At 51.5% G+C, this 140,818-nt stretch overlaps 2 protein-coding genes across 10 annotated transcripts in view; both read left to right on the forward strand.

Moving 5' to 3' along the window:
* The first annotated feature begins 21,348 nt into the window (after positions 1–21,348).
* Positions 21,349–81,443, forward strand: C2CD2 (C2 calcium dependent domain containing 2). 7 transcript variants are annotated; one of them, XM_060098459.1, is made up of 14 exons: positions 21,349–22,022; positions 37,673–37,771; positions 48,389–48,508; positions 51,559–51,663; positions 56,277–56,402; positions 59,738–59,858; positions 61,626–61,734; positions 64,031–64,095; positions 65,803–65,927; positions 66,416–66,590; positions 67,409–67,522; positions 69,933–70,060; positions 71,673–72,000; positions 80,965–81,443. In XM_060098459.1, the coding sequence occupies exons 1-14, from the start codon at positions 21,750–21,752 to the stop codon at positions 81,183–81,185; spliced, it is 2,109 nt and encodes a 702-aa protein (XP_059954442.1). In that variant the 5' UTR covers positions 21,349–21,749; the 3' UTR covers positions 81,186–81,443. The 7 variants fall into 7 exon arrangements, with proteins under 7 accessions (XP_059954442.1, XP_059954443.1, XP_059954440.1 ...); XM_060098460.1 differs by having other exon boundaries at positions 56,280–56,402; XM_060098457.1 differs by lacking the exon at positions 80,965–81,443 and adding an exon at positions 76,216–76,678 and having other exon boundaries at positions 56,280–56,402.
* A 7,471-nt stretch (positions 81,444–88,914) lies between these two features.
* PRDM15 (PR/SET domain 15) overlaps positions 88,915–140,818 on the forward strand; it is a 59,659-nt gene continuing 7,755 nt past the window's right edge. The window contains exons 1-21 of one of the 3 annotated variants that reach the window (XM_060098467.1): positions 88,915–88,973; positions 104,232–104,277; positions 105,026–105,119; positions 106,583–106,736; positions 109,037–109,289; positions 115,506–115,607; positions 116,888–117,112; positions 118,939–119,059; positions 120,460–120,641; positions 120,775–120,869; positions 121,204–121,291; positions 126,399–126,566; positions 128,705–128,802; positions 130,993–131,124; positions 131,724–131,858; positions 132,597–132,760; positions 133,660–133,739; positions 134,017–134,136; positions 137,059–137,190; positions 138,527–138,610; positions 139,005–139,180. In XM_060098467.1, the coding sequence (XP_059954450.1) occupies positions 104,241–104,277; positions 105,026–105,119; positions 106,583–106,736; positions 109,037–109,289; positions 115,506–115,607; positions 116,888–117,112; positions 118,939–119,059; positions 120,460–120,641; positions 120,775–120,869; positions 121,204–121,291; positions 126,399–126,566; positions 128,705–128,802; positions 130,993–131,124; positions 131,724–131,858; positions 132,597–132,760; positions 133,660–133,739; positions 134,017–134,136; positions 137,059–137,190; positions 138,527–138,610; positions 139,005–139,180 (2,640 nt within the window). In that variant the 5' untranslated portion in view covers positions 88,915–88,973; positions 104,232–104,240. The remainder of the gene's footprint in view (positions 88,974–104,231; positions 104,278–105,025; positions 105,120–106,582; positions 106,737–109,036; positions 109,290–115,505; positions 115,608–116,887; positions 117,113–118,938; positions 119,060–120,459; positions 120,642–120,774; positions 120,870–121,203; positions 121,292–126,398; positions 126,567–128,704; positions 128,803–130,992; positions 131,125–131,723; positions 131,859–132,596; positions 132,761–133,659; positions 133,740–134,016; positions 134,137–137,058; positions 137,191–138,526; positions 138,611–139,004; positions 139,181–140,818) is intronic. The other 2 variants (XM_060098465.1, XM_060098466.1) reach the window with 2 other exon arrangements.

Raw genomic sequence — 140,818 nt, forward strand, 5'->3', positions numbered from 1 at the left:
TGCACTGCGGTGTGGAAGGGGCAGCTCAGCCCCACTGTGTGGAAGGGGAAGCACAGCAGCTTCTAGAAGAACCAAAGCCGCCGACCCTGGACTGTCTGCCGTCATCACCTGGTTACCTCTGGAGGAGGCGACGGGGCGTGACCGAGAGGGAGTCCGTCGCGGGGCCCCAGGTGCTGTTCCTGTTTAGGTTCCTGATCTGGGTTACGTGGGGGCCGCCCACTGGTGACAGCTCACGGAGCTGAACACAAGATGCGTACACCTTTTCGGGTACATTATACTGCAGCAAACGTTCACAACATAACTATAAAGTACACAAGGCTGGGCCCACCTCGGGCCGATCAGAGTTTTGGGGGCGAGCCCCACGTCTGAGGCAGCTGGCCAGCTCTCCGGGCGCCCCGATAGGTTCTGACGTGGGAACCGAGCGCAGTGCCTCTCAGACGTCAGTGTGGATCAACTCGCCTGGCATCTCGTTAACTGCAGCCCCTGTCTCCCAGGCCCAGGCGGGCCCAGGACTCTGCATTCCTGACTGCGTTAGAACAAGCCCAGTGGCACCGATGCTGCTAACACAGCACCACCTGGGGGCAACCAGGCAGTGACCGTTCACTCTCCATGCCCGGGGCGCCCGGGGACCTGCATTTTAAACAAGCACGTGGTTCTTAGGCAGGTTTGAAAGACACCGATCAAGTTCCCAACTGCTTCATCAGGTGGTGAGAATTTCCTTAGAATTCACTTTTTCTTCAGATGAGAAAGTTGGCTAAAGGGATTTTAGAAACTACCTTTAAATTTTTATTTATTTATTATTTTTGGCTGTGTTGGGTCTTCGTTTCTGTGTGAAGGCTTTCTCTAGTTGCGGCGAGCGGGGGCCTCTCACTATCGCAGCCTCTCTTGTTGCGGAGCACAGGCTCCAGACGCACAGGCTCAGTAGTTGTGGCTCACGGGCCCAGTTGCTCCGCAGCATGTGGGATCTTCCCAGACCAGGGCTCGAACCCGTGTCCCCTGCATTGGCAGGCGGATTCTCAACCACTGCGCCACCAGGGAAGCCCAGAAGCTACTTTTAAAAGTGATTTTTAAAAGGAGGAGAAACCAGCCAAGGGCAGGAGGCACGTTCCAAGCGGGCAGGCAGCTTGGGGTGGGCTGTCGGCAGTGCGCAGGTGGGGAAGGAAAACAGGGACCCCAGGGACACCCCTTCATCTCAAGGGAGGTTCCACGGGGCTCCCACGATGATGGCACCCTGGCCGGCCAGCTAGAAGCAGAGCTGGGCCCTCCTGGGCGTCCCTGAGCGAGGCTGGCAGCCTGGGAGAGCGCCCGCCCCTCCACTCTAGGGGCCCCGCTCTGTTCTGATTGGCTTCTCCTCCCTCACCATCGACAGCGGTCCCCAGACTAAACACATTCAGCCAGACTGGGTTGCAGCCGGAGAAGGAGACTATTCGGGTCAGGTCCTCGGGCCCAGGTGGGTCAACACAAAGATGCCGCCAAGCTGGCAGATGTGACAACAGGATCCCTGTCCTTGGAGCTGGGCGAGCAGAGACAGGTGTGTAAGGGGAGATCTCCCAACCCCGGGCCTCCTTCCTGTGAGCCCCGGCCTCCTGTGGCCCTTGGGCCGCTGCCCCGGCAAGAAGAGGGCCGGCTGCCTGCAGGAAGCAGGTGTGTCCCAGCCCTGCCTGTGCTCGGGCGCCTGGACCTACCTGATCTGGGGGCTCGGCTAAGAGACCCGGGCCAAGGGGTCCACTTGGCTCACCAGCACTAACGCTGCCAGTCTGCCCCCTTGTTTACTGGTTACTTCACTCCCAGCTTATTCAGAACCGCAGTGAGGAAGAGGGGTGCTAATGGAGGGAGGGGGCCCCGCTCAGAGATTCTAATATAAGGTGCAATGAAAGGGGAAATGGAAACGTCCCGATTGTCCACAAGGTGGCTCCCAGAAAGTTCGATCTGCCACTGACTCCTGACAGCACGTCAGACGGATCGTTACGCAGCAGGTGGTTTGCAAGGATTTAGAAAACAGCAGAGACTCAAAGCCTCCCGGGTCACCACCATCCACTCCCACTGCACATCTCTGGCTTCCAAGTTCTAGAGCCATCACTACAGACACCTAAGATGTAGTGTCTCCCACATGGAGCCCACCATCCTCCAACTTGCTCTCAGCCCTGCGGCTTGATGAAGGATTTCACTCCCAGCCGCAGAGGAGGCCCGGCGGTCGCCTTGTCCCTGCCTCCGCCTCCCCCTCCCCAGATTCCTCCCCAAGTGCCTCTGACCCCTCGCCCACCTCCTCATCCCTGCCCGCAGAGCTCCACGGGCCGCAGTGCCCACCCGGCCAGGAGCATCCGCTTCCAAGTGTCCTGGGACGGGACTTCTCAAATTTTAATGTGCATTGAAATTCTCCAGGCTCTTCTTAAAGTGCAGCCTTGGCTTCCACAGGGCCTGAGAGTCTGCATTTCCTACAGGCTCCGAGGTGATGCTGCAGCAGCTGGTCCCAGGCTGCACTCTGCCTAGCGAGGCTCTGGGTGACGTACCGTACAAACTTCCTTGCTCAGCCCTCAGCTAGGGGTTAATTCAGGGTGGGGGCTGGCATGAAGTTGGGGCATTTTAGCAAGTGCATAGCTGGGTATAGCAAAGAGCATATGGGGTGTCACAGACAAGAAAGCAGTATTCACTCGAAAGGGCGACGTTTTACAGCTGCTGAACCAGCTTGGGGAACTGCGTTGCCTCCTAACTTCCCCTGCAGCTTTGCTGCTGTTTACCGCCCAGTCTGAAAGCATCAGAGCTGGTCTCCCTGCTCTTTCTTTTTCTGTCAAATTACTTTTCTTTCTTTCAATTTTGAACAGGTCTTCAATCATGAAACATTTTCACTATAGATTCACAAGAATTTCACCGCAGGGCAGTAGGGTACCCCATCCCTTTAGGGCTAAGAGCCGACTCTCAGCAGCGCCCCTGCCGGCCAGGCCCTGCCTGCATCTCCAGACTCCTCTCCATCGGGTCCACCAGACATGTCAAACGTCGGCTGCAGGAGCCAGAAGCCCAGCGCCTGCCCTCACTTCCTGGCCTCTGAACTCCCTGCTGGGCCCGCCCCTCTCTGTGCCTGGCCTTCCCGCCCCACTTCCTCTTCAGGCTTGTTGACTTCTGCTGCCACTCAAGACCCTGCTCAGACTTTCCCGGACGCACAGCCACCCCTAACAGTCGGGCTGTCCTTCCTCTGTGGCCCCCATGCACACTGTTCGGTAACTAATGGTTCAGGGGTAACTTTGTCCATCCCTCTGCACCGGGAGCCCTCGTGCAGCTTCGTCAGGTCTCCCCAAGGGACAAGAGCCTGCCCCCTGGTGTTTCACTTTTGGAAGCTATTCTGGGGAACAGGTGGAGGCTGGGAAGAAGGCACCCCCTCCCCCCGCCCAGAAGGTACGGTATCAAGCTAGTTACGCGGTAGGCCCAGGGGCCCCTCCTGCTGGGACGCCTCTGAGGACAGGCAGACGGGGCCTCTGAGAAGGAAGACGCGAAGAGGGGAGTGTTTGTCCTGCATCTCCTGTCACCACCGGTCAGGGCTGGCCCGGAGCATATCGATGTTCTGTCATCTCAAGATTTATGTGTGTTCAGAACGGTTGTGCCATCCATAGGAGGTAACAGAGGGTGACTGTGCCCACCGAGAACAGTGGGCACCGGGCAAGGCTGAGGCGAGAGGGAGGAGGGTGGGAGGGTGAGGCCCAAAGCACCTGACACTGGGAGGATTGCAGCTCCCCTCGGGCGTAGCTCAGAGCGGGGACCGCTGCACCAGGCTCGGGGCCAGCTGCTGGCTGTGAGCGCGAGGATGCTGGACGGATTGGACGGATGATGGATGGACAGATGGATGAGAACAAACGGCTTCGTTTTCTTTGTGGATCCAGTTGTCAGGTTGACAACCAGGAACTGATCAAGGCCTCTCCTGAAGGGCTCGCAGGGAGGATGGAGAAGTGGATCCGAGTGTGCAGCCCACACCCACCGCCATCCGGAGAACCAGCCTCAAGACAGAGGCTGAGGACCAGGCCATTCTTGGCGGAGTCTCCATCTTTCTCAGGCCTCAGCCCGTGCTGGCCCCCATTTCTCTGCCCAAAGACGTTGAAGTCAGACTGACGTCGATCAAATTTGCAGATAAAATAAAAGCTGGAAGAATATCAAGTAGATCACGGGCAAGGCCAAAATGAAAAAGAAAAAACAAAAAAAACAACTTCGTGGGAGCAGGAAAAAACAAGGACTCTGCAGAACCACTTCATGCACTGGAAGAAAGAGTTGGTTCACCGAGATCCTAGCATCCATTTGACCCCAATAGGTGTCAGGGCATCAGAAACACCTTCAAAAGTGTGTGAGAAACAACGTTTTGGCAGTGCGGGGTTTGGAGCGGGCAGGTCTGGGGGACAGTTTGAACACAACAGGAAGATAATAACGCGGAGGGTCTGCTGGTGCTCAGATGCTGATGTAAACATAGGAGAGAAAACACTGGCTTTTTAAACTGGAAATATGAATATGTGAAATGAAAAACAAATTATAACTAATAGTTGCTTCCACGCATGTTTATTTTGGAGCTCATCATCACAGCTTCCTCCTCTAACCCCCACCGGCATCCACGTTCCTCCTTCCTCTCCTGGGACAAGAGAACACCGAGCCCCCATGTGACCCCCGGAAAAGCTGGAAGGGTCCCCAGCACTGCCTGTGTCAGCAAGCACCCGCTCCTACCAGAATTTTGTCTTCCATAATGATCCAAATGCGTTGGTTTAGAGGTTGGCTTCTCTTTCCACACCTTGTAGTGTAGTTCCCTGCTTCTAAGGGACTTTAACAAAGTAAACTGAATGTAAACCAGAACAACGAAAAACCCGAGACCTGATGCAGAACGCATGGGGATCAAGTCCGTGAAAAGGGGCCGTTGTTGAATTTCCCTCTGAGCCAGGAGGCAGGTGGGGAGCCGCGAGCGGCTGCCTCTACAGTCATGTCTCGTGTTCAACTGGGGGACGACCCCGGGCTGGCGGTAAAAGAGGAATTTATTACTTAACTGAAGGGTCCTTGGTGAAACAACCGAGTCTTCTGTGTTTTAAAAAGACCAGAAATGTTCTTCAAACAAATCGTCTTTAGATCAGACCCTAGTAAAAGCTGAAGGTCCATCATTAATGTTAACTCAGGGAGATTCTTCTCATGGGGGGCTGAAGCGAGGCACTTTTTTTCTCACAATTTAACTTAAAACAAGACGGAGCTTCAGAATCCCAGAGGAAAGGCTGCTCAAGGTATAGGTAAGCGCCTGATTCTCTGTGAGTCGTCTTTCCGATCCTGGATGTCCAGGTGGCCCCAGCACCCGCGGGTCTCCCTGCATCCCTGGTGACTTTCATGGACCAGGGCCTGATGGACCAAGTTCTGTGTGACATTTGCTACCAATATTTTGCTGTGACAGTTCAAGACCCTGACTTGTGTTCTCACACAGACAAAAGCCCGTCTGTCCTCAAAGAAGGGGCCCGCAGGGGCGTTCTCAAGTGCATCTCTAATCTGGTCCACAATTATTTACAGCAAGTCCCCTACATACAAACCTTCAAGTTGCGAACTTTCAAAGATGTGAACGTGCGTTCGCGTGTTCAATCACCTACGTTTGTTCACATGTCAGGCGTACATCGTCACATGCATGCATCCTCCAGTGGCTGTGCTTTTGTGCACTTTACTGTACGGTACTGTTGCTGTGCCACACGAGGAGCTTACTAATGAAGACCTGATGGAATTGGAGGCCCAGAGAAAGGACGAAGAGAGACGAGCAAGAAGAAGTAACTGAAGAACCGAAGAGATTCACAACGCAGGAAATTGCAAGGGGTTTTTCTTTATTTGAGGAGGCGGTGTTAGTTTTTGAGGCACAGGACCTGAACGTAGAAGAGTACATGAAGGTTGCAGCAGCCGTTCAGCCTGCAACCCAGTGCCACCGTGTCATCTATGATGAGAAAAAAAGAGCTACTACCCAGACATCGCTGGATCGCTTTTTCAAGAAGGTAGATAGAATTGAATCCAGCAAGGAACCAGAACCTGTGCCGTCAGCGTCAGGCGTGAATGACATTGCAGTTGCCCTCCATCTCCTGTTGCTGACGACCCTTCAGCTCTACCGTCTCCCACCTCCCCTCCCTCCTCCAGCCAGTAACTCTTCTTGCCTGTTCACGTGATGCAGCCCCTGTATGCCAGCTGTTGTACTGGACTACTGTACTTTTCAAGGTACTGTACTGTAAGACTGAAAATGTTTTCTTTATTTTTTGTGTTTGTTTTTACATGTTATTTGTGTGCAAAGTATCATAAACCTATTACAGTGCAGTACTATATAGCTGATTGTGTTAGTTGAGTACCTAGGCTAACTTTGTTGGACTTAACGAACAAATTGGACTTACGAACGCACTCTTGGAACTGAACTCGTTCGTATGTAGGGGACGGACTGTATAGGTCTGTAATGGGGGCCCAGGCTCCTGTGATGGGTGATTGACAGCTCAGACACAGACGCTGCCTGGTGTGGCTCTCCCACCACAGGAAAGACACCCGCACAAATTACAAGTGCGGAAAGGATTTCAAAGGGGACGGGCAGGTGACCGAGGAGTGAGCCCGACCAAAGGGCCAAAGGATCTCCCCAGGGGACCCAGCGAGGCCGGCGTGCCAGAAGGAGGCCTCTTGAGGGACCGACTTAGAAACCATAATGTTGCCGGGAGAAGAGGGTGGGAAAGAGCACCTCAGGCCTGAGGATACCGACCCTGCGCGCACAGCAGGAAGAGAAAGCGGGAGAGGGGCGCAGAGAGCGTGGCGGGCTGCTGGCAGCACCACCCCGAGGAAACGGCCTGCTTTTCCAAAACAAATACACGAACTCTCACCTGCAAGGAGGAGCCGTGTTCCCAGGGGTCGTGGGTGAGCCGTGGGCCATGAGGGGGAGGCCGTGTGAGACGTGGGACCAGGTCTCCGGGCCTCCACAAAGGCACCTGTTGACGCCCAGTGCACCTGACGTCCATGAGTGCCTAGAAGCTGAGGCGCCCAGCAGTGCCCCCGGGGAGAAAGCCAGCAAGCCGCCCAACCCCACGCTGCCTGTCTCACAGCTTCACCTGTGGAACACACCCAGCTTTCTCCCCTCGTGCCCAGCACGAAATAGAGCATAGCTTTTCTCTCCTTAAAATAAGAACACTCTCCCTGCCCCGAGGCTGCTAACAGAATGTGCAGCTTTAGTTTCTGAGGGTCTCTACCACCCGGGCCAGCGTGGCTGCCTTTGTGAGGCCCTGAGCCCTGTGCAGCCCAGAGAGAGAGCAGGGGCTGCTGCCGGCCCACATGGACATTCTGTGTGTGTTAGAAAAAGATGCCCCTTCCTCCAGGCAGGATGCACGGCAGCCCCAGGCGCCTCTCCACCCGATGTCCTTGTGCAGTGAGCAGCCTGAGCAACTGAACAGGAAGTCAGGGGTAGTCATAGGAATCCACTAAGGGGTCTCAGCCTCCAAGGCTGCTGCCAGGGCCTCCTCTGTGCAATGCAAAAAGGCACAAAGGGGGTGTCCAGTGGAGAGGACCTTGTGGCCCCTGGGGTACTCAGAACCCCCGGAAGTGAGAAAGAGGGCAGCTCCTACTGAGTGTGTGTGCGTCTGCGGCAAACAAACATCCAGACACAGCAGAGAAGCCACAGGCTGGCTCCTTCACTTAAAGTTCCCAGGCTTTATGGATGTAAAATAAATGTAGCATGGAGATCTTGGATTTTTAAATCTGTTTATTGTCCATCCTACATCAAGATGAATAACCTCAAACTTCCCCTGATGAGCTAGGATAATGGCACGACCCTCGATTTTGAGGCCAAAATCACATTTATTTTAAGCAGAAGCTTTCGAATCAGGGAAAGCATTCAAACATCCCAACTCAGGACTTGGGGCTGTAAACAGCTCACTAAGGCTGCCTTGCATTTGAGTCCCTGTTCAGGAAGCCCCAAGAACGCTCGTAAGGAGAGGACATGGACACGGAGTCACCTGTAGTGACCGGAAATAACAAGTGACAACACTCGGCCTGTCATTCACCATCCACCTGTGGGGAGCAAATCCTGGGTGCCTGTGGGCACTGGTGTGTATTCAGACTCTGGGATCTTGGCTTTGGTTCTGTTTGAACGTTCCGGCACCTGCTCTTCACCTGAGGCCCTGCAGGAGACAGAGGACTCTCCTCCACCCACCCCTGCAGTGCCCTGCGCCCAGCGCGCCCTCCCCGAAGGAGACACGGGCGACGTCCCTGTCCTGCACCAACAGGGTAACTTTATATTCTGGGCCAACGACCCAAATTTCCCTTTGAAAGCTTGCTTGTTGATTTTTATTGCTTGCATTCATGCATTCATTCATTCATTCATTTGTGAATGAAAACTCTTGCCTGCCATATCGGTAAATAAAGATGTTGCAGCCATCAAGCCATCACATTACAGCCGCCCAGATGGGGAGCCCTGAGGGAACTCCGAATGGAAACAGGATACCCGTCATCAAATTATCAGACACTGCAGCCGCCACCACCCCCAGTCCCCAGATGGTGCACCCTGAGGAAACTCAGGATGAGAAAGCACAGGATGCTGGCCCCAGGTAGCTGAGGTGCACATCAAAGAAATGATTTCAGTGAGCCCAGACTCTTGCATCTCCCCATACATAGAAAAGCACTAAATTCCTTAACTTGAGATGTCTGGTTTTCTTTAATTAACAGTAAACTTTTGATGGTCCAACTGCCTGGTCTTTGCTGCAAAAACTCCTCTATATCCTGGCTCCACCCTGACCTCTTCAGAGCGGTCCCTCAGAGCCATTTGAGATGTTGTGTCCCGGGCTTAAGTCCTCAGTTTTCCCCACAGAATAAAACATAACTCTCAACTTGTAGGTCATGCATTTTTTTCAGTCGACACATTCAATCATACAGCAAACATCCATTGAGCCTGCGCCCTCTGACCTGTGTCTTATTCCGTGCTGGGGTACGACACTGCAGAGGACAGGAATTCTGTGTCCTTCCTGAGGAAAGGAGACACAGAAAATGAGAGGCCCACTTTTTTTTTTTTTTTTTTTTTGCAGTACGCGGGCCTCTCACTGTTGTGGCCTCTCCCATTGCGGAGCACAGGCTCCGGACGCGCAGGCTCAGCGGCCATGGTCCACGGGCCCAGCCGCTCCGCGGCATGTGGGATCTTCCCGGACCGGGGCAGGGACCCGTGTCCCCTGCATCGGCAGGCGGACTCCCAACCACTGCGCCACGAGGGAAGCCCGAGATGCCCACTTTTGCACATCACAAGAGAGGTGCTGAGAGGGCTGGACGGAGCCAACAGTGAGGCTCTGGGAGCTGGGCTGCCACCAGCCCTGTGCTTTTACATGCGTGTGTTAGCTTGTCCAGTCCTCTTGGAGATAAGAATAATAACCCCTTTGTACAGATGAGGAAACTGAGGCACGGAGAGATGAAATTACTTGCCTAAAATCACAGGGGCCCAAATTTGAACCCAGTTGGTCTGACCTGGAGCTTGAGGTCTTAACCCCCATGTGACAGTTCCTGTCACGGGGCGACTTTGACCTGATCCTGCAAGAAGGAGAGATGGTTGCGGGCGGAGAGGGGACGGGGGGAGCTGCAGGCAGAGAACAGCCTGGGTTATGCAGACCATCGGACGGGTCTAGGGTCTGTGGAGGCCTCGCAGGAGGCTGGACATGGCTGGGGAGGGCCCAGAGTGATCATGAGAAAGGGACAGTTTGGCATTGTTTCCAGGCTGAGGGGAAGCAACTCTACCTGCCTGTCGGCATCACAGAAAGACAACCCTGGCCGCAGTGGGGAGGACCAAGCCCAAGAACGGGGGCAGAGCCTCTGGTCTCCGAAAGCAGACCCAGCCCAGCCCTGGAGAACTCGGCTGGAGCAGGACCTGTGCACACCTGGGTTCAGGTGCAGACGGCAGCCCTAAATCCAACTTAACTCCGGGGCTCGAGCTACAAACCTCTAATCCAAATCAAGAGATGTTTCCAGAATACCTGCAGATTCTTGCAAAGAGAATTCAGAGGACTCTGGTCTCAATCCTAAAAGAACTTGAAGTCTAGCAGGGCCACATGTGCACACACACACACAGATACATCTGTGAAGATCCCCATGACAGTCCAGCATGGTAGAGGAGGTGTGACAGTGGAGGGCATGCAGGCTCGGGTCCCAGGCAGGACACAGCACGTGGGAGAGACGCCGTGCGGGGAGCACAGGCCGAGGGCTATAACCTGGAGGAGGACCGGTCGGGGGAATGGGCAGTGGAGGTGGACTGAGCATGTGCCTGGAGGGAACAGGGTGCCCTCAGTGCCAGGAAGTAATCCTGGGGGCACTGGGCAGCCATGGACAACACCTGACTCTCTCACCTGCGCCCAGCACTGTACAGGAGCTCTACCCCTGCTGGGGTCTCCAGGCCCCCCAGCGGCCTGGTGAGCTAGACATCCACGTGTCTGCTTTGCGAAGGGAGGTGAGCTCAAGGAAGGTCAGGAAAAGTGTCAAGGTCACCCAGCCTGGAAAGTGCATGAGGTGGGGAGCAGGTCGCCACAGCAGGTGGTCAGAAAGTAGGAGCAGGGTGGCCTGGAGAAGAACGCGACACAGCTGTGGGAGGACCAGCTAGAGAGCCCTGTAGACAGGTTCCAGGAGGAGGGAAGCAAGAAGCTGCATTTAGACTGAAAAGGATGGGATTCTGGTTCTGACCCATCGGATGGGATGGGATCAGGGTTGGAGAAACGAGGCTGGTAAAGATGCTTCTGGTGTGTTTGTGGGAGAAAATGATGCCACTGGGGCACAAATCGAGAAGTCGGAGGGTGGGAATATTTCTGTTGTTGCATAAACGTTTTAAATTGTGTTTGTATGTTACCTCTCCAACCAAGTAAGTGCTCAGTAAGCATGAGTTGCCTGAATGAATGAGCGACTTTGCCCTTTGCGCTTTCTTCGATCGTGTTTAACAAAGAGAACCATCACTGACCATGGGTAGGTTACTGTGTTCTCCTTTTAATTCACTATAAGTCACCATTTTACAGTGGACAATTTGGTGGCATTTAGCACCTTCACAATGTTATGCAACCATCACCCTAATTTCAGGACGTCTTGATCATTCCAAAACCCTAACCCTAACCCTAACCATTAGAAGTCAGCCTGCATTCCTCCCCACTCCCAGCCCCTGGCATCCACTGAGATCTGTTTTCTGTCTCTATGCATTTGCCCGTTCTGGACATTTCATATAAAGGGAGTCACGCTCTATGTGGCCTTTCGTGTCTGGCTTCCTTCACTTAGCATCACGAGTTAAGGTTCATCCATGTGGTAGCATGTGTCACTACTTCATTCCTTTTCGTGGCTGAATGCTATTCCATGGTATGGGTAGACCCCTTTGTTGATCCATTCATCTATCAATGGACATTTGAATCTCCCCTGTCATTTCAGCTGATTGGAGTCCTTGCCTTCTTGTGGCTGGTCCCAGAGCTACAGGATGAAGGACAGGTTCCCTCCAGGCTCACCTGGCATCATCTCTCCCACCTGCTCCCTCTTTCCTTGGTCTTCTCGGGACAGAGCTCATTCAATACAATGGATGGACCAGCCCTGTCTCTTGGCCTCGTGCATGAGGACAATTCCTCTAATGGCCTCCTTGGTTGTCCCCCTGGTCCAGGACTCTCACTTACCACATTCAGTGATGGCCAGTCTAGCTCTCCCCAGCAAAAAAGAATGTTCTTTTTGTCACCACCTCTAACCAGAATCTTTCAATCTCATAAACCCAGCGTCAGGAAGCATCTCCCATGGTGTACTCGCTACCTCGTCCTGGGAGGGAGGGGAAACTTTGGTGAGGAGACAGCGTCTGTGTCACTCTCATCCGTCATTTCTGGACCTCAGAGCAGGACACAGAGCAGGATAGCTCCCCATCAGACCGCCCCTCAGAGGGGCACATTTCCACAATAAACATGCCCCTAGCAGCGACAGAACTTCACATAGACCACACCTCTTTCCCGTTCTTTCAATTTTGCATAACTTCTTAGATCAACTTTAAAAATAAAAAGGCAAAATAATCCCCGGTCGAGGTGGATACTGCATTTGAACAGTGATGCATAAACAACTCCGTCATCTGGAATGCGCCCGACGATGCCTGTGCACTTTTTCACTTGAGAGCACCTTTGATGATATTTTTTGAATGAATATGCGGGGGTTTATCATTGGAGCAAATAACGTCAACCAGCCCATTACGACAGCTCGGGCTAAAGACCGAGGCATCCCAAGGGTGCATCCGGGGGAGGCTGGTGTGTAGGGGTCCCAAGGGGGCATCCAGGGGAGCCGATGTGTGAGGTTCTCTGCTCCTGGTCACGTGTCTTCCCCAAGGCTGTTCTCAGTGAGCAGGGGGGAGTATGGGAGCAGCAGGGCCCTGGACACACCCATGACTGCTCAGCTGTGTCCGTAGTAAACGCAGGGCCCTCTGGACTGGAGGCCCCTACCCCAAAATGCGGGTAATCGTGCACCTCATAGCATTGTGAGGGCTAAAATCAAAACGCGTCTTCTTCCTTCTTCATGGTCTCAATTCTCTTTAAACAGTCTCCAGTCATTTTTACCCTGGATTAGTCTATGCTCAATCGTATTGGCTAAGGTTCTGGGTGGTTTCAGCTGACAACTTTCTCAAAGATTCTGTTCACTTGGAATCTATGTTCCATGAAGAAGTCCAGCCTAGGGTCTTTGGCGTAATCATGGATGACACCACCGTGTGACTGCCCTGGGCGTCACAGGTGACAACCTTTTATAGAAATGTTTGCGTGGATTTGTGAGATCACGCACTTAACATAAATGTAGACTAGCTTCCTTGTCATCATCCTTTACCCCCAGAACATTCTTTTTCTGGTTCTCCTTCACAGCGGGGAGGGGCCTCATTTCCACCTGCTCCCCTGTGGCCTTAAACCCCCAGCTCCTTGGTGACAAAGACCTCAGAGCCTGCCCTGCCCTGTCCTGGTGCCTGCACGGGAAATCACCCTGGGCTTCTTCCTATTCCTCTGGGGAAGCCTTGGACTCTGGCTGTTTTCCAGTCAAGCTGAGCCGTGCATTTGAAAGGCAGCAGGTGTCACTCCCCGCAGCATTCTTCCATGTGTGGAGGCAGGATGGTTCTCGGTGTATTTTTCCCCCCATCTTACTGGACACAGAAGCATGGAGTTAAAACAATATATGTATGAAGATGGCCAACAGGCACATGAAAAGATGCTCAACATTGCTAATTATTAGAGAAATGCAAATCAAAACTACAATGAGGTATCACCTCACACCAGTCAGAATGGCCATCATCAAAAAATCTACAAACAATAAATGCTGGAGAGGGTGTGGAGAAAAGGGAACCCTCTTGCACTGTTGGTGGGAATGTAAATTGATACAGCCACTATGGAGAACAGTATGGCGGTTCCTTAAAAAACTAAAATTAGAGTCACCCTATGATCCAACAATCCCACTCCTGGCCGTATATCTGGAAATGATGACAACTCTAATTTGAAAAGATATGGGCACCACAATGTTCATAGCAACACTACTTACAATAGCCAAGACATGGAAGCAACCTATATGCCCATCGACAGATGAATGGGTAAAGAAGATGTGAGATATATACATATATATATAGGTAAAATGGAATATTAGCCATAAAAAGGAATGAAATAATGCCATTTGCAGCAACATGGATGGACCTAGAGATTATCATACTAAGTGAAATAAGTCAGAGAAAGACAAATATCATATATCACTTATATGTGGAATCTAAAAAAAGGATACAAATGAACTCATTTGCAAAACAGATATAGACTCAGAGACATAGAAAACAAACTTATGGTTACCAAAGGGGAAAGCGGGGAGGGATACAGTAAGAGTTTGGGATTAACAGATACACACTACACTACTATATATAAAATAGATAAACAACAAGGACCTACTGTATAGCACAGGGAACTATAGTCAATATCTTGTAATAATCTGTAATGAAAAAGAACATGAAAAAGAATATATATATACATATATATAACTGAATCACTTGCTGTACACCTGAAACACTGTAAATCAACAATACTTCAATAAAGAAGAAATAATAAAAAAACAGTATATGTATGAATAATCAGGAATTGCAGTGCCGCAAACACCCTCGAGGCGGGATTATTGTGTGTTTGCACAAACAGAAAGGGTGGGGCTGAGGCGGGACTGTTTCTCCTGCTGGGACCCATCAGCTGCCTTCTTCCTGTCACCTGGGGAAGAGCCTGAAGGGTAAGGGCTCAGTTGCTTCCCTCCGTAGAGTTCTTGCTTCATCCTTGTGACCCGCCCCCGCCTTAACTCAAGGAGAGTCTAGCCGATTGGAGTGGACGTGGAGGGAAGCTGGAATCGCAGGGTTGTCTCCCTCCCCACCCCAGCTCTGCTGGCTCCCCGGTCCCTGGGCTCAGCCGGGCCCCCGGAGAGGTAGCTGGCAGAGCTTCTGGAAGGTGACTCTGCAGGAAATGATGCAACAAGAGATGCGTGTGATGATCGCAGGTGTTCACAGGTACAGTTACACCTCCCACCCCGAGTGGCAAGGGAAGATGACGACTCCATCAGAATCGGTGAAAAATGAGACATTGCAATAAATCTGTGTGAAGAATCGCTGTTTAATTGCACAGGGACGGCCCACAGGTTTAGCAGCAAGGACCACACAGAGAACACCTGGATTCCAGGTCTAGCTTTGTTCAAGCCAAGCGGTCCTTCCTGAGTTACTTGTTAGAGGAATCATCGCAGAGAGCTATGCAAACAGAAGGCATTTGTGTTTTCCTCTTTTAATCCCTAGATCAATTGTTTCCAGACTCCAGTATTTTCCAGACCAGCAAAATTGTTCACTTTATCTTATTGGACTGCTCGGTGAGCCGCTGGAATAGATAATAATCATCTGTAATTAGAACATCAATTCTTTGTAGGTAAGTAGGTGTCTTTGGGTTGTTTTAAAAGCCCTTTAGTAGCAGTTTCCTTTAACTCCCAAAGAGACTAAATATTCCTCCTGTTATTTTCTTGCCTCTGTCCTTGTGCCAGTAAGGCTTTTTCAAAAAAATACATAGCACAAAGGAAAACTTGGGGCCAGAATGAAGGCAAAATATTAATTCTATGGCACGTGCCTTGATGGGGGCCGGGAGAAGCTTTCCCAGGTCTCACATGGGCTGGCTGAGCCATGGCCCTCCCTCCAGCTTGCTGGGCTTGGGAGCAGCCATGAGAGCGCCCGTGCGTGGCTGCACCATCCCGTACATCAAGTCTGCGTTTTTCTGAAGTCAGCGCCAGGAATGCCAGGTCAGGGGGACCCAGAGGCAGATCCCAAGGGTTCTGAGAAGGACGGAGCAGTGCCCCTTGGTGCCCAGGAGCCTGTACCCAGCAAGAAGACCGCACGGCGCCCACAGCCACGTAGAGTCTCAGATGCAGCCCCAGCAAAGTCCCAACGAGGTTGGGGGGGGGGCGATGTCTGTCTTCAGTGACTTCATCCCTCTCTTCCTTGGTGCGCCCTCCCGCCAGGCCGCCCCCCCAACCCCCCATGAACTTGACCTCTATACTGTGGACACATCTGACTCTCCGACAGCGTGACTTCAGACTTCAGTGGACGGGTGCAGGGCAGCCTTCTTTCGAGTCACGGAAAACATACCCTGTAGGTGACTGCCTCCTCAGAAGGACTTTTTCAGTGTATAGGAAAACACAAGGTCAAATATTTTCATTCATAATGTAGGTCCTCGCCTTGGGTGCAAGCACACTTGCCAAATCCCCTTGCTGTTGGGCAGAGTCACACTGAGCCACCTGGCTGCGATGGAGCTGCCATCTGGATCACATCCCTCCATCCACCCCGTGTGGACAGAGAGTCACAGGGGCTGCGTCATCAGGGTGGCCCAGGGCAGGCTCTAGGCTGCCAGGCCATGCCTCTGCCCCAACCACGCCGCCCCCCCCCGAACCACCAGTGACTCAGGCTCCTCGGTGGCCATCATCACCAGGGGGCATGAGGGCACATCCTGTTGACTGCTCACTCTCCGGGTGAGAGGTGGACGGCCTGGAAGGCCCTGCGGGGCTGGGGGCCGGGGGGTCGGGCCCTCCTCGGTGGGCACCGCGGGATGGCTGGCTGACTTCCCTGCCATCTTCCCCAGAAAGGGCTTGGGACACAGCAGAAGCGCCATACAACTCCCTCTTGTATGCATGACCCCTGAATGAACTTCCTTCCCCTCTGAGTTTGAAAGAATCCGTGTCTCCTGGACTTCAGAACACAAAAGGCAATTCATCTTCTTTAGACAGATCTTTGCCGGAGCACATGAGAAATGGGACGCCTTCATTTCCAGCTTTTAACATGTTTCTGTTTTTAGCAGAATTTGCTTTATAATAGTTGATGGAAGGAACATGGGCTTTGGGGTCGACACCACCTGGGGGCCGTCTCTGGTGCTGCCATGTTCTTGCTGTGTGGCCTTGAGCAAGTGACTCAGCCTCTCTGAACTCAGCTTCCTCACCTTTAACACGGGATGATGCCGTCCTTCACGTTGCCATGAAAATTAAGTGAGCCCCTCGAGTGGACGGCTCCCCAGTGTGAGTGCCTGCAGCCACCCAGCCACACCAGGTGCGTGTATGGGGACCCACCCCCGGGTGCAGTTATGACCTCGCGGACGGGGCACGCAGGACAGACCACATCTCCATCTCACGCAGCTGGGGCGACTTGCATGTGGTCTGATCTTCAGACTCAGAAACTTTCTCACAGCCCTCCTGATGCTGTGCTTTGAGGTTAAGACAGTTATGCAGAGGTGCTGCCTTTCTCCCAGGGAAGGCATCACAAAACCTTGAAAATTACCAGCAGGAGGATCCAAGGCCTCTAATGCCTGGAGCAGGCTCCCTGCATTCCCCCCACCCCTGCCCCGTCCACCCACCCACCCCCCCCCCCTCGACCCCCAGGCACAACAGGAAATGGCTCCCAGCCCCCGAGCCTCGGACTGTGGAAATGACTAAGTCCTGCCAATGCAGCCTAGGAGATTGGGTCAAATGTCCCCACGGACCCCACTGCTGAGGGCGTGGGAGCACAGCCAAATCCTAAAAGCGTTTTGCTAAGAAGGAATTCGCGGAATGTCTTCCATCAACCGCTGCCAGGGGAAGCTGCACGTTTGTCTTCCCAGGTCGCCCATCACAGCCCCGCTGGGGCCCAGGCTCCGATCCATCGGTCCCTCGCGGCAGTGCGGGCACAAGTTGATAGTTCAAGCAATCATCTTCCTCACCATCATGCAAATGGGTGCAGCGTGAGGGAGAAGCATCCCCACCAAGTCAGAGACAAACTAGATCCGCCCTTTTCCTCTTCTAGAAATGTAAGATTGGAACTGGAAACTCAATGACACTTTTGGTAAGTATTTAAGTATCTATCCCAATTTTTTGTTAAGTATTTTTAAAAGCCCCTAAGAATATCTCGTTCCATGATAATGGATATTTTCTAGTATTGACAAGTATAACTTTGTTTGTAGTTATGAAACATATATGACACTAGACATATTTATTAATTTTTTTTTTTTTTTTTTTTTTTTTTTGCTGTACGCAGGCCTCTCACTGCTGTGGCCTCTCCCGTTGCGGAGCACAGGCTCCGGACACACAGGCCCCGCGGCCATGGCTCGCGGGCCCAGCCGCTCCGCGGCATGTGGGATCCTCCGGGATCGGGGCACGAACCCGTGTCCCCTGCATCGGCAGGCGGACTCCCAACCACTGTGCCACCAGGGAGGCCCTAGACATATTTATTAATTTAAAAAAATGTAACATCATCATAGAGCCTCCTGGGCTTGGTAGAGGGAAACATGAAAATACTTCCACAGAATATTACTCAGCCATAAAAAGGAAAGAAATTGTGCCATTGGCAGAGACGTAGATAGACCTAGAGCCTGTCATACAGAGTGAAGTGAGTCAGAAAGAGAAAAACAAATAACGTATATTAAATGCCTATATGTGGAATCTAGAAAAACGGTACAGATGAGCCTGTTTGCAAAGCAGAAATAGAGTCACAGATGTAGAGAACAAACGAATGGATACCAAGGGGGAAGGGGGTGGGTGGGAGGAACTGGAAGATGGGGATTGATACTATGTATAAAATAGATAACTAATGAGAACCTACTGTAGAGCACAGGGAACTCTACTCAGTGCTCTGTGGTGACCTAAATGGGAAGGAAATCCAAAAAAGAGGGGATATATGTGTATGTATAGATGATTCACTTTGCTGTACAGCAGAAATTAACACAACATTGTAAAGCAACTGTACTCCAATAAAAAATAATAATAATAATAAAAAAGAAGAAGGTTAAAAAAAAAAAACTTCCACAGAAGACGCAGAGATGAGCCACCAAGGGAACAAGGAGCCTTTGCTCCTGTTTCCTGTGTGCCAGGCTCACAACCAGTTGCTGTGGAACATTCCAAAGAGGAATTTGGAAACGTAGTTTCCGCTGTCTCCTCATGCAGTAATGGGACCCACCTGGTCCCAGGTTCAGAGTCACGCCTTCCAGAGAATTCCAGGCAGGTGGCTGCCTCTGGGGGATCCAGTAGGTTGATGTGAAGACGGTTTCCCTTGGGCCACAGTATGAGTGACTGGCTTGGGAACAATGGCCAGCACCCATGGGCCCCTCCCCTGCATGCAGACCCCTAGACCCCAGCCCCACCTGCTCACAGAAGCTCAGTGCGAGTGCTTGGAGGATTCAAAGCATGGTAGTCTCCTTTGAGGAGTGGTTAAAAGCAGCAAACCGCTGGTGTAGAGTGTGATGGACCCCGATCCATTGGAAGGTCTGGTGGGTGACAACGAGTGTCCTTCCTGGGCAGAGCTGCAGTCTGGCTCCTTGGGTTGAAGGGACACGGGGTGGAGGAGAGGGCAACATAGTAGGAGCAGAGACTGTCACCATGTGTGACAGTGGTGAAATGCTACTCTTTCTGGAGACTGAGCTGTCCAGTATCCACTCCAGGCAGTGGATGAATGGGATCGGGCACCGGAGCAGAAGTAAAGGGAATCTGTTCTTTTCTGTAGGTTTACAAGGTGTTTTAGCTCCTTCCTATTGCACATTTTGGCCAACTGCATTTTCCTGTAAGCACATGATGTTCCTCATTTCCCCTCACTTTGTTTCTACACAGAAGTAGTTCAATATTTATATGTTTACCTTCCCTTTGGAAAAACTTACAGCAGTGTGACAAATTCTAAACCCGGGGTGGTTGTTAGTTTACAGTGTGTGACAAAGCCCCTAAATGTGCCAGTGGGGTGAGACACAGCCGCAGAGGAATGAGACTGGTTCCACCAGTCACACGGGATGGGGAAGACTGTCTCCTACCTGCCACACAGCCGGGGCACATGCGCACACCTGTACTCACCATCGAACAGGGAGACACGGAGCCCTGGGTATCCGGTTATCCAGGTTATTCTGGCAACGGGGCCAGCATGACTTGGATCATTCAACTGCATAGATCTGGCTACAGGTCAGAAAATAATAAGATGTTTCTTCCAAATAAGAAGAGATTTCTGAGAAAAGCAGAGCAACTCCTCCCAAATCCTTTACAGCCTGGGGGCTGAAGGGCGACTTACAGTTTAAAGGATAGATAACTCGCAGGAAGTTGATAGGATCATTCTATTTCCACTTTCTAATATCAGACCTGCCTAGTGAGGGCCGGTTCTCCCCTGGGCAACCTGGGCAACCTGATGAATTCCCCTCCCTGCCAGCTTCTGGTCCTGCTCCCCACTAGGGCTCTCAGCCCACCTACCTCCCAATTCCTGCCTCCTTCTCAAAGAAAATCGGGCCCTCGGGTGTAAACTCCTTCACCCTCCCACTGCTGTAGACTCACCCACCCTATAAACAACAAGGTCCTGCTGTAGAGCACAGGGAACTATATTCAGTCTCCTGGGATAAACCGTAATGGGAAAGAATGTAAAAAAGAATGTATATATGTATAACAGAATCACCCTGTTGTACAGCAGAAATTAACACAACATTGTAAATCAACTATGCTTCAATAAAATAAATTTAAAAAAACAAACAAACCCTCACCCACCTTCATCTCCTGGCCTCCAGTCTCTAAGCCAGAAATACCCTCTCCTGTGAGGGCCCACACTCTAGGGCTTAGGGTACTGAGCTACCTGCAGGCCTCAGGGCCTTTGCACACACACACTTCTTCAAATGCCATTACATCCAACCTCCCCCTTTCCAGCCTGGCACCTCACCCTCCTCTTTAATACTTGGCATCCAGGGCAGATTTGTCACAGCATCTGTGGTTTTCTTTGTTCTACTGCTCCCAGGGTTTTCGCAAAATAGGTGTCAATAAACGCCATTAGTCTCTGAACCAGATCCAGATCCTAACCTCCGTCGGTTAAACTGGTCTGTCTTCTTAGCAATCTCCCCTCTGAGCCAGGTTGGAAGGCTTCTCTTTACCCAGTGCCGTGGCAGGGAGGGGCTGGGGAGGAGCCAGTGAGGACCCTCTGCTGCAGTGTCGGGGCTACAAGTGTCATGGGCACAAATGTCGGGGCCAGAATCCTCACTGATGTTACCAACCAGACAGGCAGACCCTGGCTAGGTAAGAGAAGGCTAAGTGCTCAGGTCTAACCAACTCAATTCAAGGTCAAATTCCCTTCATACAGCCGCAGAACTACAAGCAAATCACTATTTTATGATTCAGGCTTTGCATTAGGCCTTGGAGAATCTCAGGCTAGTATCTGAGGCATTGCCTAATGATGGGGGCTGACTGCAAGGTGAGGGGCACAGGGAGCGCGCCACACACATGCGCACACACAAACTTCTTAATCGGCATTTTCCTGAGACCCTCCCGGGAGTCATCATGGCAGCTCTTTAAGCGAGGTTCCAGACATTAGGGTGCGAGTGGTGGATTTCTAGGGGCTTTCCAAGTATGTTAAAACCAGACAACTGTCTTTTGCTGGTGGGCATTTGGCGATCCTAGAAATCACCCTTTCACACGCACAGGCGCGCGCACACACATGCACACACGCGTGCACACACGCGCACACAGGCTCACGGAAGCCCCGCCAGCCCGCCCCACTGTAGCCCCGGGGTTGGGCTGACTAATTGGAAAGTCCCGCGCTTTCGCGTCTCCACGCCGGAGACAGGTCGGCGCAGGAGGATGCAGCTCCGGGCGCACACGCGGCCACCGCGCAGCCATGGCCCGGGCGAAGGCGCCGGAGGGGGCTGGCGGCGCGCGCACACGGCCGGCGGGGGCCGAGGCCGCAGCGGGGGCGGGGTCGGCAGGCGAGCTGGGCGCCGGGCCTTTCAAGGGGCGGGCGGGGCGGGCCGCGGGGAGCGGGGAGCGGCGGGGACGACCCTGGCGCAGGGAAGGCCCCGGCCCCGCCCCGGCCCCGCCCCTCAGGCCGCGCCCCTTCCCCCGCCCCGCGGCCCAGCCCCTTCTCCGGCCGCCGCTGGGCCGCGGGCGGGACGCCTGGGGCGGCGCGCTGGAGGAAAGGCTCCCGGCCACAGCCCCGGGAACTACCAGACGCCCGAGTCGGGAACGCGGGACACCGCGTCCGCATTTGCCAGGGGTGCGGGGTGAGAGGCGCAGTCCCGGGCCGTGGCCGTCGTGAGCCGGCCGGGCTTTTCCTCCCGCTCACCCCGGCCGCCGGCCTCTCGGCGCCCGGGGCCCGCGCCGCCAGCCGCCCGGATCCGCCCGCCGCGCCCCCTCCCCGCCCCTCGCGAGCCCCGGCTGTCCGCGAGCCGATGTCCTGAGCTCGCCGCCCGCGGGCTGTGCGCCCGGCCAGGGGCTGCCTGGGCAGTTGGGGCGAGGCGCGCCGGGTATGCGCCATCACCATGTCCCGCCTGGACTCGTGGCTCGGTGAGGTCCAGTGGCTGGGCTTGGTGGCGCTCTTCGTCGTGGCCTTGGGCACTGTGGGCCTGTACCTGGCGCAGTGGGCGCTGGCCAGGGCGCGACCCCGCTCCCCGAGGCGGGCGGCGGAGCCCGGCGAGGGCCAGCGCCCCGAGCCGGATGCACTGCTCGCCTGGACCCTGACGCTGAGCATCTGGAGGAAGCAGTGGCAGGCCGCCTGGGTGGCCGCCCTGAACGATGAGGCCAAACGGAGAGCGGTGAGTTTCCGCGAGGGCCGGTCGTGCTGCGGGGTCGGGCGCGGCGATCTCGGGGCGCGGGTTCAGAGCAGAGCTCTTCTTCCCCGGAGCCTCGCCACAGCCCTTGACTGATTCAGGGGCAGAGCATCCTTGAAAGTTCGGAGAAAGACCCTGAAGACTGGAGGACCCTTGATGGGGAATCAAGACAAAACGATTCGATTTTATTAACCAGACATGAGGTGTGCCAGGCCCTAGGCTCCACTGGAGGGACAGACTGGCTGTTGGAGAGACTTTTCGGGGTTCCCCTTCCCCTTCAGGCTCATACGTGCCCTTCCTGGCGTCCCAGGTGGATTCCCGTATTCAGGTGGACACAACTGCTTTTGCACCTGAATAACTGTGAACTAAATATGCTTCCACATACAGAGCTGAATTTCGCCCAGCGTGTTATTTCCAAAAGGTTTGCATTCCTTGGCATTTAAAATTAGTGTCCGTTGAGGGCTAGCCACTCGCCAGACGTGTACTGGGGGCTTCAGGTACGTCTGTCATCTCTGAATCCTCACAACTCCTGCGACAAAGGCGTTGTCAACATTTTACAGGTGGGGAAACTGAGGCCTGGAAAGGTTAAGTAATCCGCCCAGGGTCACACAGCCTGTGGGTGGCAGAACTGGGATTTGAACCCACGTATCTCCTACCTCACAGCTCAGGGGCTGATGACTGAGCTCGGCTGCCCCATGCTCCTGTGGTTATGTTCCTTGTCTGGTTAATGACTGGGTGACTTATTTTTGCTGCTAAGACATCTTGGCTTAATGACAAGCTCCTGGCGCCTGCTATTTTCTAGGTGTTCCATAGGAGGAACGGGGGCCTGGGGGGGTTGGGGTACCTCCCAGTCTTCGCCTGTCCTGATGGCTCCCAGGTGTACCCCATTCCGCCACCTGCTTGGGAACTCAGTGGAGAAGCCTGTGGCGCTGTGCTTTGGAAATAGTGAATGCTGTGTGTCTGGACCATCAACCTGCAAAATATTCCACGGTGGGCCTCTGTCTGGTCTTTGCTCATGGCCTTGACTGCCTCACATAGCCACGGATTTAAAAAACAAAATAGCTTTGAGTGTGAATGAGCATAAATCCAACAAAAGGCCGTGTTCTGAACTCTGGGGGAAAAAAAAAATAAATAACCGTAACCTTTGGATGAAAAAAGCCTTCAAGGTCATTTGACTGCGATCTGCCTCGGTGCCTGGAGTCCGTGTCGCGGCCGCCAGAACCGGACAGCTCTTCAGGGGGGGCCACCCCACCTCTTGTGGGAGCCCCTAAAGCCATGTGACCTCACCTATGTGAGCAAACACAAATTTGTTTCCCCACGCAGCTGCTGTCATCGACCCCTGGTTGACCTGGTGTCCAGGGCCTGGGTTCTGGGGCTGAGTACGCTGCAGGCTGGAGTTGTGAGCGGGTGAAAGTCTTGTCCCAGCTGGATGAGACGGGGCGTGACGTGGGCCACTGATTCTGCTTCTCAGCCTTTCGTGAGCTGTAACATGCGTGTGGGTGTTGGGTGAATGATCTGTAGGGTCCTGGTCATCCCCCTGGGACTCCTGAGAGGGTCAGGCAGAGGCACGAGTCTCCCTCCTGTAAGTCTGGGACAGTCCTGCTTAAAGCATTCTGCCGTGTTCCCTGACATTTCCTGATTGGCTTAGAAACTATGATTCCCTTCGATATAATGCTTCCAGATTACCCTCGTGCCTGGAGCACTCAGAGAGAAAGGAGGATATCCCTGCTCTGGAATTTGTCTGCAGCCGGGTCGGGTAAGGCTGAGAACTGAAGCAAATACCTGAAGGTTTCGGAAGCAAACCTTTCTCCCTACTCACTTGAATCTCTGTGTGGGAGGAGAGAGGGCCCTTGGCGCAGGGGGCGGGGAGGGATCTGGCTCCTTTGCACCTTCTCCGTTCTCTGCTATTCGCCGTGCACTGCAGAGTCTTAGACACCAGTTTTTCCAGAACTCCTGCCTGGAAGGGGCAATAATGTACTGGGTTTAAGCTCAAGGCAGCCCTGAGTCTTCTCTGACTGTAGATTGGGTCTGACCGTGGTGTCAGGTGTGTGTGTGTGTGTGTGTGTGTGTGTGTGTGTGTGTGTGTGTGTGTGTGTGATGGGGGGAGGGAATTGGTGGCGTCACTTTGCTCTCCCTGGTGCCTGGAAATGTTGCTTGATTTGAATTCAGATGGAACGTTCTGCAGGCTGATAGGATCTGGGTAACTCCTGCCCTGGCCTTGGCATACCTCTCCCCTGTCCTGGGCCATCCCGACTGCAACACTCATGACAGCGTGGGTGAGCAGGCCCTGGTGTTCCGTTAGCGGCTGTCCTGACCTGGCAGCCAGCCCTGCGGAGTCTCCCTCTGCCCTACCTCCAACACGATTTCCACTAATCCCCGATTAGGGTTGACACTCCAAGCCCGCACTCAGCCCAGCGAGCCTCAGCTTAGCGTCCCCCATCTGGCCCCACCCTGTCCTGTTATCTGTCTGCCCTGGCCGGGGAGGAGACCACGTCTCTGCCTGTCGCTGGGGGGTTGGCAGGAACTCAGGCATCCCAGCGTCTTCCGTGCGAGGTGGGATTCTCTCCTGGATGGAGCGACTCCTCCCACTCTGTTTTACCCCAGCTTGTGTTTTAGGGCTGCAAGGAACCCTGAACCCTTCTCGCAGCACTTCTTGCTTCTCCAAAAGGCGAGACTGAGGCCCATGGGCTAGAGAGACTTGCCAGGGTTGACCTAGACCCTGGGCTGGGGGGTCTTCATGGTCCCTCCACATCTGCAGTCACGGTCCCCTGTGGGCAGCAAACTTGACTTTGAGACCCAAATGTTTCCTTTAGTTGAGGTCCAGCAAGAAAGGATAAAAGGGTGCGATTGTTTAATGCATCATCCCTAACAAAGGGGCTCCTGTCTCGTAGGAGCTGAGGGTGGGTCAGTAGCTTGTGGAGTCTCCTTTGGCCCCGGATGACCAGTGACCGTGGCACCGCAGGTTCCCTGTGTCAGAGGGCCCCTGGGATTGCAACCCTCGCTCTGAATAATTAGGATGGTGAATTGGAGAGACGGGTGAGGAAACCGTGGCTGCTCTGCCAGCTGGTCGGGCTGATGCCAGGTGTTTGGGGAACGCTGGCGAATTGCCTAGAGAGCTTTGAAAAAATGCACGTGCCTGCTCCCTCCCCCACTTCAGATTTAGGAAGTTGTCGGGGGCGCAGGGACCTGACTATATTTTTCACAAGTTCCCCTCGCTAGCCCCTCGCTAGTGAGATGCTGCTGGATACACACAGTGTCCGTAAGCCAGCCACCAGTCAGTCACTCAGGTCCCCCTCACCCCACAACGTCTCTCCACTCTGGCATTGCAAACACCTAATTCCAGCTGATCTGATGGCAGTTCGGTCCCAGAGAACAGAAAGATCCCAGAACTGGCTCAGTCACCAGACTGGGAGCAAATGCTGTATGATTTAAAGGCAACAGCTGAGGTTTTCCCTTTGGTTCCCCTGCATTTACATGAACATTTACAAAGTGGTTTGGGGTGACAGTCACCCCAGCAATGGTCCACACCTTCGACACCCACCTGGTGGCTCCAGGGTTGCCGTTTCCACAGCAGGTCACCAGCTATGGAAGCCAGTGTCTCCGTGGTCCCGTGCCCCCTACCGGTGGGCTGGACAGCACCTTGCTCCCAAGGCTGATGCTGTTGGGACCACGTGCGGGAAACAGCGGTCTGAGAGTGAGGGCCACGTTCTGGACTTGTCCAGAAATGGGCCAGGCCACTCCAGCAGGCCCAGGCCCCGGCTGCGGAGGGTTAACAGAGCTGTTTGTCTCTTTAGTCTTTTGCCCCAGGATTTTTTTCAGAGGAATGTTCTAAATGCAAATGACCGAGACTGTAGGACAATTTGTGGTCTTTGTGGAAAAAAAAAAAAAAGATGTCCTGTGAACTTAGAACATGTTATTAATAGCTCTGACTTGTACAGGAGGTGTGGCAATTTGAAAAGTAAACAAAGTGACAAGACTTGGGAGTTTCCTTATTCTATAATGAGCTTCTTCTGAGTGCTGCTCACAAAAATTCAAGCTCCTTGACCACCCATGGTGGCCACAGTAGAAGTCAGCTGGTAAGAACCGGAAGGCCCTCTCTACCTGACCCCCAAACCGGTCTCCCTTCCATTGCTCCAACATTCAGTGCTCTTTCCGGTCTGGGATCTTCCCGCAAGGCATTGCTTGCATCTCCAACATTATTTAACCTTTCTCCTTATTTAAGTCCTGTCAGTATTTCAGGTCTCAGCACAGGGGTCCCTGACCTTCTCATTTTTTGGAGGATGCTGCCCCACCCTCTCCCCAGCAGGACCCTGTGGTCACTGGTGCCCTCATCAGCTCCCGGGACTTGTGAGGAAGGCAGAGCCCTGTCCGTGCAGGCACAGCGCGCCCGGTGCCCAGCGCACGGCTGGCTTGGGCCAGGTGGCGATTGGAGCCTGAATACCAGGCCCTGTTAGAAACTTGTCCCTGGAGGGGGACAAACGGTGGAGATGCGCATCACCCCGTCTGGACACAGGCCTCCCCTGCTTGGGAGCTGGCCAAGGCTGGGCCCAACAAGCTGTTTAATGTGCTTTGTTTTTCACTTCTAAAGAATCAACGTTAAAGGAGGCTGACGGATGACTTTGCAAACTGTCAATAGAAACGAGGAGTAGATGCCAGTTCAGGCTGTTCTCTGCACTCACCCATGCTCTCAGCAAGACGGGAATCCAGGCGAAGGAAGAGTGGGTGTAGTGTTAGTGTCAACTAAAACGCAGCCAAAGCTAACATCCACTCCTGTCAGCCCCTCGTGGGTGGCTGAGGAGGGAAGGGACCCCTTGAGCCACTCGGAAGAGCTGTGTGGCCACTGCTTAGGCTGGAAAGCAGCTCTGTGGCTGTGTGACCTTGGGCAAAGCCCTGACCTCTCTGTGCTTCATCTGGGGAAGAGGATAAGTTTGGGTTCAGTCTGGAAAACAGCCTCCACTCCGGATGCGATGAGATCTGTGCGAGGCCTTTAGTCAACAGAGTCAATAAAGACGGGCTGCTTTCTTGTAACATCTTCCTTAAAAAAAAAAAAGCTTTAAATTTTTTACTGCTTTTAGATTTAGAATGAAGTTTCAAAAATAATTCAGTTTCCACACTTTCCTCAGCCAGCCTTACATAACCAGAGCACAAGAGCAGAACCGAGAAATTAACATTGGTACAATGTCACTACAATATAGTATAACGATACTAGCATTGTAAAAGTATGAGAAATTAACATTGGTATAATGTTACTATATTTCATAATACAATCATATTATTGTAACTTATAAGAAATTAATATTGGCACAATGTTACTATATTTTATAATAAAATGATATTAACATTGTAACAGTATGAGAAATTAACAAAAGTTTTTAACTAAACTGAAGACCCTACTTTTTTTTCTTTTTTAACATCTTTGTTGGAATATAATTGCTTTACAATGTTGTGTTAGTTTCTGCTGTATAACAGAGTGAATCAGCTATATGTACACATATATCCCCATATCCCCTCCCTCTTGCGTCTCTCTCCCACCCTCTCTATTCCACCCCTCTAAGTGGTCACAAAGCACCGAGCTGATCTCCCTGTGCCACGCAGCTGCTTCCCAATAGCTATGTATTTTACATTTAGGAGTGTATATATGTCAGTTCTACTCTCTCATTCGTCCCAGCTTACCCTTCCCCCTCCCTGTGTCCTCAAGTCCATTCTCTATGTCTGTGTCTTTATTCCTGTCCTGCCCCTAGGTTCATCAGAACCATTTTTTCTTTTTTTTTTTTTTTTTTTTAGACTCCATATATATGTGTTAGCATATGGTATTTGTTTTTCTCTTTCTGACTTACTTCACTCTGTTTGACACACTCTAGGTCCATCCGCCTCACTACAAATAACTCAATTTCCTTTCTTTTTATGGCTGAGTAATATTCCATTGTATATATGTGCCACATCTTCTTTCTCCATTCATCTGTCGATGGATACTTAGGTTGCTTCCATGTCCTGGCCATTGTAAATAGAGCTGCAATGAACATTGTGGTACATGACTCATTTTGAATTATGGTTTTCTCAGGGTGTAGGCCCAGTAGTGGGATTGCTGGGTCATATGGTAGTTCTATTTTCAGGTTTTTAAGGACCTTCATACTGTTCTCCATAGTGGCTGTATCAACTTACATTCCTACCAACAGTGCAAGAGGGTTCCCTTTTCTCCACACCCTCTCCAGCATTTAATGTTTGTAGATTTTTTGATGATGGCCATTCTGAATGGTGTGAGGTGATACCTTATTGTAGTTTTGATTTGCATTTCTCTAATGATTAATGATGTTGAGCATTCTTTCATGTGTTTGTTGGCAATCTGTATATCTTCTTTGGAGAAATGTCTGTTCAGGTCTTCTGCCCATTTTTTGATTGGGTTGTTTGTTTTCTTGATATTGAGTTGCATGAGCTGCTTGTATATTTTGGAGATTAATCCTTTGTCAGTTGTTTGGTTGCAAATATTTTCTCCCATTCTGAGGGTTGTCTTTTCATCTTGTTTATGGTTTCCTTTGCTGTGCAAAAGCTTTTAAGTTTCATTAGGTCCCATTTGTTTATTTTTGTTTTTATTTCCATTTCTCTAGGTGCTGGGTCAAAGAGGATCTTGCTATGATTTATGTCAAAGAGTGTTCTTCCTATGTTTTCCTCTAAGAGTTGTATAGTGTCTGGCCTTACATTTAGGTCTTTAGTCCATTTTGAGTTTATTTTTGTGTATGGTGTTAGGGAGTGTTCTAATTTCATTCCTTTACATGTAGCTGTCCAGTTTTCCCAGCACCACTTATTGATGAGGCTGTCTTTTCTCCATTGTATATTCTTGCCTCCTTTATCAAAAATAAGGTGACCATATGTGTGTGGGTTTATCTCTGGGCTTTCTATCCTGTTCCATTGATCTGTATTTCTGTTTTTGTGCTAGTACCATACTGTCTTGATTACTGTAGCTTTGTAGTATAGTCTGAAGTCAGGGAGCCTGATTCCTCCAGCTCCGTTTTTCTTTCTCAAGATTGCTTTGGCTATTCGGGGTCTTTTGTGTTTCCATACAAATTGTGAAATTTTTTGCTCTAGTTCTGTGAAAAATGCCATTGGTAGTTTGATAGGGATTGCATTGATACTACCCAAAGATTGCTTTGGGTAGTATAGTCATTTTCAAAATGTTGATTCTTCTAATCCAAGGACATGATATATCTCTCCGTCTGTTTGTATCATTTTTAATTTCTTTCATCAGTGTCTTATAGTTTTCTGCATACAGGTCTTTTGTCTCTTTAGGTAGGTTTATTCCTAGGTATTTTATTCTTTTTGTTGCAGTGGTAAATGGGAGTGTTTCCTTAATTTCTCTTTCAGATTTTTCATCATTAGTGTATAGGAATGCAAGAGATTTCTGTGCATTAATGTTGTATCCTGCTACTTTACCAAATTCATTGATTAGCTCCAGTAGTTTTCTGGTAGCATCTTTAGGACTCTCTATGTATAGTATCATGTCATCTGCAAGCAGTGACAGTTTTACTTCTTCTTTTCCGATTTGGATTCCTTTTATTTCTCTTTCTTCTCTGATTGCTGTGGCTAAAACTTCCAAAACAAGGTTGAATAATAGTGGTGAGAGTGGGCATCCTTGTCTTGTTCCTGATTTTAGAGGAAATGGTTTCTGTTTTTTACCATTGAGAATGATGTTGGCTGTGGGTTTGTCATATATGGCCTATATTATGTTGAGGTAAGTTCCCTCTATGCCTACTTTCTGGAGAGTTTTTATCATAAATGGGTGTTGAATTTTGTTGAAAGCTTTCTCTGCATCTATTGAGATGATCATATGGTTTTTCTCCTTCAACTTGTTAATATGGTGTATCACATTGATTGATTTGCGTATATTGAAGAATCCTTGCATTCCTGGAATAAACCCCACTTGATCATGGTGTATGATCCTTCCAATGTGCTGTTGGATTCTGTTTGCTAGTATTTTGTTGAGGATTTTTGCATCTATGTTCATCAGTGCTATTGGCCTGTAGTTTTCTTTCTTTGTGACATCCTTGTCTGGTTTTGGTATCAGGGTGATGGTGGCCTCGTAGAATGAGTTTGGGAGTGTTCCTCCCTCTGCTATATTTTGGAAGAGTTTGAGAAGGATAGGTGTTAGCTCTTCTCTAAAGGTTTGATAGAATTCACCTGTGAAGCCATCTGGTCCTGGGCTTTTGTTTGCTGGAAGATTTTTTTGTGTGTGTGTGTGGTACGTGGGCCTCTCACTGTTGTGGCCTCTCCTGTTGTGGGGCCCAGGCTCTGGACGCACAGGCTCAGTGGCCATGGCTCATGGGCCCAACCGCTCCACGGCATGTGGGATCTTTCCAGACCGGGGCACGAACCTGTGTCCCCTGCATCGGCAGGCAGACTCTCAACCACTGCACCACCAGGGAAGCCCTGTTGGAAGATTTTTAATCACAGTTTCAGTTTCAGTGCTTGTGATTGCTCTGTTCATATTTTCTATTTCTTCCTGGTTCATCTTGGAAGACTGTGCTTTTCTAAGAATTTATCCATTTCTTCCAGACTGTCCATTTTATTGGCGTATAGTTGCTTGTAGTAATCCCTCATGATCCTTTGTATTTCTGCAGTGTCAGTTGTTACTTCTCCTTTTTCATTTCTAATTCTGTTGATTGAGTCTTCTCCCTTTTTTTCTTGATGAGGCTTGCTACTGGTTTATCAATTTTGTTTACCTTCTCAAAGAACCAGCTTTCAGCTTTATTGATCTTTGCTATTGTTTCCTTCATTTCTTTTTCATTTATTTCTGATCTGATCTTTGTGATTTCTTTCCTTCTGCTAACTTTGGGTTTTTTTTTTTCTTCTTTCTCTAATTGCTTTAGGTGTAAGGTTAGGTTGCTTATTTGAGATGTTTCTTGCTTCCTGAGGTAGGATTTTATTGCTATAAACTTCCCTCTTAGAACTGCTTTTGCTGCATCCCATAGGTTTTGGGTCATTGTGTTTTCCTTGTCATTTGTTTCTAGGTATTCTTTGATTTCCTCTTTGGTTTCTCCAGCGACCTCTTGGTTATTTAGTAACATATTATTTATCCTCCATGTGTTTGTATTTTTTACACTTTTTTTCCTGTAATTGATATCTAGTCTCATAGCATTGTTGTCAGAAAAGATACTTGATAGAATTTCAATTTTCTTAAATTTACCAAGGCTTGATTTGTGACCCAAGATATGATTTATCCTGGAGAATGTTCCATGGGCACTTGAGAAGAAAATGTATTCTGTTGTTTTTTGGATGTAATGTCCTATAAATATCAATTAAGTCCATCTTGTCTAATGGGTCATTTAAAGCTTGAATTTCCTTATTTATTTTCTGTCTGGATGATCTGTCCGTTGGTGAAAGTGAGGTGTTAAAGTCCCCTACTATTATTGTGTTACTGTGGATTTCCACTTTTATGGCTGTTAGCATTTGCCTTATGTATTGAGGTGCTCCTATGTTGGGTGCATAAGTATTTACAATTGTTGTATCTTCTTCTTGGATTGATCCTTTGATCATTATGTAGTGTCCTTCTTTGTCTCTTGTAATAGTCTTTATTTTAAAGTCTATTTTGTCTGATATGAGAATTGCTACTCCAGCTTTCTTTTGATTTCCATTTACATTGAATATCTTTTTTCCATCCCCTCACTTTCATTCTGTATGTGTCCCTAGGTCTGAAGAGGGTCTCTTGTAGACAGCATATATATAGGTCTTGTTTTTGTATCCATTCAGCCAGTCTGTGTCTTTTGGTTGGAGCATTTAATCCATTTACATTTAAGGTAGTTATCAATATATATGTTCCTATTACCATTTTCTCAATTGTTTTGGGTTTGTTATTGTAGATCTTTTCCTTCTCCTGTGTTTCCTGCCTAGAGAAGTTACTTTAGCATTTGTTGTAAAGCTGGTTTGGTGGTGCTGAATTCTCTTAACTTTTGCTTGTCTGTAAAGATTTTAATTTCTCTGTTGAATATGAAAGAGATTCTTGCTGGGTAGAGAAATCTTGGTTGTAGGTTTTTCCCTTTCATCACTTTAAATATGTCCTGCCACTCCCTTCTGGCTTTCAGAGTTTCTGCTGAAAAATCAGCTGTTAACCTTATGGGGATTCCCTTGTAGGTTATTTGTTGCTTTTCCCCTGCTGCTTTTAATGTTTTTTCTTTGTATTTAATTTTTGAGAGTTTCATTAGCATGTGTCTTGGTGTGTTTCTCATTGGATTTATCCTGTATGGGACTCCCTGCGCTTCCTGGACTGGATTGACTATTTCCTTTCCCATGTTAAGGAAGTTTTCAACTATAATCTCTTCAAATATTTTCTCAGACACTTTCTTTTGGTCTTCTCCTTCTGGGACACCTGTAATTCAAATGTTGCTGTGATTAATATTGTCCCAGAGGTCTCTGAGACTGTCCTCAATTCTTTTTTTTTTTTTTTTTTTTTGCAGTATGTGGGCCTCTCACTGTCGTGGCCTCTCCCATTGCGGAACACAGGCTCAAGACGCGCAGGCTCAACGGCCATGGCTCACGGGCCCAGCCGCTCCGCGGCATGTGGGATATTCCTGGAGCGGGGCACGAACCTGTGTCCCCTGCATTGGCAGGCAGACTCCCAACCACTGCACCACCAGGGAAGCCCTGTCCTCAATTCTTTTCATTCTTTTTTCTTTATTCTGCTCTGGGTTAGTTATTTCCACTATTTTATCTTCCAGGTCACTTATCCATTCTTCTGCATCAGTTGTTCTGCTATTGATTCATCTTGCAGAGAATTTTTAATTTCATTTATTGTGCTGTTCATTATTATTTGTTTGCTCTTTAGTTCTTCGAGGTCCTCGTTAAACGTTTCTTGTAATTTCTCCAATCTGTTTCCAAGATTTTAGATTATCTTTACTGTCATTATGCTGAATTGTTTTTCAGGTAGACTGCCTATTTCCTCTTCATTTGTTTGGTCTTGTGGAGTTTTACCTTGCTACTTCATCTGCTGTGTATTTCTCTGTCTTCTTATTTTGCTTAATTTATTGTGTTTGGGGTCTCCTTTTCGCAGGCTGCATGTTCATAGTTCCCGTTGTTTATTGGTGGGTAAGGTTGGTTCAGTGGCTTGTGTAGACTTCCTGGTGGAGGGGACTGGTGCCTGTGTCCTGCTGGATGAAGCTGGATCTTGTCTTTCTGGTGGGCTGTGGCCGGTGGTGTGTTTTGGGGTGTCTGTGAGCTTAGTATGATATTAGGCAGCCTCTCTGCTATTGGGTGGTGTTGTATTCCTGTCTTGCTAGTTGTTTGGCATGGGGCATCCAGCACTGGGGCTTGCTGATCATTGGGCGGAGCTGTGTCTTAGTGTTGAGATAGGGATCTCTGGGAGATCTCTCGCCGATTGATATTACATGGGGCCGGGAGGTCTCTAGTGGTCCAATGTCGTGAACCCGGCTCTCCCACCTCAGAGGCTCAGGCCTGACACCAGACCGGAGCACCAGACCCTGTCAGCCACACGGCTCAGAAGAAAAGGGAGAAGAAAAGAAAGAAAAATAATAATAAAATAAAATAAAATAATTAAAATAAAAAAATTATTAAAATAAAAAAATTAAAAAGTAATTAAAAAAAAAGAAGACAGCAACGAAACCAATAAACAAATCTGCCAATGATAACAAGAGCTAAAAACTATACTAAGATAAACATAAAAATCAGAAACAAGTCAGTCGCAGACAGCAAACCCCAGGTCTACAGTTGCTCTCAAAGTCCACTGCCTCAGTTTTGGGTTGATTCGTTGTCTATTCAGGTATTCCACAGGTGCAGGTACCTCAAATCGCTTGTGGGGATTTAATCCGCTGCTCCTGAGGCTGCTGGGAGAGATTCCCCTTTCTCTTCTTTGTTCGCACAGCTCCCGGGGTTCAGCTTTGTATTCGGCCCCGCCTCTGCGTGTAGGTTGCCCTCAGGCATCTGTTCCCGCCCAGACAGGACAGGGTTAAAGCAGTGGCTGATTAGGGGACTCTGGCTCACTCAGGCCGGGGGGTGGGGGGGGGTGGGGGGTGGGGGGGTGGGGGGGAGGGAGTGGTATGGTAGTTACAATTGGAATGCGGGGCAAGCCTGCAACAGCAGAGGCCGTGGTGACTTTGCAACAGCCTGAATTTCACCGGCTTTCCGCCAGTATTCTTTTATTGTTCCAGGGTCCCGTTCAGGTCCTACATGGATTGAGTTGTTGCTTTGCGTTTGTCTCCTGCAGGCTGTAACAGTTTACCAGTCTTCCCTTGTTTCTTTGTGACCTTGACAACTCTGAGGACTGTTGCTTGTTATTTGGCCAAATACCCCTCAGTTTGGTGTTTTCACACAATTGGACTGCAGTTATACAAACCACGGAAGTGCTGCGCCCCTTTCAGCGTGCTGCGTCACGGGGTGCGTGATGTCAGTGTGGCGTACTGCTGGGGAGAAGCAGTGGCCTTCATTCCTTGGTTAAGGTGATTTCCGCCTGTTTCTCTTCTTACATCTTAGGTCTCCTCTTATCCTTTCCTGCTCTAGTTACCACATAACTTGGGGAGATACTTTGAGGTTGTACAAATCGTGTCACCCCTCATACTTTCACTCACTGATTTTGGCATCCATCTGTGTATCTAGTCTGCAGCCATTGACTTCTGTGGAGTTTGCCTAATGATGATTTTCTGTTTCCCTCTCTCCTTCTACATTTATTCATTGGAGTTCTACTGCAAGAAAGAGCTGCCACTTCTCCTCCATCTGTATATGTAATTGATTATTTACATCAGTGTGGACTCATGGGTATTTATTTTATTCCATAGGTTATAATTCAGTACCATCACTATTTATTTTGTTACTTAAACTGTTCTTGTTTTGGCCATTAGAAGCTCTGTCGTGTTCTTCCATCGAGATATATATATATACACACACACACACACACACACACATAGTTTTTTTTCTTTTCTTAGCATTTCCTTGCTTGATGGTTCCACAAGATGTTTGCTCTGAGCTCGTCTTGTATTTTCCTCTTCTCTGGCCCTGGATTCAGCCAGTTTTCTAAGCAGCTCTGATTCCTTTTCCTGGAGAAATGTTTAGAAAACAAGATCTGGGCATCAGGTGTGCTCATTACTGCTGGGGTCTCATTGCTTCTAGACCCTCTTAGTGGACAGACCTAGGCAGTGTATATATGGATGTGAACACATTCATGTGCACACATCCCTCTGTCTGCATCTTCTAAACCATGACTATACCTATATCCTGGATTCCAGGTCAACGGCACAGAGTTCATTCTCATCTTCCCGTTTCCTTATCTCTAACTTCTTCCTCCAAAAGTGAGGTATCTGGGACGTACTCTCTGTAACATATTTATTTGGTCAGTTCTAGTTTACACATAACTTACTTTCTGAATTGCTGACCTGTACCCCCATGAGAAACACATTTACTGACTAGATTCTAGCATTTATGTGCAGCCAGGACACTGTTTTCTTCAGTTTCTCAGGCTAGATCTGTTTCCCTCCCCTTTGCATGGTTGTGTTCTTTACTTGTAGTGCAGTGAGGTTTACATTCTATCTGCGTTTCCTCCCATATCCAGATTTTTCAAAGATCCATCTTTCGCCAGTGACTTGGGACGCCACCTTTGTCACGTACTGTTTCCACATGTGTTGGGGTCTATCCTGGACATCCTGTTCCGGCCCTACTAGTCGTCTGTGTGTTCACACTTTGAATTGCAGAGGTTCTAGAGTGCGTCTTAACGTCAAGGAGAGCTAGTCTCTTGTTTTTCTTTCTCAGTGTTTTCCTGGCACTTCCTGCCTGCTGCTTTTCCTGTGGACATAAAATCTTGCTCTAGTCTGAGTGGGGTTGAGTCCGGAACGGGGCTGCGTTCCCAAGGACGGGGTGCAGAGATGTGGGAGTTTGTGGTTATGCTGCACGCACGCCGGGCTTCCTGAAACTCAAGGATCAAGCAGAAAGGGAAGGGGAACCTCTGGGTCCTTACTTTAACTTCCTAATGTATTTCCTTTGTGAGACTGCCCCTTGACATGAACTTCCCTAGCAAAATATTTCCAGGGTTTTCATTCAGAAGCTGTCATACATAAGAGGGCATAGATGGCACCTCCTGACGGGCAGGGGCAGGAGGTGGCATCGGGGCTGCTTAAGGCAACGTGGTGTCTTCAGGCTGGTGCAGAAGGTGCGTTGTTTCACACGCAGCCCCGGCGGCTGTAACGACTCCCGCAAGGGGTCAGCTCCCTGCCTGGTGCTGGGCTCTGTGCTGGGTGCTACTGTTTCAGCCATGCAGCTTGGCACACAGGGCGATGTCATCCCCAAGCCCCTGGTCAGCAGGTCACCCCCAAACAAGCTCTAGCTGTGGAGAATGTCAGCAGAGCAGCCCCCAAAGCATGACTTCATCACGCTTGAGAAGTAGATTTAATTCTTCCCTGATGATTTTTAGGGGGTGAGATCAATGTTGCTAAGACAGGGTGAGGTTAGAAGCATGTCAGTGACAATGTCCTGTGCCTTGTAGGTTTACTCTGGATCACTGGGAATTCTTAAGAAACAGCCCTGTGATGACTTCATTCTTGTTCCTCTGCACTGCACTTGCCAGGAGAGCTTTGGTGCCTCTTTGTACCATTTTAATTCCCTACCCTTGATCTGGCCTTGTAGTTGGAACCAGCACATCACAGCTGAGAGTCTCAGAATAGGTGAGATACGGAGGGAAGTTGTGGGTCTGAATCTCTTTTTTGACCAGTCAATCGGATCTCACTTGATGCTGATGCACTTTCTGGAGCATGTCAGGAAAAGAGAGTTTCGTTCCGGGGTCGTATTGTAGGCATAAGTGTTCAGCTTCTCAAGAGAACTTATTTTTATAAGGCCAAGACTTGGTTGGCAATCCAAGCCTGATGTGTTCTTTTATAAAACATCAATCTTGTTGCCTTGCGTTCATATTCATTACTTGCACGTCTTGCACTTGGAGATTTTAATTGCAAGAACCAAAATGGACATAGGGTGACAAGCCACAGAAGACTTTTCTGGAAGCTTATGGGGATGCACAGAGCTGAGGGCGGGGTTGAACCAGGAGACCCTGGAGGGCAGGAGCCTGGCAGCTCTGGAGGAACCCGATCCTTGGGCATGGCCACCGGCCCAGGTTCATTTCCAGCCAAGAATCCCAAATTCCAGGGAGAAGCAGCCACAGCCTCCCACTGCCCCCCCAACCCCGGGTTCCCCCTCCCACGCCATCTGGGCAGTGGGAGAGGAGAAGGGGGCCACCCTAAGTAGAGTGCCAGCGTCCACGTGGAGCAGGGAGAGGTGATTTATGAAACCGGAGAGAGTGCTTTCCCAGAAGAAGAGCAGCACAGCCCTTGAACCTGCTGTGCTTGGCCAGGTGCTGTGCTTGATCTCCAGACCCACAGTCCACCCCAGGAGCCTGGGCTTCTCCCCTTACACCGTAAACACGAACTCTCAAAATATCCTTTGCCGACTTTATTGCAACATCTTTGGTTTTGTCCCTGCGTTCCTTACTGATATTTGCCCGTTGCTGCTATTTAGAGGCATGGATTGAACCAAAAGAAGTCAGACCACATTTTCTGAGGTCTGCCGAGCTTTGCGGCAATTACATCATTGCCTTGAGAAAGTAGCCACCCTGCCTGGCACTGCACCCATCTCCTCACTGTGCTTTTCCGTTCCAGGGCCCGCCACGCTTCTGCTTCCAGGAGGACCCGCTGCAGCAGCCCCTGGAGCTGGCCATGGGACAAGTGTCCAGCGTGGCCCAGTCAGCCCAGGAGAAGGTGAGCCGGGCACCGTCACCTGCCTTGGGCCTTTCTTCACCGAGGAAGCGAATTTAAAGCGGGGTTGGATAACTGAGTCACGTTGCTGTGCAGCAGAGATTGACACAGCCTTGTAAATCAGCTAGACTTCAACTTAAAAAAGAGAAAAAGCTGGGGTGGGGGAATTTATTCTGTCTTAGAATTATTGAAAATGCCAGACACCTTACATCAAAAAAAAAATAAAATCTGATCCATCAACTTGATGACTAGATAAATAAAATATGGCATGTCCCCACGATGGAGTATTATTTGGCCTCCTAAAGAAATGCAGTTCTGACACGTGTTCCCACGTGGATGAGCCTCGAAGACACTCCACTAAGTGAGAGAAGCCACACATGAAAGGACACATAAGATTCCATTTATATGAACTATTCAGAATAGATAAATCAGTAGAGACAGAAAGTAGATTACTGGTGTCCAGGGGCAAGGGCCGGGTAATGCTTGAGGGGACGTGACCAGTGACTGCTCAGGTGAACAGGGACAGGGTTTTGGGGGGGGACAATAATGTTCTAAACTGGTGATACTTGTACAATGCTGTGAAATATATTTAAAAACCATTTAATTGTATAGTTTAAATGGGTGAATTATATCTGTATATATAGTTATATAAATAATATGTGAATAATTTCTGTAACACGATATATAGATTTGAGTCATTTAGATATTACGTAGAGTTTATTTTATAGTTGCTAACAGCTCACATGCTGAAGTTACTTATTAGACTGGTCAAATACCATAAATAATTGTAAGTTCTTTTTTTTTTTTTTTAACAAAAAGTATCTGTAGAAGTGCTGAGAAACTCTTAGGTACAAGGCTTACCCTTGTATCTCTGTATATTTTATTATCAAATTAAATGCCTATCATTTAGCAGACAGCAAGGAGGGGACACCTGGGTGGCCCCCGGGCCCAGAAGGAGCTCACATCCAGCCCCCTGGAACCCCACCTCTTGTGTATCTCCTTCCTGGCTCAGCTAGAGCATAGTTTGTGCATTTCAAACGTTTCTTGTTCTGTGTGCACAATTTCACAAGAAGCTTTCTCCTTATAGAACATGCCAGTTTGGAGGTTCAGCCAGGTTGATTTGTGTCGCTCTAGTTCATTAGCTGGAGCTACAGTTCAGGATTCTGGGTGGACCAGGGCTGCTTTTTCCACCTTCCACTGATGGATAATTAGGTAGTTTTTCTTGTGCCTCAGGCACAAGAGCGGGAGTGTCTCCAGGGCACGAGTGACATTCCTAGGTTGTAGGTACACGCGCTTCAGCTCCACCACGGATTCCAGAATTGGTCGCCCAGAGGCTGGCCCAGCTTCCTCTGCCTGGGCAGCTCAGGGAAGCTCTCTTTCCCCACCCTTGGCGGATACGGGAGTCACAGAGCTCCATAACCCCTGCAACAAGCGTGGAGAAGTCTCTGGAAGATATTGGGAGGAAACTGGTGGCCGCAAGGCAGGATACTGACACCAACACAGCCCATTAGAACTGGAAGGGGCCTTGCGAGCAGATGCTCCAGTGCCTAAGTTTCAAAGGCTGGGGGACTGAGGGACAGATTGCTGCTGGCCTCACCTACCCAAGGCCCCTGCTTGGGAAGTGCCCCTGTGCAGTGAGTGCCCTATCATTACAAATAGACCCCAAGTCCCTTTGTGGTGGACAGTTTGTGTTTGCTGATTTCTGACACTGTCAGCGTTAAAAGAGGGACACCTCTCAGGGGCTGGCCTGGAGGTGCCGGGAGGCAGCAGAGATTGGAAATGGCGATAGACTATTTTTAAAGGTCTGGATATGTAGTGTCAGAAAAGCATCCTTTGGAAAGTGGACAGTTAAACTGTGTTTGTTTTAATACCATTACAGAAATTGTGCATACCCGTCAAAAAGTTAGAAACAATATATAGACGTGCATAAGCTTTTTTTTTAAGTCTGCCCTCTTCCTCTCTGCTCTCAGCCTTCCTTCCTCTGCTGCCCCCGGATAGGACCATGGACGGCTGTCCACGTGATCTTCTAGGAAGCTTCTTACCTAGTAAACTACTGGTTAAGTGCACACGATCTTGTTTTCTTTCACAAGTTTCTTCGTAGTTCCTGACTCCTGTGTTTTCCTGACCAGGGACCGATTTTGTGGAAGACACCTTTTCCACGGATGGGGGGTGGGAAGCAGTGGAGGGGAGATGGTTCAGGCAGTAATGTGGGCGATGGGGAGGGGCAGGTGAAGCTTCGCTTACACGCCCACCCCTCATCTCCTGCTGTGGGTTCCTGTTAGGCCACAGACCGGCCCCGGGGTTGGGGACCCCTGCGTCAAGCGGAGGACAGGCGGCGTCCCAGGAGCTCGTGCTCTAGGACTGCCTGTCGGGCAGGACACTGATGACGGTGTCTTCCTGCTTTTAGGATCTAAACACCCGCCATGGGTTCCAAACTTAGGTTGAATCCCGTGCAGCAACGTCATGTGTTCTCTCTGCTCTGTGTAACTCTTGAGAAGGGAAGAACCGTAGCAGAGTCTGAGGACTCAGAAGGTGTCCAAGGAATGCAGGCAGGAGATTCAGTGACATCCCCCTCCCCTTCCCACGCTCCCTCCAAAGCATCAGGGTCTGTGTTTCTCATCCCTCGAACTCAGTCCTGACAAGGGACATGTGGATGACATTTGAGGTAACGAAAGGGATGACTCTGGGGTCTGGTGTCTCGTCACGTCTTCGATTGAGTAGATGAGAATGGGGCCCTGGTCTCCCTTTGTGAGCATCTTCCCAGCTGGGGTTTGGTCTTGAGCCTCCCGGCACAAGCCTCGCAGAACACAATCGGGTCTCCCCTGCCTTCCAGTTGCCATGTGCTTGGACTTTTTCCTGCAGCCCCCGAAGACCCCCATGTGCCAGAGCAACTACCTTTGCAAGTACCTGGCTCATCAGCAAGCCCCCCACCCCCGGTCCTGCACAGAGAGCGGGGTCTTGCATAGCTTAGAGCATCTGAGTCACCTTGCAGGACCCGTGGTAGATGCACAGTCCACACCCTGCAGCCGTGGCTGAATTGGGGGCTTCTGAGCCGTTGACTCATGATTCTTCTGGCACCAAACGTGTGCGACTTCTCTTGCACCCAGCAAGCAGTCCTCCAGTTCTCTGGACACCAACAGGGTGTCCTACAATTCAACTCGATTCTGGCACTAACTCCCCACACAGCACAGACCCTACAGGTTAAGGGCTCAGCCCAAGACTTCCCCTCACTTTAGATGCCAACCCCAAGTCTGGGCCACCTGGACCCACCGACTGGCTGTAAAGCGGCTTGATGGTTTGCTAGAACAGCTCACAGAACTCGGGAAAGCACTTTACTTACTATTATCAGTGTCTAATAAAGGACACAGCTCAGGAACGGCCAAATGGCAGATGCCTGGGACAGGGAAGGGAGAAGGGGTGGGGACCTTCCACACTTTCCACGTGCACCGCCCTCCCAGGACCAGAAGCTCTCCGAACCCCATTGTTCAGGGGTTTTCTGGAGGTTCCATTACAGAGGCACGGCTGATTAAATCACAGGCATGGGTGAGTGTTCCCTCTCTAGTTCCTCTCCCCTCCCCTGAAGTCCAGGTGGCAAAGCTGCTACCCTCTAACCACGCCTTGGTCTTCTTTCTGGCCCCCAGTCCCCATCCTGATGTTATCTAGTGCCCCACCCCCAACCACCAGTCATCTCCTTAGCATACAAAAGACATTCTTATCACTTGGGAGATTCCTAGGGCTTTAGGAGCCATGTGCCAGGGACTGAGGACAAAGACCAGATATTTATCCCAAGAGGCAAAGCTGTGCTGGGCCGGGGGCAGTTTTCTAAAGGAGTTCTCCCCGGGCAGCGCAGGACGCCTGTGCTCCTGTGGACGAGCAGCTGTTCAGGGGGCGACTGGAAGCACCCCTGGGTCTCCAGGGCTCGTGGTCTGCAGACACACGCTCAGCGTAGCCGGATGGCAGCCCCAGTGAGGGCTCGTACCGAGAGGCATTCTCGGTGGGGCACTTCTTGTGGAGGAGAGCATTGCCCTTCAGCTTCCCTCCAGGGCTCTCTGTGTTCTCCCTTCCGGTCTCAACACACCCCCAGTACACTTCTCTCTCCCAGACTGTAATTGCCCTCTTACACAAGAGCAGCAAGTTTCAGCTAGGTTCTCTTTCCTCATGTCCTAGGAGAGGTTTGCTCCAGAATGTTTGACCCAGAAGGAGCAAACTTAACTTTTCAAGTGGCCTGAGAGCAGCTCTTCCTTCTTGGGGTGCAGCCGTAACCCCTCCAGGGCAGGTTTGGAAGCTTTGTGAAGGCGTGAGGTCTACAAGGGCAGCGTGGGAGCTCTCCAAACGTGAATCAGGGTTAGGAGGGCTGTGCTGGGACAGGCACGCGCTGCAAAGGCCACACATTTACTTAGCAAGCGTGGCGAGTGTCCCTGTGAACAGGATGTATAGGTGGAAGGCTTGCCAGGCAAAGCAAGGGTCACTTGCTGCTGGGGGAGTGCAGTGACGCTGGCCTTCTTGGTGTGAGGCCCTCACTGAGCCACGGGCTTTGTGTCTGTAAAGGATGAATCCCTCCCTGGCCCTGGCCTGTGCAACACCTACAGGGCCCCTGCCACGTGGTAGCTCTGATGCCGCCGGGCAATAAGGGCCGTGTCTGTCCTCATGAGTGCCCACAGCCCTTCTCTGCCCAAGGAAGCATTGTGCCCATTGTACGGAGGAGGAAACTGAGGCCAAGAGAGGCTGGGGCACACGGGCAAGGGAACTAAGAGCTGCTGAATAACAGAGGCTGGAACTGAACCCGAGTCGGCCTCCAGAAACGAGCTCCAACCGCAATACACCATCAACAGCACTGTTACTATTATTCTTTACCTTTTTATTATTATCATTTCACTTAAGCTCCCACCCACCCCCACCAGGAAAGAGATGGTGAAAATGGGAAAAAAGGAACTGAAAGGCACTCACCAACCCTTGCTTCTGTAAAACCATAGCAACAAACAGACTTCGGGCAATTGCATGGAATTTCCCCCGGAATCTTATTCCACAGTGTATGTCGGGGAACCCCACAGCCGTCACTGGGATGAATTGTATATTGTGAGCACATGGGTTTTTTCTACCTAAGGCTGTTACACATTCATATACTAAAATATACCCTGGGAGCTTCTGGGCACTGCTGGGCTCTTTCCAGACCTTGGTGGACCCCTTACTTCACAAGGGTAGAGCACGCAAAGTTGTAGTTGCAAATAGGAAATTTGGTTGACTCTTTTTTGACTTTGCATGACTTGAAATTCTAGGTACCCCATTAGCCTGGTATTTATGCTAAAATACCAACAGGTTGTGAAATTGTTTTGAAGCCAGGTCTTTCCAAGGGCAGGTGCAAAATTCCTCATTGGAGGCCTCGCCCTTTGAGATGTGAATGGGAGCAGTGTCTCTGGGAGGGCCACCTGTTTGTTTGGATAAAGGCATGTGGAATTCTGGGCTGAGTCAGCCCTCAGGTACTTCGCCTGGTGAAGACCAGGTAAAAGGACCCTCGGGTAAGCTGGGGTTTTGTTTGTGAGTTGGAACACACCAGCATTAGGTGGAAGTGTGACCAAGTGCTTTCATTTTAAACGAAGTGTCCTGTATGTGTCTTTTAATGCATAGAGTCCATGGAGGAGACCAGCACATTCTTGGATTTTTAAGCCAAGGAATGCTCACATTAAACCACATGATGTAGTAACAATACCTTCTGGTCGTGTACTCTTACTGAAAAGCCTCGTTGTTCTTTTTAAAGTATCCCACAAGAGAAGGGATGGAGAGTGTAGTTGGGGGTGGGGTATCGGAGCCCGTGTGGTCCAAGGCACACCCCTCGAGGGGATGAAATAGAGCATCTACCCAGCATTCCTTGGGGTTGGCTGCCATCTTGTTTCCAGCATTTTTCACCTCGGTCCACTGGGAGAGTCCTTATAGAAATACACCTTCAGCCAGGTATTGTGAACAAGCGGGCAAGTAGGGTTAACTTTATAGATGTTCTGAGACTAGTCAGCTCTGACGCAGTTTACTTTTTTATTATTATTAATTAATTTATTTATTTATTTTTGGCTGTGTTGGGTCTTCCTTTCTGTGCGAGGGCTTTCTCCAGTTGTGGCGAGCGGGGGCCGCTCTTCATCGCGGTGCGCGGGCTTCTCACTGTCGTGGCCTCTCCTGTTGCGGAGCACAGGCTCTAGACGCGCAGGCTCAGTAGTTGTGACACACAGGCCTAGTTGCTCCGCGGCATATGGGATCTTCCCGGACCGGGGCTCGAACCCGCGTCCCCTGCATCGGCAGGTGGACTCTCAACCACTGTGCCACCAGGGAAGCCCCGCAGTTGACTTTTTAAATTGAGTCTGTTTCAGAGTAGAAGTAATATTTTCTATCAGGCTCGTGCCATCTTAAAGAATACTTACAGGGCCAAGACTGGGTTGCAGAGTTGGGGAAGAAATCTGGCTGGGAACTCTGAAGGGTTAGCGAAGGGTCTTGACTTCCGTTTTTATTTTGGAGTTCTTTCCCGCACGATGTCGTATAGCGTGATTGAAGTGAAATGTATTGGGTGGCATAAACCTTTTAGATCCTTCTTCTCAGCTGTATTCCTAATTCTTTTGGAGACAAAAGTAATTAAATTATTTCCGGTTCTCTAGAGAGTTCTCAGAGAAGGAGGAGCTGAGGCCATCATACAAGAGGCTTAATTGAAAAGGAAAGTGGAAAAGTGTGGTGAGATTGACAGGTATCTGAGGACTTGCTTGTTGGCAAAGCAATAGCAAAACCTGGGACTACCTAGGCCTGGAATTCTTTGGGCCCCTGTCTAAACAAAGGAATATAGTTTGAAGATAAGACCTATTTGCATAGGTATGTGACTGAGTTTAAGATCTGGAGGCTAGAGAGAAAAAAAAAACCTTGACTGATGGCCTCCCTGCTGTTATAACGAAAATGTGCCCACTTTCACGTCCTAAAGATGCTTCCCTCAGCTGCCTCCCCTCTTGACCCTTGGGGGTGGACCAGGGACCCTGACCCTTCACCTGTCAGCGCAGCTGCTCCTTGGGCTAAAGACTTGCACCTTTGAAACCCTCCCCATGTGGAGCCCACACCCCATGAAAGGCTCTCGTATGTAGAGATGAGGGAGGAAGGGGATTTATCTGAATACACGGTTCAGCCTTCTGTTGTGTGATTTTTTTTTGTTTTGTTTTTTGCGGTACGCGGGCCTCTCACTGCCGTGGCCTCTCCCGTTGCGGAGCACAGGCTCCGGACGCGCAGGCTCAGCGGCCATGGCTCACGGGCCCAGCCGCTCCGCGGCATGTGGGATCTTCCCGGACCGGGGCACAAACCCGTGTCCCCCGCATCGGCAGGCGGACTCTCAACCACTGCGCCACCAGGGAAGCCCCTGTTGTGCGATTTTTGAAATGGTTTGTGTAATCGAGGATTTCTTTGCTTGCTTTGGGAAAAAGAAAATCTCAAGAATGAAGCAGGTGGATTTGCGGCTGGCTGCTTTCCAGGGAGCTCGCTTCTGTGCATCCAGATCTTGGCTTTGTGGAGTCCTGCTCCAGGGCTTCCACCACAGAAGCTAGATATTGCTTCAGTTTAACTTTAAAAATCCAGTACCGATATCAGACTGCTTCGGGGGGAGTACCACACATGAAAGGTTTGACAGCCATATTTAAACAGCCCTGTATAATTGGGATGCTCCAAAGAGCTGACTTGTATTTTTTTTTTTTTTTTTTTGGTGGTACGTGGGCCTCTCACTGTTGCGGCCTCTCCCATTGCGGAGCACAGGCTCCGGACGCGCAGGCTCAGCGGCCATGGCTCACGAGCCCAGCCACTCCGTGGCATGTGGGATCTTCCTGGACCGGGGCACGAACCCGTGTCCCCTGCATTGGCAGGCGGACTCTCAACCACTGTGCCACCAGGGAAGCCCCAAGGAGCTGACTTGTAAACTTCAGAAGGGAGCCTCATGAACACGACTGTGTTTGGGGCGGGGAGACTCTAGGGTCAAGATCAGGGTCTCTACCCACTTGTCCATATGTGGGTAGAAGCCAACCCTGGACGCTCTGGCGCTAGCTGGAAGGGTCTGCTTGACCTTGCATCAGGTGATGCTGGCTTCTGCTGTTCCAAGAGGGGACCCCTTGGGGGTGCGGACGGCCCTGCCGCTGTTTGCCTGGGTGAGAGAACTTAATCCCCGTTGTGGATGACACCTTAATGCACTAAGAGAAGATTACTTCTTTTTAAAGCCTCCTTTCCGTTTTGTTCTCATCCATTTGGCAAATGGGACATGATTGCTCTTAGAGAGGCGGGGCAGAGCCTGGCCCTGGACACGGATTTGGCCTAATGGTCATCCCTCCAGCTGGACCCGTAGGAACAGTGGTGGCATTTTGTTTGGCCATATCAAAACTGATCAGATTGTTGATTTAATTAGTTTTTCCAGCTGAATACACTAAAGAGAGGCCAAGAAATGGTTGGTCTATATGACAGGTGTTATTTAGAGGGTCAGAAAGCCATAGGGCCAGGGAAGACCCTCCAGGGGGGTCTCTGTGAAAGGGCATTCAGACCTTTAGATGTCCCATTTTTAGTGATTGCACTTACTTTCCTGATGTGACTTGAATGGTAATTGTGACCTCTGGAGGCTTGCATTCTAGAAGTTTTAAAGTCTTTTAAAATCTTTGTTGGATTATTTGTTTATTTGCTTTTAACCGGTGCTTGGGCTATATCTGTGTATCAGGAATGGAGCAGTGGGGTAGCTTTTTGTAGAACTGCGTACAAACGGAAACCAAACTCTTTCTTGAGTCAGGGCGCTAATGAAGCTGTCAGTGTTCTCGGTAACATTCTAATTAGCTTAGTATAGATGTTTCCAAAGAAGAAGTCAACCAGTCACTGTCTGGTTTTTAATTTTAAGCAGTAAAACAGCCTCGGCTATTGACTCAAAGAACAGAGAATTTTCTCCGTGTCACGTCACTTGTGTGTATAACTCATCTGGCATCAAAATACATTCCTTCTGGGACTTCCCTGGTGGTCCAGTGGTTAAGACTCCACGCTCCCAATGCAGGGGGCCCAGGTTCTATCTCTGGTCAGGGAACTAAGATCCCGCATGCCACGTGGCTTGGCCAAAAACAAAAACAAATTCCTTCTAAAAGGATTGTTTATAGAGCATTTATTTTTAAAATGAATAGATGACATTTCTTATACAAACATTTTTTGGGGCCACCCTTTGATGAGCTCTGGAGATGCAATAACATGATGAAGATATAGAACTAATCCACATAAATCAGTCCTCTGAGAGGGACTTTACAAGAACGGATGAAAATAAGGGTTGTGCAATTTTCCGCCAGTATTTGGAAAAGGCAAGCTTTTCTTTTTCTAACCCCGCACTGTCAAGAGCATTTATAGTGGACACTGGAAATGGGCCCCTTGCTGGGGGGGCTGGTATAGTACAGGTCAGGTTCTTGTTGGAGGGGCAGGTGGGCCCCAAGTGGAGAGGGTTAGCCAGGGATCAGCAGGGGGACATGTTTTTAGTCTGAACTTTGTGAAATAGCAGTTACCCTGACAAAGTAACTGTTTTGACAGTCTTTCTACTTGGTATTTTAGGTTCTAAATCCACCAGAGAATTGAAAGAATTTTTCCTTCCTTCCCAAGTGACACCGTCCAATATGGAGTCAGCAGTTCCCCCGGGAATGTGGGATCCATCCCGCCGTACCCTCAGCCTCTGCCGAGCCGGCTTTGGCCAGACGCACTGGCCGCCTGCTGGCCCCCTCCATCCTCTCCCACTGCCCTTCCTCCCTGCCTTTGCACACCTGGCACCTGGCCTTGTGGTCATGCCACACTGGGCTTGCTTGGCATCTTGCCAGGAGGGTGGCCGACCCCTCATTCTGGAAGGTCTGCTCCAGTAGGGGGATTCGGTGACAGAAACGCGATACTTCTCTGTGACGTAACAGCGTTCACGCTCATCCCTCTAAAATGCTTCGCAATTTATGTCAGGAATATGGTCAGGTTTATTCCCGACATAATTACTTTGTCTCATAGGTCTTTAAATGAGCTCATTTTATAATTCTGTGTTTGTTAAGGCTGTATCATTTTGTAACTGTTTAATATTTCATTTGTTCTTTGAATTATCCCTACATCTTTGAAAACCACGATAGGTTAAAATTTATTTAAATAGAAACAATTTCTTGTGTTCTGGGTACGTTTTTTATTTTTTCCCTGTAACATCCATAAGAAGTTTTCTTTTTAAGGCCCATTTTTAGTGAGAGACGGTGGCTAATGGCGTTCACTCCATGTGAATGTGGAACTGTCTGGGCAATTTAAAATCAGCTGCATGGAGAAATAGAACAAAACCATGTTTAAAGAAAAAGATCTTTATGAGTGGAAAGATCCTCACTAGATTTGGGCAAGCCAGCGTTAGCTCCCAGGAATCCATCAGGAAGAAAAGATGTGAAATATTGTTTCTAGTTTTCAAATTACTACATAGTAGAAAAGGTGTGAATCTGGATATTCATCCATATTTGAAACTCTGAATTCTTGTCCTTGCTGATTTATAGAGTCCAGATGATTTTGTTCAGTGAAATGAAGATGGGTAAGGTGCAAGCTCTCCTCTCTCTTGTGTAAAGTTCCGTTGTTTTACGGCCCCTTCTCTAGGTGGTGTTTTGTCATGTGGTGGGTGAGACCATCCAGTTCCTGGTCAGCGTGGGGCTCCCCTCGTCCGAGGACACAGGGCGCCCGCTCTACAGTGTGCGGCTCTCCCCGCTTCATCTACAGGTAAAATTGGGGAGACTGAGCGAGTCCTAGGAGAACAGTTCTCATAAACCTGCAGGGTGAGAGGGGCACAATCACAGACATGGATGCTCCTGTTTTCATTAATTACTGTTCATTTCATAAGTTTCGAACTGTCACCTTCCATATTATATTGTCTCTGTAGGAAATAAAGTGTGTGTGAAATAGGTGTATGTATATACACACACACATATATACACACATAGGTATATACACAGACACATATATATACACACACACATATGTACACGTATATATAATGAATTCAGAGTTTCCCATCCATCAAATACAGGAGATAAGGTATTTTTCAAGGCACTGGAGCATATCAAGGGTGTTGTCGACTGTTAGATTAAGGAAAATGGCATGTGAGAGGAGGCGAGTGGTTCTATTTCAGGATCAAGTACTAGACCTCAGAAGACTGCTGCAGCTTGGAAAACAGCTTAGGGGCTGGACTTGGCACTCCTCCTTTTAGTGTTTGAAAAAGTCAGCTTTAAAAGACCCCTTATTATTTTTATATGTTAAAGGATGAGTACTACCATTATTTTTAGGATAATAGACATTATTATAATAATTATCTTAGACTTACATAATTATAACTTTTATGATTGATATATTTATATATTGTATATATAACATTAATAATTACACATAAAGCAATTATAAATAGAGACATATGTAATAATTATAATAGACTTATTAGTGAAACTTCTGGATGCCTAAACCATCAGATAGCTGTGCATGTCACACACACAGAAGCAGAAGTTCACTGCAGCTCTTGTTTAGCCAGTGTGTAAAAATTGTGAATTTCTGGGTCTGTTTCAGGGGTCACTGCTGATTCAAGCCGTTCCCTCTCCTCTGTCCTTGTACTTGACTGCTAATTTGGGGGACGAGTGCAAATCATTCAGGGTTCTCAACCACAAGGGAAGATTATATTCCATTTGCTTTGCTTAAAAGACATGGTTTTAAACAACCAGAGCAAACAGAAATTTCTGGCTCCCTAAATGGCTTTTCTCTGAAACCCAGCCTCCCCACCCCTACCCTGGTAACATTCCGTTTCCGAGAGTCGAAGAGGTTAAGTTGGCCTCGTGGACTTGTCAGATGTTAAAGCCCTGCTGTGCCCCCCTTAGTTTTTTAGACAATGTGATTAGATTATTTTAAAGTCTGGGACACACGTACCCAACATGACACACGTTTCAGGATGGGGTGAGTCCAGCAAGGACCACAAACATTCACCGAGGAAACAGTTTCTGAGATGCTGTTTATGTGCCATTTTCGGCAGCTCAGATACAGGTAACACAATTGTATCTTTGATCTCTTACCATAGTTTAAAAGCAGCCCGTGGATCACCTCTCAAAGCAGAGGCAGCTGCTAGAGGTTGGTGAATTATTAATGCTCATGGCAGGAGGCATCCCCTCCTCGGCTGTTCTTCAGATAAAAGATGCATAGAGGCGAGCGGCTAACCCCTCTCCCTGACCTGGTGGGAGCGACGCGGGGACTGGGGCAATGAAATTAAAGTGCACTTTTGCGAGAGTCAGCCAGAATGATAGGGCAAGGGAAGCATGATTTCTCTTACCTCATGCTAGTTGCTAGCGTGAGGGAGAGTACTGAGAACTGAGAAAACAAGTCCAAAGCCATTCTCTCCTTCCCTTTCCCTGGGTGGTGGGGCGGAGGCGTGGAGGTGGGAAGGGTCAAGATTTTGGCTTTAGAATGCGTCTCCAGCTGAAGAAGGAAGGATGACGTATTAGTTTGCTATAGCTGCTGAAACAAATCACCATAATCTTAGCTGAAAACAGCACACATTTATCATGTCACCATTCTGGAGGTCTGATGTCCAACACAGGCTAAAATCCTGGGGTCGTGGGCTGCCTTCCTTTCTGGAAGCTCTGGGGGGAGAATCTGTTTCCTTGCTCGCCTGTCATCAGCAGGATTCAGCTGCTTATTATGGTTGCAGGACTGAGGGTCGAATTCCTTGCTGGCTGTCAGCTAAGGGCAAGGTCCCAGGTTCGAGAGGCAACCTCATTCCTGGGTGCCTGGCATCCTTTTCTGTCTTCCAGTCACATCTCCCTGGCACGCTCGTCTGTCTTCCTCTTCCATTTTTAAGGGCTCCTATGCTTCCCCAGGGATCACTGGGTTAATGCAGAGTTGTCACCACACCCCAAGGTCCTTTACCCTAATCACACCTGTAGAGTCCCTTTTGCCACGTGAAGTAATATATCCAGAGGTTCCAAGGATTGGGGTGTGGACATCTTTGGGGGGGCAGGTGTTATTCTGCCACAACAGATGGGTAGGGCCGGAAGGGGCATCGGGAGAGATCAGAGAATCCAAGTGGAGGTTGTGAAGTGGCCCCGGCAAGAGAGGATAAGAATGCTGACAGCTCTGTACTCAACCCTCGGGGGCTGTGTCAGCATGTGGCGCTGGACAAGGCGTCCGGCTCCCTTCTCTTTGTCCCTCCGGCTCCATTATGCCTTGGTGATGCTCTCAGAAGAGAGCTGCAAGGCAGAGGGTTGGTCCTCAAGAGGCTGCAGGTTTTCATGGCACCTGGCCTTTAGCCCCGACCCTGACGTTCCTCTCCAAGTGACAGGCTGAGGCAGAGGAAGGCGCCCGGGAAGGCGGGGTGGGCTACACAACTGGGGAAGGGAGGTCAGGGGATTTGGGACCCTCTTTTCCATTTTGAAAGCACACAGTATGCCAAGGAGGCGATAAATAACGGTCTAAGAAAACAAATGAACACACAGACATATTTTTGTTTGTGTGTTTTTGTTTTTTTTTTGCGGTCCACGGGCCTCTCACTGCTGTGGCCTCTCCCGTTGAGGAGCACAGGCTCCGGACGCGCAGGCTCAGCGGCCATGGCTCACGGACCCAGCCGCTCCGCGGCATGTGGGATCTTCCCGGACCGGGGCACGAACCTGTGTCCCCTGCATCGGCAGGCGGACTCTCAACCACTGCGCCACCAGGGAAGCCCCACAGACACATTTTGAGGCTCCAGGGAAGAGAGCAGTCCTCCAATGATCTTTTTTTTTTTTTTTCTTTAATAGCTGGAGCTGCACATGAAGGAGAAGAGAGAAGACATTCAGATCAAGTGGTCCTTCATCAGCACGCCAGAGATGGCCATTACGATCCAGCCCAAAGCACTGGGGGAGGTCAGTCCATGAGTTTTTGTGATTCCTCCCTCGTGTATGTGCAAACATGGCACATTATGACCACCTGCTCTGGGAGACGGGGCCTCTGATTAATGCGTGTCTGATGTGTGATCCCGGGGAATGCACAGGGCAATGATGGGGAAGGGTTGGTGGGCGGGGTGGGGGGTAGGGGAGGTGGGGAGGGCCTTCCGTGGATTTAATGCCAGCTTTCACCTGGGCTACACCTGCAATCACCTGGCAGCTTTTAAAAATCCTGAAGCCTGCCCTGTCCCCCAGGCAGGTTTAATTGGACCAGGGATTTTTTAAAGCACTTGTGTGCAATGGTTGAAAACCATGGCAGTGATGGAACCTAGGTTCTCCTCACTGTTCTATCACACCTGACCTCAGATGCTTTCCTTCACTGTGAGGGCGCTCGACTCACCTACAGCTCAGCCTGAGTCCAAAGCCTGGCTTCCAAGGCCACCACCTCCTTTCTCCCCACAGCTTTTGCAAAGCTGCGTCTCAAGTCTGAAGGTGATCTCCCCGCTTCCTGTGGTCCTGGGGGTGTGAGGAAGTGAATTTGGGAGAAGGAGGGGCCCGCCGAGTCACACGGGTGCTGTCACTGTCAGTTGCTGGAAAGATCGTGCAAAATTTAATGATTTGTCCATAAATAGTATAAATGTTTGTGCCTTGATATAGGTGTAGGCAGTTTGTTTTTCAGACTAAGAAGTTTGAATTGTAATTCTTTTCCCTTGCATACGTCAGAAGTGGAATTGTTGCCTGACCGTTTAGTTGTACAAAGTACGCGTGTTAAGTGTTTCCCTAGTCACTGCTTTGTTTTCTTTTTCTCCTTCCCGCCCACGTTTGCATCTGCTTTCCCCCACATGGCACTGCTTTTTCAGGCCTACAGTACACACAGAACGGTTCTGTAAACGGCTCCCCTGCCTCCTCTGACATCAAACCTTCCGAAGTTCAAGATTGCTCTGCTGGTCTTCATAGCAGAGTGTATCCCGCCGAGGGGGTACTGAGTTCTGTGTTCAAAAACTACTCAAATTAAGTGTTTTCCTCTGTGTGGTTATGTTACCAACTTGCTGTGAGTTAATGTAAGCGGATATCAGCATTCGCTTCTGTTAGTACAGTTTCAGGTTTTGTCCCCCATCTTTGTTGATTTACATATTTTTTGGACGTGCAGAATATTGACATAGTTCAAAAGTCAAAATTACATGAACTATCGTGTGCAGAAGTCCCGTCTCCATTCCTCTCCCCTCCACCCCATCCATCCCCTGCTCTCTGCTCGCTTGTGTCTTTCGTTTTCGTTTACCCATCCTAGGTTTCTTTTTGCAAAATGGACCTTATTCCCCCATTCTTACCCACTCAGTGGCATGCTGTATGCACTCTTCACACCTTGCTCCCCGCAAGGCCCTGTACATTTCTCTGCCAACCATGGGCTCCCCATATTAATGAGAAGCATGACTTTCCCAATGAAGTAATCCTGTGGGATTAAACCAGCCCCTTGGAGCTGGGTCCTGTGGGCTTAGTAACCCCTTGGGCCCCTGGCGGTTGAGATGGCATGGGGGCAGGGGGACAGCTATAAAGGAAGGTCCCCAAGTCAGCTGCTCTGTGGATCTAAAATGTGATGGACTCTGAGCACCCCAGAACCCACCTTTCCCCCTTGGTTTCCTCCTCTGTAAAGTGAGGAGAAATGTGCGGGTTAAAAAAAGATAGAAATAGATAAACCAAGTGCAGTACATCCATACAATGGACTATTATTCAGTCATAAAAAGATTGAAGTACTAATATGTGCTAGATTATGAATGAACCTTGAAAACATTGTGCTCAGTAAAAGAAGCCAGACATAAATGACCGTGTCATATGATCCCATTTCTATGAAATACCCAGAATACACAAATGCATGAAGATGCAAAGCAGATTAGTGGCTGTCAGGGGCTGTTGGGGGGAGGGTTGGGGAATGAGTGCTAATGAGTAAAGGCTTTACTTTGGAGGTGATGGAAATCTTTTGGAACAAATAGAGGTGATAGTTTTACAGCACCGTGTATGTATGTACTAAACACCACTGAAATGCATACCTTAAAATGGTTACATTTATGTTATGTGAATTCACCTCAGTTTAAAAATAAGGGTATCAAGAACCTATTGCACTAAGAGAAAGATGATGGCGGAGCGGTTCTCAGTGCAGACCCTGGAGCCTTAGCGCCTGGGCTTAACTCTCAGCTCTGCCACTTAGGAGCTGCGAGACCCCACACATGTGAATTAATTTCCCTGTGCCTCAGTTTCCTCATCTGTAAAATGGGGATGATGATTTTCAACGTGGTTGTGGGGATTAAACTAGTTAATACGTATAAGTGCGTAGCATCGAGCCTGACACATCCTCAGAGTGACCTAAGTGTGAGCCATTTTGATTATTATTAGTTTAGAGTTCCTGGCAGAGAGTAGATTTTCAATAAATGGCAGATTTGGCCTGAGTTTGCTGTAACAAGGCCTGGCCAGCTGGTTGTCCTTGGGACACCACAGACCAATTTCTGAAATCATTTCCAACCCCGCAAGTTGGAAGATTTTTCAATAGGTCTGTGGTCCTGGTGGAAATCAAGTCCTGCCAGTGTCCATCCCCCTGCGCAGGGGGGGCTGGAGCCCCGCAGTGGGGACATTTATACCAGAAGTGACGAGGGACACAGAGGGCCCTGGAGCCGTCAATGGCAGAGCCAGAATCATGGCCAGGGTGGCCGAGCATCGGCACTCACCGCACTGCAGCCGCTCTCCTGAAACCACGGAATGATGGCGTGGATGCCAGCAGAGCTGGCAGAGTTTGATATTTTCTTTTAGCAAGTGTCCAGCCAGATCCAGCTTTTAAGAGTTCAAAACAAAAGCTATTATATTTAAACAAGGCTTTTCACTGAGATTTTAAAAAATAGATCCTCCTTGCTTAAAAAATGAGAGAGAAGATATGCAGAAAAGTGCACATCTTGTAAGCGCGCAGCTCATTGAAGCTTTCACACACTGACCATTCATGAGTACCCAGCACCCAGCTCAACAAACGGAGCAGGGTCAGCTCCCCAGAAAACCCCCTCTACCCTCTTCCACTCACTACCTGCAGCCCCTACAAAGGGTAACCATGCTCCTGACTTCTAACATGTATGAGTTATCTATGCTTGCAACTAATAATTACCTCAAACCCAGCAGCATGAAACAACACACATGTACCTCATAGTATCTGTCAGTCAGTCCAGGCTAAACTGGGTCCCCTGCTCGGGGTCTCATGGGCTGTCATCATGCTCTGGGCTCACTGCCCTTCCTAGAGCTCGGGATCCTCTTCCAGTCTCCTATGGCTGTTGGCAAAACTCCGTTCCTTGTGGTTGTAGGACTGAGGTCCTCAGTTCCTTGATGGCTGTGGGCTGGGGCTGCTCTCAGCTCCTTGAAGCCCTGCAGTTCTGTGCCATGTGGCCCCCTCACACGTGGAAGCTGACTTCTTCAAGGTTAGGAGGAGAATCTCTTGCTCTGGTTTGCTAGGAGGGAGTTGTATATAACATAACCTTTGGCCGTCACATCACTTTGCCGTATTCTGTTGGCTGGAAGCAAGTCACGGGCGCCACCTGCCCTCAAGGCGAGGGGATGATGCAGAACATGACTCTTTGAGGGTCATCTTAGAATTCTACCCACAAACAGTATTAGCTTAGTTTTGCTTGTTTTGGTACTTTAAATAAAGGAATCATGCAGTACTATGTATGTGTTTTTCTGTGTTTGGTTTCTTTCACTTAACATTATGTCTGTGAGATTCATCTGTGTCATTGTGTGTGCTTGTGCATTGTTTGTGCTCATCACCCTGTGGTATTCCATTGTGTGACTGCACCATAACTTGTGTATCTGTTCAGGTATTGATGGATACTTAGGTAGTTTCCAGTTTGGGGTCATTATGAATAGTGGTGCTGTGAACATTCTAGAACACATGAGTGCGTTTCTGTTGGGTATTAATTATTGTAGCCTTATAGAGGTTGACATCTGGTGATGCAAGTCATCCTGCTGTGTTATTCTTCTACAAGCTTGTCTTCATTTTGATTGAGCCTTTCCATTTACTTGAATACCATTTATTTTTTTTTGATGTGGACCATTTTTTAAGTCTTTATTGAATTTGTTACATTATTGCTTCTGCTTTTATGTTTTGGTGGGTTTTTTTTTTTTTTTTTTTGGCCGCAAAGCCTGTGGGATCTTAGCTCCCCAACCAGGGATTGAACTGGTGACGTTGTAACCACTGGACCACCAGGGAAGTCCCTTGACTACCTTTTAATTAAAAAAAAAAAAAACCCCATCAGGCAAGAAAGAAAAAACATGTGCCTGTATGTTTACAGGAAAGGACTGAAAAGATACACACAGAAATGTTAACACATGTCTATGTTGCACATGTCTTATCCTTAACTTTTAAAAACAAGGAGGATGAATGACTTCTGAGATCGGCAAAGATAAGAGTGAGTGAGCGGCTCACTGTCCTAGTCTGATCTCCTGGAGCCCTGGGGACCCCAAGTCTGTTTTGTCCCAGGGACATCTGGAGAGCCATGCATTTGCTTGCCCACTTGTCCACGTGCCTGGTTACGAGATGGTTTGGTGACTCCCTCCTCTTCCAGCAGGACCAGGCGGTTGGGGCGGACGCCGTCTCTGAAAGTCTCGAGGATATTCTGAAGCACCTGGTTACCTCTGCCTCCCCATCAGTGGTTCTGAGCACAAAGCCTACGGATGTGAGGGAAGTTCAGGTAAACCAGTTCACCGGGGGTGGGTGCTTCATGACCCCCTGAAGGACCGTGGTCCACCTGCTTGGAGAATTTGTGTGCATTTCCCATGCTCGCCCCCCACCCCTGCACCTTGCCTCTGCGCCCCCCCACCCCCACCCCCGTTGGTAGAGCGAGATTGCACAGTCGCTTGCTGGTGGGTGATGACCATGGTCTGGGGCAAAGCTCTGAGTTCAGGGCACAGGGTTCCGAAGCCCCACGGGAGGAAAGGAAGAGGTGTCTGGCCCACTCAGCAGAGTCCAAGCCGAAGTAGCCCAGATCCTCTCCTTTTAGGAGCCAGAACTTGACTTTTCGCTGTGCCCCCAGAGCCTGTTGTCTGGGATCACACCCTTCCAGAACTGAGGTACCTGGGAACTGCCCCGAGGCAGGCAGAGTGAGCGCGCTGGACCCACAGACTTTTAGCCCAGGACGGGGACAGCCTCCGTCCACACTGCCTCTTGGGGGTCTGTCGCCCTCAGGCAGTGCGGACACATGAGACCATCTCCTCTGTGGGGTCCTTCCCATGCTGACGACCCCCCTCCCCATTCTGGGGCCCTCCCCACTGCCCGATTAGGTGCTAATTCTCTGGCTAAATTCACGTCCAGGCATTCGCCCAGGACAGCCTCCCTGGGCTTGGCCCCGCACATCTCTTTTGGCGACACATCTAAAAACCTTGGCTTGAGGTCAATTAATTCTCCCAATCATGAGCAGATCTTTTCGTGATGACTATGCAAAACATACATTTAAAGTCCCTAAAGTTATTTTTCCTGTGTCTTTCCAGCATTTTTATGTGGCATGGTAGAATATCCACTGTTATTATATAGTGGGTGGTGAAGTCAGTGTGAAAGTATAACTTCTTTTTTTAAGTCTTTATTGAATTTGTTACAATATAGCTTCTGTTTTTTATGTTTTGGTTTTTTGCCCACGAGGCATGTAGGATCTTAGCTCCCTGACCAGGGATCGAACCCTCACTCTCTGCCTTGGAAAGCGAAGTCTTAACCACTGGACAGCGAGGGAAGTCCCTAAAGTATAACTTTTCATATGATTTTTTGATGCAGGCTCTTGGTCTCTGGTTCCTGTTAGGGCATCACCACTGTGAACGTGTAGAGCCTGGAGACACAATCTCTTTGATTCCCTGCACAGATATCAGGGGATCACGGTGCTCTGTGGTTCACTCTGGGTGTTGAAGTTTATCAGAACATAAGAAACCTGATGCAGCAGAGCTGAGTAAGCAGACAAGCAGAGGGAGGGGTTTGTGGGCGTGTGCGCAGGGTTCCCAGGGCTGTGCTACCAGGTGGGGCTCGGCCCAGAGACGGGGGGTCAGGCCAGGCTTCCCAGAGGTGAGAGCAGAGGCTTGGCTTTCTCTCTCTCAGTAATTCTATCCTGGTGGCTTAGTGCAAATCAGAGCTGCCTGTTTTGAATATGACTATACATTTTTAATGTCAAAATTTGAGAAACTTCACAAAATAGTACTGCATTTTTAGAATACATGGATCCAGAAAATAAAGGGACCAAGACTACCATAAATTCAATAATACTTTTCAATAAATTTGTAGAGTGTATGTATCAAAATAACATGCATATTATATCAGGGTTCTCTAGAGAAACAGAACCAATGAATGTGTGTGTGTGTGTGTGTGTGTGTATGTGTGTGTGTGTGTATAAAATAGCCTCCATAACTGCATGAGCCAATTATATATTTATGTATAAAATATATATATTTATATATATAAGGAGACTTATTCTGGGGAGTTGGCTCATGCCAGAGGCTGACAAGCCCCAAGAGTTACAGGAGAAACCAGCAGGCTGGGACCCAGGAGAGCTGCTGTTTCCACTCAAGTCCAAAGACAGGGAAAAATGGATATCCCAGCTCTAAGGCAGTTAGGCATGAGGAATTCCCTCTTATGTGAGGGAGAGTCAGCCCTTTGTTCTATTCAGGCCTTCACCTGATTGGACGAGGCCCACCACAGTAGTGAAGGCAATCTGCTTTACACGGTCTGTTGATCTAAATGTAAATCTCAGGCAGCAACCTCCTTGCAGACGTACCCAGAATCACATCTGACCACATGCCTGGGCACCCCATGGTCCAGCCAAGTCAACACATAAGATTAGCCATCACGCATACACAATTGAGAAAACAGTGCATCTCCACCCCAGACGTGTGGGCTGCTCTGTCCCCAGTGCTCAGGGACCTGGATCTTGAGGACTTCTGTGATTACTTCTTGGCCTCCCAGCACTTGCAGCTCACAGTGGGCAAGGCCCTGCCCTGGCTCAGAATAATGTTTTCTAGGTGGTGACCTAAAGAACACTACAGTCGCTTGAGATGTTAGTAAGCATCCCCCGCAAAAGCACTCTGAGGTGGGCCTCCCTGGTGGCGCAGTGGTTGAGAGTCCGCCTGCCGATGCAGGGGATACGGGTTCATGCCCCGGTCTGGGAGGATCCCATATGCCGCGGAGCGGCTGGGCCCGTGAGCCATGGCCGCTGGGCCTGCGCATCCGGAGCCTGTGCTCCGCAACGGGAGAGGCCACAACAGTGAGAGGCCCGCATACCGCAAAAAGAAAAAAAATAAAATAAAATAAAGCACTCTGAGGTCAAATCAGCTCTTAGCATCCCTCCCTGGAAGGCTCTTGCTGTGCAGAGGACTGTGATGTCTCTGAGAAGCTTTTCCAGGATTCCCAAATGTTTGTACCTAAGGAGCCCCTTGTAAATAACACTTGTAGCCATGAGTGGGAGGTGGAAGCTAGCTTGAGAAAGGCTGGTCTGAAGATGAGGTCCCACAAGCTTGGGGAGGCTCTCTGTCGGAAACACCTTGATGCCCATTTGAGGATATGGTAATGAAGCAGGCTCATGGGGTACCTGCCTCTGCTTTGTCCCTAGTGTGACACCTGGATGACACTTAGATCCTCCCCACGTGGATGGCAGGTCTGCCAGGAGGTGGGAAGTAGCCAGTGTCCTGGCTGGTGTCACACTTAGTGCTAATGGGCAGTGGGCCCCTGCATCCCAGGGAGGGCGCCTCACTCTGTCTCAAGCTCCTGCCCTGGGTCCCGCGTGGCCCCATCTCCACCCACAGTGAGATTCAGGGGAGTCCTCTCTGGGTGAATGCTTAACTCCCTCGCTTGCTTTCTGTGGGATGTACAAGGCTCCCAAGGAGGGGAAGCAGCTGTGCGTGACTGGTACCCTCCCTCCCCAGTTGTTACAGAGCAGGCCTGGGGACCAGGCTCCCTCTGAAGGTTTTCTAGAAGATTCCTTCCCTGTAACAGGTGTCCAGCGGCCACTGCCTCTTTCCCATGGCTCACTGTTCTTTGTCTTCCTTTCTGCAGCATCTGCAGCGCACTTCATCTACTCAGGAATCCTGCCCTCCCAAACCTCCAAGGGCTCATGAGCTCAAACTATTGGTGAAGAATATCCGAGCCTCGCTGCTGAGCCATCCTGGTGCTTCAGGTGGGTGATGGCGCGGTAGGGGCACGCAGGGGAAGGCAGGGCACCCGGCTGGCTGTGGATGTGACCGTCTGCAGTGTGAGCAGAGGGGAGGAGGTGCTCGTGGGTTGTACGCGGCCTTTGCTTCCTCCTGTGGAAGGGGGGTGCCACTTGGGGGGATTATGGGTGTCCAGAAGGCTTTGGGCCCACCGGGAACCCTGTGTTGCCCAGAGAGGCTGCTATGGAGACAAGACAGAAACATTGCAGAATGGGTGACTCCTTTTCGGTGATTCTGAGTCAGTGCTGAGACCCCGGATGCCGAGTAGCCTGGGACCGGACACATCTTTCCACTGTGGTGTGGTTTTTGCCAAGAGTAGCGATAAGTTCTTTGTATTGTCTGAGAACATCGGGGTTACTTATGTTTATCTGTGGCGAGTTTCCTCCTGTTCCAGAAGTGCAGGTAGAACACACTGAACTACCTAGAAACTCTGTGAATGAAGCTGGGTATGGGTGGTGTTTTGGTAACTCACACCTCGCCCCCTGAGGCCACGCAGCTTAGCAGCCGGGAGGGGCTCCTGGGACCCAGTCGGCCAGGGTTGGGTCCCAATTTCTAACCTCTGCCAGCAGGTCCCCATCTGGGTCAGAATCTCTCCTTGAAAGTGACTGTGGTGATTAGTAAGATGATGTGTGTAGAACACCGAACACCACCTGGTATACGGTAAAGGGCCAACATATTCCAGTCCTTTACCGTTGATTGTTTTTTTTTTTTTTTTTTTTTTTTTTTGCGGTATGCGGGCCTCTCACTGTTGTGGCCTCCCCCGTTGCGGAGCACAGGCTCCGGACGCGCAGGCTCCGGACGCGCAGGCTCAGCGGCCATGGCTCACGGGCCCAGCCGCTCCGCGGCATATGGGATCCTCCCAGACCGGGGCACGAACCCGTATCCCCTGCATCGGCAGGCGGACTCTCAACCACTTGCGCCACCAGGGAGGCCCCGTTGATTGTTTTTTTTTTTTTTTTTTTTTTTGCGGTACACGGGCCTCTCACTGTTGTGGCCTCTCCCGTTGCAGAGCACAGGCTCCGGACGTGCAGGCTCAGCGGCCATGGCTCATGGGCCCAGCCGCTCCACGGCATGTGGGATCTTCCCGGACCGGGGCACGAACCCGTGTCCCCTGCATCGGCAGGCAGACTCCCAACCACTGCGCCACCAGGGAAGCCCTACCGTTGATTATTGACAGAGTATATTCCCGGCTTTCTGCCATGGGGCAAGCATTGCCTCGAAGCAGACACAACTGTTCACTAGTGAAATGTCCTGTTATCTGGATCAAATACCTCAAAAAAGTTTTGACTGAGCTGAGTTAGGTATAAAAACCTACATCTTTGTAAGAGGGAAATGGGTTCTCTGGGAAGTATCCCCAAATTTAGCAGTTACCCCAGATGCCCTTCCTTTTCCAAGCTGTTAATCTTGTCCAAAGTGAGGCCCACATCTCTGCTGGAGTAATGTTGCCCCCAGGGAGGGCCCTCACCAGAGAGCTGTGCCCGCAGTCAGAACCGAGGGGGGTGCAGGGGCGCTTGGGGCAGCCCGGGGCTGTGGACATCCAGTGAGTAACCCCAGATGCGGTGCTCTGAGAGTTTGTAAATGGCAAATGAAAGGAACACTGGACCCTCTGAGCCAAGGGTCCAGTGAGCCAAGACCAGACATTTAATTCAGCCTTTCTTTTATCTGCAAAATGTCTTAATGCAACTAGAAAACAAAAATAAAAGCCAATACAGTGCCCCTCTGTTTGATTACAGGCAACATTAACCCAGTATGTGTAGTTCAGCTGAATGATCCCATCCAGAAGTTCTCCAGCACCCTCTCGAAAAACACTACCACCCTCACTTGGGAAGAAGAATTCACCTTGTGCGTAAGGGGCCCGGGTTTCCATGGCCACACCTACTCAAGACTGCCAAATTCTTTTTTTTTTTTTCTTTTTTTGCGGTATGCGGGCCTCTCACTGCTGTGGCCTCTCCCGTTGCGGAGCACAGGCTCCGGACGCGCAGGCTCAGCGGCCATGGCTCACGGGCCCAGCCGCTCCGCGGCATATGGGATCCTCCCAGACCGGGGCACGAACCCGTATCCCCTGCACCGGCAGGCGGACTCTCAACCACTGCGCCACCAGGGAGGCCCAAGACTGCCAAATTCTAAAACCATTCTGCAGCACTGTTCATACAAAAGAAGGGAGGGAGGGAGGGAGGGAGAAAAAAAGAAAATATAAAAAATTAAAAAGAAGTATATTAAGCATCTGAGGAAGCTGTAAGTCAGACATGGATTTCTTTTTGAAGGCAGCTCTTAGTATTGATTCACTCCTCACCTACATACCCACGCCCTGCTGTGACGAGAGATCTGTTGTTGGGCCTTCCACTTGCTTTAGAAACACCCACCATCCAGAGCAGAATGGAAGGAAACTTCTGATTGATACCAAAATCTGACAAAGAGAATGGAAAAAAGGAAAATTATAGACCACTTACAAATTGTGATGTAGGAATTCTGACTAGTGTATTGTCAAATAGAATCCAGTAGTACATTAAAAATAATACACCAAGACCAACTGAGTTCATACCAAAAATGCAAGGATGGTTTAATGTGAGGAGATCTATTAATGAAATCCACTGTGTCACTAGATCAAGGGAGAAAACAAACTTATTATTTCTCTATATGCCCAAAAGATATTCAGTGACATTTAATAACCATTTCTAATTTTTAAAACTTAATTAGAACAAGATTTATGGTCACTTTTTTCATAGTATTAAAAAAAAATCACTCTAAGTGATAAGTAGTAGGAACAGTCCCACTAAAGTCAAGAGAAGGATACCAACTGTTTTGTTCTAAAAGTACTAGTTAATGCAATTAGATAAGAAAAAGAAATAGTACACAAGTAGGGGAAAGGAAGAGGCAAAACTAATCATTACTTGGAGATAATATTATTGCATATTTAGGCTACTCCAGAAAATCAATTGAAACTGTTAGAAATAATGAATATAGGGTAGAAATAATAATATTATAAAAACTAATATAAATAATATTTCAGTAAAGTAGCTGAGTACAAAAATACAGAAATCAGTCACTTTCTGGTGCGTAAACAATAAATAATTAGAAAAAATAATGGAAGAAGGTGTCCCATGTATAATATAAAGAGCCTTTATAAATTATTAATGAAAATATGAGCACTCTTTTAGAAAACTGGGCAAAATTTCTGTACTAGAAAGGCAAAAGTAAGAGCTGTAGATAGCTAGAAGCATCTGAAAAGATGTTCAATCTCAGTAATAGCTAAAGTAATGCAAACTTAAACAAAAGAGATTGTTTTTTGCCTTATAGGTTGGTAAAAAGTGAGAAAAGCCAGTGGAAATACTGTATATATTAGAATAATCATTCTGGAGGTCATCAATATGTATAAAAAAAGAAAATCTCTTATATGCATGTACCTTTTGATTGGCAATTGCTCTTTTCGTAAGGAAATAATCACACAGTGTGTGCAAAGATATATGTATGAGGATATTTATCTCAGCTTGTTAATAATTACAAAATATTGGAAACAACCCATTATTAAGGGTTGGTTATTAAGGAACTGGCTGAATAAAATCTCTTAAGCCCAGATAGTGGAATACTAGACACCTATTAAAAAAGATGTTCCTCTGTAGTTATTGACATAGAAAGATGTCCATGATACCTTAAGTGAAAAAAATAGGTTACAAAGGAGGAGAGAGGTATGTTATGTTCTATATTTGTTTTCATACAATTATATGGCTCTATCTTTCAATACAGTACCTACTAGCCACATGTAGCTCTTTAAATTTCAATTAATTAAAAGTAAACAAAATTAAACCCAGTTCCTCAGTTTGCACTGGCCTCATTTCAAGTTCTGAATAGCTGTATGTGGCTAGTGGCCACCGAATTTGATAGCAGCTCTACAGAACATTTCCACCATCATTCAGAAAGTCGCATTGGATTACCCTGGGAGACTAGTCACCAAATATTAACAGTAACTATTTCTGGATGGTGAAGTTGCAGATAATCTTTGTATTTTGGTTATATATCTCTGTAGTTTCTTAAATATTGATGTTGATTTGCATTCCTTTCTATCATCAGGAAAACAATACTATTTCAAGAAAATAGTAAAGCATTTTTAAGGATTCATGGCCCCTCTTCCTTTCCACAGTGAGTTGAATGCCAAGTCGAGGGAGTTGCACCTGCAGATTTCAGAGGATGGGCAATCCTCAGAAGGTGGGTGGTCAGCACGCAGACGGAGACCCTGCTCTCTGGGAGGGTCATCCAGCGGCCCTGACCAGGGCCTTGGGGTGGAGAGGGCGGGAGACCCAGCAGAGCCTCGGCCCCTCCCCCTAAGCCACTCCAGGTCTTCCCAAGGGAATGTTTGGTTGGAAGTCCATTCTGTTATTAGCAAGGTCAAACATTTTGGGAAAGAGGATATTCAACTGGTTCTTTTCTTTTTCTTTTTCTTTTCTTTTTTAAACAAATATCAAACATCTTTTATTCAACAGTTCTTGGCTTAGAGCAGTTTTCAACCCTCTTAGCCTTAATAGACCTTTTACTTTTTTTTTTCTTCAGTTTTTAATTGTGTTGATACATATAACTTAAAAGTTACCATCTTAGCAACTTTTGAGTGTAGAATTCAGTGGTATTAAGTGCATTCACATGGTTGTGCAACCATCACCGCCATGCATCTCCAGAATTCATCTTATAAAACCTAAACTCTGTCCCCATTAGACACTCACTCCCCAGGCCCCTCCCCCAGCCCCTGGCCCCCACCCTTCTGCTCTCTGTCTCCATGAATTACAGCTGACTTTTCCTCGTAGAATAAGCCGTAGCAGCTTAGCTTGGACACATGCTTTAGATACAAGTCAGCAACAGATAGAGGTAAAAATCACTAAAGTGAACATGGACCTGGTGTGTATGTGTGTAAATCAGTAGTTTCAGTATTTATTACGTTTTTTAAAATCCCTATGAACATACCAAAATTGGGAGAGGTGACCCTTCCCTGGCTTATTCAGCTGTGACACCAAGCCATCTGGTTATCTCCTAAAGTTACAAAGGCATAGGAAAAAACAATTCAAGCTCCTAGGTATTAGCAGGGATTTTTGAGGCAGTTTCCCTGGTTCTGTAGTCTAGAGATAACTCGGATGCTCCTGAGATAAGAACTGACATTCCAAGAGAGGGTGTGTGGTCTGAACACAGGGTGGAACCACTGTTTGCCTAATCCATTCCTGGGGCACCACCCCTGTTGGCTCCATTGGAAATTCATTCCAGGCCAGCCTGATGGGATCTATGAAATTTCAAACTTAAAAAAAAAAAACAAAAAAACGAGAACAAACAACAACCATATAACCTTTCCTCAGGCTCATATATTTTTAATATTTTGCCCCATTTCCTTTATTATTTGTGCTCACAGTTGCTGGTTGCTCTCACTTTGCTCCCTCTGTCTGTCTACACACACACACACACACACCCCGAGGGTAAATGTGTGAAGTATGTGAGTGTAAATTTCGGGCATCCTGGCCCTTTACCCTAAATTCTTTAGTGCGTATTTCCTAAGAGTGGGGGTATTATTTGTCCACCGCATAGTTATCAGCTTCCTGAGTTACGTTGGTCCACCTCTTTACTGCCCAGATTCCAGTTTCCATCAGCCAAGCCCCTGAGGTCCTTCCTGGCAGTATTTCCCAGTCCTGTGTAGGATCAGATACTACCTCTTGATTGTCACATCTGTAGCCTCCCTTGATCTGGAAGAGTTCCACAGCCTTCCTTTGTCCTTTATGACCTTGAGTTTTCTAAAACATTCTGAAACGGGAGCATGTCCCAGTGAGCGGGGCGTGTGTCCAGAGTTGGTTCTGGTTGCAACCGCTTGCGGGCATCCTGTCCCTGTGGAACCCCATGGAGACACCCCCAATGTTCCCTGTTTGTCCTCTGTCTCTTTAGCTCTGTTGGCGATGACGACTGTCCCCTTGGACTTGTTCAAGAAGCAGCCTTCTGGGCCACAGAGCTTTACGCTGACCAGCGGGTCCTCCTCGGGCAGCTCAGCGTTGGGTTCGGTCACTGCAGAGGTATGACGTCATTCTCTACAATGCCAAGGCCCAGCTCGACCCACCTGAGAAAAGGGACATCTTGATTTACGTCTGTCAGAGTCTTGTTCTCGCTTCAATGTAAAGCAAGAAGCTTGTCCAAGACCTGATGTTTCCTCCCAGGCATTTCTAGACATGAATGGGAGGCTTCCTGCCCCGGGTTGCGTTGCATTGTCTACCTCTGACATAACTTTCCATGATGCCCTTTCACGCAGGCCTAACCCAGAAAGGGCTCTTTTATTTCGTTTGGTTCTCCAGCTTTTGTTCCCATCATTATGTGCCGAGTGGCTGGGTTTGAGCCTGGGTCTCATCATCCTGTGTCAGTTCTGGGGAAATCGGTTAATTGTAAGTTACTTATGATACTAAGCGACAGCTAGAGAAATCAGAGGTTATTGCAAAGGCAGGCAGCGTGCCGTGGCGGGGTGTCCGTCTGCGCTGACTACAAGGCATGTAACCAGCCCTCTCTGCAGTTTTCTTACATCGAACCCGGTGAAGCAAGATCCTGGCAAATGCCTCCACCTGTTCCTGCTGCAAAGATAGAAAAAGACCGCACAGTGATGCCGTGCGGGACCGTGGTCACTACCGTCACTGCCGTGAAAACCAAGCCTCGCTTCGATGCAGGGAGGGCGTCCCCGCTGAGCTCCGGTGAGTTTCCTCCCCGCAGAAACTCTGAAGTCACGCCTCCCCTGTAAATGTCTTGCCTCTATAAACTGCAGACCGCTGTAGGCTGTAGGATTATCTGTAAGAAAATGTCCTGTTACGGGAAGAATGGTAATTGGCAAGGCTTCTGCGTAGCTTTTTTTTCAGACAATTAGCTTTCTATCTTGTCAGACAGACACATGACAAGCCAAAGCAAGGTTCAAACCTGTAGTGAATTCTGAAGCTAAAATCTAGATCCTAGATGAAATATCTCATTACATTAAGTACTCCATGACGTTTACGTGGGGACAGCACACACTATCTTGAAACATTAGATGTGAGAGGCCAGCATAGAGTTTCTTATGTTAAAAATCATTCATTCGAAGGCTTGATGTGCATTTTAGATCTAGCCGAATTCTGTACCTGTCCCCATAGCCACCACCCTGGAGACAACTTCTGTATAAGTGTATGATTTATTATTTTTTAAAAATTTATAATGTGTTCCTGCCTGTACAAAAGTATTATCATCCCAGAATAAATCACTTGGCACTGTTCTTGAATGCAAAACAGAAAGTGAAATTCCGGCTTAATTAAAAGGTCTCTGAAATTTTATTTAAACCTGGGCTTCCAATGCCCCTTTTGGGCATTCCTCCCCTCCCCCAAAAAAGAATCAGAGAGGTTGTTAAAAATACCTTAAGGTTTGCCTCTTACCTTTTCCAACTGCATGAAGTAGAGTTGAAGTGAGGTGTGATTTCACTTTCCGGTAACTGTAAGAGTCAGACAGCTTTCGGAGGGCTGTTGTAATCAGGATTTCTCCTGGGCAGAATCTCCCCTGAGAACACCTGTCAGGGTGAAGGTCATCGAGAAGGACATCTCCATCCAGGCCATCTCCTGCCACGGCGCCCCCGTCAGCAAGATGTTCTCTTCCTCGGATACAGGTAACGCAAGGCCACTCCAGATGGTCCCCGCTCAGCTCCTTCAGGCTCTGCCCTCGAGCCCCGCATCTGGTGAGAAGGATGCTTTTCCTTTTTAGAGTTTGGGGAGAGGTGTTTTAATATAGTAAGTGAGGAACTAACTAGAAAGAGAGAAGGGAAATGGAAGTCGACGGAAGACCAGGTGTGGCGTTGGCATCCCTGCCTTAAGTTTCAGGGAACACTTGAACAAAATAAGCACAAAAAGCCAGCTTATGCCTCACTGTGTAAAATTTCTGAATGTTATTTTTTCTCTTGTTCAACGCACTAGTTCCACAGATGTCATAAAATAAGCAGGACTCGGGGGACATAATCATAAAGGCAACTTTATTTTGTCCCCCACTGTCCCCTGAAACCTGTTTAATAGGATTAGTTTCCCCTGGAACTCTGGATGCAGATTTCCCACTTTCATGGTCGCTTGTGTCCCTGTCTTGGAATCAGAGCATCATCTAAATTTGGGGGTTAAATTTTCTCTCTTCGCTCACATGTGACCTGCAGTCTAAGAAGGGCTAGGTGGGCAGCTTCTCCCCACCGCAGTCCACTGAGTCCTATTTCTGACCCTGCCAATGTCAAGGACAGGACAGGGAGGGATAGGCAGTGGGCAGGCAGCTCTCATGTGATGGCTGCTGTCTTGGGATGGCCGTGTGTTCTCCGAACCTGGCGGAAGTGGAAAACTGCCTCTTTCCCTGTGGGGGCTTCCCTGGTTGTTTGGAAGCTGCAGGGTCCCCCCAGCTGCAAAATCCTAGACAGAAGCAATGCCCCTCATTGGCCACTCCTGGGGGCCCTGTCTCAGCTCTGCTTTGTACCATGGGGGCACCTTCACCCCGGGCTGACATCCCTGCTGTGGTTCCCCCTCTTGTCTGTGGGTGCTGGCACCAGCCCGCACCATGCAGCCAGGAGCCCTGCAAGCTTCCTCAGGCACAGCTGGCACCTGGACGGGCTCGCTGAGGATGGACAGAAGCTCTGGGCTCAGCGCGCCCCCCCCCCCCCCGACTGGTGTCCCAAGGCCGGGGACGCACAGCGCAGCCCTCTCCCCAGGTGTCCTCGCCACGTCCTGCTCGTCCCCCCCGGGTCGGCAGCCACAGAGTTCTCAGCCGCTTGGTCCCTCGCCGCTGCCTTGGGAAATGTAGCATCTGTGTTTTTAGAGAGATTTTAATAGTATCTTACATCCAGTGATTCCTAAAGGATTTCTTCCGTTGTATCACTTCCAACAGGCCTAGTTTCTTGAAACCAAATCCACCTCTACTTCCGAGAAAGATGCTGGGCTGGCCTTCTCTTAAAGGTCTTTCCAAACCCTCCTGGCATTGACCTAGACATTTTCTAGGAAGTTCTCAGTTGAGAAAATTTTTTCTGTAAAAAAATTCTCAGGAAGTAAAATTCCTTTACTACTTTGAGTTGATATCATAAATTTTTTTGTTGTTTAACTGAAAGTTATCATAAAGTTTTATGTGTGTATGTTTACCAAAAAAATTTGATCTTCCTTTTGTGGGATATCAATGTACGTTTTAAGTCGTTAAAATGTATATACACACAGACACACACACAAATGTAGCATCTGTTGTCAGTGGGTCGAGGCCAAACTGAGAAAAAGTTCCTGGTAACATCCTGACCCTTCATCCCATTGTCCTTTTCATCTTCCTGCAGCAGCAGACACCTTAGTGTGAGTTCCAGCATCAGCTCTGAGTGGGAGAGACCTGGCTGGGCATCTCAGCTCCGCCGCCCACCTGGCTGTCTCCTACCTGCCCCATTTCTCAAATGGAAACTGAAAGGCACCTCCCTCAGAGGGCTTGGGGTTAATTACCTGAAATAATGTGCACGGAGCTCTTTGCAGGGCACAGGTCCGTGTTAAGCCCTCCCTGGATGTTGGCCCGGGTGTGGAATTAACCTTGGGAAGAAGCAGCTTCTGTGCACCAGCCCTTGGTCACCCTGAACACTAGTTTTTGTGTTCCACCGCTCCTGGGAGGGCCAGGGAGTAGCTGCGTTGCCTTTCAAAGTTCACAGTCTCCCCAAAGCTCAGAGGTTTCCGTTTTTCACCTCGATCGAGGCATATTTACATTCATTAAAGTGCATGATTTGAAGCGTACACCTCAGTGAGTGTGTGTAACCACAGAGCATCAGCTCCAGACCCAGGGGCATCACCTGTCCTGCTCATAAAGTTTCCCCAGAACCCAGCCGTGGACACTTTTACATCCGGTCTCTAGCTTCCAAGTCAGCGTGGAATACTTGCGACAGGCCGGCTGCCCACGAAGTCACTGTCTGGCCCTTTACAGAAAATATTTGCCACCCCCTGCTTAAAGACCAAATCTGTCACCCCAGAAGTTCCCGTCAAAGCTTCAGATTTTGTTAACGTGCTTCACGCCCGCTTTTCCTCCGGCAGAGCTACTGGTGCTGAGCGGTGCCGACCCGGTGGCCGAAGTCGCCATCCGACAGCTCAGCGAGTCCTCGAAGCTGAAGCTCAAATCCCCGCGGAAGAAGAGCACGATCATCATATCTGGGGTCTCCAAGGTGAACCTGCAGCTCATCCTGCATCAGCCCGGCCCCAGCCCTTGATCAGCTCCAGCGAGTTCCCCCCCAAATGTCCGCTTACATTCCCTCACCAACGAGGGGCTGTTCGTGATGCAGCTTATCCTGCTGAGGAAGGAAACTTGAAGGTTTCTGACCGGGGATGCTTTGGTTGTTGAGAGGTTGGTGGATCATGTGAAGAAAAGTTATTGAAAGAGAAAGACCAGCGTGATGTCAACTCCCCTTTGGGACAGAACCTCCACCCTCATGGCTGCCCCATCTCGGGGAGCTTTCACTTCACACATTACACATTTCCAAACCGTTTCCATTTTGCAGTGAATGTTTATGCCTTTCGCAATCAGAGAAACGAAGCGTGTTTTAAAACTTATCCTGACCCCCATTCCTTCCTTCTCCTGCTCTGTGACCTTTGTCCAGAGCAGCTGGCGGGTGCGAGGCGTCCCTGGCGGACGCCGGGCAGGCAAGGGCCCACATTACAGTCCCTTACTCTTTTTAACATTTCAGAACAAGCAAGGAGAATGTGAGCAGTGGAGGGGCGGGTGGGACATTGGATAGCTGGGAGGGGATGAGGAAGATGAATTTTTGGACACGGAGGGTGGGTTGATACTTTGAGGGCATGAGAGGGTGGGGCGGGAGGGCATGATGACAGGTGACCCCTTGGCTACTGGGAGAGGGGCCAGACCAGGTCCTGGGAGGTGCCAGAGGTGAGTCACCAATGTGGCCTTAGTGTCCAGGGGCCGGGTGAGTCTCTGGGCTTACCTGGGTGTGCTTCCAGAGGCAGCCAGCAGGGGGCGATGGCGTCTCTGGAAGCGCCTGGCCCAATGTCTGATTTTTCTTTAGGATGAATAAATAAATGAGTGAAATAAGGACAAGACTCGTGACTGTCTCCTCCTCTGTGCCTTCTCTAAGATTTTATTCTAGATCATTTAGTCCATCCAACTGACTGCAGTTAATATCTTTGCTGCTGATAAAATTGTCCCAAACTGAGTCAGTGGGCGTTTCTGACTTGGCTCAGAAAAGGGCACTTGTCACCTGTCACTTAGCAGACGCTCCTGTACAACTGCCACGCAGATCAGGAACAGCAGACCGGCCCCCAGGTACCCCCCGCCCCCGCCATGTCCCTGCAGTCACTTTCCTGCCCTCCAGCGAACCACTTTCCCACCCCCAAGCACCTACATCTCTTTTACAAATAAATATAACTCTTAGGATACAAAGTGCATAGCGGTCAGTTCCTCCTTGCAGGAAACACAAAAATGCAGTAGGAACAAAGGTTAAAGATAAATCGCATCTGGCACTCCAGAGCTCACATCCTCCGTCACCCTGTCTGCCGTCCCGTACGTAGGAAGGATGCTCTTCCCCCAGACCCCTCCAGCCTGAGACCTCGGGCCGACCCTCTGCCACAGGAGACCTTTGTCCACTACGTTTCAGCCCTTGCTTCCCTTAGCTGCCTCCTTGGAGGGCCGGGGCGCCTTCTGACGCTGGAACCGCCAGCCAGGGTGTTTGGACAGGGCTGCTGAGGCTTTTCCTCGCCCGCTGCTGCTTCCAAGTATCCTCGGCATCTTCCTTACCCTGACTTTGTCTCTCGCCCCCCGGGTAGACCTCGCTATCTCAGGACAACGACGCCTCCCTGATGCTGGACTACGCAGCCTCCATGGACAGCACCTGCCAGAAGAAGGATGCCCCGGGCCAGCCAGGGGCGGCCGTGGCCTCTGCCTCACCCGAACAGGAGGAGAAGGAGACCCCAGCAGGGGCCCGGCTGGCCCTGGAGCCCCAGGAGACTGAGCTGGATTCCTGGGACTTGGAGGAGGAGCCACCGGCTGGGGCGTGGGGTGGCCAGGCCCCGCGGGACCCCGCTGGGGATGAGCTGTCGGAGCGCTCCCTGAATGTGTCTGAGCTGGAGCCGGGCACTTCCCAGAAGCGTAAAGGTACCAGCCCCTCCCGTCCCTGCCCTGCCCACCCCCCCTCACTCCCCACCACTCCCCCCCGCCCCACGGCTTTGCTCCTACTAGTTCCAAGCTAAGCAAGTTCTCACCCTCTGCTTTCCTTGCCTTCTCCTCTACAAGGGCACCCCACCCTCAGCGCCCCTACACCTGCAGAAACACCTGCGCTGAATACCCGAGCCCATTTAGAGCCCATGGGCAGGGGTAGGGGGTGCGGGCTGTATTCACAATCCTTCCCAGTGTGAGCGGCTGGGTCATCTCTCTTCATCTGTGGAGGCAATTCGTGTTCATGGCTAAAAGCGCCCCTTCCTCTGTCTGGGCACTGCTCCCCGCAGGAGTAGAAGTATCCAGAGCATTGCGAGGGGTCACCAAGAGCCATGTACCACGATGGAGCCAAAGAGACCAGCCGGGTAGAGACTGGGGTTCCCTCAGCTGCGGAGATGCGCACCCCTCCCCTTGTGTGCCTCTCAGACTCCCCCCTCCAATGGAAAGCAAACCAGACTTCCCCACTCGACCCTAACAGGGTCCACGGGGAGACGTGCTCCCTGGAAAATTAGCCCATTAACTTAATATGTGTGCAGTGGTGAGGGAATCACTGCATTGGAATAAGCGACTATTTCCCATTAGCGCTAAATCAGTGGTCTAAATCTGTAAATGTCTTCAACGCATGCAGTTTTTCCCAGACTGCTTTGGCACGATGGTGACCTGAAGATACTTGCCGAGGGAATATAGTCCAGAGGCTCGGGCCAGTTCTAGATGTGACGCTTCAAGACTCACTGAGTCTCAGCTCCCTCCTCTGTAAACGGGGATGTGCCCACCACGTGCGCCCACCTCCCCGAGAACCCCACCGGCCAGGCGGTGATAGGAGAGCCCAGTGCAGAGGACAGGCTGGGAGAGCCCAGGCAGGGGCCGGAGCCAAACCAGCAGTCCTGGGTGCAACTCTGCACCAAGTCCCGGCTCCCCCGCGAGTGTAGACATAGGAGTCTCAGCCACTCGGGTCGGGAACCTTGGGGAGCTGCTCTGTTCTTGGAGCCGCGGACCAGTGGTTCCTAGGTGGGGCGATCGTGCCCGCTCCCCGGGAGACACCGGCCATGGCTGGAGACCGTTTCAGTTGGCACAGCTGGGGGCAGAGGGCGCTGGGGGCTTCATGTGGGTGGAGGCCAGGGGTGGCGCTCAACACCCCACCGCAGCATCCCGTGGCCCCAGCGTCCACGGGGCCGAGCCGAGAGCCCCGCCGGGGGAGGTCGGCATCCTGCCTTGCCCTCCTCTTTCCCATTCGCTTCCTGGGCTCCCCCATGACCCACCCCCTCGCGGGGGTGGAGGCAAAAGAAGAGGAGGAGAGAGAGGAAGGAGCAGTGTTCCTGGCTGTGATTTTCAGACCCTGCGATGGAGATTGGGCTCCGTCTGCCCGCTGCCCGGGCTTGGCGCCTCATCCCGAGGACCCCGTCGGGGGGCCGGGAGCAGCGTGGGAATGCGCACCGCCCTCTGTGGTGGCTCCCTGGCTTCTGTTATGGAAAAGGTGGCCCAGTTGCTGGTCCACAGCCCGGCAGGCGCCCCCGGCCTGGGCTTTGTCCTGGGGCCAGAGCAGCCCAAGGGGGCTCACCTGGACCTGAGGAAGGCAGGTGGGCGCTGGGCAGGGTGGGGTGCAGGTGGGGTGCCGCGTCCGTGACCTGATGGGCCAGCAGCCCCCCTCCTCTTCTCACAGCCCCCGCCCCTCCCTCCCGCCGTCCGTTCATTGTGGACGGCTGAGCCTCCCCACCCCAGGTCCGTTCCGAGCCTCATCCCATCCCTCCTACCCTGCCTCCCTCCCGCCCTCTGCTGTCCCTTCCGGGGAGCTCTTTTCCTTGGGTTTCCGTCCTTGCTGCGTCCTGGCCACCCCGCTCCTGTCCCGTCACTGGCCAGGTGGATGGGGACCTGGTGCCGGCAGGTGTGCCTGGTGCTCCACCCTGAGGCCTGGCAGCTGGGGCCGGGCACGGACGCTGAACCAGCAGTCATGCACCTCACTCAGCCCTGCACAGACCCGGGAGGTTTTTGTTTTTTTTTTTTAATAATATCAGCTGTTATTCTTTTTTTTTTTTTTTTTTTTAGATGTTGGGAGTAGGGGGTCTGTTTATTTATTTATTTATTATTATTATTTTTTTCTTTATTTGCTCTGTTAGGTCTTCGTTTCTGTGCGAGGGCTTTCTCTACTTGTGGCAAGCGGGGGCCACTCTTCATCGCGGTGCGCGGGACTCTCACTATCATGGCCTCTCCCGTTGCGGAGCACAGGCTCCAGACGCGCAGGCTCAGTAGTTATGGCTCACGGGACTAGTTGCTCTGCGGCATGTGGGATCTTCCCAGACCAGGGCTCGAACCCGTGTCCTCTGCATTGGCAGGCAGATTCTCAACCACTGCGCTACCAGGGAAGCCCCGACCCAGGAGTTTTTAAAGGGACACATTGGGCAGCGTTTTAAAAATTGCTTTTCATTCCATTGTTTCCTGAGAGATTTGCACTCGGCATCTCTATGAGATACTGTCAGAACCTTAGATGATTACGCTTTATGGGTACCAAATAGTTTTTCTTTTCCACCAGAATTTTTTCCAAACTGGTGATCTAGGGGGCAGCTCTGTGGAGTTTTCTCTCCTTTGTAAACTGAAGCCTATTTTTCAGTTCAAGGACCACCTGCATCCCCTGTCACAGGAAGGAGTTGGCTCAAGCTTTCCAAGACTGCCTATTTAGAATTCCCCTGGAACCCTGCCGATTGGAAATGTACATATGGTTATGATGCAGCCAAGACAGGAAATGCACTCCTCAAATTTGGTTTCATTTTTAGCTTAACAAAGCATTGATGTGCTAGTACAAATATGTGAATGTACTTAATACAACCGAACTCTACACTTAGAACTGGCTACGATGGTGCATTTTATGTTATGTGTATTTTACAACAAAAGCATTGGTGGAGACTCTGAAAAATATTAAAAAGGAAAACAAAAACACACCTTGCCAAGCATCCTGCACAGTAACGTCCCATGTTGTATATAACGCAAATGCTTCAGACTCTTAGCGTCTCTCGTTCTGATTTTGCTGTTGCAAACTTTTCTTTTCACCTCTTCCTTCTCTCCATCTCCTGCTCACCCCTTTAACTTAAGAGGATCGCTATGCCAACCAGAATTAATTGCCTACACAGTAAGTTATTTTTGTTTTATATATATATATTTTTAAATTAAGTATAGCCTTGCTATGAGAAAAGCACCTATCATAACTGAGCCAGAAGTTAGCCCCTCCCCCCTTCCTTTTCCCTCCCATCGCTTTCCACTTTGACCATCCCCGGATGCCAGTTTTCCCATCTTCCTCCTTCAAAGTGCCCTGGTCTGATAGTAGAGGACCATCATCTCAGGGGAAGGCATCCCTGTGTTAGCTGACGTGACAATACAACCTCGCCCAGAAATTCAGACAGACCGACTCCCTTAATTGTCCTTGGTTCTAAAAAGTCGTCACTTCTGTAATTGGGCCTTCAGTGGTTCCCCTTGTAAACTAAAGCTGTTCTTTGGGTAGCAAACTATAATTTATAAGTTTGCTTTTGGTCACTTTTCCTACCTATAAGATGTTAAGATGCATTCTTCAATGAGCAATTTACGTCTGTTAAACTGAGACGAGTGGGAATAAATTTGGGAATATTTGCAACATTAAAGCTCTAATTTAGAATAATTATTTTTAATTCCTTCCTATATTTGTTTATACCTTAGCCTTATGATTGTTTTTTTATTAACCTTTAGTCTTATGATTGTGTTTAGAACCCATCTAAGATTTTGGTTATTTGCCTTAAATTTCACATAACCTGTTTCCAAATCTTACCTTCACGCACCTTTAAGATTGGGACTGAGGTCTGAGTCTTGCTTCTTGCCTGTTGGGTGGTTGAGGTAGCCCAGAGTGAGGGAGGTGGGCTTATTAAATCCAAACGGCCCCAGCTGCCTTGCCCCATTGATGTGAATTTCCCTATCAGCAAAGGGTGACACTCTGTGGGCCCAGCGTCAACGGTGACATACCAAACTAGCGTTCTTCTCTCGGCCAGGGTTCTCCAGGGAAGCAGAACCAGTAGGTTCTGTATTTCAAGGAACCGGTTCGTGTTGATGAGTCTGAAATCTGCAGGGCAGGCAGGAGTTGGCGCCGCAGTCTTGGGGCAGAATTTCCGCCCCGGGAACCTTCCTTTTTGTTCTCAGGCATTCAGCGATTGGATGAAGCCCACCCACCTCACTCCGGGTTATCTCCTAGAGCTCAGGCACTGAGGGAGATCTGGACCACGTCGACCAGGAGCCTTCCCCGCAGCGCTCAGTTCAGTACTGAGATGGAGCCACTGGGCGTTCTGGGACAAACTGGCACAGAAAACCGAGCTCCGATGTCCATTAGTCACGGCGGCCCCTTACGGCGCCGCCTGCCAGCAGCCGAGGGGGCCCTCGCCTGTCTGAGCTACAACCTCGCGCCCATCTGTGGTGCAGCCCCATCAGCGTCCACTGAGCCCCCCTGTGGCCATGTCCTTCCGGCGTTACTTACCCCAAAGGTCGTTGTGCTTTATTGGCCAAGTTTAAACGGACGATAACATTTTTATTGAGTCATGAAAATGGAATAACCTCTGTTTGTGCTGGTTATTCTTTTTTTTTTTTTTTTCTTTGCGGTACGCGGGCCTCTCACTGCTGTGGCCACTCCCGTTGCAGAGCACAGGCTCCGGACACACAGGCTCAGCGGCCATGGCTCACGGGCCTAGCTGCTCCACGGCATGTGGGATCTTCCCAGACCGGGGCACGAACCCGTGTCCCCTGCATCAGCAGGCGGACTCGCAACCACTGCGCCACCAGGGAAGCCCCTGTGCGGGTTATTCTTCATGTTTGGTGAGTTAGTCTGTGGACTCTGGAGATGGGCTCACATTGCTAGAATGTTCTGTCCTACCCAGGCCGCCAGTATGCCTCTCGGGAGACTTGCATCATTCTGGAAAGCCTGTCAAGAGAGCAGGGCTCCGCTCTGCAATCCCGCTGAGAGCCGCATCCATCTTGCCCTCCAGAGGCTTCGCCAGCGGCCACCCGCAGACCGGCGCCCCAGACGCCTACTGGCCACTTCCAGCTCAGATGCCATCCTTAGCAGCACAGAAGAGCCAGGCTCGCGAGCACGGCTTTGTAGGGCAGAGCACGTCACCCCTCCGAGTCTCTGCTTCCCAATTTGTAGGCAAGAGATAAGAGCACCCTCAGAGGTGGCTGGGAGACATAACCGGGCCCCCAGCCTGTAGATTTGCAAACCTCTGTGTCTCCCCTCACGTGACTGTGCTCTGTCCAAGAAGCCGACGTCCCCACAGAAGCCATGACTAGTGGTGTCAAGTTAGGGGAAACACGGACCTGGTGAGCCGTGCACGTGACCTCAGGACCATGCACACCAGGGTACACATGACAGCATCCGGTTCAGGCGGTGACGCTGAACAGGCAAAGTTAACAACAGAGCACACCTGCTCCAGAGGGTGGGCATGAGGACCAAGAACAGAAACACCGCGTGGCAGGCCTGTCAGGGCAGCACACGTCCACAGCCGACACGGGGCTGGCTGGGGCGGGGATGCTGTTGAACGAAGCACAGCCAGCAGGGCCGTTTAAACAGTTACGGCCAACACATCTCCTCTACCAGCTCCGCTCCCAGGACGCAAGTTCTTGCTGTTTTATGTTAATGTGACGAGAATTTGAAGTTTGTTTCAGGTGCAATGTCATTTAAACGAGAGAAAGTGACCGCTCAGACGTGTGCAGACTCCCTTTTTAAGGAGTTTTGAGCACAGCTGCCCCTTGCCTGTTCCTGTGTTCTGGTTTCTCAGTCCAGGGTGCAAAGCCAGACCCTCAGAACTGGGTGCTGTGCCCTGCAGGCTAGGCTGCCATGTCCCCGTCCCCCGTCCCGCACGGCCCTGAGATATTAAAACGTGAAGAGGCATCAGGAAACTATGTAAAAGAAAGTGAGCGCACTGCTTTCTGGTCTGGTCCCCTGTGCTGACGTCTGTGTCCTTAGCAGTTTTCCACGTACCAAGTACTGATGGCGGTTTGACCAGACCTTGGTGGGTGGTTCCAGCCCCAGCTGCATGTTAGAAAGACCTGAGATTTTTAAAAAGATGCTGATGTCCATATGTCTCCCCAGAACCCCTCACATCAGATTCCCCAGGGCTGGGACCTGGACGTCTGGAGTTTTTCCAGGTTGCTGCCCGACTCCAGCGTGTCTTGGGGCTGAGAAGACTGCTCTAGCATCTGTCCTCTGCCCTGATCTTCCACGGGGCAGGGTCCAGGGTCCGAGGATAAACAGGACGTGGCTGGTGCTTCAGGACCCTCATCTTAAGTCAGATCCTCCCCTGCCCTTCCTTGTCTGTGTTAGATTCCTGGGGCTGCTGTAACAAAGTACCGCAGATGGGGTGGTTTAAACAACAGAGATTTCTTCTCTCTGAGTTCTGGAGGCTGGAAGTCCACGGTAAAGGTGTGGGCAGGGCTGGTTCCTCCTGAGGCTACGAGGGAGAATCTGTCCCAGGCTCTCCCCCAGCTTCTGGGGGTTTGTTAACAATCTTTGTCACTCCTAGGCTTGTAGAGCATCACCTTGAGCTCTGCCTTCATCTTCACATGGCGTCTCCCTGCGTGTCTCTGTCCAAATTTCCCATTTTTATAAGGACAGTAGTCATGCTGGATTAGCACCTGTCCTAATGACCTCACTATAACTTAATTGCCTCTTCAGTGACCGTATCTCTAAACAAGGTCACGTTCTGAGGTGCTGGGGTTAGGACCCCAACATAAGAATTTTGGAGGGGCACGATCCAACCCGTGACACCGCCCCTGCTCACACCTCAGACCTTGGCTCCAGACCCCAGACTGAATTTCAGCACAGGGACACATATGAAGTGGGTTTTGCAGATGGAGCCTTCCAGGGGAGATCCTCTTTGCTGGGCTTCCACATCCCTAGATCTTCAGCTGGCCTGGGGGATGGACTGATCTGTTCCCCTCTCCACACTTCCATCCGCTGCCCCCTGCCCCGGGGAGATGGGGGTGGGGGGTGGCCTTAGGGTCCAGGTTAACGGAGTAGATCCATCAGACCTTCCTTCCTCTCTGTTCCAATGTGACAGCCCCCCATTCACGTGCTATTTGGGGGCTCCAAGCTTAACCCAAAGCAGGTACCTAGAGATCAGAAATACCTCCTAGGTCCCAATCTGAGGTAACCTGGTCAGGCTGGGGGGCCCCGGGACTTGCGGTATGCTGGGTAACTGACCAGTGGGCATCACTGCATCTGCCCCTGGGACTGGCCAGAGTCCAGAGTCAAGCCCTGTCGGTGGTGGTGACCCCTGCCGTAACACACCCTACCCGGTGGTTTTTTGAGATACGCTGCATCCTGCAGGGATTTGAACGGCTCCCGGAACAGACCTTTCTGGCCCGAGGAGAAGCCCATTGAGCCTAAAGCCACTGACACTTTTATCCTCACCCTTCCGCTTCATCCCTTTGCAGCCTTCCTCAGCCCCCCTGCACGCCGCCTCCCATCTTTAGATAATGGTAGAAAATGTCCGAATGAGTCTTTGCAATAGGTTGATTGTATCCTAAGAGCCAATGAAAAGCAAATCTTTTGGACCAGCTTTGACCGAATTAAATTCGGCCCATTCCTTGGAGCTTCGAGCTTCTGCGTTCTGTTGCTTAACCCAGGCGGGGCAAGTAGGACATGCATCCTTTTTTTTTTTTTCTTCATTGTTAATTGGAAAATTTCTTTTTTAAAAAAATTTTTATGGGAGTACAGTTGCTTTGCAATGTTGTGTTAGTTTCTACTGTGCAGCAAAGTGAACCAGCTCTCTCTCTCTCTCTCTCTCTATATATATATATCCCCTCAGACATGCATCCTTAAGTTCAGGTCCAGTAAATGGCCTCTTAAAGTCACGGGCGTGCTGTTTTTCCCGAAGTAAGTGCTGATTATGCAAAGGTCTGTGGACAAGGCTGAGTCAGGTTCCACAACTGTCCATACATTTCATGTAGAAAAGCAAAGTGACGCCTTCCAGCCTCCTGTTTGGATAAACCAGGATGGTTTCTGCGTATATCGTAGGTGTTGAAGTATTCTTTGGATCTGTTGTGAAAAGAATGAATTGGCAAATCAGCTCTAAAGCTCCTTATTGAGATGGGCAGGCCATTCTTCTTTCAAAGTCATTAACACCTACATGCACGTGGTCATGGGTTTCACAGCCTGGCTGGAAGGGCCCCCTGAGCCCCCTGGGCCTTGTTCATAGGATGTGAAACTAGTTTGTGAAAATGGAAGCAGGTTAGTGGGCTCTGGCCATTGATATGTTAGCTGGCATTTAACCTTTAAGGAACCATTGCCGTGGAAATCATTGCTGCTGCTAATTTTTTTCCTATTTCATATTGCAGCACTTGATGTCATATACAGATAGGTCAAAGCAAACAAAACTGAGGGTTTTAGGTCTAAAGTGATCAAGTAACAGACATTTCATGTGACTTAGCCTGATATACACGTGCTGGATCTGAAGTTGTAAAAGATCTTCCTCCCCAAAAGAATAAATGTTATTTAAATTTCTTAACAAAGTGAATACCATTGTTCTCAGAGTCCTTAATTTGGTTTTAATAGCATGAGCGTCCTTTCTGGGGCACAAAGCACTGCTCTGCCGTTTATACACCTCCTCGTGATGGGGAGTGGGTAAGGCCAGGGGAGTCTCTAAAAGTCAGGGATCTAGACGCCTGCCTGGGAGTGGATTCCAAGTGACAGCCCTGCTCACTGCGCCTTGGAAGCACCTGTGCTGTGCTCAGGCCAGACCCAGCTGCCTTTCTTGTGCCAACAGGGAGGCGCGCTGCAGTCACAGGCTGCCTTGTATTAGAGTCGCTGGAGGAAGCCGCCTGCCTTCCTTTCCTCCTGGACGCGTCGCCCACCCGGCTTTTCACCCGCAGCCCCCCTGACCCCGTGCCTTGCTCTTGCAGGAGGGATTTTAAGGAAGGGCGCGAAGCTGTTCTTCCGCCGGCGGCACCAGCAGAAAGACCCCGGCCTGAGCCAGTCCCACAACGACCTCGTGTTCCTGCAGCAGCCGGCAGGGCCGCGGAGGAAGGGGGCGACGCTTGCCCGGATCCTGAACACGAAGCTGCTCTCCAGACACCGGGGCCAGAGCACCGCAAACGGCGCCCCCCTGGACCCCTGCCCGTAAGCCGGCCGCGCGCCTCCTTCCCCACGATGCTGCAGACGTGGACCCTCCGTAGCCACCCGCCAGGACACAGCCAGAGGGCCCGTGAGTTGTGGACGGCCTCCCTGTCCCCAGTCTAGCTGGGGTTTTTCCAACAATTTCATCTTTTAAAGGGGAAAAAACAACAAAAAAAAACACCAATCTGAGTCTCCAGCCAGGAGGTTTACCCCGGAGAGAACCTACAAAGCCCAATTTGCCACCGGAAGCCACGAGACCCGACGGCTCCACAGCGTGGGTGGTGCTCACATCTAAGAGTTGAAGTTAAATGGGAGAAGGATATTTACCACTGTGTGAACAATGGAACTTACCATAAGGGGCGGTGGACGGGCAGGTGAGGGGGACAAGCTTTGCCCTCCATGCTCTAACTTTGGTCCGTGCCTGGACCACATCACAAAGAGGAGGGCCCCTCTCTGCTGTCACTGGGAACGGAATGGATGGGTCACCTCTCCTAATTGGCTGCTCAGAATAAAAAGTGCAGGCGGCCCTGAGTACTGAGAGGTGGGACACAGGCAAACAGAGAAATTGCCATGGGAATGGAAACACTGACAAACGTAGGAAGACATCTGCTTTTGATATTAGCCATATAACTTGAAAAGTTATGCAAATACTAAATATATCCTCTGCATATCATGCTGAACACTTTTCTAAGTTTGCTTTGAGCCTATTTACGAGTGGGAGATATATAAATCCTTATGTGGTTTCTATATTTTTCTTTATAGCATCAGAGCTGTAATAATACCAACAGAGCAGCCAACACGTGGAATGTTTCTCTCCCGTCCAGCCTCCTTGTTCACAGAAGAGCCAAAAGATGAAGTTAGCAATAAGCCACAGCTAGAGGGACATGGGCACCACACATATATGGTTTTTCTTCGGTCCAAGGTTGGTTTGCCAAATATTGCCCACAGCCAGAACAAAGTCCTTTTAGGGCAAAAGAGGAAATTATTTTACGTCTCAGGTGTGAGTCTGAGGAATGGAAGTTTAATAACGAATGAGCCAAACGTGCATCTCATTTCTTCTGTGAGCTCTTCAGAATTCCGCTGTGTTTAGCAGCTCTTGGGATGCCCTCGTTTTGATTTCCAGTGGAAAAAACAGTCAGTTTGGCACACGATGTTAATATCCCTACGTGTCTTCCAAACCACTTTCCTCATCTGTACGCCGTTACCCTGGGTTCACAATTTTCACATTGTCCACTCCTTCTCAATGAAACACTTTTAGGAGACATGCTTATTAAAAAGCACTTGTTATCAGGGTGAAAGATTTTGAGTAAGTTTCATTTGCCTCCAATAAGATTTAAAGGCTACAATGAACACTTGGCTTCTGTCACAGATGTGAAATTGGGTGAGTTCCTTCCTATAGCTGCTTTTGTGAATCCTTAAACATGTATTTCAGGAGTAAGAGAGCCATGGATGAGCAAAAACCTTTATAAAAATCAAAATTATAGAATTTTTTTCCTCTCCTTTTTTTTGAGGGAGAGATTAGAAAACTACATTAAGAATTTTATTATAAAATGCACATTTAAAATTCTTAGGTATCCCAAGAATTATCAAGTAACTGAATGACTTTTTCAGCATAGTTTGCTTTTAAAGATTATACTCCAATTGTAATCACTGTAAATTAGCACCTGGTATTCCAAAATATAGTATGTTCACAGCAAGTTAGTCCCCGTAGGCTAGTAATCGCTACTAGTCTTTTTGGAACCGATGGTCTCATTAATGTTCTCTTCTACTTGAAGGATTACTGTTCTCTCTCATGTGGTCGACAGAAACTGTGACATTCCAAAATTAATTCTAAGAGGATATTGTGTGTCGAATTTCAGGCACTGATCAGAAGTACAATTTTGTTTTTATTTGGAAATTCAGATGGACTCGATATATTCAAGCGTGAAGGTGTCATGAGTTTTAGATTCAACTTTCTCGCTCTAAAAAAAGTCTTAGCTATTCCCATTCCTGAATGACCCCATGAGCATTCTGTTCACTGCTTCATACCTTTATCCGGGGCTCTGCTTTCTCAGCTTCCTCATGACTTGAAACCTCTTCAGGGTCCTGGGAATGTGTCAGGTGGGCTGCGTCCACCCTGTGTGTGAGAAGCGCGTGGATTAACATGAGGGGGACAGTGTTGCTGGGAGATGCATGTTTCTTGGTGTCTATTGGATGCACATCAAGAACCCTGTACATCTGAGTCAACCCCAGAGCTTACCCTCCAGACACACACACAGTCACCATCAAATGGCTTTTTCTGACGTTACGGAGGACACTAACGTAGCAGGGAATAGGATGGGAAAAAAGAAGCGTAGGGTCAGGGTCGCACCATGAGAACAGGGGCTGTATCGATGCTGTGAATGTTTCCTTTCCAAGCTGTTTATCCAGATCTGTTTTTTAATGGTGTAGGATATTTATGTCAAAGTAAATGTCATTAAGGCCAAACATCAATCTAGATTATACACCAAATGCAAAACCTACTCATTTGTAAGTCACCTTATTCCCTTACCTTTTCCACATGCTGGAGTGTTTTGAGGGCTTTTGTTTTTGTCTTTGTTTTGCCTTGATGAAATCTTTGCAGAGTGGTGTTTTGAAAGTGGTTTCTCGCGAGCACTAATGTCCACGTGCGTCTGTATGTCTGGAACCAGCTGGTCACGTTGGTTTTAATGAGCTGTCAACAATTCCCTTGGATTTGTTTAAGGACGAGCCTGTGTTCTTTGCAGAGGAATGAAATGGACCTCTAGGTGTGCATGTATGTTTTCATGTAGCATCAACAGAAGTACCCATCTCATCGTTCCAGTTGAAAACCTGCTGTGAGGAAGAAGGTTTAGACCGAGCACTTTATTTAAATCAGGTCTCAAGTTGAAGTTCACAAGCGGCCCTGGATTCCTAGAGAGGGCCACCTGGCCTGCCGTTGCCAACCAGTCACAAGCTGGGTGCCTGTCCAGATGTTAGATTGTTTCACTGGCCACACCTCTAGAAGAATATTGCAGATTTTCTTCTTGAACAGAAAGGGAAAGATTACGCTGCTGCTACTCAATTCAAATGTTTTCTGAGTAACCATCTCGGCTCTCTTGAAACCTGACAGTGTAAGTTGGAGGATGTTCCAAGTCAGAACATTTAACTCCATCAGATGAAAAACAGGTCTCAGCGCCGGCCTAGACCCTGGCGCCAGGGCCTGCCTCTGCTGCCCCAAACCTGCGAAGGCGTGATGACCAAAGCAAGCGGCACAGGGACGCCAGCCCTGCTCATCCTGCGAAGCAAACTCAGGTTACACCCCTCTGGTTCCTTTTTTGGGGGGGCATTCCTACCTTCTGGATGAGGAGGCATTTGAAATACAACAAACTGCCCCATTCACCCAGCTGCCAACTGGTCAGTGATGTGCCGTTTATAATTGAGGCTTGTAGTTTTTTTTCCCCCTCAATATCGTATCAAAGCTACAATTTTTTTTTTTTTAAGAAGAAAAGAAGAGGTTTTCCAGGTATGTGGAGAGGTTTGGCTTGAGGACCAAGTGTGGTGATGACTTTACCCGACAGTGATTGTATCCCTGGGAAGCACTTTAAAAACAGACTGCAGTCCTACGCCAGCCCTGTGCAGTTGGGTTCATGCGGGGAAGGTGTGGCGGGAACACGAACGGTCTTTGAAGGAAATAAACGTGCCCGTGCAACACGAAACATTGAGTCGTTTTTGCTGAGTCCTGCGCTGTCCCCAAAGTCCAGCGGCTTCTCTGAGGCGCCAGAATCCTGGTCTTTGTTTAGTCAGGCGCCACCTGGTCAGCTGGCTAAACCAGGAGCTGCCCTCCTAACATTCTTCTTAGGTGATTTGTAAGTCACTTAGCACCTGCTTTAGGCCTGGGGCGAAAATCATTGACTAGACCGTCCACGTCTCCCGTGAACTTTTGGGTTCTGGTGAATTGTAGGTGCAGCCAGTCAGGGTCTGCTTGGCCTGGGTCCCCCAGTTGCCACGTGACCCTGTGTGATCCCCAGGGACCTCATGAGGAGTGCTGTCCCCTTGGGGCGTGAAGCCTTTATCCATCCATCGCCCCATCCCAGCAGTCGCCCGAGGGTGAGTGCACAGTGGACACCTGCACGGGGTCAGAGGGGCATATGCCAGGTGGGGGTCTGTGGTGGCTGGCATCCAGGCTGGCGTGGGCTCCTCCACGGTTACTGGGTGGGGACGGGGCAGGGGCCGGGAGGGGTGCACAGACGGCGTCCTGCACCAGCCCTGCAGGCCCCACGTCTCCTGGTCATCAGCTTCCCTGTTTCCGTCAGTTTCATCCCACTGCTCTGCCCAAGCACCTGGCACTTAGAAAACTGGTGCCCACCCCAGCCCCTCACCCATCCCCCCACCCTTCCTCTCAGCTGTCCTGACCCTGCCTGTCCTTTCGGGTGTGGAGTGGTCACTTGAGGGCCGAGACTGACGCACAGCTCTGCATTTCAGAGGAAGAGTCTGCCCACGCAAAGCCCCAGTGTTAGCGGGGCTCAGACCCTGGATTCTCTGCTCTGGACGTGGCAGGTGGCGATGGTGCTGCGACTGGTTTGGGATTAAGGTATCCTGGGGCCTGGGACTGAGCTGCTGCTTCCTGTGTGACCGGTGGTCCACTCTGCACTGACACTCTAGGAATCTGGGTGGACTTGCTGGATGGCCGATTTATTTTTAAAAATTCCAAACCTACAGAATAACCTACATACCCTTCACCTAGATTCCCCAGTTTTGCTGCATTTGCTCTATCCAGCATCTATCGGTCAGTCGATCAATTATTGTTTGAGGACATCATGTTTCACCCTAAATTCTTCAGAAGGCTTTTTCTAAGAACACAGGCATCTTCATGTCGTAATTCAATGCAATGATCATGTCTGGGAAGTTTAACATTAATGTTTAAAAATTTCAATCTAACATCAATGCAATACTATTATCTAGTATCACAGTCTATATTCACATTTCCCCGACTGCCTCCATGACATCCTTTATAGGTGGTTTTCCTTTTTTTCTGCCTGGAATTCAGTGAAGGCCTGTTGCATTAATTGTTAACAATGAGAATTTGACACTTTCAGCAACAAACCTTTTTTTTTTTTAAACTTTAGAATTTTGGCTACAAATCTGCCTTAAAAGGAATTATTTCCAGCCCTCACAGACTGGAAATATAATGAACAGGCTGAGATTTCTTTTGAAGATGCAATGACCTTGGGGAATGTGGACCCAGCTCTGGGCTGCATGCATTGCTATGAGAAATGGCTTTAGCGGGGTTGAGGTCTTGTCTGCTTTTCCACTCTTGCTCTGACCTGACCCTTTTTTCTATAAACGACCTGCTTTTGTGCCTCTAGGCCAGTAGATACTTAGTGTGCAAAGACCAGAGAATCAGCCATCTGGGATGAGAATTGTGAGTGATGTCACCAGAGGGGTGGGTGTGTAGGTGCGGGGAGCACATTAGCTGTCGTGGTCAGTTTGGGGCTCTTGGGAGTTGGGACACATTTGGGCAAAGACCTGAATGACGGGGAGATGGTGGTGGAGAACCTGGGAACGTGTTCCAAGATAGTGGGAATGAGTGCAGATCGTGGGAATGTGTTGGAGGAACAGAAGCCTGGCAGGGGGCTGGGATTTCACCGCTGGAGGGGGGGAGGGGCACTAGCAGGGTGGAGGTGAGGGGACACAGGTGAGGTGATCTAGGTGTAGGAGGCTGTGGTGCAGACCTACCGTGAGTGCCACTGGGAAGCCACAGCAGAACATCAAGCATGGGGGGGTGGCGAAATGAGCCCCGGCAGCACGCCACACTCCGCAGGCTCCCTCCCCACTCCCTGAGGATGTGCCCTGCTGCTGGGTACTTAAAATCAACCTCGGGACTTCCCTGGAGGTCCAGTGGTTAGGACCCTGCGCTTTCACTGCCGAGGGGGCAGGTTCAATCCCTGGTCAGGGAACTGAGGACCCACAAGCCAAAAAGATCAACCTCAAACACATACCAATTCATACAAGCGAGTCTGGCTGAAGGATAAATTCCTGCAGGTGGGACTGCTGGGCTAAAGGGTATGTGCATCTAGAATTTCTGTGGATATTAACAAATGGCCTGGATGGAGGTTGTACCCGTTAAATCTTCCACCCGGAAAGGATGAGAACATTTGTTTTTCCACAGTCTCTCCAAAATCATGCTATTCAACTTTGAAAATTCTTTGCTAATGTAATTGATAAAAATGATCTCACTGTGATTTTGCTTACATACATGGTTGCAACAATATAGTTGACTTGCACCTCCTATGCTTAGGAGCCATTGCATTTTCTGTGCACTGTCCATAGACTGTTCATTTTTCTGTTGGGTTCTTTATCGTTTTCTTAATGGTTCTTAAGAGCTTTACATATATGAGGGGAACGAGCCCTTTCTAATATCAATTTCAGATCATTTCCCTCAGTTCGTCCCCTCTCTTTGACTTTGTTAACGAAGGTTTTTGCCAGGCAGAAATGAACAAGACAGCTTACATCTCTGAATATGAGAGGCCAGGACTAGATAAGCCATCCCTCTGGTCCCTTCTATTTCTAATACTTTGTGACTGGTGGGGGTCAGGAGGCCACACCAGCCCCCAAGCTTGGGGTGGAGGGAGGGGCAGAAACACTCAGTGCCAGGGAGCTGTCTGGCCTCAATTTCGCAGCCTGGGTCCGTGTGCAAACTTTGCACAGAGCAGTGTGGGGTAGTGGTTACAGCGGGGACTTCGGGGACTCACTGGGCCTGGATTGAAATGCCCCGCTCTCCGCTCACCAGCGAGCTGCTCTGATTCATGGGGGGCAGCGCAAGGGCTTCCAAGCGTTCACCGAGTGGACAGGAAGATGACCAAGAATGGCAGCAGTCCATGGGCTAGATTCAGAAATCATTATGCTTGGGCAGCAAATCTTAGAACTGTTTTAAAGAAAAGTTCGACCCCGCTCTCACCTAACCCTCCCAGCCCCCTCCAGGGAATTCAGGCTCGACGGAGCCATCAGAAGAAAGGTACTGGGTGTGGGTAGGGGGCCTGCGCGAGCTGCCAGCGCAAAGCTGCTGGGGGTGGCGGGACCCGGCTGCGCCACCGGGTAAGGGGCCGCGCGTGGCCGTCTGACGCTCCCTCCAGTCTCGGGGAGAGGGCAGCCGGAACCCGCCCCGCTTCTCCCCGCCGATCCGGATCCACGCCACTCGCTCACCGCGCGCCCCGTCCACGCCTCGCCGCTGCCCTGTGCACGCCGCCCAAGCCCTGCCACAGTCCTGTCTACACCGCTCCGGCTCCCCCTCGTCCACGCGGTCCGCAACCCCGCTGCCGCGTCCACCGCAGCCGCTCCCGCTCCACTGGTCTGTGCCACCTTCTCCTCCGTCCACACGACCCGCGCCCTGCTGCTCGCTGGTCCATGCCGCCCGCTCCACCGTCCCCCGTCCACACTGCCCGCCTCCGCGCCCAGGCCGTCCGCTCCGCGTTCACGCCGCCTGCTTCCCGTCCACACCGCCCGCTCCTCCGCCTCCCCGTCCACGCCGCCCGCTCCGTGTCCACGCCGCCCACTCCCAGGCTCTCCCGTCCACGCTGCCCGCTCGCCTGCTCCCCAAGCCAGGCCGCCCGCTCCGCGGCCACACCGCCCATCCCCAGCTCTCCCGTCCAGGCCGTCCGTTCCCACACTCTCGCGTCCACGCCGCCCGCGCCCCGGGAGAACTACAACTCCCACAATACCCCGCCACCGCCCCCCGGCTTCCGGTGCTGCGTAGTTTCCGGAGCGGATCGCAACCCGGAGTCCGGATCCGATCCCGCTCTGCACATTCCAAAGGCAGGTAAAGCCCGGGCCCCGCGCCCGCCGCCCGCCCCCGCACGCGCCGCCCCGGCCCTGCCCGGCCCGCCGCCCCCGCGCGCCCCCGCCCGGCCCGCCGCCCCCGGCCCCGCCCGGCCCGCCGCCCGCCCCGGTCCAGCCGCCATGCCGCCTGTTCTTTGTTACATTCGCCGGCTGCGGGCACCGTGGGCGATCGGAGTCAAAACCCGGCTGGATTTCCCGGAGCCGCTCCGGGATCGCCCTGCGCGCCGCCAGCCCGCCCGCCGCCGGCCCCGCCGCGGGCCCCGCCGCCCGCTCCCCCCGGCCCGCCCGCTCGGGGCGCGGGGCCGGGGCCGCGCTCGCCCGTTGGCGCGGCGCTGGGGGTCCTCCGCCCCCGGCCCCCGGCCCGCGGTCCCGCCCCCGGGCGCCCTCGTCGCCGACGGTGCCTCGTGATGTCACTCTCTCCCGTCCTGGGCCCAGCCCGCGGGGGCGAATAGGGAGGGTCCCTGGACCCCCAGCTCCTGCGGTTAGCAAGGCAGACCCCAGGATTCGGGCGACGGGTCTGCCCAGCCCCCCCCCCCCCCGCCGCCGCCCCGCCCCGAGCACCCTGCATCCTGTTTGTGTAAACCCTTGGGTGGCACAGGAAAGGTAGTGAAATCTGTGGACAGGTGACATGTGCCCGCCCTCGGGGTGGGTGGCTGTGCTGGAAAACGGCGCGCTGGCCCCGCCCTGGCGCGGACAGGTGGACCAGCCGGCCATGTGGCCTCTGGCGAGGGGACGGGTATTCCCGATGAAGGTCAGCTTTGAGAAGACAATTGAAAACGCATTATGGAAATATCCACCGTGCTGATAGCTCTAGTTGTTATGTGTTCATCTCTATTCAGCTCTTAAGGTAGTAGATGAGATTTCTTTTTTTTTCCACAAAAGCTCAGAAATTGCCCCCCTGCCCCACCAAGGGTAGATTAAAATGGTAGAAACAAGTGTGTGATCAGAGACACGTGGACCCGTGTACATATTTAAGCGGCCAACCCACAAAACCCATGTTTGCTTAAGTCACTCTCATAGAATCTGGACTCACCAGCTAAATTTGGAGAAACCCAGCTTGGTTCCTGGACGTATTTTTAAGGACGAAAAGTAAATGAGCAAGTGCTTTTGTGACAGATATTCAAAGGCAGCAGTGAGAACTCTCCCTGGAGAGTGTAACGATGTAGACACTTGGTTTTTATAAGTTAGCCTCCCCCTCCCAGTACACACAAAACACCACCGTATTTTGTTTCAAACCTGGACACTTTCACGTTTTCCGCATTTTCATGGCTCCACTCTGCTTCTCTGGATTTTCTTGACATCACTGCCTTATGGTGAATGGTTAAGAAATAGAACTATAGTCTGAATTTTGAAAGGGAAAGATAGTAAGATTTATCCTGTATGAAGTTTTTTTCTCCTATATCTTTGAGTCATATTTTTGCAAAAAAGCTGCCAACAGAGAATGCAATATGTTCGATTTTGCAAGCAGAAGGAATGGTTATTTTTTCCAGAAGACCAATAAATAAATTTAAAAATCACCCCCAATGACAAGGCTAATAGCTTTTCTGGGAACAATTATATTTGAGAAAGAACTCCGTTAGCTTGGGATATACCTCTCATATATCATTCTTTTGATATCGTCTGTGTAGAAGGCCAGGGGAAAAACACTTCTCCCATTTTGCAGATTTAAGGGAGATTGAAGGCAGCTGTTTCTTGCACATGTGATTTGAGAGGCTGAGATTGTGGGCAAGGACTCAAATGCTTTCTCAGCCTCCTTTCCCCAGTTGTGATGTATGACAATACCTGTCTTTCATCTCACATGGTTCACGCGTGCGCATGTTCATTGGCCGTCCACCCAGCAGCTGTCATGTGCCGGGTGCTGCAGAGGGCGAGAGAGAAGGCCCTGCTCTGGAGGGAGGGAGGTGGACAGTGGTTAGAACATGTAGAAGAAGGCAGGAAGGGTGACAGGTGGAGGCGGGGCATGGGCAGGGGTAGGCACACTTGGGCAGTGGGGACCAGGAAGGTCTGTCTGAGAAGGTGACATTCCAATGGAAACCAGTGCTGCGAGGCCCTCAGTGGAGATCTGGGGTGAGGGTGTCACAGCCAGACGTGGCAAGTGCAAAGGCCCTGGGGTGGCAGCAAGCTTTGTGTGGCCGAGTTGGGGCAGCACAGGAGGGTGGCACAGGCTGTACTCCACTCAGAGTTTACCCTGAGAGCCAAGCGGACACCACTGGGGTTTGGGGCAGGGGTCCAAAGGATCTGTGTCTTTTTAGAGAGGACCCCGTGGCTGCCCAACAAGGTTCCCCTAGAAACAGGGTGGGGGCAGAGGGGAAATGAGGTGACAGGACAAAGGGTATTTCTAGAGCGAGGCAGGCCTTGCTGCTGGTTTGAGTGGGGAATGTACAGGGGGTGGCAGGAGGTGCCATTCACTGAGGTGCAGGTGACAGGTGTGCAGGTTGAGGGGTGGTCAGGGAATCGGGACCTGGTAGGCCAGCAGCATCTTCAAACTGCCCCTCGGGTGGCAGAAACCCTTGCCCAGGGCCCATGGTCCTGGTCATCACCTTCCTTAAGTGCTCCCTTCCTAAGGAAGGGTCCCTCCCACCGTCCAGAAAATGGCGACCCCCAGCCCCAGTCTTGGTGTGGGCCGTGGTCAGCTCACAAATATGTGGCTCTCACGGTGCATGGGAGACCTCGGCAGGTGGTCGTTGCTAAGTGGCGACTATAACAAAGCTCTTCCGTCCCAACTACTTGTCTGTGGGAGCAGGGTTTCCTGCACTCACATCTGTAAAAACGAAGGGTAGGAACAGAGTTGAATCGAATTCCATGATACGTGACTGCATTGGCGGAAAAGTCCTATTTATCTCATTAAACCCAGCTTCTGTGCTAGGTGACTGTTTACCAGTGTGGGCAGTATTTCCATTGTGATCAGTGGTGTCCCAGTTATTGGAACGATAGCATAGTCCGGGAGAAATTAGCACAAACTCATGGTCATAGGAAATCAAGACTAATTTGATCTATATGCATAAAAGGTGATCAATAGTCATTTCAAGCACAAACATAACACATTGGGTTTAACATCTGTGGTGATGGAAACAGACGATGGTAAAGACAGAAGTGCCGTGAGCCTCCTGACAGATGAAGAGGACCTTGTCCACACGCCTTGTGACCGGATGGCAGTGGGTATCACGCTGTGGTGTTTCGATTCCAATAGATGTGTTTAGAAGAGCCACATCGCAGTTTTATTTCAAGAAGTTAATATTCATAATATGCTGGAGATTACGTCCCTTGCAGCTGTTTAAAGTAGGGCTGAGCAGCGTACACTGTCAGCTGAAGGGCAGGAAATAGCATTTTGTAAAACACTTTTGTGGGACTGTTGGCAAAGAGGTCGCTCATGGAACCATGTGTCAGGTGGGCTCAGGGGCCTGGGTGGACTCGGGCATGGGAGGTGATGGCGGGTAAATGCTGGGTCCGGATGGAGAAAGGACCCAAGAGCCGGCCTGGGCTGCCCCAGGCTGCCCCACTGTGGTGGCTCGAGATGGGAGCACAGAGGGGCCTCGGGAGGAGCAGCGGTTGGGATGGAAAGACCAGGAGACCTCGCAGGAAAGGGTTTCCAGGGGGAGGGCTTGAATGCTGCCTAGGGGATGAAGGGGATGCAGTCCACAGTGGAGGGCTTTGGGGGAGCCGTGAGGGCGGTTCTTCCCATTCAAGAGAGAAGCCGCCGGAGTCCTTCCCAGGATTTTTGCAATGAAAGGAGACAGAAGTGCGGCATTAGAGCCACAGTTAAAACTTTTTTGTTTTTACGAGTGAGCTCTGTTGAAGGCTGGTGTGAATAATCCAGGGTGTAACTCTGCAGCAGAGACAGGTGTGTAATAAGGGAGGTGCAGGTGGGGTGGGGCCTCCCGGGGAGACGTGGCTGCCCTGTGCCTGTGTGGTGAGTGACAGGTGTGGCCAAGAGGGCTTTGGAGAGGAGGGGCCATTTGGATTAGGTTTTGAAGGTTAGGTAGGAGTTTGGCAGGTGGAGGGAGTTTCTGGAGGAGGAAACAAGAGGAAGAGGTCGGGGAAGCTGGGAGGCTGGTCATGGATGGTTTGGGGTGGTGAGGAACCTTTCGCTGTCACGGGGCAGGGGACAGCTCAGGGTCACAGTGGGGGCCCAGTTGAAGCCTCTCATCCTAATAGCATCTGAGGAAGCCCAACTCTGGATGCTCCGCTGGAGTCTCCCAGAGCCTGTGGGCTCATGTTTCTGCAAACTTACAGAAAATTGAAGCATGGGCTTCCCAGAGGTGACGGCTTTCTTTACCTGAGAGGTGCTGGATGTTAGGGCTCTGTGTGACTTGTTTTCAATGTTGAGCACCATCTCCTTCTCCAGCTTAAGCGCTGAAATATCGCAGGTGCCATCAGAAAACCCTCAGTAAATGGCCCTCCACCATGATGAGGCCAGAGGCCAATGGTATAATTCGAGTGTCCCTAGATCATGATTCGTGTGTAGGGCCTGCAGGGGATCATGTTCCAGAACTGCCGCTCGCTACTCGCTGCTCGCTGTCGGGGGGATGGGACCCTACCTGCTGGACAGAGAGTCTGTCTTGGGGAAGGAGGGTTCCCAGTGTTTTGTAACTCAAGGCCTTTGGCTTTTTGTAAGCTTAAGAATATATATGCTAATTAGTTATAGTAAGTTTGCCTTTTATTGTGACCAAAAACAGAAGTGCAATTTGGTGCCATATTAGTCAAGAGGTTTACAAAATCTGTTCTGACCAAGCCGCTTCAATTCTGTTCATTGATCCGTTGCTTCCATGCCACCCGCCCCCTCCGCCCCATCCCTCTGGGCCCCTTGGTCCCATACATCTGACTTCTCTGGACTTTGTTCTCTGTGGTTTCTCTTTCCACTGTGCTCTCGCCCTTATGCTGAGAACGTGTGAGGATCTTTTCACCACCAAAGCTCCCAGGGTGCCTAGTTTTAAAATATCTTGTCTGTCTCACAAGGCCTATTAAGTAAGAATCAGGCCTCACATTCCCCTCTCTTTTTTTTTTTTTTTTTTTTTTTGTTAAGCAAAAGATGATTGCCCGTTAGAGCTCTCATCAGCCTGAGAAGGTCAACGCTAGCTCAGTTTCCATTTCTGAGATGGCAGAATGCAAACCTCTCTTGCCCCCTTTGCTCAGAAATCCCTCCTAAAGAACCAGATGTGAAAATCAGAAAAACAGATGTCATCTTGGATGAAACTAAAAGGTTCAGAAAGAGGAAACAGAAGAAATTATAAAAGAAATAACACGAGAAAATCTGAGGACTGCAGGACAGGAGAGCCAGGCTGAAAGGGCCAGCCCGAGCTCAGCACCAAGGCAGACCGTGAGACTTCAGGGCCCTGGAGCTAAAACAGACTAAGAGATCTGGGGGGAGGGAGTCCCATACAGAGGGTTTGCCTGCTGGAAAGTCATCAGACTCCTCAGCTGGAGCATTGGAAGCTGAGGACGATGGAGTCTCACTTTCAACCTTCCGCAGGAAAACCACCGTGGACCAGGCAAAGCAGCTGGCCCGTGAGATTGGAGTAAAGACATTTGCAGACAGGCAAGTCCTCTCACGAGATTTACCTCCCGGACACCATTCTAAGGAAACTACTGGAAAATGTGCTCCCCAGATCAAAGGAATAAACCAAGAAAACGGAAGCAACGAGGGCTCAGGAAACAAGAGCTCCACACCCAAGAGGACAAACGAATCCCAGGTGACAGTGGGAGGAAGGCCCACGCAGCCAGTGTCAGACCTGAAGGGCAGTGGGACAGGAAGGGGCCAACTGGAAAATGAGCAAAAGACACGAAGAGACATTTACCGAAGAGGATTTACAAATGGCACATAAGCACAGGAAAAGGTGCGCAATGTCATTTGCCATGAGGGAAATGCAAATTAAAACCACAACGAGATACCACTGCACACGTGTGAGAATGGCTAAAATAAAACACGGTGACACCAAATGCTGCCAAGGACGCCAAGAAACTGGATCTTTCAGACGTTGGCAGTGGGGCAGTTTCTTTAAAAACTAAACATCCACCTAACACAGGACCCAGTAATTACACTCTTGGGCATTTATCCCAGAGAAATGTCAATTTATGTCCAAAAATACCTGTGCACAATTGTTCATAGCAACTTTATTTGTAATAGCAAAAAATGGGGACAAAATCAAGGCTCCTTCAGTAAGTGAGTGGTTAAACTCACATCATGGAGTGAGAAGCAGTAAAAGGGATGAACTACTGATACATGTAACAACCCAGGGACATTATGCTGAGTGAAGTAAACAAGCCAATCTCAAAAGGCCACATACTGTGTGGTTCCATTTATATGACACTCTTGAAATGATAAAATTTGTAGAATTAGAGAACAGATTAGTGGTTGCTAGGGGTTAGGGATGGTCAGGGGACAGGGTGTGGCTATAAAGGGGCACATGAGTGAGGTCTTTTCAGTGATAGAACATTCCTGAATCTGGATTGTGGAGGTGGTCCCATGAGCCTACACCTGTGATGAGAAGACATAGAATTACGTGCACACGCACAGTGCCAAGGTCAACATCCTGGTTTTGAGAGTGTGCGGCACTTACTCTTTCAAACTATGTATGTGATATGCATAGTTACGTAAGATATAACCCTTGGAGAAAACTGAAGGGTTCAGGGGACCTCCCTGTGCTATTTTTGAAACTTCCTGTAATTATTTCAAAACTAAAGACCTAGAAAGTATTCCATGTGTGGCTTACCTTATATTTCTGTTGAGACCACTGCTTTGGTCACTGACAAGGAGGGACTGCTAAGTCATCTGGGCCAATAGCAAACTTGCAGGACCTCAACCTTCCTCACCTCTGTCCTTTATCCATCCCCCTCCATCACATAGGCAGGCCAGGGACGGCCTGGGAAGGCCCAGCCAGATTAACAAACAAGCGATAACCTTCGTTTCATACTTATATCAACAACCTTCTTGAAAACGCCTTTTTCTTTGAGTTATTTTAAGCTATGTGTCTTTTAAAATTGTGAAGTTTTCATTTTCCAGTGTTTCAAAACTGATTGTTTTTTCTAAACCCCAGCTTCTGCAGATCACATTTAAAAATAATCCTTATCGGGACTTCCCGGGTGGTCCAGTCGTTAAGACTCTTTGCTTCCACTGCAGGGGGCACTGCAGGGTTCAGTCCCTGGTTGGGGAACTAAGATCCCACGTGCCACGCGGCGAGGCGAAAAAAAAAAATTCCTTTTCACCTTGCATGCACTAGGACAGCTACTGTCAAAAAACCCAGAAAATAATAAGCGTTGGCGAGGGTGTGGAGGGAATGGAAGATGGTGCAGCTGCCATGGAAAGCAGTATGGTGGTTCCTCAAAAATTAAATGTAGAATTACTGTATGATCCAGTAAGTCCACTTCTGCGTATAGACCCAAAAGAGTCGAAGGCAGAGACCCGAAGAGGTATTTGCCCCTTGTTCGTAGCGGCTTCATTCCCAGTAGTTACAATGTGGAAGCGACCCAAGTGTCTATCGACAGGTGAATAACGATGGGGTATTATTTAGCCTTTAATAGGAGGGCCATTCCGACACACAGGCCAATGTAGATGACCCTTGAGGACGTGATGCAGAGTGAAACAAGCCTGTCTCGGAAGGAGGAACACTGTCCGACCACCTACGGGAGGCACTTTGAGGACCTGGAATCTGAGCGATCGTTGTTGTGAAGACTGATCTGTCCCAAGTTTGGTGTATGGTTCCCCTTCCAGGACCTGTTTCCCGGGGAATCTGGATCGAGCTGGTCTGTGCTGGGACGCGAGGGAGGCTCGTCTTACCCTCTCTTTCCTCTCCAGGTGGTGTTTGACCAGTGGCAGGTGATCTGTAGAACTGCACTGTGTTTTTATAGAAAATCTGTGTGAAACTGACAACAGTCCCATGAGGTTTCTGGGCCGTCTGAGCTGAGGGTGGCAGCGGGGTGTCTGCCTGCATCCAAGTTCTGGATGATGAACGTTCGCAGCTGTAGGAGGGGACCTGGTCCCTGACCACCTGCCTGAGAGCCAGACTCGGCCTCCCGTGGCCCTCGGAGCACCAGGCAGGGAACCGGGAGTGGCCCGGAGTTTGTTTTTGGTGTGTTGAGCTGCTGCCGGCTTCCAGGCGGAGGTGCGGCCGGGGAGCTGGGTGTACGTGTGGGACCCCGAGTAGAGTCACCAGCATCCATGTGGTATTAGCAGCAGCCACAGAAGCAGGTGTGACTGCCTGGGAAGAGGGTCCAGCACGAGGAGGGATGAGAAGGGGCCGGTGGTGCTGAGCCCACGGGAGCCAAGACAGCGATCCGGTGGCGGAGGAGGATTCCCCAGGGGGGCGGAGCACCAGGAGAGAGCAGCTCAGTGCCGCTGGTTGGGGGAGGAGTGGCTGTGGAGGAGGGGAGGGCAGTCGGCCACATCCGGCGTGACCCAGAGGTCACGTGAGGTGAAGAAAAAGTTGTTGAGTGGACTTGGCATGCGTTCAAGGCCAGCTTTGGGGGCAGGACTCAGAGTCAGCGGAAGAGGAGGACCTGGGAAGAAGGTGTCGTCACCATTGACAAATAGCTTTAGTATGAACACACAAAACAGTGGACAGGCAGGCAACAGCCGACCGCACCTGTCCATCACCAGCTCAGCTGCTGTCGCCCAGGTCTGACTGCGCCCTCCACCCCGTCCAGGACTCCCCACCGGTAGGACCTCGAGGCAAACCCTGGTCACATCATTGCGTTTGTAAATATTTCGGTCTGTGTCTCTACAGGAGAAGGGCTCTAAAAATAACCACAATACTGTTACCCACCTAAAACATTTAATACTGGTTCCTTGATATGGTCAAAATCTGGTCAGATATCCAGTTGGTATTCAGATATCCAGTTGTCCGATAAAAGTCATATGTGCGGGGCTTCCCTGGTGGCGCAGTGGTTGAGAGTCCACCTGCCGATGCAGGGGACACGGGTTCATGCCCTGGTCCGGGAGGATCCCACATGCCGTGGAGCGGCTGGGCCTGTGAGCCATGGCCACAGAGCCTGCCTGTCCAGAGCCTGTGCTCCGCAACAGGAGAGGCCACAACAGTGAGAGGCCCACGTACCGCAAAAAAAAAAAAAAAAAAAAAAAAAAAATGTCCTATGTGCTGTATCTCCACCAGGATCCAGACCATTCCCACGCATTGTGCTGGAAGTTGCTTTTGAACTACAGTGATTTGATTTCACTGATGTTGATGAGATTACTGTAGGTTCCCGGGTGGTTATAAGAAGGAACACAGAGAGATCCGTGTATCCTTCATTCAGTTTCCACCAGTGGTACCATCTTGCACAACTCCAGTACCGGGGGGCAGCAGGGATGGTCACCTTGATGCAGTCCAGATACAGAATGTTCCAGCCCCGCAAGGAGCCCTCTGGGGCCCCCTTATAGCCTCCCCCTCTTTCCTCCCACCCCTCTCCCTCCTTTACCCCCACCAACCAGTGCCCTAGTCCCCTTCTCAATAATTTTGTCATTTTAAGAATGTTATGTGGGGGCTTCCCTGGTGGTGCAGTGGTTGAGAGTCCGCCTGCCGATGGAGGAGACGCAGGTTCGTGCCCTGGTCTGGGAAGATCCCACGTGCCGCGGAGTGGCTGGGCCTGTGAGCCATGGCCGCTGAGCCTGCGCGTTGGGAACCTGTGCTCCGCAACGGGAGAGGCCACAACAGTGAGAGGCCCGTGTACCGCCAAAAAAAAAAAAAAAAAAAAAAAAAGAATGTTATGTGAATGGGATCATACGGCATGTAACCTTTGAGGATTGGCGTTTTTCACCCAGCAGCATTCTGGAGATTCATCAAGATTGGTTGTGTGTGTGTCGGTAGTTTCATGTTTTTAGTTGCTGATTAGTATTCCAGGCTGTGGATGGACCACAGATTAGATTGTTTAACCAGTCACCCAGTGAGGGACTCTGGGTTGTTTCTAGTTTGGGCTATTAGGAATAAAGCTACCCTCAGTAGTCGTGTACAGGTTTTTTGTGGATGTAAGTTTCCATTTCTCTGGGATAGCCGCCCACCAATGCCATTGCTGGGTCATAGGCCATGTTGGTTTTATCAGAAACTGTCAAATGGATTTCCACTCCTACCAGCGAACACAGATGTCCCAGTCTCCTCATCCCCACCGGCATCCTGCCATTCTGAAAGGTGTGTAGTGGTGTCCTTGTGGTTTCTACTTGCATTTCCTTGGCAGCTAATGATGTTGGACATCTTTTCATGTGCTTATTTGCCATTCCAGTGATTTTGTTGATGAAATGTCTATTCATGTCTTTTGCCCATTTTCTAATTGGCTTGTTTGCATTTTTACTATTGGGTTTTGAGAGTTCTTTGCATATTCTGCATATGGTTACGCGGTTTGCAAAAATGTCTCCGGTCTTTACATTGTCTGTTCATCCTCTTAACAGCATCTTCTGTAGAGCAAAAATGTTAAATTTTGGTAAAGTCCCATTTATCAATTTTCCTTTAATAAACTATGCTTTTGGTGACAAGTCTAAAAACTGGCTAGTTGTAGATCTCAAAGATTTTCTCCTGTTTTTCTAAAAAAAAATTTACTGTTTTATGTTTTAAGTCTCTGATCCATTATGAATTAATCTTTGTGTGAGATGTGAGGTCACAGTTCTTTTTTTTTTTTTCTGCCTCTGCATGTCCAGTTGCCCCAGCACCGTTTGTTGAAAAGACCATCCTTCCTCCACTGAGCTGCTTTTCCCCTTTGTCCAGAATCAGTTGAGCATATTCTGTGAGTCTGTTCTCCATTTCCATTGATCTGTGTGTCTATCCCTCTACCAATACCAAAGTCTTTATTACTGTCCTTTATAATTAAGCTTGAACCAGGTAAACTGATGTCTCTCACTTTAGTCTTCTTTTTCAGAATTGTTTTTAACAGTTGTAATCATGGGGGCTGCCGAGTAAACCTCAGGTGTCACAGAGAACATCTGCCCCAGATCTCCCCTTGCTCCCCATTTCCCACCAAGTTACACACAGATACTTCTGGTCTAAGCCTAACTGACCCTCATGACAAATCTGGTTTCCTGACATGATTACTGTGGTCCCCCAGTGATCACTGTTGTGGTTAGTTTGTTTGCTTTTTGCAGTAGTAATCATGTAAGTGTTAAAAAGATTGAGGGTTAAGCAGCAGTTCTCAGACTTGAGCTGCATCAGAATAACCTGGAGGTTTGCAAATACGCAGAGTGCAGGGCCCCAGCCCAGCAGGTCTGGGGAGGGGCCCAATAATTCACATTTCTGAGAAATTCCCAGGTGCTGCTGGTGCTACTGTTTGATGGTCCAGGGACCACACTGAGAACCACTGGTATAAGTAAGTTTCCTCAGGATCGGTGGTTAAAATGGCTGAATCTCACACTTTGAATATTTTTCTGTCATTTTCCCTACAACAGTACTATTTACAATCCCTTGGTCTGAGATTTCTTACATGCTGGAGAAGTCTGGAAACTGGACTTCCCTTCTGCAAAGGAGCATTCTGCACACCAGAGGGATTTTGCCAGCACAACACAGACTTCAAGAGGCTCCTTTATAAAAGTTATTTATGACAAACCCATAACCAACATAATACTCAACAGTGAAAAGCTGAAAGACTTCCTGCTAAAATCTGGAACAAGACAAGGGTGCCCACTCTCACCACTTCTGTTCAACATAGTATTGGAAGTCCTAGCCATAGCACTCAGACAAGAAAAAGAAATAAAAGATATCCAGACTGGAAGGGAAGAGGTAAAATTGTCATTATATGCAAATGACATGATACTATATAGAAGACCCTAGAGGTGCCACACAAAAACTACTAGAACTGATAAACGAATTCATCAAAGTAGCAGGATACAAGATTAACAAACAGAAATCTGTTGCATTTCTTCACACTAACAGTGAAATATTAGAAAGGGAAAGTAAAAAATGAACAATCTCTTTTAAAATCGCATTCACCCCCCCAAAAAAAATATGTAGGAATAAACCTGATCAGGGAGGTGAAAGACATATGCTGAGAACTATAAAACATTGATAAAAGAAATTAAAGATTATTTAAAGAAATGGAAAGATATCTCACGCTCTTGGATTAGAAGAATTAATATTGTTAAAATGGCCATACTACCCAAAGCAATCTACAGATTAATTGTCCCTATCAAATTATCTGTGACATTTTTCACAGAGCTAGAACAAATAATCGTAAAATTTATATGGAACCATAAAAGATGCAGAATTACCAAAGCAATCCAGAGGAAAAAGAACAAAGCTGGAGGCATAACTCTCAGACTTCAGACAATACTACAAAGCTACAGTAATCAAAACATCATGGTATTGGCACAAAAACAGATGTATGGATCAATGGAACAGAATAGAGAGCCCAGAAATAAACCTATACACCTATAGTCAATTAATCTCAACAAAAGAGGCAAGAATATACAATGGAGAAAAGACAGTGTCTTCAGCCGGTGATGTTGGGAAAGCTGGGCAGCCACATGTAAATCAATGAAGTTAGAACATACCCTCACATCATTCACAAAAATAAACTCAGAATGGCTTAAAGACTTAAATATAAGACATGACACCATAAGACTCCTAGAAGAGAACATAGGCAAAACATTCTCTGACAGAAACCATAGCAATGTTTTCTTAGTCTCCCAAGGCAGTAGAAATAAAAGCAAAAATAAAAAGATGGGACCCAATCAAACTCATAAGCTTTTGCACAGCAAAGGAAACCATAAACAAAACGAAAAGACAACCAATGAAATGGGAGAAAATATTTGCAAACAATGTGACTTGATTTCCGAAATACACAAACAGCTCATACAAGTCAATAACAAAAAAACAAACAACCCAATCCAAAAATGGGCAGAAGACTTAAATAGACATTTCTCCAAAGAAGACATACAGATGGCCAACAGGCACATGAAAGGATGCTGAACATCGCTAATTATTAGAGAAATGCAAATCAAAACTACAGTGAGGTATTATCTCACACCAGTCAGAATGGCCATGATTAAAAAGTCTACAAATAACAGTTGCTGGAGAGGGTGTGGAGAAAGGGGAACACGCTTGCACTGTTGGTAGGAATGTAAATGGAAACAGCCACTATGGAGAACAGTATGGAGGTTCCTTAAAAAACTAAAAATAGAGCCACCATACGACCCAACAATCCCGCCCCTGGACATATATCCGGAGAAAACTCTAATTTGAAAAGATACATGCACCCCAGTGTTCACAGCAGCACTGTTTACAGTAGCCAAGACATGGAAGCCTTGAGAGGCCAGATCAGAGGCAGGCACAGGGGAGGTGGCCACACTGGGCCACGAGGAAGGCTGGGACGGTCCTCTTTGTCCGCACCCTCCAATGCTGCCAGCTTTGTAGGCAGTCTGAGGGCTCCCTTAAGAGCCCACTGTTCTTGCAGAACTTCCTTGACCGTGAGCTGGTGTTGCTGGGTAGAGTGGGTTCCTGCTGATGGGTGGACGGTTCTCAAGCTCCTGGGGGCACCTCAGCAGCTCATGAAAGCGGGTTTTCATGTGTTTCCTCTGCCTCTTTGTCCCTCTTCTCCTTTTGCTCCATGACCAGCCGTTGCCCCTGTTCCAGACTGGCCCCTGACCCCACCCGTGGAGCCCATCCACCAGGAAACACCAAGTTAAACGTGCTGAGGCCACATGCGGCATCTTGTAATGTAAAGGGGTGTCCCCAGGAACAGAAAAAACTGTGCTGTGTTTGGAGAAAAAATATACCCTGGTTGTTGATCCCTGGCATTTTAGGGGCAAATTGGAAACGCCATCTCTCTGCCTTGTTTCCTTATAACTCATTCACTCTTCTGTGGTGGACCTTTCAACTAATCATGTGTTCAGCAAATCCATTTTCATTTGGACTTTGCATTTGTCTGCTATTCATTCTTCAAAAGCTCCCGGGATGGAAATGGGGCAGAGGGCGTGTGGAATCGGCATTCGTGGAGCGCCGGCCTGTGTACTTCCCCAGAAAGGTACCTCGTGATACACTCGGGCTTGGCCAGGAGTGGGATGCAGGAAGGATGTGTCGAGTTAGCTTAATTGGGGATGGAGGGGTGGGAGGGAAGAGGAACGATTATTGAGTGGCACATACGGGGTGTATCTCACTTTATGCTCCCCCCAGAACTACATGAGGTGGGCATTTTAAGTTCCGTTTTATAGATCAGGAACCTGAGGCCCCATCTGAACACATCCAGATCGCCCACGAATATACAGGGGGCCTGAGCGCAGCTGCCCGCTTTGGAGGTGAACCTCAAGGTTGCATAGGAGATAGAAGTGACCAGTTGTGATAAAGGTTTTGTGGAGGGCAGGCAGGCTCTCCTCCATGATGTCAGGCGGTGCTTAGTCCCCCTTCGAGAGAAATTTGGTGTCACACACAGGTTAGCAGGTGGAAAAAAATGGAGGTCGCGTGTGATGTGATTGCCCCGGAGGAAGTCACAGTCCCGTGAGGGAGGAAAAAATAGAAGTGGCAGTGTGAAAACTGGCTTTTTAAAAATAGTGGTATATTTATTTTACAACTGGAAATGGATGGCTGATATGAAAGATGAAAGCCTGAGTTCACAAACACGTCCTAATTCAGAGCCATTCACATCAATGGTTTATTATAAAGCAGCATCATTCTAGGTTAGAAAACATTTCAAGGCCCCCACCTGAACCCACGATAAAGGGGACCCTGCTGCCTGTTGCCTTTAAAGCGCAAAGTCAGGGACTTCCCTGGTGGTCCAGCAATTAGGACTCCACGCTTCCACTGCCAGGAGCCTGGGTTCAGTCTCTGGTCGAGGAACTAAGATCCCGCAAGCCACGTGGCAGGACCAATAAAATAAAACAAAAAATTTCTTAAAAAGCACAAAGTCAGTCCCTACACAGGCTCGAGAGGGCCATTAGCAGGGACTGTCTTTAAAAACGCCAATGGAGGGCCTCCCTGGTGGCACGGTGGTTGAGAGTCCGCCTGCCGATGCGGGGGACGTGGATTCGTGCCCCGGTCCGGGAGGATCCCGCATGCCACGGAGCGGCTGGGCCCGTGAGCCATGGCCGCTGGGCCTGCGCATCCGGAGCCTGTGCTCCGCAACGGGAGAGGCCACAACAGTGAGAGGCCCGGGTACCGCAAAAACAAACAAACAAACAAAAAAACGCCAATGGAAAAGAATCTGAAAAAGAATGAAACTGAGTCACTTTGCTGTACGACAGAAATTAACACAACACTGTAAATCAACTATACTTCAATTTAAGAAATGCCTTTGCCCAAAAGCTGATCACTAACGCAGCGCTCTGTCCTGACAGGTGGTGGTGATGGCTGAAGATGGGAACGAGGAGATCATGTTCATCTGTAAGTGGCCCGTGGCCCATCCTCACCACGGAAGGCAAAGCCACGTCCACGCTTGGTTTTTATAGTAGAGAAGAGCTCTCTCCTTTAGACGTGGTCTTACTTGTTTTAAGAACCACGACTTATTGGGCTTCCCTGGTGGCACAGTGGTTGAGAGTCCGCCTGCCGATGCAGGGGACGCGGGTTCGTGCCCCAGCCCGGGAAGATCCCACGTGCCATGGAGCGGCTGGGCCCGTGAGCCACGACTGCTGAGCCTGCGCGTCCGGAGCCTGTGCTCCGCAACGGGACAGGCCACAACAGTGAGAGGCCCACGTACCGCAAAAAAAAAAAAAAGAACCACAATTTATTACGCAAGAAATGTGTTGCCCGGTACAGTTTTAAAAGGATCATCTTTCTGAGAACTCCTGGCAAAGGGCACTCAGCAGGGCTGGCAGTTGACTCAGATAAGTAACCCCAGGTTTTAGAAAGAGGTTTACAACATGTTAGATTTATGATAAACAGGTTAAGTTGGTGAATTTTCATTTACACTCATTCCCTGGGGACACCCCTGTCCTCCGTCCCCATAGAGGTGACTTGGCCTACTTTGCAGCGTGCCGTGGAGCAGGGTTTTCTCCTGGGGGCGCACGTCCTGCGTTGTACTCTTTTTGCATTTATGGGGAGCACTGTCGCTTACTCCCAGGCCGCGCGATGCTCTGTGGGCGTCTCCCTCCCCGCTCAACGCCCCCTCTGACGCCGGGATGTTTGTTTGCAGGGTGTGAAGACTGCAGCCAGTACCACGACTCTGAATGTCCCGAGCTGGGCCCGGTGGTCATGGTCAAAGACTCCTTTGTGTTAAGCAGGGCAAGGTGAGTGACCACCTTGAGCTGCTTTTATCATCCTGCCTGTCAGACAGGGTTTTCGGCATGTCACCTGCTGCAAGAGCCTGGTGGCCTGGGTGTCTACAAAAAGGGGGGGGCAGCAAAAGAAGAAATGGGAGAGGCTTCGGTGAGAAGGGCTGTCCTCACGTCTGAGGCCGTCAGAAATCTCCGTCCCACCGTGAGCTGAGTCTTCTGCCGCCAGGATGAGCCGAGGCTTGTTGCAGACACTTCAGGGTCAATGTCTTTTATCTAGTTCCTGGTTCAGCTGATGGGCTGGGTCGGTTTATGCGTTGAGCGGCCACGGCCGAGCTTGTTCAGTCTCCCCTGTGGTCCGAGCCCAGGCCTGCTGTCTAACAAGCGCCCACCGTGGGCAAGGGGCAGGGATGCGGGCAGCCAGGCAAAGCTGTGGCAGCTTCTGGACAAGCACCTAGATCCGGCCAGGGGGCTCCGTAGCTCTTCCAGTCCACGTTTCCCTGGGCGGGGGGGAGGGGCACAGCCCCACCTACCGTGTAGTAGCTGTTTGAACCCAGACGAGACGTGCTCCCGTCTGCACCTCAGTTGCCTCATCTGTAAAGTGGAGAGAATAACCACCCTTTGGAAAGTTGCTGTGATCCTTACACCTGATTTAGGGCCTGGCATGTAGTGGCACTAAAATTGTCATCTAATCAATGCTGTTCCTAGAAGCCGCCCAACTGGTTTTCCCAGCCTCTTTATTTCCTTGTCTTACTGGGACTTCCCTGCACAAAGCAGAGAGATGACTAATTTCGCCTGAAGTACAGATCTGATGAGCTCTCTTCCAAAAACCTTCAGTGGTTGCCTGTTGCCCACAAAGTTCCCGTGGGAGCCATCGGTCCCTCTGTGACAGTTTCCTCGTCTCAGCCCCCCTGCTCGCTCCTGTGAGGGGTGTGTGCTCCAGGCGCCCTGGGGGTCCGCCCCACTCCCGACGTGGGCCAGGCTGGCCCTGGCCTTGGCTCACGCAGGGTCCCAGCCCACATGCCTTCCCGCTGGCACGCGTGCCCCATCCTTGATGTTCTCCGAGTTTACTTAGAAAGGCCACATCCCCGATGAAACCAGCCCAGTGCAGCCTGACTGGAAATGCTTTTATGGTCTTTGGAATGCGGAGGCACTTCTTGTCTTCCCGGTGGTGCTTTACACGTGGCCCCTCTTTGTGGTCTCTCTGTGGTCCTCCTCTCTCTGTTGGCCGATTGAAGCCCACACTTAGGATGTGTGTGTGTGTGTGTGTGTGTGCGCACGCACACACACGCATCAACTCTTGTCTCCTGGGCGGGGATTTTAAACGCATCCTCGAGTCAACGCCCGTCTGTCGCCTACTCTGGGGGCCAGTGAGAGGACCTTTTCCGTCATCCTAACCCTCTCGTCCCCTGGTGTGGGTGGCATCTCGGTCAGTGGATGCCCGGGGCCGAGAGTCTCTTGCTTTGTTCTATTTCTAGGTCGTCCCTTCCCTCCAACCTGGAGATCAGACGCCTGGAAGATGGAGCCGAGGGGGTGTTTGCTGTGACCCAGCTCGTCAAGCGCACGCAGTTTGGCCCCTTTGAGTCGAGGAGAGTCGCCAAATGGGAGAAGGAGTCTGCGTTTCCATTGAAGGTAAAAGCTGGGGTCAGTGGGGGAGGCAGAACCCCTGCTTTGTGACCCTCCTCGTGCAGACGGGGCAACGCCCGCTGAGCACCAGTGATTCATAAATGTCTTGGAAACAGCTCTAGGTATTATAGTTCTGGTGAATTTCCAAGACAGTGTTCAGATTTTTTTTTAGTTTGTTTTTATATCACAGGAGCATCAGAGTTAAGTTAGTATTTTGCAAGACATTAAAGAGATTCTATTTAAAACATATGCAAGAGTAGACCCCCAGCGCAGGCTTTAGGAGGGGGGCTTTCTGTGGATTTTTGCAGGGGTGCGTTAGTATTTTCACACCGGTGCAGAGCGTAGGATACTTTGCAAGCCTCTTTCAAAAGGAAGGTGTCTTGTCGGGGCCTTGATGAGAGGCCAGTGCAAAATTTGGCAGCTCTGAAAAGCACATCAGGCTGGAAAATGACAGCTTTTATATGACACTGAGAAAAACAAAATGGAAGGAAATCGGTGGGAGGGCTTGGATCACTTAAAGCGAGACCCACGGAGGCGCCGTGAGGCGAGGGACGTGGGTGTCAGTCACGGCTCTGTCCCCGCACCCAGTACGCGCCCAGCCTCAGCCCGCCTTCAAAAACACCTGTGAAATAAACAGAGAGGAACGGGTGCTGGTCGGGCGGTGGCTACCCCGAGAGGTGAGCTTTCCTGGAGACCCTCAGCGGAGACCCACGTGTTTCAGGGCAGAGATGATCTAGGTGACCGCGGAGTTTCGCCAGTCCTTGGAGAACTGAGTTTACAAGGCAGATTTCAGCACAGCAGAGCGAAAGGAAAGGCACTTGATTTGTTTACAAAGAAAGAAAAGAAAGAAGCGTTATTTTACGGGAAGGAGTGAGGTACAGAGGCCTGGGGCTGACGCACGTGATCGCTGTGGGCCCGGGGTCGGCCGAGGCCCCTTTGAAAAAGTCCTTTGTGCCTGTTTTGATTTCTTTCAGCGACTCGGATTCTGAAGGTCTGTGTCTCGTATTGAGTTGTTTCCAGCACAGGCTCAGCGTTGGTTACCTGGGTGCTGGGGGCAGCTTTACGCCCATGGAGGGAGGGCAAGGGCGCAGTTCCCACACCGGCTCAGGGTCGTTAGGCCCCTGGTGGACCCCTCTGCCCTCTCCCCTTGCTTCCGAGGGCTCCGTCCTCAAAGAGGGCCTCTAGCTCTTAGCAGCGGGGAGCCCCTACAGGAAAAGCCCAGGAGAGGGGGGCGATTTCTTCCTACAATGAGGAAGCAATGATTGCGTCTGAAAATGGCGGACAGGAACCCCCTATTCCATGTGGTTACTTTGAACTTCAAAATATTCAGGCTTCTCCCCCTGGTCCCTGCCTGCATTTAATCCATAAAACACTGGTGCTGCTTTGCAGATGAGGGCGCAGCTTATAAAGATCGAGGAACTTTGCTAAAGTCACTGACCGTACTTGCAACAGAGCCGGGATAAGATCTTGGGTGTCCTGATGCCCACCTGGGCCATGTGTAGAACTCAGACGTCCCGATGACGTCTGGGCCAGGTATAGAGTTCAGGTGTCCCGATGACGTCTGGAACTGGAGTAGAACTCAGGTGTCCTGATTCCCACCTGTGCCATGCCTAGAACTGAGGTGTCCTGATGACACCTGGGCCGGGAGTAGAACTCAAGAAGCACCTTCATGCCCACTTGAACACTGATTAGAACTTGAGTGTCCAGGTTCTACACCTGGACCACAAGTAGACCTCAGATGTCCCAGTTCCCAGCCGGGCCACGCATAGAACTCAGGTCTCCTGATAACTCCTGGCCTAGGAGCAGGACTCGGGTTTCCCCGTGCAGCAGAATGTACGCGTCCGGGTGCCCACCTGGACCACAGGTGGAAATTAGGCGTGGCAGTTCCCACCTGAGCCATGCAGAGGACTAGGGTCTCCCAGGGACACCTGACCTTTTGCTGTGTCTCCTGCTTCCCTTTTGCTTGTGATCAGCCTGACCTGTTCAGGGGTCTACCTCTGCCCCCCGACCACTGTAAATGCCTAAATAGGTCTGTATGGAGCACGGTTTGGCCTCTGATGTGGTGCCGTCCAGTCACTCAGCAACCCCCCTTCACACACACACACACACACACACACACACACACACACACACACACACACACACACACACACACACACACACACACACACACACACACACACACACACACACACACACACACACACACACACACACACACACACACACACACACACGTGCTGACACCACACCGGTGGATAACCAGCCCCCGCCCCGGCCCCTCGGCGGGCCGTGCTCACCCCCAGGTATTCCAGAAGGACGGGCACCCCGTGTGCTTCGACACCTCCAACGAGGACGACTGCAACTGGATGATGCTGGTGCGGCCGGCGGCGGAGCCCGGGCACCAGAACCTGACGGCCTTCCAGCACGGCAGCGACGTGTACTTCACCACCTCGCGTGACATCCCCCCGGGCACCGAGCTGCGCGTGTGGTACGCGGCCTTCTACGCCAAGAGGATGGACAAGCCCATGCTGAGGCAGGCCTGCCCTGGGCTCCACGGTACGTGGGGGCCCCTGTCCCCAGCGCGTCCGCCCTCCTGCCGCCCCGTGGGGACCCACGGCCCCTTGGCCACATGCAGCAGCCCGGTGTTAGTGAGAAGAGTCGGGCTAGGAGGGCCGGCGGGCGTGGGGAGCACCAAGGGCTCGGTCCTGACACCACGGGGTGTGTCTGTAGGTCTGCTTGTTGAATATCCGGGCTGAGAAGCCATTAGAAGAGCTCGCCCCAAGCCAGGCGCTTGCTGGCGGGCAGCTCTGCCCCCAGCTCTGCGGCTTCACGCGCATCACTCACCCACTTAGTCCCTGGGGGTCAGGTTGTGGCCCCTGGGTTTGGGCAGAGGGAACGGAGCACAGAGAGGTTAAGGAACCTTCCCTGAATCACAGTGCAGAGAGTGAAGGAATCAGGGTGCTATAGCCACCTTCCAGCAGCCTCTTCCCAGAGGTCGGGGTGTGCGTGTGCATGCGTGTGTGCATACGCATGTGTGTGCCTGGGTAGCATGTGTCGTCAAAGAAAGACCTAGTGGAGTCACGTGTGATTCACCCACATCCTTTTGGAAAAGCAAATCAGAATGCATGTCCTGCTGACCTGGGGTCGGGGGTCTCACCTCGTGAAGGGGGCCGATGAACTTAAATCTTTTCTACCCACGCCGTGGGTCCTTGGGGTGTTCATCCTCTCCACCTGACCTTGAGGGACCACGTGAAGTGGCTCACACGTGGCACTGTGACCTGGCAGAGCAGGGCTTTCATACGGCTCCACCTGGCACTGCCCGGGGCAGACATGCTTGTTGCTGCCACGAAGATTACTTCCTGTGGGGGAGAAGCTGACCCTGGCTTTCCTTCCGACCCCCGAACAACAGGGTTCTGACAAGGAGATGATCTCTCTTATTATGAGCACCTGGGGTACAGACAGCTCCGTACAGGTTTGGGAGGTTCTGGTCTGTCCCACGTGTGCATCGTGGCGGAGGTTTGGGAGCTGCTTCCGGTGGGCTCACGTGGCTGTGAGAGGGGGAGGGAGGATCCGTGAGGCATCCCAGACAAAGCACCCCACGCCGGGGCTAAAACAAAGGAAATGTGTTGTCTCCCAGTCTGGAAGCCTGAAGTCCAGGATCCGTATTTCCCAGCTCTGGTGTTGCCGACAGCCCTTGGCGATCCTGGATTGTAGCTGCATCGCCCCATCCCTGCCTAGGTCTCTCCCTGTGTCTCTGGGTTCTCCCCTTATGAGGACACCAGTCACTGGATTTAGGACCACCCTCAACCAGTCTGGCCCATCTTATCTGGGTTACCTCTGCAAAGACCCTACCCAAAGGCTCCAGGTGGACGTGAACTTCCAGGACCCCTCTTCAGTCCCTGCAGGCTGGCTGGGTGATGGTGGCCCGTGGAGCCTCTGGGGGGTGGTCCGGGAGTGGCAGATGGCTGCACGCGGGGTCTGGTGGCAGTAGAGGGTTTGCATCTTCACAGGGATATTTGCAGAGGGAGACTGGGCTTGATGGGCCTTTCTTTCTTTTGATAGTAAAGGGGGCAGAAAGAATTTGGAGAGACCCTAGGTTTTTCACCAGACTGCTCTAGCCCCTAGGATTTGCTAAAACTGGGTACCTGGCCCTGCCCCTGCCCCTGGGGGGCGCCTGCAGTGGCACTCCACGGGGTCAGGAGTCATTTTCAAGCACCGAGGTGAGGCCAGCTCCCCGGGTGCTGTCCAGGGTCACCAGGATCTTCCTGACCTGGTTTTCTCATGTCGTGGATTGTGGATTCCTTACCCTGTGTGTGTCCCGGGACCAGCCCAGACTGCACGTCAGGGTTTGGCTTGTAGAGTCTGACCTTGTCAGTTGTGTCCTGGAGGTGACATGCATGCCCCTCATGGCTCTCAAGGTCAAAGTCAACACAGAGGTCACGTCCCCTTATCAGAGTTCCAGTGTTGTTGGCTTTTTGCCTCCAGAGGGCTCTTTAATCTGGGGCTGCGTTTGAGAGCATAGATCTTCATGAAATTAGCCCAGGACCGTGTTGTCCAATACCTGCCTCCTGATTCCGTTCTGACCGTTCTCAAGCAGGACACTAGGGTAGCTGTGGCCCCTCCTTTGGGCTTCTGAGAATGTAGGGTGCTGTTAATAACCAGGCAAGCAGTGTGGTCACCCTAAACTAGCTTCTGAACTGGGGAAATAAATAAGCAAGTTAGGTACTCTAAAATTTTAGAAATAACTTTTATGATTTTTTTCACTTTTTGTTTTGGGACAAATGACAAGCACATATTTCTTGGCAATGTGATGAAGGTTACTGACTGCTGTTACCTAGTTGGTTAGTTGGGTTCCTTGTTTCTTTTCTTCCTGGGAGAGCCCCTGCTGAGTGGCCGCTTGGCCCTGGCAGTGCTGCTGGCGCCAGTACCGTTGCTGCACCTAGGGACGTGGCAGCCACCCTAGGACCCCTGCGTTGTCTCCTACCACCCTGGCCTCCTGCCCAGCCCCTTCCCCAAGCCCCTCCCCCCTCCCCTGACGTCCCCTCCTGGCACAGAGAAGCTTCTGGAACCCTGCTCCAGCCCCATCCATGCAGCTGCCCAGGGCCCAGGGCGGTCTCAGGTGTGTGTTTTGAACGCCTCACCCATCGGAAGCCGTGCGTTGGGAGTACTGGGTTACTGAATGCCCCCTTCTCAGTAACGGGAGCAGATAAGACCTGAGCACCTGGGAGGGAGGCCTAGAGACCCGTGGAAAGCTGGTTTTCTGCGTGATTCTGATTATCCAGATCTGACAGGTAGGGAGATGGCTTCACCTCTGCCCCTCATGAGATGAGGCCGCCCCCCATCCCGCCTCTGGTCTGGACGCACCCGTGAGGTCACACGGGGCCTTTGTGGCCAGCACTGCACCTTTAGCCCAATGGGGGTGGGTCAGAGCAAGGTGAAGGGGCCTTAGGAACCACCAGTTTGTTCCAGAAGAGTCATGAGGGGGCCCCTGGGCAAGGAGCAGTCTGCGTCTATATTATTTATAGACTTTCTAGGTGAGCATCAGACCTGCTAAGACTCAGTGCTCTCTCTGTTTTGAATTTTCTTCAAACATCTTTGTCATAGATGTTTGTCATAGAAATCAGCCAATTTGTAGACTGACAGAGTAGACTTTTAAATACAGAGGGAAGTGGGTTTCCTTCTACTTGGCACACTCCTTTCAAAAATTAATCTGTATTTTTTTTTTCTGGTAGTGGATTTACTTTTCTGATCACATGTTCTCCTCGAGCTCACATTAAGGCTGATTTTTCTTCTTTATACACACCTGGGCCCGTTGGCAGATGAAGGAGGAGGCCCGGGAAGCCCAGTGGTCTCAGCGGGCGGGTGCGTGGGGTTCAGAGTCGGCTGTCAGCATCAGAGTTTCAAAATCACCTTTCTAGTGAAAAAAAAATGAAATATAAGTACATCTCATAACATTTGGGGAACTTTTAAATCACATATAACATCACCATCTTTATGACTCTTAGCTTTTTTTTTTTTTTTTTTTTTGCGGTACGCGGGCCTCTCACTGCTGTGGCCTCTCCCGTTGCGGAGCACAGGCTCCGGATGCGCAGACTCAGCGGCCATGGCTCACGGGCCCAGCCGCTCCGTGGCATGTGGGATCTTCCCAGACTGGGGCACGACCCCGTGTCCCCTGCATCGGCAGGCGGACTCTCAACCACTGCGCCACCAGGGAAGCCCTCTTAGCATTTTTGATTAGCATTTTCTAATAGTTTTAAAAAACCACTGTGGGCGTGCAGTTAACAAACAATAAAATAGCGATTTTAGGTGGACAGTTCAGAGTTTGGACAAATGTCTGCAGTCGTGTGAGCTCCACCACAATCAAGATGTAGGACATTCTCAGCACCCCAGACGGTTCCCTTGTACAGCTCTGTACTCCATCCCCTGGCGGCCGGCGTCTACCCTCTGTCCCTGTAGTTCTACCATTTCTTTTCCATCATTTAAAAAGCCGTGCACTTCTGCGTGGTTGAGGTCTTGCTGTACATGCTGATGTACCACGTGTTGATCTTCATTACACGTTTCGCTGACCGTCCTGCTGTGGGCCTTCTCCCTGTCTCTCCACTGCCAGCTACTGTTTCGTTTTGCATAGACACTTCTCTTTTGTTGGACGTGTGAGTGATTGGGAAGAGGAATTGCCTTTTAAGTCTTATCTTTTAAAGATAATTTTTGGAAAATAGAGTACTGCCCTCAGCGGGAGGACAGCAGTCATGACTGGTTCTTCTAGTTAGTCCTGTTGACCTAGCGTTCAGGACGCCAGGCTGAAGAGATGGGTTTCCTGCCGAAGGTCAGGCCTATGTGAATTCCATTCCTGGGCAGGGACCTCGTGGTGGAGAGATAGCAGCTCACTCACATGAAAAGAAATTGCCTTTATTCCCGGGTATCCACTGCCAGCTAACCCCTTCTCAGCCTCCCTCTCTGAAACTCACCTGTGCAAGAGTGCTTTGCCCTCTTTAGAACCGTGTGTGTTTGGGAAGGTGAGTGAGATACAGGAATTTGGCCCTTTATTCCGTTTGGCCCTGATCTCCTCCTGAGGCTCTTCGGTGGATTCCCAGAGGTGGGCGCAGAGGAGAGTGGAGGCTGGGCCGCAGGGCACACCCCACAACAGCGCCCTGCTTCTGGGCTGCCCACTCTCCACTCTTTCTGCTCTGGTTTTGGTATAACTCAAAATTTCATACTGCAGCTACATTTCTCTCTTCTTGTTATCTTACGGAGACTCAGAAAATGCCTGCAAACGGTTGTGGCAGTGGTCTCCGTCTGTTTCTTCCGTCCTTTGCAACCTTATCGCTGTTTTTTGACACAGACAGAGGTGTGCTTTTTCCTGGTTCTGAACGCATGTGCAGTCACTCTTCTGGATGGTTTTGCTTTGTGAGCAGCCCGGGAGGGTTGCGATGGGTCGTGCGTGTGGACGCAAGCTGCACAGAGGCGGGAGCGGAGGTGGTGGTGAGGGCTGGTGGCCCCTGTCCAGCCCTGACAGGCTGCCACATGGGGTTTAGCGAATCAGTTTCCTGGGCCAGGAAATCACAAACATACATTCACTTAGAATGTCCCCGTTACCAAGTCAGCTCGTACTGCTCACCGCACAAGCAGCCAGTAAATCGAGAGACCAGTTGGGGCAAGAAAGAGCGACTTTATTTGGAAAGCCAGCAGACCGAGGAGATGGTGGACTCATGTCCCAAAGAACCAGCTGAGTTAGAATTCAGGCTGCTTTTATACTAAAAGGGGAGGGAATAAAATCAGGCATTTCCTGGTTCTGGTCAGGGGATGTGTTAATTTCTTCCTTCCATTCACAGGTGAGCCTGGTAAAGATGTTTCCTATGAGCTAAACAAAGGTATTTTAGTTTGACTGTCTTTACCTGGGAGGCAGGGTTCCCAGTTCAGGGCCGTTAAGTACAATTTAAGCTTATAGGCAACATCCCTTTAGTGATTAACTTGTAATAGAATACAAAGGTTCTTCTCCATTACATCCCCAACTTTGAGGTCTCACAAGAGCATCGGTAGCTTTTTTTGAAAAGGACCCTGAGCAGCCAGGGTCTCCCTCTGTGTTCCATGGACCCTGGTCATCTCCCTCCCACCCCCAGACTCCCACGGGGGTGCCGGGAGGGCTAGGGGCACTGCCTCCGCAGTAAGCACCCGCCCCAGGTGGCTGTTTCAATGTAAATTCAATAAAAGTGAAAGTCCAGTTCCTCAGGGGCACTCGGTGCACATGGCTGCCCCCTGGCCGGCAGTTACAGAACATTTCTGTCATTGCAGAAAGCTCTGCTGGCCAGTGCCGGGCAGGAGCTGTGGCCACAGCAGGGCACATGGCCTGGCTGTTTGGGGTTCCACCCTTCCTTGTCACATGAGCCAGTGAGAGGTTGGGGAATTCGATGTGGGCTGTAGCATGCATTTTTTCTTTTCTTGAAGTTGTATGGGGGGACGGTGTCTGGTCCCACCAGACTGGCTTCTGGGAGGAGGCCACCTTTCCATGACTGGTGACAGCCCTTTGTCAGGCTCTGGTTCCAGTGCTCTGTGCCCGGCTTCCTCCTCTGTGAAATGGGGACATTCACAGACACGAACGAGTCTGTGTAGGTAAAACTCCGAGAACGGTGCCTGGAGCATTGGACCTGCTCCCAAGTGGTGGCAGTTGTTACCGCTGTCATTGTCACCTCCTACGAGGGCACGTGTGCCCTGCACTGGGCTGGGCTGCACAGAGAGGGCAGCTGCTGGACCACCTCCCCCTCTTGTCTTTTGAAGCTGCAGGCACCCCAGAGAGCAGCACACCGGTGGAGGCGGAACCCAGCCGGTGGGTGTGCAAGGTGTGTTCGGCCGCCTTCCTTGAGCTGCAGCTGCTGAATGGTAAGGGGCAGGCGCCTGCTCGGGCAGGCGCCAGCGAGTCCCGTGCTGCGCTCACCCTGATGTGCTCTGTCACTTCCACGCCGTCCCTCCGGGATGGTGGCAGGACGCACGGGAGTTCCCTGGCTTTGCGGGAGCCGCTCAGCTCCCAGCCTGTGTCTCCCAGGCCTCCTCCTGGGATCTGTGCCTTAGCTTGAAGTTCTCTGCGTGCCTGGCAGCGAGGGATCTTGTTTTCTTTCTCTGAAGCTCAGCAGAGCATTAGTTTGGTGTGGGGGGCAGTCTCTATTTTTGTAGCCTTCCCAAGCATTTGCAGCCGGGAGGCCTCATCGTTAGCTTGTTCTGCTGTGTGGCCAAACTTCCGAACCCTTCCCTCGACACGCAGCATGTAACGTTGTTTGCCTTAAAACTTTCCTTCCCTTATCCCTCACCCGTTTCCTTCCCTGGCCTCTCGAGGGCACTCGCCCTGCACAGTGGCCCTGAGCATGGAACAAATGGGAAGACAGCCGCCACTTCACACCGAGGCCTGTGTGAGCCAGTCGAGGTTGTGGATGGGAAGAATCGGTCCTTGGCCGGATGTGCAGGCGGGCGCCAGTGGTCCCTTGAGGGCGCTGGTCCCCACCTGTCTCATGGGTCACTCCTCCGCCCTCTTGCTGGTGCCCTCCCCTCCGGCCAGCCTGAGCCCAGCTCACCTTCACTCAGGGAGCATGGCCATCTCTGTCTGTTTCCTGTGTGTGGCCCAGTTATCTTTCCTTGGGAGGTCTCTGAGGTTTCTTCCATTGAAAATAAAGGCTTTTGGCCTTCATGCAGTGTTTTGAAAGACAATTTTGTTCATTATGAATTGAATATGTATCAATATTCCTCTTCAAAGGCTACATTTTAAAATAATTGTATTATATATTCATCATAGAAAAATTAGAAAGCTTAAATAAGCTTTGAGAAGAATATAAAAGTTGCCCATAAGGTCACCATAGAGAGACCCACATTACCTTTTTGCTGCGTTCTTCCACAGTTTCTCTTTGCTCATACACGTGTACCCATGCTTTTAGTTTTTACACAAAACTGTACGTGATTTTACAAAACTTCCCTGCTTCTATTGCCTGACTGACTTTTTAAAATGGTGGTTGTGTTTGGTGCAGTGGAAATGCTGTCGTTTTCAAAGCAGAAGAAATAAAGTTTATTTGCCTACGCAGAGGGCACACCATGAGCAAATAAAATTAAAAACAAACCAAGTGGAGGTTGGGAGTGGATGCCCTGCCTTACGCTTGTGCTTCCCTGTCCTGCAGAGCACCTGTTGGGCCATTTGGAACAATCCAGAAGCGTCCCCCCAGCCGGCCAGCAGGATTCGCCTGCAGAGAAGGAAGCAGACGTGCCCCGGGGGGAGCTTCCCGCAGTTCCCAAGAGTGTCAGCGCCGCCAAAGAGCAGAAAAAAAAGCCTCGAAGGGGGAGAAAACCCAAAGCATCCAAACCAGAGCAGCCTCTAGTTATTGTTGAAGGCAAGGAGCCCTCAGGTGAGGCTGGTCCCCGGGGAGGGGCCCGCAGGCGGTGCTGGTCCTGGGGTAGCGGTGAGGGGAATGGGGAGGGACCTGAGGCCATGTTGCCTCCATGCCAGGTAGCAAAACTCGGCACAGAGCCCACACGGAGGCGAACGCTAAGCCCTTCTCTTTCGCTGGAGCAGCTCTTCGCGTACGGCGACGTGCAGCGCGGTTGGCAGGGTGTGCCGGCTTTGACCTTCGACAAGCGGGTCCACCTGTGTAGCCGGCTATCAGGACAGAGAGCATGTCCGTTCCCCCCAGCCGCTTCCCTGCTTGTCTCCGCGTGGACGGGCGTTCCCGTCCTGCGCGCTCTCTCTGTGCCCGGCATCTCCCACACGGCGTGTCGGGGAGGCTCGTCCACGTCCGGGTCCCCGCTGCCCCTTCTCCTCCGCTGCTGAGCCGTGTTGGTCCGTCATGTGGATGCCCCACCGTCTGCTCACGTGTCCCCCATGGACGGTCGTGCAGCTGGCTTCCAGGCCGTGGCTAAAGCCGTTCTCCGACTGTACAGTAGCCTCAGTTGAGCTTGGAGGGACCTTGGGCCCTCATTCTCGGGTGTGGGATTCCCAAAATGCCTTGTCCCCTCGGCCCTCACATGGCCTCTGCCAGAAGTGCCTGGTGCCAGAGGATTCCTGGCGGGTCTCGCACGTAAGGACCAGACATGATGCTCAGGCGCTAGCGAGTCCCCTCACTGCCTTCCTCACTGATCACTGGGCAGTTTTTCTTTTTGCTGTAGCCCAGGATTTCTTTTTCGAGAGTGAGAAGAAATTTTTATCCTTTCTTGGAATTAAAGAGAATTCAGAGGAGCAGCCCTCACATAATGTTCTCAGGAGAAGTGGCTTAAACTTCCCCTGGACAGTTTCCCTACTTCTCTATAAACAAGTAGAGAAAAGGAGAAGGAGGTGAAAAGCTTATTAAATGATTATTTCACTAATTCGAAGTGGCATTCGGAAGACATCATAGTAGGTGAAGTGGCTAAATCTTTTCGTGTAACCTTCCCGTATTTCATTTGTCCAGAGGTTCAGGCCTGGGTCTAACCTATTACTGTGGTTATTTGATATTTGAATCTTGTACAAAATGATGATCTGCTTTTGAACATACTCAAGATGGCTTGTGTAATTATAAAAATTAATATTTCCAAATCTCTGTCAGGACAGATTTAGCTAGGTTATAAGGTCCCGCTGTACATCAAAGTGTTTCGGTTTTAGGTGGTACGAAAAAGGATTGAGATAGTGTCATGACTTAATCACAGATTATAACTCCAGTTTTTTTTTTTTTAGAAGATGTTGCAGGTAGGAGTTTATTAATCTATTTATTTTTGCTCTGTTGGGTCTTTGTTTCTATGGGAGGGCTTTCTCCAGTTGCGGCAAGCGGGGCCACTCTTCATCGCGGTGCGCGGGCCTCTCACTATCGCAGCCTCTCTTGCTGCGGAGCACAGGCTCCAGATGTGCAGGCTCAGTAGTTGTGGCTCATGGGCCCAGTTGCTCCGCGGCATGTGGGATCTTCCCAGACCAGGGCTCGAACCCATGTCCCCTGTATTGGCAGGCAGATTCTCAACCACTGCGCCACCAGGGAAGCCCATAACTCCAGTTTTGAGTTAAGAATAACATTTTGCTTTTCTAAATCTGCAGGTAAATGTGTGGATTCTAAACAATTGCTAGTTTTTTTTTTCCCCCGTGTCAATCTTGTGATCTGTGTCTGCAACGTTGGCCTGGCTGTGGCCCCTCAGGCCTGTCATCTTGGTTCGGTTGTGTTCCATCCCCGGCCCTGGTGATGACACATCTTGTCCTGTCCCCTCCACGCAGAGCAAGTGGCAGAGATCATGAGCGAGGTCGAGCCCGTGGCTGCGTCGCCGGACGAACGGATCATGGAGCTGGTTCTGGGGAAGCTGGCCGCCACCCCCAGCGACGCAAGCTCAGTGCCAAAGTATGTCCCAGAGCAGCGCGTGGGCCCGGCTTCACAGGCAAAGGCGCCGTGGTGGCTAATCCATTCCAGAGGGAAGGCCGGATGAGAGGGGATGGTTTACTTCTTGTAGGAAACGTATGTGCTTGGGAAGCAGCAGGAACTCTGGAGCCCAGGGGGTTAATAGTGCATCCACTGTGAAAATAGCTTAAAATTTTAAAAACTATTTCTTACCGTAGTAAAATACACATAGTACAAAATTTACCATCTTAATCGTTTTTAAGTGTACGATTCGGTGGCTTTAAATACATTCACATTGCAGTGCAGCCTTCCATCCGTCTGTGGAACTTTTTCATCTTCCCCAAACTGAAACTCCATACTTACTAAAAACACTGACTCCCCATCACCCCCTCCCCAGCCCCTGGCACCCACCATTCTGCCTTCTGTCTCTGTGAAGACCTCAGAGGAGGTACCTGTGTCTCTAGGGACCTCATATAAGTGTTCTCACATGGTGTTTGTCTTTTTGTGACTGGCTTATGTCACTTAGCCTAATGCCCTCGGGGTTCATCCATGTTGTAGCAGGTGTCGGAATGTCCTCCCATTTTAAGGCAGAATAATATTCCATCGTGTGGATGGACCACATTTTGTTGATCCATTCTTCCATCAAGGACACTTGTGTTGCTTCTGCCTTTTGGCTGCTGTGAACAAATGCTGCTATGATAGAACAGTTTGTATTTAAATTTCTGTAAATTTAACACCTTGCTCTGTGTGTTTCTTCTTTTTATGAACGAGGAAAATGTTTGTATTTTAGTTATTATCCTTAGGCAGTTTTTTGCCCTGAAGTTGAATAAACTGGTGGCAGTGTTTTTTTCCAGCCCTTTTCCCATGGGGTCAAAATGCACCTGGTCCTGTGGGGTTCGGGAAGCTGTGGAAAAACTGAAAACAGAGCAGGGCGATGTCAGAAATGGTGAACCTGACCTACTTATTTATACTCCATCTCATTGCCCAGAGGGTTTCGGTAACTTACCGTCAGAAACACATGTCACAGGGAGAAGAAGTTTGAAAAATCAGGTTCAGGGAAAATATGAAACAGGGTAGAGGCAAGTGAAAAAAAAGAGAACAGTTATGGTTACTCTGGTCGGCGCACACACTGAGCTCCAGGCTTCCTCGTGGCCGGAGTTAATGCCCAGGGAGCTGACTGGCCAGTACAGGAAAAGGTAGCTGGTGCCACTATACGTTCAGGGTGTCTGTCCCTTACAGATGCCCCAAAGCTACAGGGGTGTGCTGACCACGGCCCCCCACTCTCGTGTCGGGCTAGGGAGATTTGACAGGGGCTCTCTCCAAGGTGACTGTGACCCTGAACTTTTTTTTCCGACCACCCCGTCTCCCAGCGGTCTCACCAGCTTGTGTGTCTAACCCGGCAGGTTCCCCCACCATCAGAGCAGCAGCCTCACCCTCAAGAGGAGCCTGATTCTCTCGAGCCGCCACGGCATCCGGCGGAAGCTGGTCCGGCAGCTGGGGGAGCACAGGCGGGTCTACCAGTGCAGCATCTGCAGCAAGATCTTCCAGAACAGCAGCAACCTGAGCAGGCACGTGCGCTCCCACGGTGAGTCCCCGCGGACGTCGGTGCAGGGCGGCTCAGTCCGCTCCGGGAGCCGGGCGGCGTGTCCCAGGCGGGCACGTGGTCTCAGGGCACCTGGGGCAGTGGCGCGCGCGGCTTGTCACTGCTCATCCCTTAGGCGACAAGCTGTTTAAATGCGAGGAATGTACCAAGCTGTTCAGCCGCAAGGAGAGCCTGAAGCAGCACGTCTCGTACAAGCACAGCAGGAACGAGGTGGGTGAAGGACCACTGCTGTCTAGTGACGGAGGCAAGCAGACCCTTGGCGTGGATGAAGGAGTCCCGGGGGTGGGGGTGGGGAGCGGGAGCCGGAGCGGCCGAGGTGGGGCCGGGCCTGGCTGGGCGCCGCCAGGGCTCGGGCCGAGCGGGAGGCCCGCGTGGGCAGCGAGCTCACCCGGACGTGGGGCTCCCTTTCCAGGGCGGGGGACGGCCAGACAGGGTTCACGCTCTACCCTGGGCAGGAGGGGAGCGGGGCAAGGGCCCGTTGCTGGAGCAGCTCCCTGAGGGGGCGCGTCCCAGCTGCCCCAGCTTCCCGCCCCGCTCCCGCCAGGTCGACAGCGAGTACAGGTACCGGTGCGGCACCTGCGAGAAGACCTTCCGCATCCAGAGCGCGCTGGAGTTTCACAACTGCCGGACAGGTGAGCGGCCCCGCCCGGGCGCTGAGGCGCGGGTACCTGGCGGGGTGGGGACCAGGTGTTCCGGCAGAGGGTGAAGGTGGATTTAACAGGTATCCTCACCTGTAACATTCCCCTCCGTTCGGGGTGCTTCAAGCAGCTGTTACTTACTCTCAAGAGACTGAAACTTTCCCTCTAAAAGGGGATTTATTTCACATCCTATTATTCCTCCAAAGCAGCCACATATGGCCCACAGTTGGGCCCGTAGTGAAGCAGGGGGGTTTCATCGTCGCCGAGGATGGTGAGCGGTAGGGTTGCTCTGGGACCCCGTGAGAAGTCCCTGAAGAGGTGGGGTCGCGGCTGGAGGGTGGGCTTCCGCCTCGCTCTCGGCAGGGGCTTCCTCAGCCGTCCGCCCTCCTCCCTCCGAGGACCCCGCCCAGGTCCAGGTGAGGGCCTTGCCGCTCCCTCGCGCACACCGGCCTCCGCTGAGCCTGCCGCTGTCCCCAGTCCCCTCTCATGACACGGACCCTCGTTTGCTTGCGTGCAGCTGAAGCCGGCGTGCTTGGGCCAGCCGGTGGCCGGGACGGGTCTCTGGGCCTGGCCGAGGGTCTCAGGCCCCGTGTCTGGCCAAGCGCGCAGCTGGCGAGTGTACACGATGCGTAAATCCCCGTGGACGGCCAGGGGACGGCTGCGCAGGAGCCCAGCCGGCAGGGGAGGCCCGTGTCCTGTCCCCGCGGCTCTTTGCCCTGTGCCCCGTGGGCGAAGGCGGGCGGCTGCGTTCCCACCCAGGGAGGATGGGGGTGGCAGAGGGTTGCTGTTGTCTCTTCGGTCCCCTCTTCTGGGCACCGTCGCACACCTGGGGGGTGGGTACCCGCGGCAGTCGGCTTAGAGACCTGCCAGGTTAACCTTTGATTCCGAGACCCCTTCCTGTCGAGCCCTCTGTGTGTGTCACCGGTCACTCTGTATCTCTGTGCTGGTTCTCGTTCGGGTGCCGGCCGGCCCGCCTCTCAGGGCACCCTTACCCCGTCACCCAAATCGCCGCCGCCCCTCCCTGCCGGTGGCCGGCACCCGCTCCTGCCGCCTCTGCAGGGTCCCTCCGTTTGGTTCATTTGCTTGTTCCGCTTTGAGGGCTCCCGTTGGAAACCGCGCTGGTTTCCTCCGCCCACGGTGCCTCGCTCCCAGGGCGGGGCTTTTCTGAGTGGCAGGTGAGTCTTGTCTCACCTGAGCTCCGGCTGCCCTGAGCGTCAGTCACGGCATGAAGTGGCCTTGGAAGCTCCCAGGTGCACTTCCAGGTGCTACACCACCTGCATCCCGCAGCCCAGGTGCTCCCAAAACCTGGGGGAAATCCACCCACCTTTTGATGCTATATCAGTCAGAGGACCCTCGAGCTGTGCTTATCGCCGGGCAGGATGGCGCTCCGTGAGGCCACGCGCGGTTCTGCACGAGCTCGGTGGGTGGGCATCAGAGCGGAGGGCGATGCCCCTGTCCCGGCCCGGGTGTTTGCTGAGGCCTGCTGGAGGCTGAGGCAGAGAAGTTCTCTTCTTTTTTTTTTTTATTTATTTTTTATTTTTTATTTTTTTTTGCGGTATGCGGGCCTCTCACTGTCGTGGCCTCCCCCGTTGCGGAGCACAGGCTCCGGATGCGCAGGCTCCGGACGCGCAGGCTCAGCGGCCATGGCTCACGGGCCCAGCCGCTCCGCGGCATATGGGATCCTCCCAGACCGGGGCACGAACCCGTATCCCCTGCATCGGCAGGCGGACTCTCAACCACTGGCGCCACCAGGGAGGCCCGAAGTTCTCTTCTTTTTAATCTTTATTTCTCTGGACACAAATGAAACAGAAGGTACTAAGTCAAAGCAGCAGTTGCTACATGTCAGCAAAAAGTTCTGTTAGACCAGACGTTTGTCTGTCTTTTTTAGATAGAAGTTAACAGAGCAGCAATGAATTGAAATGCAGTTTCTCTCAATTTCAAAGGCCAGAAGCTTTGGATGGAAGACAAAGGATAAACCTGGGAGCTGAGGTCATTTGTGTAATATATCATTTGCAGGCTATTGTACTTATAGTGTTCATGTTAGGAGAACGTGTCTTCCGTAGACCATCAAGTCAGGGATTTGCGTGAGCTTTGAAGTGATGGGTCTGCTCGGCTTTTTCTCAGGCTTTCACTCAGCAGGGCCTGTCCTGGGTGTGAGGTGGCCCTCGTCCACCCTCGACCTTCCTCAGGGAGCTGGAGAAGAGCAGAGGCTCATGTCCAGGCCCTCAGGCAAGACAGGGTCTCCCCGGAAATCCCCTGTCCTGCCTCCGAGTGACCCTGTGCCCCCTCCTTCACCAGAGCCCACGTGTTGGGCTGCACCCCCAGGCCTGCAAGCCTTGGAGCGGCCCAACCTCGAGACCAAAGAAAGAGCCCAGAGACACGACAGAGACATCAACGGTTTATTGGACGGGGGAACCTTACACGTCCGAAACAAAGGTCCTGAAGCCACACCCCACTACGTGCAGAGGGCAGGCAGCACACGTCAGGCAGAGATCTTCCCGCCTCGGGAGAAGGAGGCTGCCGTTTATAGGGGAAATTGACATCAGGTTGGCTCATCAGTTACCAGGCAAACCAGCGGCTGGGGCACGCCCCTCCCAGCTCCTCAGGAGGGCAGGTGTCTCCCTTTAATGAACTAGCAGAAAGGCAGAGGCTTTCTGGCCTGAGGATTAGAGCAGTCACCAGCTGGGGCAGGGGGCGAGCAGTTGTGGGGAGCGTGTGGAGGTGAGGCGGGCACTGGCCGGGCAGGGGGCGGGCACTGGCCGGGCAGGGGGCGGGGACAGCCATGCTGAGAGGCCTGACCCTCCACCACGTAACAGGTGTTTGTCCTCAGTTGCTGCATTTTGTTAAAACATGAGTGTAGACCTCGAGGGCAGCAGGGATTATGGGGGGCGGTGAAGGTTGTCGTCGAGCACCTGCCTGGATTCCTGAACTGGTGACATGTGGACGCCGTGGCAGGAAAAGCCACCGTGGTGACAGCCTGGCCCGGACAGCTGCTCCAGCTCTGCTGTCACCCGGCGAAGGCCACACCGGAGCTGTTGGGGCTGGTTAGAGGTGGGTCCTCTCCATACGCTGGGAGGGACTCGACCCGTTAGAGAGAAGAAGCGAAAGTCCAAGGGCCGCGCTGCACCTTCCACGGCTGTCAGGTTCCTGGGCTTGTGGGCCACCTGCCCAGGAGGGAGGCTTACCTGTGTGGTTTAGCAGGCCCAGAGTGGGCGGGGTCTCGGGTGATCCGATGGAACAGCCCTGTAAGGCGCGGCCCTTCGCAGAGCAGGATGGCAGACGCCCTTGTCTCTGGTGGTCTCATTCCTAAGGATCCATGCTGAGGAAATCTAGTAGGAAAAGGATCATTAAGTTACCTACAGTATTAAAAATGATGAAGTAGGACTTCCCTGGTGGCACAGTGGTTGAGAGTCCGCCTGCCGATGCAGGGGACGCGGGTTCGTGCCCCGGTCCGGGAAGATCCCACGTGCCATGGAGCGGCTGGGCCCTGAGCCATGGCCGCTGAGCCTGCGCTCTGCAACGGGAGAGGCCACAACAGTGAGAGACCCGCGTACTGCAAAAAAAAAAAAAAAAAATGAAGTAAATTGCGATGTATGAACTTGGTGGAATATTATGTAACCACTAAAATAAGCATGGAAATGTCCGCATGATAAGCACAGGTACTGCACACACACAGACGCGTGTACAGGGGATTGTGTGGATACGGGGCCTCAACCTGGCTGCGCATCGGGGTCCGCCTGGCAGAAGTTGAACTGCTGAGGCCTGAGTCCCCGGGGACGCTGGGCAGAGTCTGGAACCGGTTCGGTTGGAACAGCTGCCTGGGGGACGCTGCTCAACGCACAGGGCACGGGACAGCCTCGCGCAGTGATCCGGCCGGAATGTCAGCAGCGCCCAGGCTGTGATCCCCGGACACGGGAGTCCACTGCAGCAGAGTGAGGACCACAATCAGAACCACTGTAGACAACGAAACTTGGCCTCCGGGATTTACGCATTCAGCAAACGTTTACTGACTACGGGAAGTGGTCAGTGGGCTGTAGCCAAAGGCCCAGAAATGAGGGTAACACGGTGTGACCTCAGGCCCTCGCTCTGGAGGGGGACACACACTGTCATGCCCACCTGCTCAGGTGACACGGGACGGTGTTCCCGGCGCTGCAGGAGGGCCGTGGGCAGTGAGGGCTGCCTTTCGGGGCTGGTTTAGGTGACGGACCCGTGGGCAGTTGACGTGTCCTGGCAGGAGCAGGGTGGGCGTGGTGGCGTTGAGGGCAGACGACACGTCTGAGAGGAGAGCGCTAGCCGAGACCCCCTAAACCAGCGGTGGAGGCCGGGTGGCTGGGGCCAAGGCAGACAGCTGAAGAGGTGCCAGGGCGGGGCAGGTGCCCTGATGGCCCCTGTGCTTGTGCTCATGGGGGGTAGACCCCCCGGGCCGGGGGGAGGGGACAGGACACCCCAGGGTCTGCCTTGGGCACCTGGAGGGAGAGAGCAGGGTGGGGACTGTCAGAGGCCCTGGTGGGGCAGTCTGGCCACCTTTGGGGAGGGACACCGGGCTGTGGGTATCTCTGAAGGCTTCACTGTGGGAGGGGGTGTTTGCTGGGAGTGGGTGCACGTCTCCCAAAGGGGACCTAGGGACCAGACGGTTTTGTTTACAGGTGGGAGACATTGGGGATGTCTTTGTGCGATGGAGGAGGAGCCTGTGGAGGGCACGTGGGAGGGGAGGGGCAGGTGATGGGTGGGCTTCGGAGGAGCGGCGGGGTGGGGCAGGGGGCCGCTCATCTGCCGCTGCGGGAAGCAGGGCCCGGCTCTGCGGTCAGGCTGGCTGAGGGGGTGAGGGCCCAAGGACAGCTGTGGTCCAGCCGCTTTCCTTGCCACGGATCCCCAGATGCTGTGGGAGCCTTGTGGCGCCAGGGAGGAAGGAGGTGAGCTCCCCGTTTGCTCTGAATGCTGCTCAGGCCTGGCTTGACAGCGGGGCTTTGTCAGCTCCGCCCTCCTTCCGTGCCCCGCCCTCCTTCCGTGCCTCGTTGCCGGTCCCATGGCCGTGATGTTGAGCCTGTACTCGGTGTCACGGACCTAAAAGTTGCTGTGTGTCTCCCTGCTTCCTCGACAGATGATAAGACGTTCCAATGTGAGATGTGTTTCAGATTCTTCTCCACCAACAGCAACCTCTCCAAGCACAAGAAGAAGCACGGGGACAAGAAGTTCGCCTGTGAAGTCTGCAACAAAATGTTCTACCGCAAGGACGTCATGCTGGACCACCAGAGGAGGCACCTGGAAGGTGAATGCACCTGCCGGGGAGGGGGCGGGGCTCACGCTGGCCCCGTCTCTGTGGGTGCCAGTTGGCGAGGCACCACCTGATGGGAATCGGCTCAGGCATCAAGAGGTCCTGATGGGGAATTAGAGCATCACGTGCGAGTGGGGACGGTTGGAAATGTCCCAGACGTTCCACAGCGGGGAAAGTTAGGAAAACCAGACTCTTTGTAGGACTGAATTTTATCAGTCACCAAAACCTTTTTGTTTTCAGAGAGCTTAATATTGTGAGAAAGTGCTTTCCATACGAAAGCAGGAGAAAAGCAGTGTCTGAAATTTCACATGGGGTGTGGTGCGCTTTCAGCCGTGTGCGTGGGACGGAACGGTTCAGGCGGAGGCTGTTTGGGGCCGTGAGTGATTTTGCCCTTGCTCCTGTTTCCCCGGGGACCCCTGATGACCCTCGCCATTTGCGGTGGGCTTGGGGTGCCTGGGGGCTGCCTGTCGTGTGGTGGGTTTATGAGAGGCCAGCGCAGGAGAAAGATGGACTTCAGTGGGGTCGCTAATGTGGGGGAAGGCGGGAGGCGACACGATGAGGGATGAGGTGGGGTGCGGGCGACCCCACAGGGCAGACCCTGAGCTGTGCAGGGGAAGGCAGGGGCCCCGAGAGAAGAGAGAGACCGGGGACCTTGGGCCACAGGTGTGTCCTGAGCACCTACCCTACCTGGGAGGCTTTCTCAAAGAGCCTGCTCAGACAGACCCTCTTTCAAAATAGCATTTTAGTTTTAGTGATCTTGACATTTTAGTTTTTTACCCTAAAACCTACTGCCTGCTTGCTGACCAGCCTCTGTAAGAAGCACTCACTGACCAGCTCACCTTGTTATAAAAGTTTGAAAATAATAATTTTACAAAGAATTGTAAATGAAGTATATGCTTGTCGAGGGAAAACAGAAAACGAAGTTGTATGCGAAGTCTGACCATTGCACACAGCTGTGCACATACACGTGTCTTCATGGCTTTTAAAACGAGCCTGGAGTCAGGTCACGTCCTGCGTCACCTTTGCATTCTGCCTTTTTACCTGGCCCTTCCTCACGTGGGTTCATAAGCTCCACCCCCTTCCATCTGTGATCCGATGCTGCACTTAGCGCCTGGTGTCCACTTAGTGACTGGGTGGCCTTGGTCATGCTGCTGGGCCTCAGTTTCCTCACCTGTGTCGTGGGGATGGCCGTTGTGCCGACCTGCTGGGCTGGTTGAACCGGACCCTGATGATAAAGCCCCACGCGGGCCCATAAGTGCCACCATTACTGCTGGAAGTCAGGTGTTTCCTGATTGACAGATATGTGGGTTGCTTTTTACAACTTTATCTTACAACATTTTACAGCTGACACACTCAGATCATTTTCCTCGGGAATGAGCGAGTGCTGTGTGGCCGTTCCATGGTTTTTCCCTCTATACTGAAGCGTAATCCACGCCCAGTTCAGACCTGTGTGCTTTACGCCGCTGGGAGCTTTTTGGGGAGTCACGTACTTGTCTCCAGGCCAGCGTGCTGGCCGTTCTTGATCCCAGCTGTGCAGGAATGTCCCAGAAGGACGGGTCAGTGGTGTAGAGAGAGACCATGAGAAGGAACTTCTCTCTTTCTTTTATTCCCTGTTTCCCGAGAATTTCTAAGTCTGTTTCGATCCCAATTATGAACATTTATGCCTTAAAACGATAGAAACTTTATTATTTTCTGACTTTTTACCTTATTCCTCATTGGGCTGATTTAACTTGAAGGATGAATATTAGTATCTTTTTAATAAAAATGCCCTCCTACTTACAGACGCCTCTGAGAACCCCACCTTTCCCTTGAGCCTTTAGATTGAGCACAGATACCTCCCTTACCAGTAGCTCATTCTGACTCCTCTGCGTGGAAAGCTCAAGACACTTGCTGCCCTTGGATTTCCAAGTTTCAGGTGCAGCCCGGGTTCCGGAGTCGGCGGTGCGGGCCGCCTGCCCTCCCTCCCGGGTCGCGTGTCGGAGCGCCGGTGCGTCATGGACGAGTGACCCCGCTCGCTCCTTTGTCCCACCCGTGGGCAGCCCTGCCCTCCGTCAGCTGGAGGTGACCCTGGCTGATGTGGGAATGTCTCGTGTGTATACTGACTCTCTCGGGCGGGGGGCGGGGGGTTTCAGGAGTGCGGCGGGTGAAGAGGGAAGACGTGGAGGCCGGCGGTGGCGAGAACCTGGTGCGCTACAGGAAGGAGCCGTCGGGATGCCCGGTGTGCGGCAAGGTAACGCAGGCTGGGGCCGGGGCCCGGACACGGCTCACCTTTTCTTACGGGAAGACTCAGAGCTCTATGCGCTGCGTGTGGCGGGGGCGGGGGAATCTTAAGATCGATTGGGTACTTGGTGTCCCGAGCCACAGCGTCCCCTCACTTGGTGCTCTGGTCGTCTGCTCTCTTGCGGTGGAGGAAGGAGCTCAGCCTTGTCTCCCTTCGGCCACGATTTTCCACTAGTGCTACACCGGCACGAACACTCCATCTCCAGCACCCCGAGCCACGTGCCTCTGGCGGAGACGGGATGTCCAGGTTTATTTTCCTGGTCAGCGCTGGTCCCCCCTGCAGCATTTCCCAGTGAGAGACTGACCGAGCCACAGCCGTGTGCTCCGTGGCCAGTCCACGGATGCCGGCGCCCCGAGTGAGCAGATCTGTCCGGGGCGTCCGGCTGGCCGTCAGAGGGGGTTGACTCCTCAGCAGCCCTAAACGTCTGGAGTACACTCCCCATCTGAGCAGCCCCGGGCCACGTCAGCCCTGCACAGGGAACCCTGTCCGGGCGCTGCCATCCAGGCCACGTCAGCTGACCATGTGAGATGGCGGTGGTCTTTGCGCACAAACGCCTGGTCTCGGCTGGAGGTGCGGTTGCTCGTTCCTTAGGCTCACCTCCCGTGACTCGGCTCGCCCAGGTTCTCAGCCACGCGCAGCCCACGTGAGCCACATGGCCCTGGAGCGACAGCAGCTGCCGGAAGTGAAGGCCCGGGCGGACGGCCAGCTGTGACTCGGCCCAGCCAGCTGGCACGTGGCAGCATTGCCAGGTCTTTTGACCTTTTCAAGAGAAAACAGAAACCCGTGTTTTTGTGGGAAATTTCCTGATTTTTTTTTCAAACCACAAAGCAACAGGTCTGCAGGGTAGCGTGGTCTGTGGGCTCTACGCTGGGGCTCTGACTTAGTGTGGGTTTGGGGGCTGGGGGCGGTGGAGCTGGGGTAACGGAAAACATGCCTGAGCCCGGGTGGCCAGGCCGGACCGCTCACGGGCAGGGGTGGGTGGAGGCTGCCCCGTGTTCACGTGTCCCGCTCATTCTGCCCACTGACCACCGGCTCTGAGGAGTGGTGGCACCGTGTCCCTTCCGTGTCCTTGGGAGATGGTGTACCTGAAACCAGCCAGCTGTGTGACTGACATTCAGACATTTTATTCTGTGAAATGTTCACCGAACCCTCACGGAAGGGCCAGGCAGGCGGTGAAAGAGCCTGAATGTCTCTAGAACTGAATTCTTCGTTGCTTCCAAGTATCCCCTGTCTCCATCCCCGTCTGCCTGGAGAACACAAGTGCCGGGGGACACCTGCAGCCTCCGTCCCTCCTTGGAGGCCCATCTTCCTGTCTTGCTGACTCCTCTTCCCGCCCAGCCTCCCTGGGCTGTGGTCTCAGGGCTGTTGGCCCCAAGTCACCTGCAGGTCTTGAAAAGCAGTGTCCCGTGAAGGCGGTAGCCTCTGTTCCCCGTGAACTGTTTCCCTTTCGTTCATGGCATGTTCTCTTCCTGAGACCATGCGTGGTCGGGGTGAGCTCTAAGGAGGCCTGCTCTCCAGGTTACTCGGCCACTGGGGCGAAGGCCGTGTGGACAAAGACTCTCAGATCAGTGTGGGCCCTGGGGGTCATCTCTGCTGCCGGTTTTGTCCACTGAGCTCTGCTGGTGGATGCGGGGCTGCACCTGGCCTGTGGGCAGCAGAGGGGACACCCAATGGATGAGTACTGGGTGAATGGCCGAGTCTCCGCACTCATCACTTTAGACAGGAAGCACTGAGAAATGGGGAGGCGGTGTGAATTGTGCGTGAAATTCGGAACACCCACTGAGTACATAACTCTTTTTTGATATCCGCTTTCAGAAAACTGCAGCTGTTCCTGTGACTTAGTCTTCTTGGTAGGCCCCATCCTAGTGAAATATTTAAGTGAGCTGAATAAAATTGAGCAGAATACCGTTTATGGTGAAGACTAGACAATGGTTAATTCTGTATTACAATGTAAGCACCAACTTAAACGGTTCAAGGGTCATGATTCTAGCACCACGTGATTCTTTGTGTCTCAAACACTGAGGAGCGGCTGCAGCTCAAACCCTGGGGAGAAACTGCGTTTTTGGGCCCGGTTACGGCCTCCCAGCGGTCCGGGCGTGCACGGTAACGGGCTTCTCCGACCCGGCTCTCCCCCCACAGGTGTTCTCCTGCAGGAGCAACATGAACAAGCACCTGCTGACCCACGGCGACAAGAAGTACACCTGTGAGATCTGCGGGCGCAAGTTCTTCCGCGTGGATGTGCTCCGGGATCACATCCACGTCCACTTTAAGGTGAGCTGGCGTCCCCGTTCCGGGCCGCATGGGGGGGCGGGGCCGGCCCTCGTGGTCAGCGTGGCCGCCTTGCCGCTCTTCCCGTGAGCCCTCTAGAGTCTTCTCGCTGTGTCTCCTGCAGCCCACCCGCAGGGCTCGCGTTAAAACCCCTCCACGCTGGGCACCTCCCGGGAGGAGAATGAGGGCCGAGGGTCAGAACGGGGGGGCATTTGCTTCCCTCCCTGCCTTTGAGGAACGTGAGACGGGAGCTTGTGGGTGTGGTGGGGAGAGGAGTGAGGATTCGGGGTCATGGCTCCGGGGGTTGGTGGGGGGAAGAAGTGCCGATCCAGGGAAAAGGAGGGAGCGGTCGGTGGTGACGAGGCCCACGTGAGGACAGAGAGCACGCCCTCCAGACGCGGCCCGGCTCGGTGACTGTTCCCAGCAGCTCCAGCCCTGGCCTTCACGGTCACCTGAACACGGGCAAGGCCTGATGGCACTGCCGTCAGCGGGTGGGGCGTCCCAGGTGACCCGAGGGCACGGTTTCTGCATCCGGTCGACAAATCACCGGTTAAAGCTTGCGCCAAGCGTGTCAGAAATTGGACACGGTGGCTGTTTTCCAGGACATCGCGCTGATGGACGACCACCAGAGGGAGGAGTTCATCGGCAAGATTGGCATCTCCTCGGAGGAAAATGATGACAATTCCGACGAGAGTGCAGACTCGGAGCCTCACAAGTACAGCTGCAAAAGGTGTCAGGTAACTGGACCTCCAGCCTTCGAGCCCTGGGCTGCAGGGCTGCCGGCCCGCAGAGGCTCTGGCCTGGGGGCGGGGGCGCCTCACAGACATTCTGGAAGGCGCCCCGGGTCTCGTTGCGTCTCAGGGATGGTGGATAGGGGTCTCGCCGCCGTCAAGGGACCACTGTCTCAGAATCAGTGTGGTCCACACGTGCCCGTGTGGCTGACCGGTGGGGATCCGTGTCCGCAAAGGTGGGCGCAGGCCAGGGCTCCTCTCTCCTCCGCCTGCCTCCCACACGGCAGGGACCCTTGCTTAGAGGCTGGGGGCTCGGTGAGTTTTCAGCAGTTTGCTGTAGGCCATGGTCTCTGCGGCTTCGCTGCTCAGGGAGCTGTGGTTCACCACTGCCGAGCAGGTCCCTGCGTTCTCCCTGGGCGTTCGCACCTGTGGGCTCGGCACAGCACCTGGCCGTGCACCTGTCAGGGCCTTCAGGCTTGCGGGAGAGATGGGGTCAGGTGGGTGGAGAGGAGGGGGGTTCTGGAAGCCTGCTGGGGGGGGCGGGACCTGGAGGACTGGAATCTGCTTCTTATACTCCCCCTGCTTCGTGATCTTGCCCACCGCTGGCCCTGCTCTCAGGAGTCCCCCCTCTCCTGCTGGGAAGCGGGCTCTCCCCGGCGTCCAGGGTGCCTGGGTGGCGGTGGTGCATCGTCAGCCGCGGAGATCCGGGCCGCGTGCGCACGTGAGCAGTGTGCGTGTCCGCAGCTCACCTTCGGCCGCGGGAAGGAGTACCTGAAGCACATCATGGAAGTGCACAAGGAGAAGGGCTACGGCTGCAGCACCTGCCACCGGCGCTTCGCCCTGAAGGCCACCTACCACGCCCACATGGTCATCCACCGCGAGAACCTGCCTGACCCCAACGTGCAGAAGTGAGGCGCCCCCCCCCGCCCTGCAGGGGCTCCCTGGCCTAGGGTGGTGCGGAGGGAGGGCTGGCTTCCTTGCAGAGAGGCAGGTGCCCAAATCAGCCGTCCGGAGCGTAGAGCAAGTTCGCTCTCCTCCGGGAGCCCCGGGCGGGTCTGGGGGAAGCACTGGCCTTGCTCCTTCGTGGGTCATCAGGCCTCTCCCAGCCTGCACGCCTTCCCGGACCCCCGGCACAGTGGGCCGCGTTGCAGGCCCTGCCTACCTACGACCAGAGCCCCTTTGCCCCACAGTAATTAGGTTTCATGAATGTCAGTCCCACATCTGGCTACAGCCCGTAATCAGCGCTGTGTGTCCAAGCAAGTCAGGCAACAGCCTGTTTAGAGCTGAGTAGTCTGCTCGGGCTGCCGACTGGGCAGCTTGAACAGCAGAATTGTATTATCTCAGTGCTGAAGGCCGGACGTTCTAGATGCAGCACATCTTCTGCTTCCTCCTGTGACCATGAGGGAGCATCTGTCCCAGGCTCTCTCCTTGGCGTGTGGATGCCATCTTCTCCCTGTGTCCTCGTGGCCTTCCCTCTGTGCGTGTCTCTGTGTCCCTGTTCCTAAGGGCACCAGTCATACTGGATTAGGGCCTGTCGTGAGGACCTCAGTTTTAACTTAGCCACCTCTGTGAAGACCCCCATCTCCAAGCACCGTCGCGTTCTGCAGTGCTGGGAATCAGGCCACCAATGTGTGAATTTTGAGGGGGACAGTTCAGCCCAGATGGAGGCTGAAGTCTCTGGGTCCCTTGTCCTCCCCCAGCACCTTTTATGCCCCACCTGCTGATAGAGGCGCTCAGGCAGGTGCACTCGGCCGCTGACGGCCCCATGAGGCTGTGCGGGTCGTGCTGAGCCTGTGCCTGGTTTCAGGTACATCCACCCATGCGAGATCTGCGGGCGGATCTTCAACAGCATCGGGAACTTGGAGCGGCACAAACTTATCCACACAGGTAGCCGTGCCTGGGAGGACGCAGGGGCCCGAGCTGTTTCCTGCCCAGCGGTCATTCTCGCCTCCCTGCCGGTGCTTCTCTGTCCGTTTTTGCCACCACTCCCCCCACCCAGCTCGGCCCCTCCCCGCTCTGGGTCCTCGCGGAGACCCGGGAAGGAGGGCTCAGCGGGCACTGCTCCAGCTGCAGGCGGGGGGCCGAACTTCTCCCATCACTGCCGTCCCACGGTGACTGTGGGTGTGGATCTCCTGCTGTGTATGTCTGACCTGTTTGTTTGTAGGTGTGAAAAGCCATGCCTGTGAGCAGTGTGGGAAGTCCTTTGCCAGGAAGGACATGCTGAAGGAACACATGCGCGTGCATGACAACATCCGCGAGTACCTGTGCGCCGAGTGTGGGAAAGGTGAGGGCAGGTCGGGGGACGGGGCTGTGTGCTCAGTGTGGGGGGGGGGGCGAAGGCGAGAGTGGGTGCACGGAGGTGGGGGGGGCCCGGGCTGTGTGCTCAGTGTGTGGGGGGAAGGGGCGAAGGCGAGAGCAGGCGCACGGAGGTGGGGGGGGACCCGGCCGTCAGGCAGGAGAGGTGGCCAGGCCACACGGGGGGTCACCCAGACCCGAGTCATTTACTCAAGAAAGATAGGACCCGAAGAGGATCAGCAAGAAAAATGAAGCCGTCCAAAGGCAGGGAGATGGGGTAAAATCAAAGCACAAGTAAATCATTTTAAAAGTAGGGAAACAGTGCAACACATAATTCTTTGAAGTACAGAATAATCTGAGAATCCTCATACGGCCTGAGTATAGGTGCAAAGTCCTCGACTGCCGACTGGAACTACTGACTAGGCCCAGCTGGGCATTAAGACAGTGATGCACTGTGATCAGTGATGACCGTGACCTTTATTTGAGTCAGGTGAAATGAGTTCAGTGATAATAAATCTATTAATAAGATAGCTCACATCTGTAAGTGGAATGAGGAAAAGAAAGGTAATCGCAGTACATGGTAAAGTTTTAACTCATTTCTGTTTGAAAACAAACCAGAACTGTCAGGAAGACTTGGGGCAGCGGATCTTTGGTGCTTTCACGTGGCCGCCCGTGTTGTGTGTGGTGGAGCGCGGCAGTGCCACCCTCCTTCCGATACGGGACTGATCACGTTCATCTGCCTTGCTGTGAGGGTCTTTTAAAAAATTTAATATTCCATAAAGTTTACTTGTTTCCTTTATGTAATTTTTAGGAAAGTACAAAGAACACAAATGCCCCGTAGTTCCACTCACCGGATAAACCCGTTAGACTCATAAAATAAGGTTACACGCAGAAGGCTAAAAGAACTGCAGAGAAAAGCAGAAAGTGCACAGTCCCCCACCCCTGGCCCCCAGTCCCTCTCTGCACAGGTGACAGTTTCTTGTCTGTTCTCCAAAGTAACTGTGTGCCGTGTGTAGATTGTTTTATTGAAAGAGTAACCCAGGCACCTAACCAAAAAAAAAATTTTTTTTACACAAATGGATATGCAAAGTAAAGTTATTCCCACCTCGGACCTCAGTTACACTCTTCAAAAGCAGCACTTGATTGTTGTGCACCGACATTTCTAGAAGTTTCTACGCGTGTCTTAGTGCTGGCCGTGCTGGCTGGAGATCCAAATGCAGCCCCGTCTTTGCCGCAGCAATTCCGGCTCCTTTCCCACAGAGCTAGAGCCAGGTAGAGGTGGGAAGGGTTGTAGGTAGACAGGTGTGGTGGGCCGTCCCCCCAGCTGGGCGGGGGGCAACCATACCTGAGACTTGATTGCTGCTCAGTGGGCCCTGGCAGGTCAGGGAGGGGTGCCCAGGGTGGGCGCTGAGGTCAGTGTCACATCTTGTGTTGTATACATTTTTATTTTATTTTTTTTTTTTTGCTGTACGCGGGCCTCTCACTGCTGTGGCCTCTCCCGTTGCGGAGCACAGGCTCCGGACACACAGGCTCCGCGGCCATGGCTCGCGGGCCCAGCCGCTCCACGGCATGTGGGATCTTCCGGGATCGGGGCACGAACCCGTGTCCCCTGCATCGGCAGGCGGACTCTCAACCACTGCGCCACCAGGGAAGCCCCCATTTTTATATCTGAAGCGTATTTAATGTTTAGTGTCCTGATTTCTTTCATGACTTCTGAATACTTTAAATACAATGCAGGTGTTAATACTTGGGTTACCATACTTTCCATAATCCTAAACTATCACTGGTCATTTTACTTTCATATTATGATCACTGGCACATACAAGCAGATGCTTGTGCCTACCGGTTCTTTCCATACTTTCCTTTTTATTTACTTCCATATCCATCTTGGTGATCTTTTCGTATCAGGCGAATATGGCCCTAATTTTCCTCTCAAAACCTTGATAGGATTCCATCCTGTGGATTCCTACAACCAGACCCTTTAATTTATATCCTCGGGGGTTTTTGGTGTGCATTCTTTTATCATTCCAAGTGATGTTGCAGGAAATGCCCTTGCTTATTATCATCAATACTTTACATTTCCCCCCCAAATTCTGGACCTGACCAGGTCTTATCCAAATGGGAGGCCGTGGGAGTAATAGCAGCCCGTCACCTGGCAGCAGAGACCCGTGTGCCACGCCTGGTGGGTTTCCACGTACAGCACTAGTAGCCAAGGATGCACAGGAAGATTTGTTCAGAACACTTCATGCACCATGAGATGCTAAGGCTGCCCCCGGGCGCCCTTTGCCCACAGACCCTGCAGCCCTCCCTTCCCGTCCAGCACTGCTCACCTGGTGGGGTCTCCTGGCCTGAGACCCTCCACCACTGATACAAACCCTAAACCAGGGTCTTTCTTTCTTCAGCGCCTGAGTTAGGGAGGTTTTAGCATATTTCGCTCCTTTCCGCAAATGTTGACTTTGTTACATTAACCTGAAGGTAGATGGAAAGTCTGTGTTTGGACCTTAAAGGATCTAATCGCAATTAACACTTCCATCGCCAAGATCAACAGCGGACTTCAGGAGACTTGGAGCCGCCTACCAGATGATTCAGTTGGGTCACAGCGGTCAGATTTGCACAGCTACCCGCAGCTCCTGTTGTTGGGAACGCTGACCGTGCAGGCCGGGCTGGCGCCTGCCGAGACGGGCCGTCTGGAAGTGGCCTCCGAGGACGCACGGCCCGCCTCGCCGCTGGGGGAGGGTGTCCTGTCGGAGACGAGCCCCCGCGCCCCATCCCTCCTCTCTGCCCTCACCCAGACCTGTGTCTGCCGGGGCGAGGGGGCAGGGTGCGTGCGCCGCCGGGGACCGTGGCAGGGCCGGGGCGGGCATCGTGGGGGCGGGGGGCCCCCGAAGACCCGCCCCGCTCCGTCCCGCAGGCATGAAGACCAAGCACGCGCTGCGCCACCACATGAAGCTGCACAAGGGCATCAAGGAGTACGAGTGCCGGGAGTGCCACCGCAAGTTCGCACAGAAGGTCAACATGCTCAAGCACTACAAGCGGCACACGGGTGAGGCGGCCCCCGGCCGCGGCGCGCACGCGCGGGATGGGGCGGGGAAACCAGGCTAGCGGCACAGGCGCGGAGGGGGCTCGGGGCGTGTGTACACGCTGGTCATCCTGTCGTCTGGACGGGAGACTGGGCCATCTTAAGTGTCCATCAGTAGGGCAGTGGCTAAATTATGGTGTGTTCACCATGAGGGACAGTGCACCCCTGCAAGTGATGGAATCGTAGGTTAAGTTACGCAGACATTCATGATCCAGTGGGAGAGAAACCAGCCTCTACAACAAATGAGTTCATTGTTTTATAAAACATTTCTGTATGGATGAACGTGTGTGTATAAGAGGATTAAGATCGACAGCGGAGTGAGAGACAGTTATCCCTGGGTGATGGAGTTGTGTCTGAAGTTTCTGGTTGGTTCCGTGTTCTTCCTAAAACGGACTTAAGCCCTGCCACTGCCTGGCCCAGCTTACCTGTGCGCCCACCTCTCTCACTGCCCCCAGGGCTGTCCAGGCCACCACCCAGGTCTGCTTTGGGTCCCCCTGGACTGCCAGCCTCCAGGGCACTGGGCTTTCACAAAAGTGTGCTGCCCTCCTCTTCCTGGGGAAGCTCATCCGTTTCGCTTCCCCTTTTCTGGGAAGCGTTCCACCCCTGGGACTGGGTCCTGCACCACCTCTCGGGTCTCACAACACTGCAACTGCTGGGCTGTAGTGGTCTCTGGCCTCCGAAAGCCACAGTGAGCATACGAGGGGTTCGCCAAATACAGGGCCAGGATAAGTCCAAGATGAGTGGACCTTGAAAATCACTTACCTAGTTTTCCCTTTGGGGGGAAACCTTTATTTAAAAGGCCTTCTAAGGATCCACTTTCTTGTCAGTTTGGGGAGAGAAACAGTCTGATGCCTTGATGCTTCCTTGTCAGGTTGCAGGCAGGCAGGGTGGTCACCCCAGACCGAGTGACTGATCTGAACACTCAGGGCTGGAATGAAGTGGGTGGAAGCCTTAAACGTGTCATAAACGTGGCCCTGCCTTCCCTGGTTGCGAGCTGTGCAGAGTAAGCTCATTGAATCGGATTCTGCTGAGACTCTGTGGCAGTCTGTGGGCCTCGGACTGAAACTGTCCTTGTCACCCCTTCTGCGGAAGGAGCTCGCCTGGGTACCAGCCATAGGGTAGCTTTCAAGCCACAGTGTGCCGGTCGCGTGTGGGAATGAACACTTACTGTCTGCTCTCTCCTGGTAATTTACCTCCCGTGCAGCTTCTGCAAATACAGAAATGTGTCAAGGACGAGACAGCTTCTGTATGTAGTTAAAACACTCATGAAACGTGAAATTAAGTGTGCCTTTTTCTGCAGGGATTAAAGATTTCATGTGCGAACTGTGCGGAAAAACTTTCAGTGAGAGGAACACGATGGAGACGCACAAGCTCATCCACACGGGTAAGCGGGGCACCTGGGGACCAGCCGGCTGCCCACTGCGGTCTCCGCCGAGGCCATCGGAGCGTGCGCGGTGGGGATGGCACGGCTGTGATGCTGTTGGTAGGCTTTTTCCCATGTTTTGGTGCTGTTCTGCCTTAACGATGGCCCCTTGCCCACAAAAACAGCCCATCAAAATTTTCGGACATTGAAAATGTTGAATTTTCAAAATTTTTCCGAAACTTGAATTTTTGGACATTGGAGTAGCGACTGGGCTCCAGGAGGGGAGGAGCCTGCGCTGCCTGTCCCGCGGCCTGACCACCGGGTGGGTGACCCGGCCGGCGACCCTGGCCGCACGTGCAGAGGCTGAGCCCGCTCACGACCCATGCTTTCTCTTCTGCCCTGTGCGTGTGGGAAGTGGGCAAGCAGTGGACATGCTCCGTGTGCGACAAGAAGTACGTCACCGAGTACATGCTGCAGAAGCACGTGCAGCTCACCCACGACAAGGTGGAGGCCCAGAGCTGCCAGCTGTGCGGGACCAAGGTGTCCACCCGGGCTTCCATGAGCAGACACATGCGGCGTAAGCACCCCGAGGTGAGCCTGGGCGGGCGACCCTCTGCCTCCCCACACCCCCCCACGCAGGCCCGGCCCCCCTGCCCTCTGCCCGGCGGCGGCTCCTGCTCAGAGACCCCGCCGCGCGGGCTCCCCATCCCTGCCCCTCGCGGGCCCGTGGTTCCTCCAGGCCGGGCCTGGGCCTGGCCACTCCCCTCCGCCTGCGCGCCGACGGCGCTGAACGAGTGAGTGAACAGAAGAGCCTGGAACGTGTTGTTTGCTGAGGTTATAAATTACATTCTCGCTGGAATTGCAGCGAGACGGGAGTACGACCCCTCCCCCTCCCCCTTTCCTCCCTTTGGGCAACTAAAAAAGATTCAGGACGGGAGCCTCTGTGTGGTGTTAGGGGCTGATTAGAAGGTGGCCCTGGGGACCGAGGGGGAGAAGCTGTATTGACGCAGATAGACGCTGGCTCACCCGGGGGCCGGTTCTAAGGGCAGGTCCAGGGCGCTGAAGAATTTATTGCTTTTTAAAAAGAAGTAAACTGAAAAACAAAGCTAGAAGAAAGTACGGGAAGACAGCTGTATCACTGAAAGGCGGAAACTTTCTAAGCGCAAAAGCGGTGAAAGGAGTCTCGAACAAACGATTTGATCAAGCAGCCTAACATTTAGAACTTCTGTAGGTCAAAGGGAAAACGGAAGACATGTGTTAAGATATTACTACCGTTAACAGATAGAAACTGTTAACATTGAAGGTAATATGCATTCCACGAGAAGAACATGAAGAACCCAGTGTGTCCACGGAGATTCATGAAAGGAAACACCTGTGGTTAAGACACAGGAGAAAGCCTTTAACGGTAGAGGTGCCATCCTCCCTCCGTTGAATTAGAGGAGGTTCTTAGATTCAAAATGCTTGGGCGGCAGGCGTGAGCCGGGTGCCCGGCCGTGGCGTGTCCTGCTGGGGGTAGCGTGACCATCCCTCCAGTGTTTTATAAATGACTACTTGGACCCCTCAATGTCCAGCAAGACGAATGTGATTAAGTTAGTGGTAGTTTAGTGATGTGCCTGAATGTCACGTGTTTGCAGAGAACTCCGAGTGAAGGTGTGAGTGTTCGCTGTAAGAAAGCCGTACACACCGTGTGTGTACAGCGTGTGTATACACAGCATGTCGTTCACGTTGTGTGTGTTTGTGGGAGACTCACCTATGTAATATAAATGGGGTGGGCGAAACGAGAAAGGACGGAAACATTACACAGTGGTCGTCTTCTCCTGGTGTTGAAGTTCTGGCTATTTCTTCTCTTGTTCTCCGCTTTAAATAATGTCCTCTAGCGAACATGGGTTACTTTCGCAATTATAAACGCACCCTTTGCCTCATTTGGATGGTAAGTGCGTCTTTTTCTGCGTTACCTTGACCCTGAGCTCTGGGGTCCCCGAGGAGCTGGGGCTCCACCAGCTTCGCTCTCCTCACTCCCGGCCTTTTCCACCTAGCGGCCAGCTAGCGTTTCCACCTAGAAAAACAAAGTTGGGAGAGCAGGCGCCCGAAATGTCAGCATCTACCCGCTGCCCGGTGCCGGCAGACAGCGCCCTCCAGGTCTTGGGGCCCAGGGCTGGCGCTGCAGGCTCCCCCGGGGGCTCGTGACGTGTGGGAGTGATTTCTTGGTGACGTGTGGGTGTTTGTAGG

Source organism: Mesoplodon densirostris, chromosome 5 (assembly GCF_025265405.1).
Source record: "Mesoplodon densirostris isolate mMesDen1 chromosome 5, mMesDen1 primary haplotype, whole genome shotgun sequence".
Taxonomy (NCBI): domain Eukaryota; kingdom Metazoa; phylum Chordata; class Mammalia; order Artiodactyla; family Ziphiidae; genus Mesoplodon; species Mesoplodon densirostris.

What these genes read in the sequence shown, in the direction of transcription:
- C2CD2 (XM_060098457.1), top strand. Translation starts at nt 21,750, where the DNA reads ATGTCCCGCCTGGACTCGTGGCTCGGTGAGGTCCAGTGGCTGGGCTTG. An exon ending in CGGATGTGAGGGAAGTTCAG is followed by an intron (nt 56,403 to 59,737) that starts GTAAACCAGTTC and finishes TCCTTTCTGCAG; the next exon opens with CATCTGCAGCGCACTTCATC. An exon ending in GGATGGGCAATCCTCAGAAG is followed by an intron (nt 64,096 to 65,802) that starts GTGGGTGGTCAG and finishes CTGTCTCTTTAG; the next exon opens with CTCTGTTGGCGATGACGACT.